At 41.4% G+C, this 144179-nt stretch overlaps 1 protein-coding gene and 1 pseudogene across 3 annotated transcripts in view; both read right to left on the bottom strand.

Annotated features, from left to right (window-relative positions):
* The window catches only part of TSPAN5 (tetraspanin 5), a 180729-nt gene extending 124813 nt beyond the window's left edge, over positions 1–55916 (bottom strand). Inside the window, exon 1 of one of the 3 annotated variants that reach the window (XM_055296948.2) lies at positions 55394–55916. In XM_055296948.2, the coding sequence (XP_055152923.1) occupies positions 55394–55474 (81 nt within the window). In that variant the 5' untranslated portion in view covers positions 55475–55916. The remainder of the gene's footprint in view (positions 1–55393) is intronic. The other 2 variants (XM_055296950.2, XM_055296949.2) reach the window with 2 other exon arrangements.
* A 9423-nt stretch (positions 55917–65339) lies between these two features.
* On the bottom strand, positions 65340–117955 carry LOC129492099 (mitochondrial import receptor subunit TOM7 homolog; annotated as a pseudogene).
* Positions 117956–144179: the final 26224 nt, after the last annotated feature.

Raw genomic sequence — 144179 nt, 5'->3', positions numbered from 1 at the left:
TGGCTACTTACTCTGAAGCCTGAAACCAGCTCCAGTCATCAGAGAACAGAAAAGCCACAAAACCCCTCTAATCACTTCCGAGTTATGCAGACTCTAAGGCAGCCCAATCCTAATGGGCACTTGAGAAACAATTACTTTCTTGAATTTCTGGAATTACTTTGGTCATTTTGAACGACTGCTCTATTGGACTGCCATTTCCTTTTCCCTGTTTGATGCTTACTGAACCTTTGGAGTGTATGAAAACAGGCTGAACTAGCATAAAAAAAAAAAAAAAGAGAGTATCAGTCATTTCAATCACGCAGCACTGCACTGAGGTCTTGGCACTCTGTGATCTCGTAGTACTGCAGCACCCGGTAAACTCATTATCATCACTCTGGGAAATGAAGCCAAAACTCAGTTCATGTAACTTTCCCCATCACCAATCACCCAGGCTTCAAATATGTTCTATTCTTTACACAAAACCCCTAAAAAAGGGGTGGTTATTTTAGTCAATTCCCGGGCTTTGTGAAGACTTCTTTCCACAAAAATGAACGCTTTGTAATGCTAAGCAGATTCTTACACTGAAAACTGTTCTAACATCTCGTCATCAAACTGACAGAGCCACTGCATCCTTGACACGGTGCTGTTCTGGAACTGAATTGGTGAGATGAATCAGCAATGAACTGTCTTATAAAACAGCTAACATGACATGATATGTATTAATGGGAACAAGGCACGCAAAGACTATGAAGTAATCTCTTTACCATTATCTAGGCAGTAGTGGGATTTATACTTGAATACTATATTTAGTCTGAGGTTTCAATTTTTAAGATGTACAAACAAACTAGAATAAGCCCAGGGGGCTTACATTTAGAGAAATATCTGTTCCTAAGTGTGGAAGAAAATTTTACAACTACAACTACCTTCATACCCCAAAAAGAGGGAGAGAGAAAAGAGAATATTTACTGAGCACATACTACAGTCTTAGTACTCCTTATGTGACTATTTAATCTCTAATACAACCCTAAAGAGCAGGTCTCATGCCATTTGTCAGATGCGAAAACCAAGGCTCAGAGATATTATGCAGCTTGCTCAGGGACACTCAGCTGAGATTCCTCAACCCTTTTCTCCCACTCAGACTTCACTCTTACAACATCCAACTGCTACCAGGCACTATGACTCGGTAGATCCCAAACTGAATTCACTCGCTCTACATTTTAAATTATATAATAAATTAAATATAAAATAAATATTTCAGTATTTCCATGAAAGAAGTCAGTTTGTGAAGGTTTAAAAAACAATAATGGTAAGTTATTGCTTATGTGTTATCTCTTTTCTCTTTTTTGTTGTTGTCGTTGTTGAAACAAAGAACGATTTTCAGAAAGTCTGGTGACCTACTGACATCATCAAAAACTGCAAGGTTTGAAAGAGTCAAACATTTTAATATAAACTTGAAGCAGTAACTGGATTATCAGCATATCAGAAAAAATGTGCCAATTATCAACCAACAACTTGGCTAAGGTTCAATTGTGGGGGCACTAATCAGTTTACTGAGCATAATATCGCATCACCCTTCCAAAGTTGGTGCCAGAACTGTTTGGTGGACAAAGTAACCAACACACAACTGGTCAGATGAGAAGAGCAGAAACATACCTCTGCACTGTCCTACCTCCTAATTCAGCAGTCACTACTCACTGTGACCTCCTGCATAAATCACTTGAGTCTCTGACCCAAAGAATGTCCAAAAGATGATAAGCATACAATTTTTAAGAAAAATACTCTATAGTATACTGAAGTTCACTTATAAGACTAATTTAAAATACCCAGTTTATACAGCCTTTTAAATAGCTCAGCCGCAAACTGTCAGTCCCTCAGAATACTTCATCCCTGTGAATAATCACAGGAGGAACTAATTTTTAATGGCTTCTAAACAGTCTAAAAATGGAGATGTACATGTGGCTATTTAAAATTCACCCATTCATAGTTAATGTGTTTTTGATACTGTATCTTAGCTGCCCATCCAGCATTGCTCAAAAAAATCACGAACCATTGTGAAATAAACACCTCCCTGTAGCTCCTCTCTGTTGTGTGGACTTCACGGAGTTGTCCCCACACAACCCTGCCTCTGGAATCCAGCTTGTCCTGGTTACCTGAGATGGGGCTCATGTTGACACCACCATTTGTTTTCTCTGTCTGTGGCATCTGTATGCGCACGGCACATTTCTCCCAAAGAGACACTGAACACATGTTTCTGCACAGCAGTAACAGCTGCTCTGGGCAATCAAGACCATCTAAAATTATGCACATCACAAGAGCCTACATTTTAAATCAGACCACCCTAAACAAACTCCAATCGAGTGAAAATCTACCTAGCCATTTTCATGTGATGCAGTCACAGAGGAAAAGAAGCTTGATTTTATTTCTGCAGATTACCTTTATCTTTGAAGCCATCTCTGCTATATAAGGCAACTCATCAAGTTCAATTGTAGTCTTACCCCATTCTGAAAGGTTCGCCCTTGGATCTGTACTTTTCAAAAGAAAACAAGACAAACACAAAACACTCATACCATAAAGATTTCCAAAGCATTCTTAGGTTCGCTTCATGAGCTATTCCAGGAAGGTTAAGGAAACATCTTTCCACACTACATGCTATTTCTGGATAAAACTATAATGGATATACAGGTAGATAATTCTTAAACATAAACTATGTAAGTGTCTAAATATTTGACTTCCCCTCATCCTCCACCCTACATCAAACATCATTATTAAGAAAACATACTTTGAAGTATTTATGTATTAGGATACTTGGTTATAGTTTTCCAAAACAACAAAAAAGCTATTATTAGCAATAGCTTAAGTGAGACAGCTTATGCAATTATTGAACATATATGAAAGGCAATGAGGAATTAAATGTAGAGGTTTTTTAAATTCCTGAATTTTTGTGACTCTTTTTGAAGAAAAGGAGCAGAAAAGAAAGCTCTGCAGTTTGGTAAAGAAACGTCATTTGGTTCTATAAAGGCTTTACTGTGATTCTCACTCCAACTTTAAAAATATGTTTTCATCTTTAGGGGGCATTTATGAGTAGTCACAAAGTAAAGTATGTGCAAGAAGGTGAAAGAAAGAGTACTTTCTAAAGAGGCGAGGTGCAGATGGATGGCTGCAAAGGGCCTCCTCAGCTCAACTCCCCCATAGCGGGGTGGTGGGGTGGGGGGAGGTGGTGGAGTGGTGGGGGGAAGGAGGCGGCCGGGGGACCTGCCATCCCAGCAGACATTCTGGTCAGCATCCTCCATTTCCATAGCAAAAAACCATCACTGCGCTTGTTAAGTTGTCATTTCCTGAAGGAAAGCACCTGTCACCCCCCTTATTTTCCCTGCTCTGGGCAGTTCCACAGAGTGTAATCTTGCACTACGATTCCTGGCAGCTAAGATAACTGAGTTTTCAGAAAAACAGGGGAGAGAGTTCATCAAAGAACCACACATCCGGAGATGGGTATCCCACACAACTAGTTTTGTGGAAGTGGAAAGCAGTCACAAGAGAGGCATTTCTGTATGTTTGGTGAAAGTGTTGAGGAATGCGACATGTGATAAAGTCTTAGACATGAACCCCAGAAAGAGTGTCTTAACTAATGAAAGAATTTGCTATCTTTAAGTAGAAATTCTAACACCCACTGTGCTTCTCTTTTTACTTTGGTTTCCAGGAAGCTCATTATAAATGTAATGCTCAAATAACCTCAGTAGCCTAAGTTATTTGGCATGATTTCCCCCTTCCTCCATATAGTTTTTGTGATTTATTTGTATTTGATCAGTCCTATTGCCTACATATACATTTTGTTACAACCTTCCTTACATGCTTTTTGCCTGTATTTAGACAACACAGTTGGGAAAAAAAAGAAACAATCTGTGATGCCTTAAATGAATTTTTTTTTTCTTTTGGGACGGAGTCTCACTCTTGTCACCCAGGCTGGAGTGCAATGGCGCCATCTCAGCTCACTGCAACCTCCGCCTCCCAGGTTCAAGCGATTCTCCTGCCTCAGCCTCCTGAGTAGCTGGGATTACAAGTGCCCGCCACCATGCCCAGCTAATGTTTGTATATTTAGTAGAGAGGGAGCTTCACCATATTGCCCAGGCTGGTCTCGAACTCCTGACCTCAAGCGATCCGCCTGCCTCAGGCTCCCAAAGTGCTGGGATTACAGGCATGAGCCACTGCGCCGGGCCATGAAATTTATATATACTATACCTATTCATAAGATGGTATTTTTTCCTGAAGATTTCTCAAAAAATAAGTTTAATGTTAGAACCCTATTCGTTATAGCATAACACGCTAGACATAAGCTGCGGGAGTGTGAATGAACAAAGTATCTGTTTGAATTCACAGGATTCTAGACTACATCAGGCAGACATTCCCGTTCCCCATCACAGATAAAGATACGTATGATAGGAATTCTTCACTTCCTTTTTTTAGTCACTGGGATCCTTTAGGACTCTGATTTTTAAAAGCCATGGAACTTCTTCCCCAGAAAAGGATGTGTACCCTCCCTCACACAATGTTTGACGTATACTTTCCAGGCATTCACAGACCCCTGGCCCCATCTGGGTTCCTTCTTGCTACAGAAATGGCAATTAAAATAAGTCTCCACTGGACTCAACCACCTGGAGTCCCTTCTGAGCCCAGCACAGCAAGCTACAGGTTCCTAACCCCCTTATCTCTCCACAATCAGTCACCACAGAGAGGAACCGTCTTCTGTAACAATCCCAACCCTGGCGGGTGGCAGTGGAAGAACGAGGCCCAGGTCACCTGACCCCAGTGAGGATGCTGATGATTTTCCTCCTCTCCACTGTTCAGAGGCAGCATGCTTCTCTCCAGGAAAAAGAAAAAAAAAATCCACAACATGTTGCCACTGTTAGGGGGGAAACAGACTATGTAAACGCAGTGGTGTGTTTTTTGTTTTTTTTTTTGAGACGGAGTCTCGCTCTGTCACCCAGGCTGGAGTGCAGTGGCGCGACCTCTGCTCACTGCAAGCTCCGCCTCCCGGGTTCACGCCATTCTCCTGCCTCAGCCTCTCCGAGTAGCTGGGACTACAGGCGGCCGCCACCACGCCCGGCTAATTTTTTTGTATTTTTAGTAGAGACGGGGTTTCACCATGGTCTCGATCTCCTGACCTCGTGATCCACCCGCCTCGGCCTCCCAAAGTGCTGGGATTACAAGCGTGAGCCACCGCGCCCGGCCTGCAATGCTGTGTTTTTACCGCTAAAAACCTCACCGTGCCTTCTTCATCAGTCTCTCTTCTCAACAGTTCTCTCTGACTTGAAGTTGAGGACTTTTCCCACTAAGTCCTCAACCTTATACTCGCCCTCAGAGAGATGTTCGTTTCTTCTTTTCCCCACCACACCCTGTAAATTCTTTTCTGTCACTCCCACAGAAAAAAAAAAAAAAAAAAAAAAAAAAAAAAAAAAAAAACTATAGTTACTAACACATGGCACTTATTTCTGCTTACTGAGCAAGGTATCTCTTATCATAAAAACCAAACTTCTCACTCTCTTGCACAAGACTTACATTTAGAGGGTTTTAGGTAGCAAGTCAGGATTAGACTAAGAAATCACAGTGGTCTAGAGGGTAGTAACAGGAATGGATGCCAAAAAAATGAAAAGAAAAAAACCCAACAGCTACCACCACTAGACCAAGATTTTCAATCCCAACTGCAACATTTAAATTCAACTAAAAAATCTTAAAATGTATATACATACTGCTGTCCAAGCCCCATGCTTGACTATTTAGGTCAGATTTGCTGGGGGTGAGCTCTGGGTGTTGGGAGTTTTTAAAGCTCCGGCATTACTCTATTGTGCAGCCAGAGTGGGGCACACCCAACCCAGACCACTGGCTAGGGGAGAGGGCCAGGGTAGTGCTCGGAATGCTGGAGGTAAAACCAGAGGGCATTGCTGCTTGTCCCTTTTTGCTAGTCCTCCTGGGTAGACATGATCACCCAAGTCAGGTGTGTACAGGCAGCCCATTCTCTGAAAAACAGTGGCAACAGCCAGCAGCCCCTGTAACACAGGACACAAGAGTGGGGCAGTGAAGGAAGCTCCCCATGGGCACTGTCTTGAATACAGTCTCCAGCCTCTCGTGTCCAGGTGCAGGTCTACTCTGAGCAAGCTTTCCTTTGCAATGTATTGAAGGACAATGTCTCTGGGTGCTTAATTACTCTCATCACCACCACCTCTCAGTTCAGGGGTAATGTCCCAAACTCCTCTTCCCTGGGTGGTCAAGACATTATCTGTCCCTTACCCAGGGAGGCAAGAAGACCCCACCCCCAGAAAGGCAGGTCTGGGAGAGACCAGGGGAGATAGGGCTGAGCCTAACGGACAGTGAGTTGAAGGATTCTGAGCAGAAGGGGAGGACAAAGGTAAGTCAGAGGCTGTCTGACTGATTTCTCTGGCTTCATGAGCACAATGCCTTGCCTCTTTCAAGCAGGAGGGCTCCTCATTTAACACAAACAGGCTAATATAATTCGCAGAGGCATTAGCCCAGCTGCTGTACAGCAAAGGCCCTGGGCGCAGACAGCCCTCTCTCCCTCTGAGCTCATCTTAATCCATTCTGTGTCACTATGACAGAATACCACAGACTGGGCAATTTGTAAAGAAATAAACTCATTTCTCACAGTTCTGAAGGCTGGGAAACACAATACCAAGGAGCTGGCATTTGCGAAGGGCCTTCTTGTTGCATCATCCCATAGTGGAAGGCAAAAGATGAGGGGCAGCAAGAGATCGAACTCAGCCTTAAGCCCTTTTATAATCAGCACTAATCCCCTCATGAGGGGGAGCCCTGATGCCCTAAACACCTCCCATTAGGCTCCACCTCCCATCACAGTTACACTGGGGACTAAGTTTCCAACATATGCTCTTTGGGGGACACATTCAAACCATAGTAGAGCTCCATTCAGTTGCTACCAGTAGGAAAAATCTTTCTTTAACAACTTAACGACAGGTAAATCAACTCCAACTTCCCTCCTATTTGAGGTTCAAAATTCTCTATATAAGTAGGCCCTTCATGGTGAGCAGGGCTGGCCCTGGCCATCTTACAGGTACCTTCAATTACTAGACCACACAGCATCCAGGCAAAGAGCTGGCGCTCAGCACATATCTGTCGAGTGAATGAACTGGTTCCAAGAAGCATATTCAAGCGTATGTACAAAGAGCTGCCTATTCATTTAGGGCTACAGCAGGAATATAAAATGCTCTGTGGTGCCCCTTCATTATACATCTCTGTTAGCTAACAACTCACTTAGGGCCGCTCACCCACCCTAACGCTGTTCAGGGAGGAACGAGGACTAATGTGGTAGGCAGTGCCTCAGCATCCTCCCCCCTGCTCTTTTTAGTACTGAACTCCCCTAGCTCTAGTCAGGCATGTGATTCCCCCCGACCCCGCTCCCCAGGTATAGACTATATCTCCTGGGCTCTCTGGGAACTAGGTTTGTTCCTGTGACTATACCGTGATGTGATATGGCTCGACGTAATATGTCCAACTTTGAGGTCACCCTCTTAAAGACAGCCACTTGCACCACTGGCTAAGACATGGTGACAAACGGAGTCATCTGGACAGCCAGGCACGGAGGAAGGCAGAGGAGCTCCTCCAACCCTGACTTCTTACCTCTGGACTACGAGCTGATGACTCACTGTACTACTCAAGGATGTCCTTGTCACAGGAGAGATCAGTCCACACCCTAACATATTCCAGAAGGAGCATGAGAACCTGTTTTCCAACCCTGAAACAAGCCTCTAATTTGTCTAAGGCAAGTGAGTTAGCCTGCCCCTTGCACAGTTTCCTCCTTTATAAACTGGAGATTAAAGCACCCCGTCAATTTCATTAATACTAAGAATCAACTATTAAAAAACAAATGCATTGAAATGTGATGTGAAGCAGCCTCTGTGAATGAAACTATATCCATGCAGCACACCCTGGTGGGAAGTATTGCCCCAGAAGGAAACCTGCCATACCAGAATATTACTATTTTTGACAAGAAGCTGAAATGTGAGCTCAGCATAGCATTATTCTAAAATAATGAAAATATGCCAGATGCTTACCAACATGAATTGTACACACTGATTGCACAAATATGTCCATTAAAACTAATAACACGCCAGGGGAGAAAACAAGCTGCCTCGTCTGTGAAGTGGACCAATCATAGTTTCAATTGTGCCTCACCAGGTGAGAACAGGGCCTTCCCAGGCAAGAACGTGGAACCCAGAAGTCACTGAGGTTTGTCCCAGGCAGGGCTATCACCAGCCCTTTTGGCACCTCTGAAGGAGTCGAGAAATGGGCCTGGTGATTTGCTTGCATAAGAAACAGAAAAGAACACCCTCTTCCTCCAGACTGACCCAGCTCCATCCCCTGGCCTGGGCCATGGAGGTTGGAGAGTGGGCTGCATTTCAGTGGATTCCACCCTCATTTGCCCTTCAGCCAGGAGCCCTTGTGTAGGGAACCACCACACAACTGCATGCAGGGCCTGGTCCCAAATTTACAATGCACATGGCATTATTATCAATAATGTAGTTAGAACTAATGTTTCCTAGGAATCCTAATTCTACAGAGACACTGTCACCTGTCAGTAAATCTGCCAGAATTCCCTCGCTGGAAACTGAGGTATATTTTATTCCAAAGAATAACTAAGTGAACGCTCTTTCCCATCTCTCTTCCATCTGAAGAGAGGAGAAGCAGGAGGAAGAGGAGGGGGAGGAGGATAGGGAGGTGAAGGAAGAAGAGGAGTGGAGAACAAGAGGAGCAGGAGGAAGAAGAAAGCAAGTTCCAAGCAATACAAAAGGGTTGTAGGTGAATGAAGGCTTACAGCCCAGTCCTGCAAGCAGCAGACAGGGTGCAGGGAATGAAAAGGCTGGAAGACAACAGCCAAACATCAAGGGATTCACAAGAACAATGATGTATCCTTCAATTAAATTCTTTTGCTTAAACTAATCTTTCAGTCCTTGTCATGTTCTCAAATGAAATCCATTTACAACTCCCAACACAAAGCCATCAGACACCCTAGAATTTGTTTAGCAGACCTAAACAGTGACACTGCTGTAACTGGCAAGGACCCCTTTTCTTTTAAAGGGACATTTTGGCAAGTCATTTCATAACCAAGACACTAAGGAGCACAGAATAGAAACAGCAGGCCACCTGCCATCTCTGCCAGGAGCACCATTCTCTCCCACTCCCCGCGGGGGTCCCCCCTCTCCCCTATCTCTGGCCACAAGTCCCAATCATCTCAGCTCTTCAAACCCACCAAGCCCTTTCCACATCAGGCCTCCCCTACTCTGTCCCTTCAGCCTGAAATGCTCCTCCCTCCCCACACAGGTCTAACCTCTCCATCCCTGAGTTTTCAGCTGCGGTCTCACTTCCTCAGAACGGCCTTCCCGCCCATCAAAACTACATTCTTTCTGCCAGTCTCTTACCCCGTGTTTTATTTTTTCTCCATAGCACTTATCGCAATTTACAGTTATGGTTTTTCCCTTTTTCCCCCCTGCAGTGTTTATCATCTGGCTTCCTCACAGACGTACACACCAAGAAGTCAAAAATCATTTCTGTGGCCGAGAGCGGTGGCTCACGCTTGTAATCCCAGTACTTTGGGAGGCCGAGGCGGGCAGATCACGAGGTCAGGAGATCGAGACCACGGTGAAACCCCGTCTCTACTAAACATACAAAAAATTAGCCGGGCGTGGTGGCGGGCGCCTGTAGTCCCAGCTACTCGGAGAGGCTGAGGCAGGAGAATGGCGTGAACCCGGGAGGCGGAGCTTGCAGTGAGCCGAGATTGCGCCACTGCACTCCAGCCTGGGCGACAGAGCGAGACTCCGTCTCAAAAAAAAAAGAATCATTTCTGTCCTCTTCACCATTTTAGATGGGTGCCCAGGCCCAGAACTGGAGATTAAGTCACAACACATCTGGGTTGAGGGCAAAATCTCTTTTTTTTTTTAATTCCACGAGTGATTCAGATGCACAATGCCCTTTTGAGAGGAGTACTAACTTGACATTTTCCTAGCAAATTACTATACTGAAATACCAAGTAAATCACTCTATATGAAAGAAAAAATTTACAGTAATGCTACAATTTCTGATAAGCACAATCTCTTCGTAAAGCAGCAGGCTTACAAATGTTGCCTATGCTTTCTCTTATGGTATTTCCAGATATGTTTACTACACCATAAGTTATTGTAATAAAACCTACCCAGGATATTATGGTTTCAACAAGCACACAGAAAGGTATTTTGCAAATGAACAAGAATCCACATATATTAGGCTAGTTTAGTAGTTGCAACCATTTTACCCATAATCCTGTGCTCTCTAATTATGCAAATATGGCCTCTGCAAAACACCAAGGTCCAAAATCCCTTCCCTTATAACGCAACAGGGTCCCAGACTGCTTACTTCAACGACTGTTAATATGCCAACCTTTCCCCATAAACTTTTCTAGTCCCCATTGTAAACATCAAAATATCTGCCAAACAACCAAGAAAAAAAAAAAAAGTGACTGATGCAATCCAGTCCTAAGCTATCTCTTGGTGGTAGTTACAGCATAAATTATTACAGGTTGATTTTGAGGGTGGGGAATAGAGATGCTGGCTGATGTATTTTAAAATGCATAGTCGCTGTTACTACTAAATACCAGTTTTTCATTTCAAAGACTCCCCCCCCCAAAATGACTCACGCTGCATTTTCACATTGCTTTCCAATTTTATCCCTCCCTAAGCACAACCAATTATCACTTCCAGCCTTTATCTAGCCGGCTAAATGGCCCCTTGCATCACTTTATCCTCTCCTTATTTCTGGAACTCTTTTTCTCCCAGAGCCCTTCACACTGAAATTTTTCCAAACAACCACCAACTGCCTAAACAATGATTTCATTTTCAAGAAAGTAGTTTAGCAGTGGCTTGATATCTCAAAGCACAAATGAGTTTTACAGTCTTCAGAGTTTTCAAAAGTCATCTGGTGTTATTCACCTGTAGTTTATAAGTGTAGATGCAGAAAACTGAAATGAACTGCCTAAAACTTTGGCACCTCACGTCTAAATCAAGAATTCTGCCTGGGGCCTTACTCTTTAGTCCCATAAGTCAGACTCCCAGGCTCCCCCTCTTCAATTCCGTCATCAGCCTGTCACACCCACTGCCCCAGCTCCATCCCCTGGCCTGGGCTGTGGTGGGTGGAGAGTGGGCTCCATTTCGGAGAGAAATGGAGCCAGGCTATTTTACATATGGGGGACAAAGGTTTCCACACCTTGTGAAACCCTAGGCCCAGCCAACTGGACCCAAAGTGAACATGTGACCCAGAACAGCCAATGCAAACCCAGCTCAGCAGGGCCTTCCAAGAGGTCAAGAGGGGCTTGAGCCACTCTTGTTTTTTAAAGTTCCCCATAACATTAAAAATAAGAAAATGACAAAACATTTTAATGCCTATATTGAACAAATTAACATTTCTAACATCCAAACACTTATAACTAATTATGCTCTTCATAAGGCAGTTACAAGATTTATAAAACGTATTAATTCATAGTGCACTACAGGCAGAATGTCTATTAATGAGAAACATATTTAAATCTGGATGACGAATGCCATCTTCTTTCAATCCTGCCAGTTTGTCTCTGTGACTAAACGTACAAGTTCATGTGGAGACAACATGAAGTAATAAATCTAAGGCCCTTCATGAATGTGAGGCCCAAGCTAAATGCCATCGCAGCCAACGGCTGCCGCCATCCTCCCTGATATATACACTATGCCCTGTTGGCCAACAACATAGGGCAACATATTTAATTCAAATGTCTACTTCAACAGAGATGATGCCAACTAGCTAGGACCATCACAGTCACCGTAGCAGAAATTTCAAGGAGGAAAGAGTCACCAACCCCCCAGTGCTGCCTTGGATCTGGAACCACCTGACAGCCCATACCTGTGTGGCCCAGGCATGAGCCACAGTTCATATCTTCAGATATTCTCAAGATTCCCATCTGCCTTGCCACGTGTAACCTGCTATGAAAACCCCTGCTACAGAGTTTTTGTGCCTTGGGACCAAGTGAGCCTAATGCCACAACCTTCCTACAACTGGAGAGGCTGCCCCTGCGCAAAATTCACACAAGCCTGGAAACCTCAGGGACAATGACGATACAGTATTTTTCCCTCTCTCAGCAAAGTGTTCCCACCTTTAAGGTTGTCATCGCCCCTTCTTTCCAATCATTTTGTTCTCAATCCCTCAGCTTCTCTTCACTAAAAATGTCCCGTGTTTGACTATCGTTATTTCTAGATTCTCAAATGCAGGGATTTCCGAACAATGCTTTTAGAGAAAAGAAAAAACCTGGCATTAAACACACACGTTGATGGCCGGGCGCATGGTGGCTCATGCCTGTAATTCTAGCACTTTGGGAGGCCAAGGCGGACAGATCACTTGACGTCAGGAGTTCGAGACCAGCCTGGCCAACATGGTGAAACCCCGTCTCTACTAAAAATACCAAAATTAGCAGGGTGTGGTAATGTATGCCTGTAATCCCAGCTACTCGGGAGGCCTGAGGCAGAATTCCTTAAACCCAGGGAGCGGAGGCTGCAGTATGCTGAGATCGCGCCAGTGCACTCCAGCCTTGGCAACAGAGCAAGACTCCGTCTCAAAGTGTTTGTGTGTGTGTGTGTGTGTGTGTACACACACACATATTGATTCTTAGACTTGTCGGAATTCCAGACATATTTAGTTAATGCCTTAGAATAAACCAAAGAAGATAAGTGTGTCACACTTACAATGAGGGGCAACAGGTGGAATTAAAGAAGAAACGGCCAAATCTGGATGGCAACAAAGTTCTACGAAATGTCAGGGCACATGGCAACTACAGCAAGGGAAGAAGCAGAACAAGTGAAATCAAAAGGAAACGATGAAGATGCTAAGATTCAACTGCCAGTGCACACACCACCCCGGACAGTGTTTCCAATTTCCCAGGGCTCTGCAGAAGAATCTTATCCAAGCACTAGGTGGTTCTACAAGGCCCTTCCTTCTGCTTGTTCTTTTCCCTCACTATGGTTTCTCAGTCCCACATTAGCTCAACCCACTCGGCCCTTGCTTCCCTTGCATTCCCCAGAATCCACATCACTCCTCAGAACCATACCTCTGCCTCCCTATTGGAGATTAAAACCTCAGAAAAAAGGAATTGTGGGGGCAGAGGTAAGAGGTGACCTCTTATGAAGAAAACTTCTGGGGCCTCAGCCCAGCCTCTGAGAAACAGCCCATGTTTACACAGACCATGCTGAAAAGGAAACCCATGGCTCCTGGAGTTTGTGCTATCTTGAAATAATGCTTTGAAACATGGGTGATGGCATTTCAGCATCAAACAGGTCAAGGGGAAGTTAAAGAGAGATCTTTACCTAGTATCACTCTGACAAGAGCTGTTTAAAAACAAAACAAAACAAAACAAAACAAAAAAAAACCAGCCCGAGAGGCGCTGGATGTCAAGATGAACAAAGCACCGCCTCCACTCTCAAAGGGAGCATAGCGCACAGCCTCAGACTCACCCTGAAACATTTTTGAGCCTCAGTCTCCTCCTCTTAGTATGAAGGGCCTCTAGTGCCACTGTAATAATATGTTTCTATAATTCGACACCATGCTTTTCATACTTCACCTCTCAAACAACAGTTGCAACCAGTATTGTTCCAACAACAAATGGGACAAGATCATTTACAAGAGAGAGGGAATTAATGGTCCTTCTCTCCATAAAATAACGATACACTCCAATTTCCAAATTCTTGAATACTAGATATTGAGGAGCTCCATGTAAATTTTTTTTTTTTTTGAAACAGAGTCTTGCTCTGCAGCCTTGACCTGCTGGGCTCAAGACATCCTCCCACCTCGACCTCCCGAGCAGCTGGGACTACAAGTGTGCGCCACCATGGCCTGGCTAATTCTTTTTATTTCTTGTAGAGACTGGGTTTCACCATGTTGCCCAGTCTAGTCTTGAACTCCTGAGCTCAAACAATCCACCTGCCTTGGCCTCCCAAAATACTGGGATTAGAGCTCACATAAATCTTTAAGAAAGAATTTATGAACAAAAGAGAGGGTGTAGGTTTCACTTACGCAGAGGAAAAATTTGTGGGACTCACTATTCAAAAAAAGCAAATATCAAAATACATGTATACCTAAAAATTATTTAATCAGATTTGGACATCAGAGATCGTCTCACATCTATGGTATCATCTAGTCTGGCCTCTTCATTTTATACATAAGGAAAGCTAGGCACAGAGAGATTAATTCGCCCAAGGACACCCAGCTAGTGAGAGGCAGGACAAACAGCAGAACCTAGCCAAGAATGATTTAATTATTCCAAAAAGGTATCAGAGGATGTTAGCAAAGTCTGGGATAAGCTCCTAGTCTTTAGAGGCTAATGTCAAAGAGGACAGCCAAGCCCTCCCACAAAGCACTGCTTACTGCTCTACACAAGCCAGAACTCAGGCTGATCAGAGTAGGGGATGCATGTATCTTTGGCTCTCACATTCATGCATTTCCATCATGCCAAAGGTGGCACATGTCCTGCAAGGCACAGTAGCTGACACCCCTTCTAAAATAGGCCAACAGCTCCTAAGTGGTTATGGCCTTCTCAGATTGCAGGCCCAGTATCCCACCTCACTGTTGTTCTTGCACCACACACAATCACCTCACCAAACCACAGGAAGCCAAAGCTAGCGGTGCCAGCCCACCAGCTGAGTAGCAGCAGCTGCCCCAAAGACATCACCCTAGGACCTCACTTCCTGTTCTGGCACTCATGCCTGCATCCATGCCAATTCAAGGTCTGGCCCATCATTTTCAAAGCTAGAGCTGGACAGGCCCCAGATATCCAAGAAACCATCTGTTCTAGAATTCTCCCTCCTCCAACTTCACTTCACAACAGGCCATGGCATTTGCCACTGTCCTTGGTCTTCTGAACAGAGGGTGTGGAGCTCTTGTACACAACCTTGGAGAGGACCCAGCTCATTCTGACCCTGTCTGGAAAGGGAAGAACCACTGTTTTAAGTCAAACATCCTGAAACAAACAGGTCCATGCATTCTATCTGGCAGCTTTAACTACCACAGATGTTAGAAAAATGTAGAAAAGTGCATTCAATTTTCTAAAGTCCTAGAATTCTGGACCATTTCCCCTTTTCAATTTATATTTATTCTTTAATAAATGCTTTTCAAAAAAAAAAGTCACCAGTATAAAACAAAGGTATGAATAATCACACTATTAATGTACTAATACCTCAGACCTAAAGCACTGTGAACTTACTTTCCAATTAAGAGCAAAACCAGAATAAAATCAAGCATTCTTTGAAAGCCATTCAAGTATTACCATATACAAATTCTAAGTAAACCCCAAGCAATTAGATTTGTATAATAGCAGTCGTAATAACTAATATTGATTGAGCTTTACTATGTGGCAAACTGCACTAGGCTCTTTATATGTACAATTCACTAAATTCTTCTAACACCTCTGTTATTACCTCCTCCTTTTTTTAAGCAAAGGAGGCATGTGGAGGATAAGTAACTTGCCCAGGGTCATATCAATCAAAGGGGCAGAGTCAAGTTCAAACCTAGGTCCACAGGACTCTAAAGCCAGCGTTTTTCATATTATACCACACTGCCTTGGGGTCTTCAGTGTGTAGGAGCAAAAACTAAAACTGCATTTTAATTTAGTGAGCAGCATCACCTTCCATTTTAAGAGGTTCTGTGTAACTGACTGCCCTGAAAATTTACAGGCAAAGACAGGGAAATTGGCACTCATCTAACAAGTCTATAGCGTAGCTGTAAAGCAGCTGTTCAGAAGCTGGGGGGACAAGTGAATCGTGTGCTTGGCAAGGCTTTATGTGCCCCTGTCTCAGACTTGAAATTTTTTTTTAAACTGGGGAGCCAAGGAGAAGGGAGAGATAATCTTTTTCTGAATTCTACAGGGAGTATTAAATAAACATGATCAGCCCCATAAAGCTCTGATAAAGTCAGTCATTAAAAATAAAAAACTGTATCTCCTACTACCTCTCATTCTTCACCCAACAAGTATAAAAATCCATGAGCACACACACAAACTCTATCAGTATTAGCCTATTTAAACCTTAAATTTTTAATTCTGCTTATCTCTTTTGGGAAATTCATTTAGGAAACATTTGGCTTTGCTTATACTTCTGTTGCTGTTATTTTATTGCAGGCATCAATATGACTTTCTCTTGGGTGGCAGCTCTCAGATATCTCGTGCAGTATCAATATTCACAAGGCAGCCTCAGATTTACTGATAAACTGAGATCATGAGCATGAAACAATAAACCTACAGGCCATTGGGCATATTTGCCGTTGATCATGTTTGGATCAGCTGCACAAGCTTGTGATGTTTATGATATAAGCAAATGGCTTTCCTTGCCCTACCTTTTCTAATTCTTCCCAGTCAACTTTCATTTCAAAGTCTTACAAACCATCTATGTGCCAGCTACTGTGCTAGCTGCTGGCAATACTGTAGTGAGCAAAATAAGCTTACTGCCTATTTAAAAAGGCAGAAGTCAATCAAATAATGATGCAAAGGAGTGAGTAATTAGAAAAGAGCACCGTGAAGGAACACAGATTGACAAGTGTCCATCTGTTCAGGCTGCTATAATAAAAACACTATGAACTGTGTAACTTATAAACAATAGAAATGTATTTCTCACAGTTCTGGAGCTGGGGAGGTCCAAAATCAAGGCTCCAGCAGATTCAGGGTCTGGTGAGGCTCATCTCTGCTTTTCAGATGGCGCCCTCTCACCGCGTCCTCACATGTTGGAAGGGGCAAATAAGCTTCCCCAGCCTCAATTATAAGGGCACTAATCCAATTTCACCCTTAGGATCTAATCACCTCCTAAAAGCCTCATATTATTGCATTGAATACTAGGTTTCAACACATGAATTCTGGGAGACACAAACATTCAGACGTAGCATGGAGAATTTGGGCAGTTTTTAAACATGGCTGCAAATTCTGAAACTCCTCCCACTGAGAGGTGAGGTCTATGTCCCCTGACTCATGAATATGGGCAGCCTTATGACAGCTTAACCAATAGAACATGTTGGAAATGACGCTACGTAACTTCAAAGCTAGGTCATAAGAGGCCATGCAGCTTCTTTAGCTCACTCTTGGAACCCTGAACTACCCTGTGAGAAGTCCGACCACCCAGAGGCCACCCAGTCGTGAGGAAGTCTAAGCCACATGAAGGAACCACAGCAGGAGCCATGGTCAACAGTCCTAGCTGAGGCTGATCTTGGAGTCATCCCAGTCCAGAGACCAGGCATACACGCCTGAGGAAGCTCCCTTATGATTCTGGCCTCCAGCTCTTCACATTTTCCCATCATGGAGCAGAGATAAGCCTTCTTCACTAGGCCATCTCGATTCCTGACCTGCAGAGTCCACAAGCATAAGAGTGGTTGCTGTTTAACACCACAGTGTTTAGAAGTGCTTTGTCACACAGCAGTCGACAACGAGAACAAAGGTGCTGCATATAACAGAGGCTGCCTTGTGCCGGGAAGTCATGCGAGCGCTCTCCATGAAAGTAGCATTAGGGCTGCGATCTGAAGGGTGAAAAGACCTCCATCAATGAAAAGAGAGGGAGAAGCAGGCTGTAGGCACAGGCCCTGCAATCAGAGGGAGTGTGGCTGGCACAGAAAAAGCAGCACAGAGTGAGAGGAGAGTAAAAAGGCTGACAAGGTAGGCAGGGGTCAGACCACATTGGGTGCTTTGCTGGTCTGGTGCTTGACAGCACTTAGAAGTCCCTGGAGGGGTTGTCTATATATATTTTTTTAATTAAAAATTCACGTAACATAAAAGTCACTGTTATGAGTTGAACTGCATATCCCGAAACTTCATATATTGAAGTCATTACTAGCACCTCAAAATGTGACTTTATTTGGAAATAGAATCATTGCAGGTATACTTAATTAAGAGGTCGTTCAGGGTAGATCCTAATCCAGTATGATTGTGTCCTTATAAAAAGATGAAATTTGGACCACAGACACACACACAAGGAGACCACCGTGTGAAAATGAAGACAGAGGTCAGGTGACAGGTTGATACACCACGGAATGCCAAAGATGGCCAGCAAACCACTATAAGCTAGGGGAGAGCCACGGAGCTGATTGTCCCTACAACTGTCAGTAGGAACCAACCCTGTGACACCTTCATCTCAGAGCTGCAGCCTCCAGAGCTGTGAGGCAATATATTTCTGTAGTTTATGCCACCCAGTTTGTGGAACTTCGTTACAGCAACCCTAGGGAACCAATATGTCACTTTTTTTTTTAGACAGAGTCTCCCTGTGTCACCCACGCTGAAGTGCAGTGGCGCGATCTCTGCTTACTGCAAGCTCCACCCCCCAGGTTCATGCCATCTTCCTGCCTCAGCCTCCTGAGTAGCTGGGACTACAGGCGCCCGCCACCACGTCCGGCTAATTTTTTTGTATTTTTAGTAGAGACAGGGTTTCACCGTGTTCGCCAGGATGGTCTTGATCTCCTGACCTCGTGATCTGCCCGCCACAGCTTCCCAAAGTGCTGGGATAACAGGCGTGAGCCACCGCGCCCGGCCAGATGTCACCATTTTAAAGTGCACAGTTCAGTGGCTTTTAGTACCTTCACAATATAGTGCAGCCAGCACCACTATCTGATTGTAGAACATTTTCATATCCCAAAAGGAAACCTCATTTCCACCCCCCGCAGCCCCTGGCAACCATAAATCTGCTTTCTGTCTCTATGATTTTGCCTATTCCGTACGTTTCATATAAATAGAATCATACAATATGTGGCCTTTTGTGTATGGCTTGTCACTTAGCATAATGTTTTCCATGTTCATCCACGTTGTAGCATGTATCATTACTTCATTCCTTTCTATACCATTGTATGGGTATACCACAATTTGTTTACCCATTCATCAGGGACAATTATCTGAGCTGTTTCTACTTTGGGGCTATTATGAGTAATGCTGCTATTGAACATTATGCACACTTTCTGTTTTTGAGACACAGCCACACTGTGTTGCCCAGGCTGGAATGCAGTGGCATGATCTTGGCTCACTGCAACCTCTGCCTCCTGGGTTTAAATGATTCTTGTGCCTCAGCCTCCCAAGTAGCTGGGATTACAGGCACCCGCTACTACGCCTGGCTAATTTCCATATTTTTCGTAGAGACAAATTAGCCTGTTGCCCAGGCTGGTCTCGAACTCCTGGCCTCAAGTGATCCATCCGCCTCAGATCCCCAAAGTGCTGGGATTACAGGCATAAGCCACTGCATCCAGCCTCATGCATACATTTTATTTGAACACCTGTTTTTAATTCTTCTGGAAATGTATACCTAGGGGTAAAACTGATGAGTCATATGGTAATTCTTTAACTTTTTTGGGGGTCCACCAAAACACTTTCCACAGTGGTTGCGCCATTTTCATTCCCATCAGCAATGTCTGAGGGTTCTCTGGAGGGCTTCAAGCAAATGAGGTACAGAGTCGTGCTTAGAAAAAAAGTCATAGAAACCAGCTTTCATGAGAGAACATGAGTTCAGTTTTGAACCGATGGGTCTGACATGACTTTTAAAACATTCAATAGGACATGTCAGGTAGGACAGTCAGTCTGAAACTTAAAAATGAGGTCAGTCAGCTCTGGAGTTAAACTTTGAGACTCAGCAGGTCATGGGCATGGAAGAGATTCCATGAGAGAAAGTGCAAAGTATAGAAAAGAGGGGCTTCTGAACTTTTAGGAGCTCTGAAAATGAGTGGTGGGACAGAAGAAAACGTGTCTGCAGGAAGGAGTGTGATAAGCAGAATTTAACAAAATTATAAAATTGGTGGACTAAGAGGAAGGAGACTGAGCAAAGACAAAAGAGACTCATCATTTTGTAGTAAGAAACAGATTTGTAAACGGTCTAAATTGTGACATTTTAACAAAAACGGATAAACACCATTTTACTTCCTTCTACATTTTTCCTTTTTAAAATTCTTTTCCTTTTTTAGGGGAGGGGAGGGGAGGGTAGTGGTGGTGGAAAGGAAAGGTTTTAATTCCCTTAGTCTTATGTGTAAGAGGTTAAACTACTTGACCTGTTATCAGAACTGGTGAATAAATGCTTTTCAGACTGGACATCAAACCTATCTAACTTAAAATAGACCTCCCCCAAGGGAACTGCATGGGAAGAATCTGGTCACATACTTAACAAGTTTCTATTGTTTCATCAGAGGGTCTGAAAGCTGGAGAAGACAGTTGGACACCACTTCAAAGTATCACTAAGAAATCAACAACGATTAAAGCAGGAGAATCATAATTCCCCCACACACCCTCCCCGCTGACAAGAAGGTATTTAATTAGAGTCCAATCAAAAGATGAGAATCCTATGAATAAACCTGTAATAATATCCTCTGTCCCACTTCAAAATTATAGCTTAAATTATTTTGTTCCTCAAAAGCCATAGTTCCAGAGATTACAAAACTCCCTTTACATATCAATCACGAGTGTAGCTAATCCTTTCAAGTCGACAATGCAAATAATTAAATTTTAACTTTGTAATCATGAGAACAAAGGACTCGGGATTAAACAAACATTGCCTTTAGAAGCGTATAGGAAACAGTTTTAGCTCAGGCCCCAGGCCTTTTTGGGATACAACCCATCCCTTACTCCTTTGGTGGCTTTCAACATTAATACAAAATTGGGAAATTTAAAATTCACTGTAATTCATTACAGTGAGTTACTTTATTTGAAAACAACACATGCACATATACATATATACAATTCCATGTTCCCTCTGTATTCACGTACTTTGAAAAGTTCAATTTTATCCATTGACAGAAGAGGTGTCCTCCCAAAGTAAGTTTGGAAATTAGTTATTTAAGGTAAGCCTATGTCAGGTGGAAATATGATTGATATTCGGACCCTATAAATACCTTTTGCCTTATATGAAACTATGAAATTGGTTCTAATTATATTACCAAATTGAATCATATTGAAAAAAGTAATAAAATCATTGCATTAGTCACAATCAGCCACATTTGCTGGTATTCATGCCTGGTATTTGACATGTATGTTATTCCAAAGCCTTACAAAAACCCAAACAGAAGTTATTACCATCCCTGTTTTACAGACAAAAGTTCAGGGGCAGAAGATCCAAATCTTACCTCTAGAAACACAGAATTGAAATACAAACCTTTAAAAAAAAAAAAAACAAACCACAATGCTAGGACTGCCTCTACCACACTATGCCTTCATAGAACTGTTATGAGAGCTTTTAGAACATTATTGCCAAGTACAGACTAAGTGCAGCATAATGATGAGGAGACAAAGTCAAGAACGAAAGATAATGGTTTCCCAGAGGAAAAAAAAAAAACTTATTAACATAAGTCACATTTCATTACTAAGAGCTCCATAAGAAGTTACTTGATTTAATTTAGGTTGGGTGTTTCTGTGTTTTTTGTTTGTTTGTTTTGTAGAGGAGGTGTAAAATTTTAGATACGGGAGTGATACTTATGTTGTAAAAGCAAGAGCAAAAGTTTTACAAAACACTGCCTCCCCACAGTACATAAGAAAAAGTCTTCTCAATCAATGTCCCTGTCCCTAGTTCAGAGAATCAGTGTGACGATAATACTTGGAGAACTATAAGAGCAGTAACTTACATTAATTAGTAGTTAATGTGGTAGAACCACAAACATTAACTTATTCATTAATTCTCAACATACTTCCCTGAAGCAAGTCTGAGCTTCTCTTTGATAGGGGGAAAGAAAGTCAATGTTACATAAGTGATGGCTGCCTACTTCCAGGAAGTGATCATAAATACACAGGACTAACGCCACACTTAAGACTTTAGATTCCTCCTATACAGAGAGGCATTAATGAACGTATTTTTAGACACAACCAATCCCAAAAAAACAATCATTGAAAATTTGCAGGATTCCAGAAGGCAAAATATGATTTGAAGGCACTGAAACATAATAATGATAATAACAACAACAATAATAGAAGAGGGAGGAGAAGAAAAAGCTAATAATTGTTGAGTGCTTATAATACACCAGACAACTTTGTAAGTGCCCTATGGGCAGTAGTTATTTATGCCTAGTGTTCCATTATTGGAACGCTAAGCACGTGAGAGTTATTTATATCCTTCTGCTCAAGGTCGTTGCCAAGGTCTGACTGCAAAAATTCAAAAAATTGCAACCTCAGGCATAAATGGGTTAACTCTCAATCCTTACAATGAGCTTGTAAAGCAGGTATTATTTCCCGCCTATGAGGAAATGAAGGTGATGTGAGTTGCCCAGTCACACTGATAGTTCCGAGCAGAATTTGGAGCCACTTTGGTTCCAAAGCCCATGAAACTGACCAAGATTTTACCCAGTTAATCAAGGTAAGACTTGTTTTCATGTTCAACTCAAGATTACCCATGCAAGATTGACGTTACTTCATCAAAGAGAAAAAACAAAAGTCTGTTAATGTTTTTCCCTTTACATATTTCCAGGGCCAGACAGCCAAACCCCTTCCTTCCTGTGAACCTCTGGTGCAATGAAATGTCAAGCCAGATCTGGTCCACTCTAAAATACGACTCACTTGCTATTACTATCTTTAATGGCTTCATCCAACCTACTCCCTGAAACCAATTTCCTCTTGAATACATTTAATAGCTTCTTTATGAATGAACCCTATTAGTAGCATTTATTTATTCCTTCTGAAAACCACGTTTAAAAGCAAGAAAATAGTATGTCAGAGTAGTATGTTTATTTCATCAAATACACATCTTCTCTCGGGAAAAAAAAAAAAAATCACTTTGCCTATTAGATCTTTCTGTGCCAGATAAGTTTTAAGAGAAAATTTATATTACCACATATTTTTAAGTTGAGTACTATGTTTATAAGAAATAAAGCAATGAGTGGAAACACTTCATAACTAAGTATCTCTAAAGGATTTTCCATAAACCAATTATTCACTCATTCCTCACTTGTTACTATATTTATCAACATCAACATGTGGTTCAAGGACCATCCACATGAGAATCACCTGCGGCTGGCTGTTGACAACACAGGTGAGATCTAATGAATGCTGGTTTCCCAGTGAAGAAATCTGCATTATTCACAAACAGCCCAGGTACATCTTATGTATTCTAAAGGCTGAAGACCACTGAGTCCCCTTTATGTGCTAGTAGGACAAACAGATACACAAGGGGCTTATCATAACCTCTCGTAATTGGTCTTAAATTGGTCTCTCTGCTTCTACCCTTGACCCCATCCCTACATACCTGCTTATTCTGTAAACAACAAAAGGATTTTTAAGGCATAAGTCAGATCATGTAACTTCTCTGCTCAAAATTCCCCAAGAGTTTCTCATCTCCCTCAATGGCAACAAGCCTAGAATAATCTCCCTGCTCTGCCTTTCTGACTCATTTCCTACCACTCTCCTCTCCCCTCCTGCTTGGCTCCAGCCACCAGACCGCCTCCTCCTCACCCCTGGCCCACCTGGTGCAAGCAGAGCCTTCACCCCTACAGGCTCCCTCTGCCGGGACCGCTTTCCTGCAGCTAGCCACACAGCCTGTTTCCTTCCCTGGGGTTCCTGCTCCACAATCACTAGTGTGGGAGGCCTTCCCTGGCCACTTCATCAAGAACCCGCCCATCCCTTTTCCTGCCTGATTTGATCCTCTTTAGCGTTTACCACTATCTAATGATCTAATGTACTTGCTGTTTTACTTATTTTTCTTGTTGGTTATCTGTTACCCTCCACTAAAATGTAAGCTTCATGACAGGAGGTTTTTTTTTTTTTTGGTCTGCTTTGTTCTTAAATGTATCCCACTTGGCACATAATAGACATCAAAAAATATTTACTGGCTAAAAGGATGAATGAGTATCATCAATGCTCCAAAAAAGGGTACTTGATTAATGAAGCGTAAGAGAGAGCAACCAGCTTGGGGTAGGGGGCAGAGCGCCTAGCTCTCCTCATGGCAGGTAACACTAGTGGGGTTTTCAAGGAAGGACAGAAAACATCTTCTAAGAAAAGGAAGAACATTCTACACATCAGCTGGCCTGTAATTAAAAATGTCAGTGTCATGAAAGATGAGGGAAGAATGAAGAATGCTTCTAGAATGAAGGAGACTGGAAAGATACGACGGCTGGGTATGAGTGATCCTGAACCGGATCCTTTTGCTATAAAGGACATTACTGGGATAACTGGAGAAATCTGAAGGGATTTTATCAGTGAAGGTTTATAGGAGTTCTTATTTTAGTATTTTTGCCATTTTCCTGTAAGGGTAAAGTTGTTTCAAAAGAAAAAAAAAAACAACACAAAAGGAACCAGAATAACACAAGTAAATGCACTGCATCAAATGATCTGTGAATAAAATGCCCACTGAATAAAACAGGGAAAAACAAGAACTATTTCTTCCAAATGTTCCTATTCCCCTTACTCCCCCATTCCTCCATGAAACTGGGCCTGTATCATCTTGGCTTAGAGTCAGCCAAATATGGTCATTCTTCTTTAAGTATAAATGCAAATAAACTCCCTGGATTTCAGTGGGAACACAGCATGCAGCAGAACATTTGTCTGTATAAACTCTGTAGTAAATGACATCTCTCTTCTCCCTACAGAGTAGAAGCTTGATCTCCATGAATTGCTGTAACTCAAAACATACTTTTTACACAAAAATAATGATGGGGTTGAAAATAGAAAAAGTAAATCTTTGGACTGGACTGCTGTTGTCAGCCATAGAGAATGATTAAATATAAAACAAGGGGGAAAAAAGCAACAGCACTAGGTTATAAAACAACAGATTGACATAGATTTTTTGAAACTGGAAGTTACAGGCAACATGCCTAGAATTTAGATAACAGTATTAAGGACTGAACACTCATCCAAGCATCTACAGCTCCCCTGACAGGTCAAATTCCATTACAACAAACACCAGTGCAATAATAAGCTGAGTAATCCAAAGCATTCCTGGTTAACGACCTCCTTAACTCAAGCAGTATGCAATATCTAACACCATTCCCCATTTTAAACACAAAAGTACGAACGTAAATACAGCAAGCGATTGTTCACTGTACAAAAGGACTCATCAGAAGTCTCCATAATAAGGTATAAGGGTTTTTTTCAACATCTAGACTAGTGTTTGTGGGGCCATTTTTTAAATACAGAAAAAAAAATTAACTTACATGCAACTTTTGAAGGACATGTCTAGATACAGCAGACCCAAAATGTTAACAGCAACTGAAAGCAAGCACAAATTTAACATGACAACGGGAGCATCTATAGATGGACTCATGTACCTCCCAAGTCCCCTACTTTCCTCTGTAATGTGGGGTACACCACACTGCCTGGTATTGGTTTGTTTTAATTTGAATTTTCTTCCAAATTATTAAAGTTGACAAATTCTCATTTTTTAAATATGAAGTTCCAGCCTCTCCTGGAAAATGGTTAGATCTGGCAACACAGGTACAGATTCCTGGGTCAACCAACAGCTAATGGAAACCAGCTCCCTGACAGGCATGGGAGAAGCATTGCTGACCCCTTTACCACACTCCCCATCACTCCCTATTGCATTCCCAGCACGCTTAATGGCTTATTTTCTGCCTGGTCCTTCTAAGCATAGGAATCTGCAACACCAGCTTTTAAAACAACTAAAACAAAAATTACTACTCAACTTGCTAATATATCAAAACTGAGCTGTATCATACATTGTCCTATGATACATTGTCCATTGCAGAGAGAAGGCATGCTAAGTTAATATTATGGATAAATTACTTTAAGATTTCTCTAAATGACATTCTCACAAGCATCCCTGGCAAAAGGCAACACTTACAATCTTTAACTGAAAACACTTTGCTTTGGAAATGGGAATGCTTTGAATGTACCTTAGCTTATCAGAGCATAAAGTTACTTGTTTTTAAATGAGTTCAAAACTAGCCATCACAGTTATTTATGTATATAGTACTACAATTAAATAAAAAGAAAAAAACACTTATAAACACACACATATTATCCTGAAACAGAAACAATAAGCATAATTACAGTAGCAAAGAATAGATATTATAATTTGTCTATGAACTATTTCACAGTCTTTGAGTTATACTGTGTATTACACATAACCAGAATATCTTCAGTCTCAAAAAGACTATTTCTGAGCACACAACCAAGATTGCAGGCAAGTCACACAACCCCTCTGTGCCTCGATGTCCTCAACGGAATAATGTGAAGAATAATAGTGCAGACATCTTAAAGGGGTACTGGGAGGATTAAATGAGCTGATATATACAAACAGCACTTATAACACTGCCTACCACTATTGCCCAACCTTGTATTAATTGACACACTAGCCTAAAATGCTGATAAATTACATTCTCCTAATGCAAACATTCTCATCTCTGCTCTGGTTTACAGAATGAAGCACTGTCTCCCGGTCTTTTATCCAAAGCACACTCCATCATTATTAATTTAAGTTGCTGCTAAATCTCAAAAGTCATTAATAAAACGTGCTGATTTCTCAAATGGTTTATGGTCAGCCATTCTAAGAGGTACTTAATAGAAAAGAATTAGCTCAAAGCTGGTATCCAGATGATTTATCAAAACAACTATCAGGTTTAAAGAAAATCCCCAGGGCAGTAAAAATGCAGCATTCGAAAAACACCAATGAAGAAAACGACTGTTGCTCTTCACAAACGTACAGACTGTTAGCGAATGAATAAATGGAAGAATAAATGAATGAAGATCAAATGGGTTATTTGCTGCTGACCACAGACTTATGCTTCCCTTTCAAAAAAAGTGTTTTTAATCAGATCCTCTGCTTATATTTGTGTCATTGTTAAACTGTCTTGTCATACTTACATAACCAGGTAATAATAATCTATGAAAATACTCGACTAACCAACCCAAACGCTTTCCCTAAGTCTTGACATATGCACTGACTGCATTTGGTGTGGTCAGAGATGGGCCCTGTCCTGAATTTACACTCGAGTTGGGGAACAAAACTAACCAACAGGGATTAAGTGGTAACCTCTGAGTACCTACTAAACAGCATCAGAGTTCCCGGAGGGTTATGCCCAGGGTAGGCTGCAAGGGTGCCCAAAGTGAATGAGAACAGGACAAAAGCAAAGCAGAGGAGGCACCAAAGGAAAAGCACAGAAGCTGTTCCCGCCACGAGGCCTGATGGAGAAAACAACATGGCACACATTCTGCTCAGCAAATCCCTACCCGCCTCCAATACACACAGCAGCACCACCTCCTCCGAAACATTCCCTCACTACCTGATCCTTAGGCTTATGCACCACTTCTCGTTTGTGTTTATTTATTTATATGTTTTTCCTCCATTGGACTGAGAGTTCTCAAAGCACAAGAATCACCTTAATCCATCTTGTATTGTCATCTGAGGCATGCGTATTCCCTAAACATCCCTGGATTGAATGAAGATGCCTTAGCAAAGGGAGGGATTCTCTCAACCCAGGAGACTGCGCATATAACTAGAAAGGGAGGGGCCCGCGGAATCCAACGCCAAGCTTCCTGTGCATTGGTGCTACCCAGAAGAAAGGAGTGCCCCTGTCCTCATGAAACTTAAGTCCACTTAGATCACAAAAAGTTCTCTGAGAAAGTATGTGAAGGGCTCTATTTAGACAGTCATTTATTACTCAGAATTTGAAGCCCTCCTCCCCTTGAAGTAAGGCCTACTGGCTTAAGGGCCCTGCAGAGCTAAAGATGTGAGGATAACTTGCCACTGGTGCTTAGCACAAGTAGCGAATGAGAGTTCACTGGGAAGTACAAACGAAGGAAATCATCTTACTCATAAATCTCAACACCCTTTCTTTTGCTCACTGGCTGAGAAACTGCCATCTGGAAGGCTCAGCAGATAGATGAAAGGCATTATCACAGTTCTACTGGAATATTTCTGGTTGGCAAAGAACACAAGATGCCAGAACTTGAAAAAAAATCATGTAATTCTGATGACCTCGTTTCACCTTTCTTTTCAGCCAATCCAAATTCAGCCTGTTGAAGATATTTAACAATTAGAGAAACCTTGCAATTACTTAGCTGAATCACTTGACTGGCAAAACGTCCACAAGGCCTGTGCATCTCCTACAATCTAATGCTCTGGTAGCTCTGAGACCCACAACAAGCAGGGAGAGCACCCCTTACAGACAACATTCACACTGAGAAGTGGCAGGAAAGTGAGGAAGACAATTCCAGGTCACTGAGTCCACCACCAGACTCTCATCAAGTTCACCCCAATATCTGGGAAGCATGTAGCCTTCACTGCACATGTTCCATCCCTGACTCCGGGTGGGTGCACTCGTACCTGCGAAACAAACACAGCACACCCACACACGGGCAAACATAGCACTCAATCTTTTTTTTTTTTTTTTTGGCATTTGCTCTGTCTTCTGGCATCCCTCCAGACTGCCTGGGCCTCCACGAGTCTTAGATGCCTGACCCTGCAGGGCCAACATGAGGGGAGCCACCACTTCAAGGTCCCATCCAACTGCTGCAAGGAAGCCAGGCCTGAGAGGGGCTCTTCACTGTTGTTCTAAGACCTCAGGCTATAGGATCTGATAAAAAATCATCTTCAGACTAGTGTCATAAAAACCCCTTTTCCCCTGAAGGGACCCAGCAATTTGAAAGTGCCTTGCAAAGCATGTTCTCCTGGATTCTTCAGAGCCTTTCCTGAGGCAGACGAGCATCTGCTCCAAGTCAGACAGGAGGAAACTTTGTCTCTGGGGACTCGGCCATAATAGGCCTTAGAAACCAAGATCTTAGGCCACTTTTCAGTTTTTCACTGTTAGTGATTCAACAAGATTCCCCTGGCACTGTGCACACTACCTTCTTTGAGTCTTTAGATCAGTAGAGAAATGGATGCACAGATCATCTGTGTGCCTCTCACTGAGCCCCCGCTAAACACACGACTAAAACCAGCTCTCCCCTAGAATGCATTTTGTTTGTTTGGCCAAACACAATGCAATAGTGTCCTTGACCCCTTCCAATCGAAAGTCTGTCTGCCTCTGACTGGCAGAAGTACCCACCCTCTGCCACCCTGTGTTCATTTTCCATTTCTGTAACAGTCTTGGTGCCTCCCACTATCACATTCCAAAATCTCAGGTGCACAGAGAATGTTCTTACCTCTTAAAATGTTAAAAACAGGCACATCTGTATATGCTGCCAGAGTTTCAGGAAGATAAATTATCTTTAGCCAGAATCAAAATTCAGCAACAGCTCCCCTCTGACCCCCCGACCCTGGAGCCAGGCTCTCCCACTCTGGGAGCCTGACAATAAAATCTTTTACCTGAATGACTACACATCATTGGGCTTTAGAAGGGATCATCATATATGCTGTCATTCAAAATGAGAGTAACTTTGAAAGTGAAAGGGGACACTATTAATAAATTACATGGGGACTTCAGGGGTATACCAGCACTGTCATGGAAAACCAGGACCTATGGAGCACTTCGAAAACCCTGCCCTGAGGGTGGGTGTCACCATCAATGCTGCATTAAAAGGACAGCCACTCCCCTGTGGAAGTTGACTGCCTAGCGCAAGATATAGACAATCAAATAATCACCCAAATATGCAATAATGACCTCACCTAATTATGATGTATGCTCTGAAGGAAAAGTCCTGGGTGGTATGACAGAATATTCCAAGGGTTCACTTGACTGGGGACGGGGAGGAGGACTGGAGTGGAAGAGAAGGAAGAGGAGGAAGGAATAAGGCTGCATGTGGGCCCTAAAGGAGAAAGCACAGACTGGGAGGATTTGAGGCTGCACCAAAAGCAGCAGAAGCTGTGGAGGTCACTCATAGCATGAGGTGTCGTGATCAGACAGACATGAAGGACCACTGAGGTCCAGGGCAAAGCATGAACCGTAGGCAGGAACGCGGAAGGCAGACAGCAGGAAGCCAGGGAAGTTGGGAGGATGGAGGCTTAGACCAGGGCACTGGTTGGACCCATGAGGGCAAAGGGAGAGCTGAAAAGGTAATACCCAAAGGTGATGGGTGAGAGGGTTACCAAGATTCTGGCTTAGCCAGAAAATAAAAGGGCCGGTACATAAAACAGCAAAGCCAGTTCCTTCTATAACCCTAAAATGCCTTAGGGTGGCCTTGTAATCTCCTTAGTACAGCATGAAAAATCCCTTGCAAGGTATTGTTAAAATGAAATGCAAACACTAAAGCTACCCTACAACAGTTTTCCCTCACCCACAAATCAATGAACCTTTCAACAGTTTAAACGAGACAGACTCACCTAAACAACTCAATAATTCTCAGTGTCTGCAGCGACCTGTTCAGTTATGTCACCCAATAATAAAATTGCAGATGAAGTTATGAGTTCCTAGTGACACAGGAAGTTTGCCTTGAGTCTACAGAGATGGTATTCAAATCTCAAACCCTCTTTAGGATTCAAAATCTCTAAAATCATATCTGGCCCCTATTTATTTCATCACTTCGATGAACAATTTTATTTTTAAACAGAATTTAAAATGATCAGCACTCACCCTTTGAGAAAATCTGATAAATAAACACACAGGAATGGTTTAGGTTACAATGACTGCACTACCCTGAACCACTGCCCCCAAAGACTGGATCTTCATGAAATATATCACAGACAGGAAAAGGAACTCTGCCCATCCTCTTTTGTATGTCATGTCAAGAATTCTCATGTACTTAAAAGTGATCAATCACGGCCAGGCACGATGGCTCACGCCTGTAATCCCGGCAGTTTGGGAGGCCGAGACGGGAGAATCACCTGAGGTCGGGAGTTCAAGACCAGCCTGACCAACATGGAGAAATCTCGTCTCTACTAAAAATACAAAATTAGCCAGGCGTGGTGGCGCACGCCTGTAATACCAGCTACTCAGGAAGATGAGGCAGGAGAATCGCTTGAACCCGGGAGGCAGAGGTTGCAGTGTGTGGAGATTGCACCACTGCACTACAGCCTGGGCAACAAGAGCGAAACTCCGTCTCAAAAAAAAAAGAAAGGAAAGAAAAGAAAAAGTGATCAATCACAATAAAAATTACTAACAACTTCTATGTTTATATCATACTCTCCATTTCACAAAGCACTGACCTTTTTCAGTGGCCTTGGCAGCACAAGCAGGCAAATACACATGGGAGTATCAAGATTTATCACAAGGGCTTGACTGGCAGGGAGTGGCAGGGCTCTTCCATATGCTATCTCTACAGCAGATGGGTACAATGGGCCTTTTGCCTTACCCTACCTAAGCCACCAAAGGAAATCTGTCTGTGACCAATGTCTGGATTATAGCATATAAAGTTTCCTTTCCTGAGACTGTTACCTCCCAAATTTTCTAGAAAAATTTCCATTTCAAATACTGTCAATTGACATGCACAAAAATGTACTTTTTCCCCTTTTGGGGTAAACGTATTATTTTCAATAAAACCCATCAAATGTGGTTTACTTTGCATGCTATTATAAAATGCTTGCTATAAGTCCACACATAAGGAGAAAAAAATGCTTTGTCAGATGTTTTGTCCCAAATTAAATTTTTTATAATATATACCACCTCCTTTTCTTGAAAGACATATTCCCAACTCACTGAAAAAAGGGTTCCAGGAGGTATCCATGAAACACAAAGGAAGGATCTGAGAAACGATAGCATCCTGAGCACCCAAAATGGTGGCAGATAAATTTCTACAGAGGAAGACCAGAATAGAGTGGGGAGAATGAGGAGAAGATAATGAAAGGGATTATAAACCCAACTGGACAGAGTGGGAGAAGAGACAAAAGATGTCCATTCTTTGGGAAGTCCTTTGGGTTGGAACTGAAATGGATCACAGAAGTGGGGACCCTGTACTACTTAGGACTTCTCCACAGACAGACCTGTGAGTGATTTGACAGACCACAGCCTTTCAGGGGGAGAGGCAAGAGAGCTGGACAGAAGCGCAGGTAAGGAGGCTGCCAATTATAACAGGCACTTTCCATTCGCCCCAGTCTCCACCATCAGCTGCCCGCTCCTGCACTTGCATATCTTTCCACATCACAGAAGGGAAAAAATATTAGTTGACATTTAGCTAATTTTACAGTTAACTAAGCACTCTCTCATTTTCTTATTTAGTCATTCATGCATTCAAAACAATTTATGGAATGCCTTCCAGAAGCCAGGCCCTGGCAAAGAGCTTGGGATAAAACCCCCTTCAGGTCCTATCCCATGGGGAACTCAAAGACCAGTGAGAAATGGGTCCTCTAACTGACTCAGCACCAAAGAGGTCATGGTGACAAGCCTGGGCCTGATAGTACACTCTGTGGAGGTACTATCCCAACAATGAATCCCTACATGAGGAAGGGATTTATTGGCTGATGTCTTTTATCTTTTCACCATGGCTTAGAATAGTTCCAATGGTGGATCTAGCTAGATAGAACTCAGCCCATATGACATGACAGCTTGTAAAACTCACAGTTTAATAGCCAGCTTGTATTTGAACCATTTAAACCCACCTTTGATTTATCCTTTAGAAAACAAACAATTTGCTGTGAATCAAAGACCATCAGGTGGAAAATAAGGTGCTGAACCGGGGGAAAAAAAGAGACTACAGCAAAACAGATTGCCCAGAGCCATTCAAACTGAAAAAGCACAACGTGCCAGACTAGCACTCTTTGGCTGACAGCGTTCCACAGCCCCCTCTCTATAGATGCCATCCAACTGACCAGAAGAAAATTAGACAAATACTCCTTTTCAGTATCATTATAGATTTAGGTATTCTTTATGATTTTAAAATATTGCCAACAAAGAGCTATAAGGAATATATAAAGACTGAACTGCTAAATAGGGTCTCCCTAAATAATAGGGTAGGGATAGAAGTTTAGGAAAGAGCACCCAAAGGGTATAATTCTGGAACCAAGTTTTGCAAGAGTAACAATAACAGCAGCAGCAGCTAATCAAGCCCTGAGCTAAGTGCTTTGTACTCATTACCTCTGTATTCTTTACAATCTTATTGTAAAGGTAGACACCATACCTTTGATGGAAGGTAGACAGAAATGGCAGAAATATCATTTAAAGCAGAGGTAAGCGCAAAGTTACAGAGTCAAGAAATGTAAATAAGGGCACAATGTGGCAGTTCTCCAAGTCCCAATTCCCACGAGGTGGTGGAAAAAGGACTGACACCTGCATACATAGTGGACTGCTTTACAGCAGAGGACCCTTGAACCGAGGGAGCCTGAATATTTTATAATGGACATCAAATATGCCCTACACCTTTGCTCCACACAGGTAAGACTGTGGAACAGAATATGGATGAGAAAATATGAGAGGTGACAAGTAGGCAAGGTTCCTATAATGGTGCCTAGCTTTAATCTTTTCCAAATTAAGAATATTTAGCTATTTAAAGCAGGGGAGTATGACACAATCAGAATTGCCACTAGAGAAATCTCCTGCAGTAGTATGGGGAGAGTGGTGCTTTAGGGAAGGATGGGAGGTATTATAACAATGCAAGTGAGAAATTACTCATAGAGGTATGCAATAAAAATAATTTTACATATAAAAATTATCTCTATTAATCTGCGCACTTAAATAACACCTTGTACATAAAATTAAAAGAAAGTCAAGTAAAACTGCTGGAAAAAAATGCAGCTGGCAGCTTCTTCATCTGGATAACAAATATACTGGACTGAAGTGTCAAATGTAATTATAGCCAGACTATTAATTCACAAACAAGAGTTAACTATTTTGAACATGAATGATCAAGCTTATTCTTTAACATAAGTGAACAAATGGTTTACTTGGCTTCACAGGTACAATAACAGAGGTTCAGCAACTGCAGGTCTTTTGGTCTCCCTAGGCCCAGTGGAGACCAGCTGGAGAGTGGACCCGGGTGTGAGGTTTCTTAGCCCAGTCTACAGGATACCAAAGCACCTGATGAGCAGTCCTTGTCAGACTGAGGAACCCTCCCCCTTGCTAGGGAGCTTCCCAGTTTCCCCATGAGAAGCCCCATCACCAGCAAGTTCCTCTTCAAAGAGTGAGAGACACAGGCAGTAGTTACCACACTAACAGAAGTGTCTGAAGCCATGCAACTTAAAAGGACTGTCCACTTTCTGTGCCACTTACTTAAGCCTTTGAAGGACTGCCGTTGCTCCTGCCCTTGATGCACACAGCACTGCCACACTGCACAACTCCAGGGAGCATCACGCACATTCCAGGGAATTGTGCAATTCGCCTCCTGTGTAGCTGTACATGGCAGCCCTCAGGGATAAGAGGTCACTCTCCCACAGATACTTCCCCATTAAAATCTACTTCTTGATCCATTTTTTTTTAATCCCTGTATCCCTGGATTCCAGCAGTAATTATGGGTCTCGACTGATGACCACAGGCTGTTAATAATTTTCACATATTATTAAATATTATTTAGAATTTGGTTTTGACTAAATGTCAATAAGATTCATTTTGCAAACAACAGGAGTGGCGTTTCAACATCTTATCTCCTATATTTGAGCCCTGGGAGTCCTCTTTAAATCTAGAATCTTAATTTCAGGCCTAATTATTATATAGATATATTATTCTTTTGATGGGGGAAGGAGCAAAAACTTGTTGCAGTTTACAAGTAAATACACTTTTACAGCTCTATCACAAAGAAAAGTTACAAAAATAATTGTTCTGAACAAATGTCCCTACTTGGCTTTCATCAACTGCATAACTTAATTATAAATGCTTCTCTAAATTGCCCAAACCAACTTCAAGATGATCTAAGTGTCACTCTCCAATAGGCTGGTTAACTGCTTGAAAGCATTTTATCTATAAATATCAAAAAGTAAACTTAGAAATTATCTTTCCTTCAAGTCGAACAGAGCTGAAAGGTACAAAGAAAAAGAAAAACAAAGAAAGAAATTATCTGCCTCAGTCCAATTTCAACAGAGCCAGCCTGTTTCTGAGATTGGCTCTTCCTGCTCCTTCTTAACTCTGCTCCATGGTCTTGGCCTGGACCTTCCCACCTGTCTCCTCTTCCTTCAGGGCCAGATGTCTGACCACCCTTGTGCCTTGCCTCTGCCTGGGCTATAATTCGTGCCCAGTGGGGCTGTCTAGGCTCCTGATGCCATGAGTTCTCCTGCCCCTGCCACCATAACACTGGACCCTGTTGCTCCGCACGCTCAAAAGTCAAGCACTCCCATGTGTCACAGTTTTACATGTTGCCTCACTCAAGATACAACAATGTCAGTAAAGATGCCTTGGTCTCCCTTGGCACTCAGTTCCCTAGAGATATACTGGCCACAGGCACAGATATGAAATGCCTATGAAGCCTTTATCAGGTCTAAGAGAGCTGAGATGCTCTGAGGAGCCACCCACCATGACCCTTTGAACCATACTTTGTTGGGGAGGCCCGGGTGATTATCTCCTAAACGACACATCTGAACGCATTTAACTGGCTAGGTATCAACTTATATGTAATACACCGGCATTTGGTTTCTTTGTTTTGGTTATTTTACATTTACTAGTTTATTATTTAAAAAAATTACAATGGATAGAGACGAGGAGATTCACAGGTAAAGGTATGGGGCAAGGGACAAGGCGTTTCCATGCCCTTTCTAGAGCGCCACCCTCCAGGAACCTTCACATGTTCAGCTCCTCTGGAAGCTCCATCTGTATCTGGTATCTGGTCTTGTTTGATTTTACCCTACTCGCAAGGTAATAAGTTAGCCTGCTACTGTTTCATGGAAGCTGGCAGAAGACATGAGATTCCTGGGTCAAGGACAAAGGACTATTATTCACAGCATGATTCAGACAACACCAGCATCATGTTTACATCAGACCAATGGAGAGCGTTGAGGGGCCCAGATGGCAGCTGCACATGCAGTGAGTGTGCATCCAGCTGAGGAACCTATACTTGGGAAACCTGCTGCTTTATAGTAAGCATTAAGTGACAGTAGGTCAGTCTTTGTCCCAGAAAAAGACATTACTTCATCCCTCAAGGCTGCTCATTGCAAACACAACACTAAGAAATGGCCCAGGTAAAGAACGTTCTTGGTGTACTCAGTAAGACATGCAGGAGCACAAGAGACCCATGGAGAAGTGTCGCTCAACAATTTGTGTGTATTCCCAAAACTAGATGACTATCCTTGTGGGGTTCTTGGTCTCAGCAACTCCTCCACATGAACCCCCTGCTATACTCTCCATGTCATGGATTACAAAAGCAGCAGTACACGTCTCTCACTGGAAAAGGATTTTGAAACACCGATCTTATCTATTTTATCTATCTAATCTAATCTAATCTAATCTAATCTAATCTAATCTAATCTATCGAGACAAGGTTTTGTTCTGTCGCCCAGGCCAGAATGCAGTGGCACAATCATAACTTACTGCAGCCTTGAACTTCTGGGCTCAAGTAATCCTCCTGCCTCAGCATCCAGAGTAGCTGAGAAAACAGGCACACCCCACTGTGACTGGCTAATTTTTTTCTTTTTTGTACAGACAGGGTCTCATTTTTGTTGCCCAGCCTGGTCTTGAACTCCTGGCCTAAAGCAATCCTCCCACCTCAGCTTCTCAAAGTGCTGGGATCACAGGCATAAACCATCTCACCTGGCCTTACCCCATAATTTAACTGTTTACTCCTATATCACAGTTTAGGATCCCCCACAAGCATATCCTTCGCTCAATATGGTGACCCAAACCAGCTTTTGCTTCTTTCCTTCCTTTCTGTTTCACCTTCTTCACCATTAGAAACTTAGCTATGTTTAGAAATGCACCAGAAATCAAGAAATGAATGAACAGTAGATAGGACAGAAGCTGGTTTCAATCTGGTCAAAACATTGTTCCAGAAATCTTTACTTAGTTAAGGGAAGAAAAACCATTTATGATAGTTAAAGGAAAAGAAAGCACTTATAATAGCTCAGAAAATGAAAAAGGATCAGACAGAATTCCACTACACAAATGCTCACATACGAAAGGCACTAACTTAGGGAAGGGAGGGAGCTTTCCTTTACTATAACATCAATGATTTTTTAAGATATATTTTTACTTCTCAGACAGTGAAGAACAATTTAAAATGCCAGACTCCTTAAACTTCAGCAGCCCATAAAAATCGTTTGCAACAAAAAAAACTGTAATCATGCAAATATAAATTCAATTAGAGAATCTGTAACTGCCATAAAAATGAAGTATATATTAATAAATTAAGCAACTTCCTAAACATGCCTATTTTTACACATTACAAATTTTTGCAGAGACCCAGATGGATGCTAATTTTGTTCCTAGGCTAAGAAAGTTACTTCAGATTCAACTAACGTATTTCAATTAGTAATTATGGGACAGCTGCTATATTTCAGGTAGTTTTCTAGGCGTATTTATATACATGATTTTATGAAAACTGTAATGTTCTGTACATACTACCATTTTAAAAAAACAAAACAGGTAGGTCTGTGGCCTGAAAATGATCCCCGAGGTAAGACATAAGAAATGTTGGCATTGTCATCCAGAAAGAAAGGACTGGCCAGGCCATGCCAGGAATGGACGTGGTGGTCAGCTGTGGCTACACAGGAGAGGAAATTACGGCCCAGGAGGAAAGGAACATGGCAGCTGCCCTGATGAGAAAACCCTCAGATCCAGTTGCCAAAGGAAAGCATAGAGATACACTCTCCTCTAATGGGTGGAGGACAAAGGAAACGAAGCCTGGCATTAGTGACAAGTTCTATTATACAGGGTACACTTTCCTAACAAGGAAAGTTGAGGGTCCGGACACTGACAACACCTTTTCCCAGGTGACAGTGAACCAAAAGTCTGCAACTCCCCTGAGTGGGTCACCTACTGGTCCCTCAATTATCACATCAGCATTCACTGAGTGCTCAGGAGTTGGATGTACATCATCTCATGGAATCTTTGCAATGATCCTAGAGGTTGCCACTAATATTACCCACTTTTTGCCCAAAAGGAGTAGTTCAAAGTGATGAAGTAACCATCCATGGTCACACAGCTTGGACATATCAAGGCCCATGGTTTTTTTTTTTTTTGAGACAGAGTCTCACTCTGTCACCGAGGCTGGAGTGCAGTGGCGCGATCTCGGCTCACCGCAAGCTCCGCCTCCCGGGTTCACGCCATTCTCCTGCCTCAGCCTCTCCGAGTAGCTGGGACTACAGGTGCCCGCCACCACGCCCGGCTAATTTTTTGTATGTTTAGTAGAGACGGGGTTTCACCGTGGTCTCGATCTCCTGACCTCGTGATCCGCCCGCCTCGGCCTCCCAAAGTGCTGGGATTACAAGTGTGAGCCACCGCGCCCGGCCTCAAGGCCCATGTTTGAACCTAGGCAGTCTCACCCTTAACCACTGTCTTACATGTTGTAATATTCTCTGCCTAGCATTGGGAAGAGGAAGGGAGAAAAAGTTAAATCACAGAAATAAAAAGTAAATATCCTCTCTTTTTATATAATCTCCTACTATCTGGAGCTCATCAGTATAAAACAATAAAATAAATTCCATGGATATCTGCATTCTGTAATAAAAAACCAAACAGGGCATATGTGAATGTGTAGGTTATGTTCGTCACCACAGAAACTTCAAACACCTAATAACTTGTTTAAATGAAATATAAAAATATTAAAGATGACAAAGAATTTCAAATAATGCCTACGCCATGAAGCTTAATTTACTCAATATGCAATTTTATGTGCAAATTAATTGGGAACCTTTGTGTTTCTGCTAACTTAAAAGCCACATATGGAATCCATATGAAGCAGAAGTTTTTGAGTCTGTTCATTCCAAAGCATGAGAGTAATGCATAATAAATAACCTGAATAGTTACTTAACATAAGCAAGGTTGATGTTAATCAAAACGACTGCGCCAAAACCATTTAGCGGAACCAAATGGAGTCAAAGTGCTGAGACTTGGCAACTTGGGCAATTCAGCATGCACACATCCTACAAAGAACACAGGCCAAGTGCCGACTTCATCCTAATTCAACATATAAACGGTAAGCAGATGCCTTCTCCACCAGTCTCAGCTCAAACTCCACCCATGGGTAAAATCCACCAGGACTCCCACTGTCCCCTTTGCACACTGTTCCTACACAGTGATACCAAGAACACAGCTGAGGCACCTGAGATGCTAGGCTCCCAGAAGAGAAGCTCTGTTCTTTGTTTTACAAACTGGGGTCTTTGCTTAAAATTTTGGTTAGGAAAACAAAGGATTCCACTATGAAAAGGGTAGGCAAAGTGTTGAACAGTGAGTAGTAAAAACTAGGACCCAAATGATTTGTAAGGTCTCTTTCAACATATAAATCCTAAGATTATACAATCAGGGCTGCAAAAGACCAATTAAAGCATAGTTCTAATACTTGAGTGCTAAAAAGATTGGCCAAAGAACAATGAAATAAGCATTTGCACAGCTATTCCTGCTCCAAAGAATTCCAACCTTCTGTTCTTTCATCAGCAGGTCAACCTTTTTAGAGCAAGAAAGAGATTTAGCTTCCCTAATTGAACCATAACAACTCATGGACACAGGAAGGGGAACATCACACTCCAGGGACTGTTGTGGGGTGGGGGGAGGGGGGAGGGACAGCATTAGGAGATATACCTAATGCTAAATGACGAGTTAATGGGTGCAGCACACCAACATGGCACATGGACATATATGTAACAAACCTGCACATTGTGCACATGTACCCTAAAACCTAAAGTATAATAATAAAATTCAATTAAATTTTAAAAAAAAAGAGATTTAGCTTCCCTAAAAGTAAAAAGCTCTGTCTTCTCAAGTTTGGAATTAGAATCACAGAAAGAAGGGGGCAGGTGAGGGAAAAATTCCAGAGAAACAACACTTCAACTTTAAAACTGGATTTTAAAAGATTCTTAGCAATAATTAATCATTTGTTGGGGTCTCTAGCTAAGACTTAGCAATTTCATAGTTTAAAGAGTTTATTTTCTAGCCTCCAACTAATAACCACAAAATTTTTTTTTCTGCTTATGTGTTAGATTCTAAAACAGATCTCTAGCTTTTAACTTTAAAACAAGTTTCATTTAGTTTGCAAATTTATAGTATACTACGGTAAAGAAATTTTAGTCTCTTATGAATGAAAATATTTAGAGGCGATATGGTCATTTAGGTAGTTTCTCTTTTTTTTCTCCAAAGAGAGCACATATCTACAGTCCCACACTACATAATGACATTTTAATCGATGACAGAATAACTGTGGTCCTATCAGATTCTAATGGAACTGAAAAATTCCTATTGTCTAGTGATGTATTGATGATCTTGATCCTGTGTAGGTCTAGGCTAATGTGTGTGTTTTTGTCTTCATTTTTAACAAAAAAGTTTTAAAAATAAAAAATAATTTAAAAAAAGGCTTATAGACTAAGGATATAAAGAAAATATTTCTGTACAGCTGTACAACGTGTTAAGCTAAGTGTTATTACAAGAGTAAAAAAGCTAAAAAAAAAGTTAATAAAATAAAATGTGACAGTAAGCTGAGGTTAATTATTGAAGAAAGACATTTTTTGTAAATTTAATGTAGCCTAAGTATAGTGTTAATGAAGTCTGCATTTGTGTACAGTAATGTCCTAGGCCTTCCCTTTCACTCACCACTCACTCACTGACTCACCCAGAGCAACTTCCAGTCCTGCAAGCTCCATTCATGGTAAGTGCCCTACACTGGTGTACCATTTTTTTATCTTTTATATCTTTACTGTACCTTGTGTATGTTTAGATACACAAATACCATCGTGTTATAAATGCCTACAGTATTCATTACCATAACATGCTATACAAGTTTGTGGTCCAGGAGCAACAGGCTGTGCCATACAGCCTAGGTGTGTAGTAGGCTACACACCGTCTATGTTTGTGTTGTACACTCTACAACGTTTGCACAATGATGAAATCCCATGACTCATTTCTCAGAACATACCCTGTTGTTAAGCGATACATGACTGTACTTTTTTAAAAAGTCCAAGGATATACATCAGTATTTAATAAGCATCAAGGATATATATTGATACTATATATTTTAAAAACCAAGTATATCAATATTTAAGTGGAATACATATGTATATATTTCACAAAATATATTTCAATTTGTTTTGAGACCCCATCCCTTCACTTCTAAAATAGTGACTCTGTATCTTTAAAAATGACAAGTAAAACACCGTTTTCAAATTTTTGTGCAATTGTTTCAAATCTTCGCTGGACAGTAAAACTCTCAAAGCATATAGTGAGAATATTAGGGATTATTAGTCTTGCAGGGTCAGGAAAAAATATGAAAATGCCACATAGAGTTGTATCGTCTAGACAGCTCTTCATTCAATTTATTCTTTCAAAACCCAATAGACGAAGCCAAAAGAACTTGGTACCAAAGAAAACACTATTTTCCCTAGGATTCCAGTTATGAGATTAAAAACAGAGTAGGCTTTCTCACAGGAGTTGCCCTGTGGGCAGTTGTTGCCCATCCTTGGATAAGTAGGGCACCAATAATGAAACAGGTGCTCAGGAAGTTCACAGCCCCAGTCTTCTGCCTCCATAAGGTCATGCTGAAAAACATCTAAAACTGACAGCCTGGTTTCTTGGGGTTTAGTTTTCCTGTTACTGAATTATAACTCCTCCCTTTTTAAAAAGTATAGAGTTTTTCAAATGCCTAAAGGAGATTTATTGATTTATTTTTTTTTCTGGTTGTGTGAAATTGATGTTTATTCACAAGGTATTTGCTCTGTATGTTGAAAACACTTATTTTAAATGTTGTCCTAAGGGGGAAAGGCTGGTAAAGTCAGAAGAAATGCTTAAAAGCCACTAATATAAGAGCACATTTTTCCTTTAAAAAGTTAATCAACTAAGGTTTGCTAAATTCAAGGCCTCATAGGGGAATACAACTGAAACTCTAAAATATTTTTTTCATTTTCAAGTGTTTGTTCACTGTTCTCGGAGCACTTAATGAAGAGTTTCCACTTTTAATACAGTTGAACCGAAAGAAAATATTATTGTGGTAAATTTCCTTTAAAAAAGCAATATTGATGTTCCTGTATTTTTGGAATAAAAAAGCACCCTATTTTTAAAATGCATTACGTAAATAGACTCATTCCAAAGCTGACCATAAGCAATACCTATAGTAACTTGAAAGACGAGAGGAGGAAGCCCACTGAGATACACTTCCTAAGCATTTAAAGTTGACTCCCTGCTAGCCTGAGATACAATTTCCCAAAGCATTTTCCTTCTCATACCTAAGATGTAACTACTCACTGGGCCTAGGGTTAGCAACTTTTCAGAAATGGGGGATGCCCCTCTTCTCTCCCACACTCTCAACAGAAAACAGAACATGGAGTATGCAAACATTTAAACACATTCTCCAACCATTTTACCTCTAGGGATCCATCCATCTCACTAATAGATTTCAGTTCATAAATGCATGCCTTGCTGCAAATTACTTAAACACAAGTGTTCCCCAAAGTGAGATTCCCTAGTGACTCGGGGTACCAGAAGAGAAGTTTTAGAACGTGGCATTAAATATCCTTCAATATAAAGTCATTGCTTTTCAACTATCTTTTAATCCTCTGGTCTAGTTAAGGAGAAAGTCTCCATTTGATGCCAGAATGTCGAACACTTGCTACACTTGTTAACCTCCATTATAACAAAAGAAAAGAGGCCTCTGACTCAGGCTTACCAGCAGGCACCAATAATAGCTACCTAGAAGTTAATAAGTCATACTATTGTCATTATATGCATTTGAATAGTGGTACTTTTTACATTCCTTTTTAAAATATATGTATTTAAGATTAAAATCAGAGTCAACTTAAAAGAAAAGATTATTTCAGATGGACTATATCTTTGAGATTCAAAGTGAGAACAGTGGGCCAGAGCCATCAGCATCACCTGGGCATTTGTTAAAGGTACTGGATCTTTGTCCCCTCTCACTCCTACTGAACCAGAATCCACATTTGAACAACATATCCCATGCTACTTGTATGCATATTAAAATCTGAGAAACTATGGGGTGACACAAGAGTTTGTCCAAAACCATGCAGGTAGTTTACGAATGGCTGAACTTTGGGACTCGTTGCTTTAGATCATCAGGTGGCGACCTAAGTCCTGATCCTCGCTGAAATCAGCTAGTGGAGGTCAGGAGGACCAGGAAGTAACATGGTTAGTGTTTACGCAACAGGGAGTCACAACCCATTTGAGGACTGTGAGGTTGATTAATGAATCTAAACCAGCAGTTTTAGGGGTGTTTCTGGTAAGCTAGAGATGACTTTAAATATGCTTCTGTTCCTGTTGTGCTACATACATCATTCTTTTTTACTAATAAAAACTACAGTAAAAATTCTACTTAGACTTATCCCTTTATCCCCTGCTTCCCCTTGAAGGGCTGGGGTTTTCAGCATGACTTCTGCATGGGAATGAGTGACATGCACCCACTAATTTAGCATGCCCTGGCCTTCCTCTCAGAGCTGAGCCCAGTTATATGGAAGATGAAACTTGGAAATGTGACAGCCTATGTCTCCTGTGTCAGGAGACAGTACAGGTGGCAAAAAAAAAGCACAAGCTCTCATTGCATCCCATTATGCCCTAGAGGAGAAGCCAGTGAGTCTCTCATTCACCAAGATGATTAGTCAATGATCCAGGTAGTTCAATCCAAAATCCTAGCTCTGCATCAGCTGGAAGGACATATAAGGGGAAAACTCAAGTTATCTGGATCACTGACTCAAGTTTTCACCTTCACAACCTAAAGAATTTGTCTGAAATAGAGTAAAAAAAATGACCAAAATATGCAGGATTTATGATACCATAAAGAACTAAAGACACTTAGTTACAGCCATCTAGATAGTTCCAGAATGCCCAGATTTAACAGATGTTGATAAAGAGTTTCTATCCTCCCCATCCCACCCAGGTGTTAGGCCTAACACCACCACAGCTATCCATCAGAAACTCAACTTCCCAGTACAAAATACTAATAGGAGACACTTTGATTTTGCAAAGAAAATAGTGAATGTAATTGGGTAAAGAAAAAAGGGAAAATTAACAACAAACAATCGACGCGAATTCATGGTCTGGTATCCATGATAAGAACTGCGTGCCACTCATTACAATGAAAAGAACACTGTGAACATTTGTTAGATCTCTTTTTCCTTTTAGTTATTTTGAGCATGCACTTATGTAGGCTGAATATTACAGAGAACAAAAAATATATGTTACAATGTAAGATTATTTTAATGATTCTGAAAGAAGGGAAAACAATCAAAAGAAATTATGAGGAAAACAGTATAATAATTGCTAATACCTATTGACTATTCCAAGAAGTTCACACATATTAACTCCTCAAATCCTCATGATTCCGAGATAGACGTTATCTTAATACTACTATTAATAATATTAATACTACTAAACGTGCCATTTTGCAGATGAAGGGGAGACTTAACTGCAAGGTGGGCAATTAACATCTAAGGTCACAAGCCTGGGAACGTAGCTGGGTAAAAATCCAGACACACTCAAAGTCTAAACTCCTTAACAGCAGACTTTCTGCCCTGCCACCACAAGGGTACCAGAACGCCCAAGTTAGGATGAATCTTTCCATACTCTCTCACTCTGAACCAGACGAAGAATTCTTCTAAAAGGTCAGTGACCTATGGAGTCTCCAGTTAAAGGGCTAGGCCATATTGATACAACTATACCTTAAAAGAGAACTAACTTTTGGCATTAAATGCATCATCCATGATTGGACTACTTATTTGGCAGAATTAAATTTTAAGGCTGCTTGGGGGGAAATATCAACAGTTGGAGGAAATTTTTGTTGGAAGCACAACATTATGCTTTGAGAAATGCTTAAGACAAGTATTCCTCTTTTATTAGGACTACTTAATTGAGTACAATGCATTAAAATAGCTGGCCTGAATATTTATTAGAGCACCAGCTGTTCCCTCCAGATTTTTAGAAATTCAAGCCTTCGTGCCAAGTGTAATTTAGAAAAATTTTCCAACAAGTAAAAAGAGCCCTATGCCTTGTAATACTTATCAAAATAGTAAATAGTAGCTGGAAGTGGTATAGAACATCACTTTTCCCTTCCAATGAAGAGAGCCAAAATGTTTTGCCATTTGTAATGTTTTGCCATCCACAAAAACACCATTTTGTAATTGGGCTTAGTGATTATATTACTTAAAAATTATACCTTGTGATTCATAATTAACAATCCTCTATGTACATATGGATAATATCACAGTGCTAACCATCGGGTTTGCATACCATTCTGGTTTGGTTTTGTTTGGTTGGCTTTTCTGTTTTGTTTTGTTTTGTTTTGTTTTAAAAAAAAAAAAAAAAGGAGTGGTATTAGACCCAGTAAAACAGCTCAGAGAAATAATATACAGTTTTATTCAAAATTTTATTTTTCAAGATTTCTACTTTAGGAATCCAGCAATAATCAAAGATCTAACTTTCTTTTAAAGGGGGTGAAGGAAAAAAGAAAGTTAAGAAAATAACAGGAAAACACTAGGCATAACCCGGATATTCCACACTGAAGCTTTCTAAAGAACACTGGCAAATATCATGTCTGGGTCTTCTGCATTTGCTTTATTGTCAACTGTCTTTGTGACAGTGCTGCAAGTTTGGATATGGGAAAAGAAATGTCCCCTCCGCAGCATTACAGCAGAGGGAATTCAATGAACCTGTCATGCAGACTTTGACGCAGAAAGCAACTCCCCTCCCACAAACTGAGCATAGTCAGGGCTGGAGGCCAACGAGAAAGCCCCAGAAAATGGAGGCTGAAAGGAATAGCAACAGTGGACAGGGAGGCTGATTTTTTTTGAAGGAGAAGGTGGTCTGCCCTTGTTAAGTGTCTGTAGTTAGAGCTACTCAACTGCACTGACACACACAGAGTGGTCCAGGACAAGCAGGGCAAAGGAACCAGAAGTCTAGCTCTTCACTGTGCCTATCGAATAAATGGCTAGCTTCTAGCCCTATATGATGCTGTTAGCATACTTAGTTGCAGCACTAGAGGTTCTCTTTCAAGAGATTTTTCTCATTTTGTTTTTAGGGCTTTCAGGTTTAAAAATAAACTGGCGTTTTTGGATTAATAAAAAATTCCATGAGAGATAAAATAGGCCACCTTTTTTTTCTCATAAGCAAAGAACACTAGCTTCGTGTGCTGGTGAAATGGTCACCGCTCTACACCACCCACGCCCAGCTCTCCCACACATCCCCTCCAGGGAGCAACGGGAAGGAGAGGCCACATCTTCGCAAGAAAAACAAGCTAAAGCTTCTCAAACTCAGCTGGGCATCACAATGACCTGCAGGAAGTTTCGATTTTTTCTTAACAGAAATTCCAGGACCCCATCCTGGACGGACCTACTGAACCAGATCTCCCAGTGGGAAGAATGAAATTTCCTAACTTACTAATCAGGCTGCCACACTACATGCATAAAGGGGTGAAATATCAACTAATCCTACAGAAGTGACCCCTAGTTAGTGAGAGGGACTTCCCATGCATGAAGAGATTCCAAGAGATAAAAACCCACACAAAGAGTAATTTTTTAAAAAATGTACTTTGGCCACCAAGATTCAAAAACATCTGAAGGCTAGAATACTGGTTCTTTTCTTTCTTAAGTGGTGGGACCCCTTTTTTCAAGCAAAATCTTTCTTAGTATCCCAAAATATCAAACTAATAACCAAGCTTTTCTGGAGGAAAGAGAGGTACTGCTCAGTCCACACCCCACCAGCACAGACCCACCCACCCACATACGCCTCAAGGAAGCCTAGGATTGCTGGTAGCAGCTTTGAAATCCAATGGGCCAGAATAAGACATTTAAATGGGAGAAATAAACAGAACTAAATCTAAATTCAAATAATTAACTGGAGGGTTAGGGCTTCTGATTAGCATATAGCTTAGGGGGATGGTTTAATAGAGTTCACTTGAAAAAGTGAAGGTTTCATTTCACTAAAAAGTCAATCCAAGCCAAAGTGTTCCTTGGCTGCCAGGAAAAGCAAGTGCAGTTTAGCCTGGGTTAATAACTAGTATTTGTATTTAGAGATTTACCATTTATGAAGCACGTTGATATGCATGATCTCACATAATACTGGATAACAACTTTGCAGAAAATTATTTTCCCGATTTTTTTAGATGAGCACCTGAGGAACTAATCTGTGAAAGTAACTTACTCAAAGTCAATTCCAGACAGTAGCAGAGGCTTCTGCCACCAGGCACAGCACAGCCTAGGAACTGAAGGGAGAGTTCAAGAGCCTGCTGCTCTTTGGATGGTTAGAAAAGCCTGAGAACAACGTGTTTCATTCTGGTTGCTGCATTAATAGAGGTGTGTCCAAATGGGACCCCAGGCAGAGCACCATGACCAGGGCAAAGAACAATCTGGAAACAGTATATGTAGACCTAACACTCTAAAACTGAACCCTGACATGCTCTTCAACATCTCAAAAGTTACTCCACATCTCTGTACTCCAATTTCTTCATCTGTCACAAAGATATAATATGTTTGGAAGACTCTGAGATGCTTACAAGAAAAACATCATTAGTGTAAACACATGGAGGAACTAGGAGCTTTTAAAGGTGGAAAACAGAATGTTTAGGAATGACATAATGGCTATTTTTAAACAATGAAGGACCATGCGGAAGGAAGATAAGTCTTATTTTACATCATTCAACAGTAGCCGAGGCTCTTTGCCTTCTCCTTCCTGAAAATTCAAAGCCATTAGGTAGGTCCAATCTGGTAGGCTTCTGTTTACAAAAATGTAGGAAGAGGGATGCTGTGGAAGCCCAGAGCAGGGTATCTCAGGGAGAAAGGTATCCATATGGGGATGGGGGTGGTGGCACAGGTTGCTAGAGCACTAACAGCTGAGGAGGGCAGCCCCAGGAGGAAAGGTGGTGGCAGCTGCAGAAGACTGGTTACATATGGGGAGATTTACCAAATAAGTAAACTGTTAAGAATAATGCGAATCAAGAATCTCACTGTCAAAGAAAGCAGTTATAAAATATGGAGAGGAAAAAATAAACCCTGTGGTATCAGACAGGAATTTGAGGTATGACTATAAACTCATGGTTTTAAAAGTACATAGATACAGAAATACAGACGTACGTGTGTGTATATATATATATATACATGGAGTAGCAACACCCTAATAGCAATGAGCACACCAAGCAACCAGATCTTGGCTTCTAAATTCCATTCTCCATTCAAAAGCTCCTTGGAGAAATGACTGATACAAAAGATGACACAGGTAAATCACAAAATGAGTTCGGAACATCTTATTCTGCCAGAGAGCAAGATGGTGCTCAAAGACTGATGGGAGTTAAAAGAGCACAGGAGCCAACGTGAAAAGACTGCACTGGCCAAACCTAGGGCCATTTTAAATAAAGTAAGTGATGACCATAACATTAAAACACACTGAAAAAAGGAAGACCATAAGTTCTTACTGACATAAATAAATAACAGATTGAAAATTTGACGAGGAATAGGCCGTTTACATGGTTTCAATGTAATCTGCCATAAAACATTTATAAATTACAAATGAGAAAAGAGTAACTATATGGTAGAGAAGCCTGGCAGACAACACCTTGATCAAGTGACCATCATCAGTAATGGGACAAACAGAAATCAATGCCACCCTGATAGGGTACAATGAGAACGCAGCACCATTTCTGTACTATTCCTACCAAAGATGCACAGCCCGAATCTAAGCTTGTGGAAATGGCACAAACACAAACTGAGGGACATTCTGCAAAATAACTGGCTTATAATTGTCAAAAGTATCAAGATCATGATAGTGAAGGACTGAAAGAGACTAAAAAGATGTAACTAAATACAAAGTGTGGTTCTGACCTGAATTCTTTTGCTTTAAAACATTATTGGAGCAACCGGGAAACTTGGATGAAGTCTAAGGATTAAATGCTGTTAATGTATCATTGGTAATTTCCTGGCTTTCATGGTTGTACTGTGGTGATCTAGGAGAATAGTCCAGTTTACAGAAAGTACGTACTAAACTGTTTGTGTGATAGCCAACATGCTGGCAACTTTTTCTCAAACAGGATAAAAACTCTCTATACCACTTGCAATTTTCCTATTGGTTTGATGTTTCCAAATAAAAATCTAAAATGAACAGTAAATTAGGAGGATGGAAATTATGGGGAGACAGAGTACACGTAGTTTGAAAACAGATGAAACTCTACAATTAAAAAGGTCCAAAAACAGATCCATGCTTAGAAAGGTAGGCAGGATACAATGGAGAATGCTTCACTGACTAGGAAGTTAGGGGAGATGATTCCTACATACTTTCTGATGATTTTGTAATTCTTTCCTTCAACATACCTTTTTTTTTTTTTTTTTTGAGACAGGGTCTTGTTCTGTCACCCTGGAGTGCAGTTGCAGCCTCAACCTCCCAGACTCAAGTGATCCTCCCACCTCAGCCTCCCAAGTGGCTGGGACTACAGGCATGCATCACCACACCCAGCTAATTTTTAATTTTTAATTTTTTTGTGTGTTAGAGATAGGGTCTCACTATGTTACCCAGGCTGGTCTCAAACTCTTGGGCACAAGCCATCCTCCAGCCTCAGCCCCCTAAAGTGTTGGGATTACAGATGTAAGCCACCATGCCTGGCCCAAACGTTTATCAAAACATCTACTGTGTTTCAGACAATGTGCAAGACACTGGGCTTATGAAAGTGAGACAGCCCCCAGACTTGAAGCCCTTATAATCCAGTGGAGTATGATTTATTCGGAAGTTAGAAATTTTAAGACAGTCATCAGTATTACACACAGAAAGAAACATGTGATTCAAGAATTCTGTCTACAATACTCCAATTTTCATTTATGAATTTTCAATAGGCTACAATTATTCCACCATATTCTTGAAGAACATTTTCATCCTAACTTTTTTGTGCTTGTGGGTGGTGTTAATCATGGCATATGCAAAAACTTTATCACTTTTCGATTATGAACAGATGTAAATAACTTACTTGATGTTTTATTTTAGAATAACAAGCATCTTCTAAAATAAGTCTCCACCCAAAAAGCTGGGGCTATCATTACGGAAGAGACTTAACACTCTAAAACCGAACCTTGACATGCTCTTCAACACCTCAAAAGTTACTCCACATCTCTGTACTCCAATTTCTTCATCTGTCACAAAGATATAATATTCTTGGAAGACTCTTAGGGGTGCTTACAAGGAAAACATCATTAGTGAAAAGCTCTGTTAAAAATGCAGATTGCTTTCACCTTTTGCCAGGGACTACCTATTACTGTGGACATTAAAACAAAGTGACCCATCTAAATGAGTGCAACATTTTGGCAATTTTATGGTGGGTGAAACATTATTTGGTTTTCCAACTTCTCCCCACTTGGCTTCATTTCAATCTGTGGAGTATATCAAGTGAGAATGCTTCTGCGCCTTCATGCTGCCCCACAGAGGGAGTGGCCAGACTAACCAAGCCTATATTCAATTACTTTCCCCACTTTATACCTTTCTTACACTTTTCCCGTATGACACTTTCATAACCATATTTAGCTTTCTTCCTACCATCTCCCTGTAATTCAAAACGCAATTTAGATTCCCATATGGTTGCCATCGAAGCTAACAGATGTCTAGCAAATTAAAACAAAAATTATGACTTATAAACTGCTGATGTATCATCATTCCAGAACATCTTGCAATTTATAGTGAATCATAAGATAAGGCTTCCTACTTGATGCCCCCCCTCCCCTGCCGCCCCAAGGTTTCCTGAGTCTCCCTCCTCTCTGAATTAAGCCCTGTGGAAGCAAATTAGAGGCAAGATCCTGCCGTCAACCCTGGATAAACCAGCACTTAAAGACACAAGGTAATATCTGAAAGCATATCAAAAGAGAAAGTTGGCCTCAAGTATCTGAGGCTTTTCTAATCCTTTGTAGCAAAGAAAATAGAAAAATGACTTGGTTCTCCCAAATCATTCCACGGCTTCCACTGAGTTCTTTCCTAACAAGTCACTATAAAATCTATTGAATCCATTTGCCTCATCTTCTTGGCAGATCTTAAGGGTATTATCATTACCTAGTAGTAATGATGCCAAAGTACTAGACTACCGCGTTCTAGAAGTTCTATAGCCCTGTATGGAACCAGTATAAAATCTGGAGACAACAACAGTAATGATATTCACCATTTGTTAAATATTGAGATACTATGCCGAGTAAAACATTATCTCACTGAATCTTCAAAACTACAACACCATTAATGTTATCTTTCCTTTATAAACAAGAAATTAAGGCTCAGTGCCTTAATACAGTAGACTATATTTTTCAAAGATGGCCACAACCTACATGACCTTCTGCAATGTGACCTTGACACTTCCCATTAAAAGGTGGCTTCTAATTCTTCACCCTTTGAAATTCAGCAATCTGCATGAGTGCTCTAACCAATGGAATAGATAAAAGTGGCACTGCCAGTTCTAAGTGGAACCTTAACTGGCTGGAAGCTTCTTTAAGACTTAGAGACAGGAAGAAGCCACCTGTAGGTGCTCCAGCAACTCTGGCTAAGCTCCCAGCAAGCATCAGCTTCCAGTTATATGAGTATACCATCTCAGGCATCCTGCCCCAAAGGGCCTTCCGATAAGTTCAACTCCAGCTACATCTCACCGCAACTGTATGAGACCCCAAGTGAGAACTGTCCAGATGAGCTGGGCCAAATCACAGAACTGTGAACTATAATAATAAACAACTGTGTTTTAAACAACTAAGCTTGAAGGTTATATAGCAATAAATAACCAGAATATTGAGATCAATTTACTTGCCTAGGAACAGTTAAGTATCCAGAATCCAAAACATTTAAAAGCCAGAATCCAAAAGGGCAAAACATCTATTAATGATGAGTGATGGGATGTGGGGTTCAGTACCCAAAAGAAATGACTTTAAAACAAAATCCTCTTTCTCCTCCCTCCCCCAAACCCAAAGCAGTCTCAGGGTTTTCTGAGAAATGTCCCAGTACAGTGACACCCTCAATAAAATCAATTCCCTTCTGTCTTGAATTGTTCCAACATATAACAGAGGAAACAAGTTTTTCCCCCACCAGCCTGTGATAACTAATGAGAATGGAATCTGTACAAGATGTTGACTTTGTTACTCAGAAAGTCATTACAACTGTTATATAAAAGGATTCAGATTTTATACATGAAGCTGTAATTCTAACAATAAAAATATATTTAATGACTCACAGGACTACATTTGAGATTCACAGTGGGGAGAGAGAAGCACGGACACTACACCAGGAACTGAACAAGACAAGAAGAAATTAGTGAAAGGTTTTTTGTTTTGTTTTGTTTTGTTTTTTTGAGATGGAGTCTTGCTCTGTTGCCAGGCTGGAGTACAGTGGTGCGATCTCGGCTCACTGCAATCTCCACCTCCCGGGTTCAAGTGATTCCCCTGCCTCAGCCTCCTGAGTAGCTGGGACTACAGGCACCCGCCAACACACCTGGCTAGTTTTTTGTATTTCAGTAGGGACAGAGTTTCACCATGTTGGCCAGGATGGTCTTGATCTCCTGAACTTGTGATCCGTCCACCTCAGCCTCCCAAAGTGCTGGGATCACAGACGTGAGCCACCGTGCCCGGCCTTGTTTTTTGTTTGTTTTGTTTGTTTGTTTGTTTTTTATGAAAGGATCTTCGAGGAAGAAATGAAAGTAATAAAACTAGTCTTCAGACAAGTCTCTCTAACAGAAAATGTCTATAATTTATCAAGTGTCCTGGTATATACTACTTCTGTTATATATTAGTGGCCAAACTCTTCTATTTTTCTTCTCCAGCATATTGGAACTCAAGAAACTCATTCTGTGTAAGAACTAGAAACAACGTTATAACTCATCTACCTCCTTCAATTTAACAGCTGAGAAACTGAGGCCCAGGCAGTTAACTGATGAAGAGCCAAACTGCTGATCAGGAAAAGAACCAAGCTCTCAGTGCTGGTGCCACCATATGTTCAATTTTATTTTACCAGAACTATACCTTTGAATGCCACCAGTGTATGTCAAATGTAGTCTAGCAGTTCAGTGTGAAAATGAAAATTAGGAAACCATGCTGTTGGCAATCTCTTCTTCATAATTGTATGGGAGTAGCACCGAGTCTGCTGTTTTTGGCAATCACAGACAGGTTGGTGACTCTGTAGAGAGCAGAGGTGTGTAACTTTTCAGAAGCAAGCTGCCAAGCTACTGACCCCAGCTTTCCAGTCACTAACATCTTAGTCTGAATTACTTTAACCAAAACCATATGGTTGCCTTTCTGTTGATCATCACTAGAGACCATGGTACAATAAAGCAGGAAATTTAAATATGGGGTAATTTTGGAGCAGAAAGCAGGATAGGAAAGGTATGAGGGAGTATCTGAGAGGAAGGCTTTGGGCACAGAGAGAGGAAGGGAAGGCAAGAGGCAGGGTAAGTGAAGGGCCCTCATAATGAAGGCACTCACTTAACAATTCTGCCTGGGGCAGCTAGTTTAGTCCCATAGCCGAGGTCTCCTTTCAGGCTTCCCATACTCACCCACCCACCTATGAAGACCTTCACAATCAGAAAACATGCGGCTCTATTCTGGACCTCTCCAAGCAAGCACTCTGCAATTCTTTGAAGCTCTCTACAATTCTAGGGGTTTTGCTGCAACCTAATCCACAGAAAGGGCTAAATTTGTCTCTGTGCACTCTACAAAATTACAGCAAACTGTCAGGGAAACAGACCCAAATCCTTTTATTTCCTTACCATCCCCTGCTAGGAAACGGCAGAGAAAGTCCCTGGGTGCTTTTTGTTGCTGGGTAGCTAAAATGTGCAACTTTTAGAAATGTTCAAGTAGAAACAAGAGGCCTGAACTCACTACCCCAAAAAGAACCAGTCCCAGTTCGGTAGTCCGTGCCTCTCCAAGTCACAAAGTTTCAAGTTCCAATCAAATCAGAATATCTTACTCAAAACCGTGGCTACCCACCACTTTTAAACATTTCACAAATGGAGAAGGGGCAAAGAAAGAAAATAATTTCTTCTTCCTGTATTTGTAGCAGTGTTTAATTATAGGGAGGTGGGTAACTGCTCCCGGGAATCATGCAGAACACTGGCAAAAAACTGCCTGTGGAATGATCAGATATGACATCCATTCATGTGTCCCCTCATTATCTTTATTAGTCCTGAAGACAGACGACATGCTGACACGGAAAGTGGTCTCCAATCCCTTCCATTTCCCCTCACAAAACATACATGACCAATGCAAGGTACCATTACAGAAAACAGAAAATAAAATAACCTGGTAAGAGTGCGGTACAAAAAAAGAATATGAAGAGCCGTATTGACAACTATTCTCACAGATGTATATATGTACAGCAAACAGCCCAAATTAAAGGACTGCTGTGGATAATTATTGATCCTGCAGTTGGATCATTGTTTACCTCACACTGAACAGCAACTTAGAGAACCCCCTACCCAGACAGCCACCATCTTTACTTTCCATGGAAATGCGGGTGCCCATTGAGGAAGAGGATGAGATGGGATGAGAAGGGGGAGAAAAATAACATGGTCTTTGAACCAACGTTTTCCCCTTGTCCTGGAGAACTCTTTGTCTGGCTGCTGAACATGTTTGCCAGATCAAGGAAAAGAATCAAAACAAACAAACAAACAAAAAGAGTAGGAGTCCCAGCCTAATTACAATAGGCTCCCAACACATTGCAGTCCCAAGCAGAGCATCATTTGAATCTTGTGTTCAAGCATTTGCTCTCTCGGTTCCCCAATAAAACATGCCTCGCACACCTTCTCCTTTGCATTTCTCCAAAGGTTTCCCCAAAACGGCCCGCTCTGTGTCGCTCCTTTAAAAACGAGGACGTGAGGCACGAACACATTGAAATATATGTTGACGGTGACTTATTATCCTGACGATGATAAATACATACAAATAAATCCCTCTACCCCGCACGCCCACTGGCCAGTCCATTACGCACAAGGAGCGCTTTCCAGCTGAAGAGGAGAGCGTGCAAGAAACGTTATTTACGTGCACATTACAGAACCATATACCACGGCATCTGCATCCTACACAAAGCCCGAGATGGTGCAAGAAGATACACGCTGAGCATGGCACAGACCAGCCGCGGCAACACGGAGCTAAGCCCTCGTCCAATCAGATCGTTGTTAGAAGGTGGACCTCAGGGTCGGCCGTGCCCGATTAGCCTTCCCTATTATGACACTACGCTCTGCCCAACATCCATATCCCACCGAGAGCAAATCCAATTCGTGTGGTTGCTCATTTCTCAAACTGCCGAACCCTTTCCTTTATCTGCATACCTGCTATTCGTTCCTTAAAAAGCCACCAGAAGGCCTCGGTTCCCCCTTTCCGCCTCGATTTCTCTTTTTACCTCTTCCCATTCCTCGAAAGGATTAAATGTTTATCTCTCCAACGCGCAAGCTGGAAAGGCGGAAGGCGAATGCCTCTACGCTGCTCCGGCAAGCGCCTGCGGGGCTGCGAAAAGTAAAGGCAACGAGCAACGTGGGGGAAATCGTCGCGAATCGATCGGCCACAATAGTTGGAATCCTAGGAGCGCTCCAACTTACCCAAAATATGACATTGAAGCCAAATATGAAGTATTTGATGCAACAACTGACTTCAGGACCCTTGTAGTGCTTCCCGGACATCCTCTGGGTTCATGAAGACACTTGCCCCGGCAGCCCGAGTTTGGAGCTCGGAAGCACCGTTGCTCGGAGCAGCCCGGCGGGGAGCAGGAGCTCAGGGACACCGTACGGGGCCGCGGCGCTGGCGGCCCAGGCTCAGCCGCGCGGGGACCGACCGGCGGAGAGCGGCTCCCGCACCTCCAGCCCCTCGCGCGCCGAGGCCGCCGGAGCCGGGGTGGCCGCGAGAAAGCAGGGAAGCCGCGCGCTGCAAGCCCAAGCCTCGCCGAAGCTAGCCCCGAACACAAAGCGAGCGCCCGCGTCCGTGCGCCAGGCGGTCGGTCCGTCGGTTCGTCCCCGGGCTTCGGGCAAGGCGGCCGCGGCAGATGCTGGTGGAGACGCCGCTCGCTTGCTCGCCCGCCCGCTCGCGCGCGCCCTCCCACCCCTCGCTCCGCCCGCCGCTCGCTCCGCCCGCCCGGCCCGCTGCTCCTCCGTCCGCGCCGCCCGCAGCTCCGCCCGCCGCCCAAGCCTTGGCTAGGCGCGCGCGCGCACGGGGTCGGGCGCTCCCGGGCGGCGGTGGCACCACGTAGCCGCCTCCTTCCACCGCTCGCTTTATCCCCGCCCCTTCTCGGGCCAACCCCGAGCGCCGTCGACCCCGAACGTCGCTGCGGGGTAGGTAGGGGGTGGAAGGGTAGAGGACCGCAGGCGAGAGGGAGAAGGAAGGGCGCCCAGGGAGCAGCCTGGCAGAGTGACCGGGATTGATGAGCGGGGCAGCTCTGGAGGGACGCGGGCGAGAGGGTCGCTCCTCGGGGAGAGGGCTGGGTGAGTAAGGACCTGCGAGCCACCCACCACACTCCTTCCAGGGTAGCCACACTGGCGCCCCCTCCTCCACAACAGGCTTATGTGGCTAGAGAAGATGCGATGCCACTGGACTAGGAAGGAAAGTCGTCGTGGACTTCGCTGAATGGAAAAGGGGGTAGTTGGGGAAGGTGGAGAAAAGAGCCACGGGAAGTGGGAGGAAAGGATGAAGGGATGGGACGTTGCAAAGGAAGGCTTCCTGAATCCCTGTGTGACTCTAACCCAACCTCCCCACCTACCGGAGAAATGGGTTTTATCCTAGAAATGGGGACGAGGAAAAAGAGATGGCTCAAAGGAGTCCTGGCCCGGGATGCGATTCTTGCCCTAGGGTCTATTGCAACCACACAAACCCAGACAGCGCACGCTCCCCACTACCCCGACAGAATAGTGCCTAACAAACCTGCTTGCCTCCTAACTCTAGGAAGGAATCCACAACGGATTCCAGGAAGGTCTTCTGGGGAATCTGAATTGGGTTTTTGGATCACGAACCATTAAGCTTTTGAACTCTGGAGAAGAAAAGAACAGGTGGCTGGAAATTGCTTTAGAACCCTACCTGAGCAGGTGTGCTCATTAGTTGCTTATCCGCCCTCCTCCTGGAGCACTTTTCATAGGTGTTGGCAAAGCAGGTACCAGTATTTCATGGAAGGAGAAGAAAGAACCGCCCAGGACTGTGTGTAAATGTCTATGGAAATATTTTTAAGGATTCAAAAGGCTAGAAGGAGGTGAAATCAAAAAATTTTTCCAGCACCAGCCAGTGCAGCCCGATCCTGGACACAGAAATCTAAAAGATGATACTTAAATACTTGAGTTTGAGAGCCTCTAGTTATAAGGTTTCCTACGTAACAACCTCTCACTTTTCTCAAAAACTGGCTAGTTGACAACCGGCAGTCAAGAAGCTACTTTTTCCTGCAATAAACCAACTTAGAGATAGTCCTGGGCCTCAGCAGGATTGAGGCTATATTGAGGTCACAAGTATGAACGAGGTACCCACAGAGATGGGAGGGCCAGGAGATCCTACTCATTCAGTACCTCAGAAGCTATGACATGGGATAACAGTGGCTTCAGCCCTTTGGATGAAATAATCCTCACTCCCTCAAAAGTGCTCTCCACCCACTCAAAACACAGGCCATACTACCACCAATCTGGTAGACTTCAAAAGTAAGGTCTTTCAGCAGCAGATTTCCTTGTTAACAAGAAGGCACTGACAAGCTTTACCTAAGCCTATTGGAGCTATGTTGTAATTCTATATATAAATAGAACGGTCGCTGCAGGAATACTGGATGAGTCAGAAGAAAGGTCTGTCCTAAGCTGATGTGACACATTTCAAAAGGACCAGAAATTAGATGCAATTGATGACTGAGTTGATCTCTAAGTGGATTTATCTTTGAAATAAAAATCAGTGGATATCGCATATACCCCACCCCACACCCTCCCCCATTGTCAACATCCCCAACCAAAGTAGCACATTTGCTACAAATAGTGAACCTACATTGACAGATCATTATCACCCAAAGTCCATAGTTTACATTAGGGTTCACTCTTGGGGCTGTATATTCTATAGGGTTGGACAAATATAGAATAACATGTACCCACCCTTATAGTATCATAGTATCATACAGAGTATTTTCACTGCCCTAAAAGTCCTCTGTACACCACCTATTTTCATGCCTTCCTCCCCCCAATCTCTGGCAACCACTGAAGTTTTACTGTATCCCTGTCTCCTTAGTTTTGCCTTTTCTGGAATGCCATACATAAGGAATCATACAGTATGCAGTCTTTCTTTCAATTTTGCTGTGAAACTAAAACTGCTAAGAAAATAAAGTCTTAAAAAGAAAAACCTTTCAGCCCCTTGTGCTTAAACAATTTTCAAATTATTTATTTGGACTTATAGTTGTACAATAACTGTCACAAAATAAGTATCATTTTATCTCTTCTTTGTTAATAGTATATCTTTTGTATCATGTGTTATTGCATTGATCACAGCTTTCAGAACTATATTAAACAATATTCTGAAGATCTGAAAGGGAAAGGTAAGATAACTAATCGGTAATTTGGTGGGGGGGGAGGGGTGGAAAAACTAATTGAATTATCTCATTTCATATATCCAAAATAAGTTCTATGAGGATTAAGGAGTTAAATATATTTTAAAGCAGACCAGAAGAAAAAGTATTTGTCAAACCTCTGAATAGAAGTATTTCTCAACTTAGAGGCAATAGAAGGAAATAATCAATGGATATGATTGGGTAATATCTTAAACACTTCTACATGTCCAACTTTTTTTAGTGTAAGCTAAACCAGAAAAAAAATTGGCAGCAAACATGAAAAATAAAAACCTGAATATCTATAAGTAGGGCCCGTAGAGCTATAGGAAAATATAGAATCGCAGTGATTGAGTATAAACAGAAAATAAATCATATAAGAAAATATATGGGGAAATTAATCTAGTAATCAATGAAGTATACATTAAAACTAATAAAGATACAAAAATAATGAGCACTGGTTAGCACATACATTGTTGGTGTCCTTATGAAACAATATGTCCATTTGGAAAGCATTTTGGCTGTATATAGCAGGTCAGAGTGCTCCTACATTTTGACTCAGCAGTCCCTCTTCTGGGAATCTACCCAAAGAAATACCCCAGCAGATGGAAAAAGTTATATCCTGCAAGATGTATATCATAGCATTATTTATATTGAAGACTTGGCCAGAAATTAAAGATCAAAGAGTAGGGGTGATATCCAATTCCTTGTAGTTACTTGGACCACAATGTTCCTTCACATTCTGTGCCTCTGCACATGTCACTTAGAGTTTCTGCCTGGGGCATTCTCCTTGTCTCTTGTCTGTGAGCTGATTTCTCTTATTCTTCACTGCTTTTGTTCAATGTCTCAGAGGCTCCTTCTTCATTCCCTCAACACCCGCTGTGTTCTTCCATCCCAGCACTTAAAGGCTGCCTGTAAGAACTTGTTTACCTACCTGTCTCCTCAATCTGCTGTGACTCCTTCTAGGGTGTGACCTAACTCTTGGTAATCTTAGAATCACCAGAGCTCTGCAGATATGGCAGGTGCTTGATAAATATTTATTAAAGGAATGAATGAGTCATTTGCTCACACTTTTTACAGCTCTTGAAGATACTGCTTATAGAGTATGTGGCAATATATGGATACATTATAATGTTAAATTTTAAAGGCACTATATATGGAATTATCTCCAAGTAATATTGTTAAATTTTAAAAACAAGGAACAAAACAGTGTACACAGTGGGCTATCATTTTGTGAAAAGATAAGATCTGTTGGCAAAAGAATATCCATACACATATTTCCTTGTTAATGGGTAGGCTATCTATGGAAGAAAACAAAATAAACTGGTAACAGTGAGTTAGGATGGAATGGGGGGGCAAGCTGGGGGACTAAAGATATTGATGGGAAGGAGACCTGTTTTATTTTTAAATAACCCCTTTAGTTTGTTTTTGAAATTTGTACCATGTATATGATACACGTGTTTTGAAAAATAAAGCAATCTACAAAATGGTGTGCAATTGTATGAAAAAAAGGAGTTAATTTTTGCCAAATAATAACAGTTATAAGACTGTGGGTGATTTTGTTTTCATGTTTCTGGTTCACAATTTTTAAGTGTGGTTATATTGCTTTTACAATTAAGAAGATAAAATTATACATAAAGATGTAAGAAAGTAACTAATCATATTTTTTTCATGCAACTCCTTCACAACTCAATAAATGCTGATCTATTTTAAGGAGAAAAGGAGAGAAATTTTCTGCCTGAATACTGCTGAGGCCACCTCCCTTATAACTCTGAGGTTGAAAAATGGTTAATAAGTTTAACTACGGACAAGTTAATCAGCCCTTCAAGTGGCAGTGAAAACAGGTAAAGCGTGTTCTTCTAATAGTTGCCTGGCTGAGGAGCAAGATATGACAACAGCGTTTTAACCTAAGACACCAAACTTAACGAGCTGGTCTGTCTCCACCTGGGCTTTATTGCTCCTGCCCACCTGCCTGCCTCCCGCCTCTTGGGCTTCGTCATTGTCTGCCTCTCTGCTCCTATTTTTCTTTTGCTTCCCTGTAGCCGCCCTGCTGGTTGCCTCCCCACCCCTCCTGCCGCCTTCCTCTCGGAACCCTAGCAGCTGTGTTCAGTGTCCCCCTCTTAAAGCAGCCACATGCTCTGGGAAGACTGGCTCTCTGCATCACGCCTGGCAGTCCCACTCCTCTTGCTAATGTGTGGTTCAGGAACGGGCAGGTGGCCCAATTCTGGTCAACAAGCCATGAGAAGAATCTGCTAGAGGTATCCTTGCATCTAAGAAATGGTCTCTTTCGCCCTTGGACTTGGTTGGGTTTGGATATGATGCCTGGATCCTCTACAGCCTGATGACAAATAACACATTAAGGATGGCAGAGTGGAAGGATAAAAAGAACCAGGGCCTTCCAGCCTTTGTTGTATGGCTGACTTAACCAACCTTGAAGGTCGCCTTACCTCACGACTTCCTGTCAGATGAGACAAATTTCTTGGTTAAGATACTTTGACAGGGGTTTTCCGTTTCATACAACTGAAAGTATCCTGACTTAAACACCTTTTGAGGCTGTCCCCCAAGCCTTTATTGATTTTCTCCTCTTGAATCACTACCAGCATTTCTGCATTTCTCTTAGTACCACGTTTTTTCTATTCCCCACACCCCCCACCCCCTTTCTTCCCCAGCTGTTTCTGTCTCAAACAATACAGGGAAACATTTTAGGGTGTCTGACAGATCACACCCACCCCTTTCTCAGACCTTCTCAACCACAAGGTGCTCTCCCACCTCCAGCCAGGTTTGTACTTCACAGTTGATGGGGTCCCAGTAAATTCAGGCTTGGCCAACCTGAGAGTCTGTCTCAGTAACAAAGGGAACCCTGCACCCAGCTGAAGTGCAGGCAATGTTTACCCGAGAGCTGGGGGTGGGTCTGCATTTCCAGGAGGAAGCCAAGACTCTCCCTCATCCTCTGCAGAAAGAGGAAGGAAGCCTAAACAGAGAAAAACAGCAGCAGAGTCTGACAGCCTGGGTGCTGTGTATGGTTGTGCATTTTGTGCTCTGAAAGGCTCCCATCCCTGCTAAAGGCCTGCTTCTAAAGGATTTAAAGAGGACTCTGTCTTTGAGGTCTATGAGATTTTTAGATGGAATCATTCATCACATCCCATTTGGGGTTTAGATACTTTGAAGTGAGTATCTAAAATTTTCAAATCAAAGAACCTTGATTAAAACAAAAGGTCTTCTCACCTCAAATCCTTTATGAAATGAGGTCAACTTAAAATACTTTTTAGTTAGCTATGATATAAACTTAAACTATATTTTTGTTATAGTTAATGAATTAATACTGTACCTTCTGTTCCTTAGTCAAAAAGTGAGCAGTTAAATGGTCTATTTCTCTGACAAAACAATTAACTGATTCCTCAGGATTTACAACCCACTGTGACCCTCTTGCCCTGTGCCCACACATACCTACTAAAGACCAGTTTTCAGATCCCCAGGAATAACATAAAATAGTGCATATCTCTCTTGTAAATATGATTGAACAAGCATATGTAGAGCACAGTTGTTTCACTTTTAAAAATCAATTATAATCATTTGTACAATAAAATGAATTCTGTCTTTCATACAATATGACAGAGCAGTAATTGATTTTTTTTTTAATCCGGCCATTCCACCTCCTTCTAGTAATAGCACTTCAACTTCCTGCTGCTTTGGAGATAGCTAGACCTGTGTGGATCAAGGCACTAGACCCTGATGTTACCTTACCAGGGGCCAAGGATATGACACAAGTTCAGTCAATTAGAAGCTTACTTCCTGATACTGAGCAGAGCAAAGAAAGAGACCAAAAGCCACCTGGAGTTCATTTCTTGCAGCCCCTGGACAAGCCTGAAGCTGCCCTTGAGACCTTTGGGAGCCTCCTGATTCTTCTGCCCTCCCTCTGGTCCCATAAGCTAGCTGTCAGATTCTAACTGATGGCCGAGTTCCCATAAGCTAGCTGCCAGGTTCTAATTGAGGTCCAACGGGAATCAGTGGATGAGTGGTGGGTAGCTGGAAAAAACACTAAAGGAATCATAGACAGTTTTGACATGGCTTTACCCTCTCTTTGGGTGTGAGCATGCCATATGTACAGCATTAGCAGGGTAATTATACCTTTTAAAGACGGTAGTGGCTCCAAGCCCAGCACAAGTTCACATGGGTGATCACCTAATGTGCCTCACATGGCTTGGTTACATAATGTGCAGAGCTATGCACCTGCGCTCCAAACGCCTTGAGTTATGCTGCGCCAGAAGGCTGCCTCAGCCTACTCCTGACTAAAGCACAGCCATTTCCCTTACACTCCACCCCCTAGGCCTAGGGCATCCTCTAGGCAGGGACATGTGCCCATAGGGCAGAGCCCTGAATCCATAACCCACAACAACAATACAGAGAGCAACACCTCACCACTAGGATCCCAGCTATGCCACTTATGACTATTAGGGCCCAGTGTAGGCCAGAGCCTAGGGATGCCCACCATCTCCGCAGGGGATCATCAGTAAGGCTCTCAACTGCCTTAATCTGCCATGAGACCTCTTGCAGGGCTGCTGTTATGTTCTACCAATTGTCAGGGATAAAAGTACAACATTGTGTTCCTAAAAGGGCACAGGTGCCTCCTTGGGCAGCAGTTTCTATGTCTAAGGCCATTTGATTTTGCAATACCACCTTTCTGATCTGATCAACCTTATTGGTTAACAGGAGGAGGGCCACTCAAGTATAATTCAGAGCCCAAGTGGTGTGCTGTGCAAGAGTGGTAACTTGTGCTTCTACAGTTATGACACCCGCTCCAGGGATAGTCACTGCCAAGAGGCAGAACCACCAGGGGACTCGTCGCACTTGCACAAATCGAGAGCATAGCACCTCCCAGTTATGTGGGCTATCTGGGCAACTTGGGGAAAACAGTGGCAGGTAAGGCCACCCCCAGGTACAGTGTCCAGTCCAGTTCACTGGTAGGTAAAGCCACCCTGTGTCCCCACAGACCCATAAACTCCCAGGGACACAAAATCCACTGGGGCCCAACCTTGGTGGGGCCGCTTGTTCCATCATACCTTCGGTGTGGTGACATGTATTATGTTTGCACAGGCCATGATGGGTACCCATCCCACAGGGGTGTTGCCCCAATGTGGCTCTATGTACCACAGCACCTGGGCTTGGGGTACTGCATGTTCCCCCACTAGCCAGGCCCACCCATCATAAATGCTACAGGCGTGCTGTGGGTCCTACAGCATCCTTTTTCAAAGCTTGCCGTGTTGCCTCACAGGCATCAGCCATGGGACCCCAGGTCTCCAGCCATGTCCAGTTCTCTGCAGATGCTCAATGTATGTGCCAAGGCAAGCCATCTGCAGCTGCTGATGGAAGGGCAGTGCAGATCCAACAGATGGAAACATTGGTCACCTCAGCGTAGGTATGGGCCCAGTCCAAATGCGGTTAGAGCATGTTAACCTACAGTTGAAATGACAGAGCAGGTACAGGTACTAACAGAGGTAAATCATATCCGTCAGGCAAAATACAGGCTAACCTTTCATCCCTGGATAACAATGCAGCCACCAAGGGCTTTTGCCCTGGGTGATGGTACCACACCTTCTCAACTCCCCATGGTTCCTTTGAGTCCTGTATCTGTGCCAAAGTCACAGGGCAGCTCATAATAGGCCAAACAGACAGTACATATGTCCCCCAGAGGAGGGTTCCTTCCCTGGCTGTTCCCCTATGAACAGTCAACTGTAGGGAACATGTATTGAACACCCAAGGAGTGACATGCAAGTCATACTTAGGCCCTACCCCCGGGGAGCTCCAATGACCAACCACCAGCAGTGGGGGGCTTGGAGGGTCCATGGCCACAGCCAGGGTTTCTTTTCCCCTGCCTTCAGGGGTGTTGGGGCAGACAACAACAGGGTACCTTTCATCCCCATACCTGGTCGGAGGAGGTCATCCTTGGTATGTATCTGCAACTGAATGGGGGTGGTGGCTTAGTGTAACAAAGCCTCCACCAGGGCTGGGCCACCTTTCTATGGCCATTCATTCAAGGTTTGGAGCACCAGGTCCAGCCTGGAACTCCAGCCCCACAAAGACGGTAGTATGACACGCAAGTGTAACCCAGTCTTCAACAGCCTGTTATATTGCTCAATCATACCTGCAGCTTGTGGTTTGTATGGCACATGGAATCCCCACTTTATGTCCATTTGTTGTGTCCATTGTTGTACCTGTTGTCCAGTGAAATGTGTTCCCCTATCACTCTCAATGGACAGAGGGCGACCATACAGGGCACGAAAGTGTTGCAATGCCCCGATGGTGTGCTGTTGGTCGGCCACCCTGCAAGGGTAGGCGAACAACAAGCCTGTGTCCTTGTCCGTAGCTGTTAATGAATACATATACTCTCGTGACTTCAGCAGCAGCCTGATGTAGTCTACCAGCCACCTGGTCAAGGGCACTGCAGCCTCTACTTTCTGGGCTCAAGCAATTCTCCTGTCTCAGCCACCCAAGTCCTGGGATTACAGGCCTGTGCCACCATACCTGGCTAATTTTGTATTTTTAGTAGATATGGGGTTTCACCATGTTGACCAGGCTGGTCTCAAACTCCTGACCTCAGGTCATCCACCTGCCTTGGCCTCCCAAAGTGCTGGGATTACAGGCGTGAGCCACCGCGCCTGGCCTGTTTCATTCTTGTAAGGCAAAAGTACTTGAATGTTCCCTTACATTCCTACCTCCAAACAATTTCAGAATTCCCCAGTCCACAAACTCCACCCTTCCATCTGTCACCAAAATCTAAGTATTTTGCAGAGTTAAGCATAATTCAACTCCTTATGAAATCTGCCCCATTTAACACTGGGCATGCTAATCATATCCAATAATTTCTCCTGTCACCATTTGGTTTCTTTTACCTTCTAAAAGCTTTGCTTCTGTGATACATGCCTTTCTGATGGAACTATAATTACTGGAACATTGAATTTAATGTCCAGAAACAGGAATAGATATTAGCAGATTAATCAGATATTCATTTAGGTTTTATTATAAAGAATCAAATGATTCAACAACAAAAACTTACACATCTTACACAAAAATACTCATCTCCTGTTAATGCACCTGTTTCCATGGTTCCTGCCCTAAGATTGTACCTGGAAAAAAGTAGACAAACAGAAGTAAGAACATGGGTTAGAATGGATTCAGTGCTACAGTTCCAACAAAGTGTGATATGTGTATGATAAATATTCAAAATGGGATTGTGAAAAAACACCTCTTCCAATTAATTCTTTTTTATTTTTTTCATTTTTCTTTTCTGTATTAGTAGCATTTACTAAGTGCAGTTAGTAGGAATAAAAATTAGTTAAATTAACCAAGTCTTAATGCCTTATAGCTGAATCATTTATTTGAATGACATCAAGACTGAGAGAATAAGTTTTAAAATTTAAACACAACGGTGCATCCACTGTGGAAAACAGTTTGGTGGTTCCTTACAGTATTAACCATAGAATTACTATATGATCCAGCAATTCTACTCCTAGGCCTATACCCCAAAGAATTGAAAGCAGGGACCCAAACAGATACTTGTATACCAATGCTCATAGCAACACAATAGCCAAAAGGTGGAAAGAATCCAAGTGGCCATCAAAATATTTCACATTTTTTTGAATGGATAAACAAAATGTGATATACAGATACAATGAAATGTTATTCAGCCTTAAAAAGGAACAAGATTCTGATAGTTGCTACAACATGGATGAACCTCAAAAACACTATGCCAAGTGAAATAAACCAGACACAAAGGGACAAATATTGTATGATTCCACTTACATGAGGTACCTAGAGCAGTCAGATTCATGACTGCTGCTTCATGAATCTCACTGCTCTAGGTAGCTCATATAAGTTGAATCATGAACCCTCAAATCTAAAATAAAATTAAAAGAAAATCTAATATAATTGTAAAAATAAATTAAGACATTATTATATATAAAAGGATCTACTTAGGCCGGGCACGGTGGCTCACGCTTGTAATCCCAGCACTTTGGGAGGCTGAGGCAGGCGGATCACGAGGTCAGGAGATCGAGACCACGGTGAAACCCCGTTTCTACCAAAAATACAAAAAATTAGCCGGGCGTGGTGGCGGGCGCCTGTAGTCCCAGCTACTCTGAGAGGCTGAGGCAGGAGAATGGCGTGAACCCGGGAGGCGGAGCTTGCAGTGAGCCGAGATCGCACCACTGCACTCCAGCCTGGGCAACAGAGCAAGACTCCGTCTCAAAAAAAAAAAAAAAAAAGGATCTACTTTGCTGAGGAATTTATCCAAGCATCCCTTTAAACAGGGAGCTGCTTCGCTCGTAAACTTAATTGTTCACCAATGGATCGTTAACACTCCAACAAAAGCTGTTGAGAGCAGAAACACTACTTGGATTTAACCTATAAATTAACTTTGAAAAAGTTATGTAATAATTTTACTAATATCTTATCAAGAGAATCGGGAGGTTATGGGATTGGCTTGAAACCAGTTTCTGGGCTAATTGGAAGGAGGTACAAAGAAGCTTTAGAGAAGCAGCTCAGGAAGCTGGAAGACTCTGTCCAGCACACAGTCTTGGGCAAGAAATCAGCCCACCCTCACTTCTGTCCTCTTACGGGAGGCACTGGCCCCTCTCAAGCCTCACATGAGAATTCAACACAGCTGAGGTGAGTTGGGCTGTGGCAGTGAGAGAGCACAGCTGCCTTCCAAGCTGATGACCCGAGTTTTCATTTTAATAGTTCAGCTACCTTTTCTAGTAAACAGTAAACCCTTTGAGGTCAAGGATCAAGTTTTCTTTGTAGCATGCTGCCTTGCAAGTATTTCACACATGCTGGGTGAATAATATTATTTTATAAAAAGTGAATAAATTAATGAATGACTAATAAAAAATGGCAACAGAAGGTCCAACAACATGGTTATAAATCAGCTCTGAATTTTTAATATTTAGATCTTTGAGTCATAAAAGTTCAAATGACCCACACGATTTTATAGAAACACTCCTCAAAGCATAAAGTGAGAAAAAATTGTGTTTAAGTTTATTCTATCTTCTGCTACAAAAGGGACATATTTTCCATTGCTTTTGTAACTCTGCCTTGTACCCAAATGCACCACATTCATAATAAGTACTGTTGACAGAATGAATGACAAGGCAAAAAATAGCTCGCAGTACTTTTCATTTTTTACAAGTGTGGAAAGCATATTAAACCATTTGCTGATTAAAAATATGCGTGTTTTGACTTGCATATGAATCAAATTAACATACATAAATCCAACATCTTCACATCACTAGATTCACAGCCATAACCAATATAATTTTCCATGTTTCTTCAAATTCATCAATTCCAGAGTGACATAATTAAGTTATTAGGCATAAAATACACGGTAATGATTTATAACTGAAAACTAACTTTTGTTTTAATTCAATGATCATTTATCATTAAAAGGAAAAACGGTACAAGATTACTGAAAAGCTAAGACTTTTTTTTTCTTTTTTTTTTTAAACAAAATAGAGATGGGGTTTCACTATGTTCGCCAGGCTGGTCTCATTGAACTCCTGACCTCAAGTGATCCTCCCGCCAAGGCCTCCCAAAGTGCTGGAATTACAGGCGTGAGCCACTGCGCCTGGCCAGAAGTCTAAGATTTTATGTTGAATTTGGCTCTATAAATACTTATTACCACTAAGGGAAACTCAAGTTTGAGGTATAGAACAAGGACTCTTATCCCTCAGTATGATTAATTCCTATAAATGAAAGTACTATGTTGAATCCTAGCACGTTGCTGAGTTATATAGCCCCAGAAATGTGCAAGCTTCCTAGTTGCAGTTTCCATAACTTCACCTCCTACCTGCCTCTTTACTCTAGCTGGTCCATCCCCACCTTCTTTTCTCCAAGACTCTGGTTTAGGGCAGGGAAGACTCTCTGGGAACCAGACAAACACTCTGTACACTGTTACACTAACGGACCAGGCAACAGTCCTGGGAGGAAGAACACATCCAAGCTGCAAACCTGGGTCAGACTACACCAGGTCTGGGCCAAGCCAATTAAGAGGGCCCAAGGGCTGTTATTAAAAGACACCCTGTCCCTTCCTCTTAGCTCTGCAGTTGCTTAGGATTCACCACCACCTGGAGCACCTCTCTAGGATCAAGAAAGTAGCCTGAGTAGAATCTCTAGCACCCAGCCTCCCCTTACAGCCTGCTATTGGTATACATCTGACACTATAAATCTGGCACCATATAAATGCCCAGCACTTTGGTCACTGAGTCCTTCCAGGGCTGCTGGCACTGAGCCTATGAGAGCAATAGGCATCTTTCTAGCAGAATGTTTTCTAACCTTGTCTTGTGATATAAATTATCCAGGACTGTTGATATAAACATAGATCCCAGGGCCTTTCTCTAAACATTCATATTTATAGTGGGTCTCTTTGGGATCCCGGAATCTGAATGTTTAACAAGTGCCCAGGTAATACTCTTCAGCTGGGAATATTGGAAAATACTGTGTTCGAGCACACTTCAAAGTGCTCACCCTAGTCTCTTGGTGAGGGGAGCTGCTGTTTGCGGATTTAAACCTCGTCATCTATGGAGATGATTAAAGTGAGAATGCTGGGTAGTCTATGTAAATCATAGGCATGCTACCATTACCATGATTACATACCTTTAGCCACAGCCACCAGGACACTGAGCACAGTCTGGGTGAGCCTCTTCTCAATACACAGGGCTAAGTGACTGAGAGCCTAGAAGATGGAGTAGGACAAGGAGTAGCCAAAGGCAGTGGAGAGAGGGAGGAGGAGCAAAGCCTGAAATCTGGAAATCAATGCATATGTATTTCAATCCACAATTGCTTTGGCTGCTGATACAAATCAAAGGAAGAAGGAGGGAGATGCAGGGAAAAAATGTAAACAGCTACGTAAGTGCAGTATTCTGTTAAACATGAATTTTCAGATATTAAAGAATGAATATCTTAGCAAAGTTATTCATTTATTTATTGAACTTCCAATTTGAGTTTTTAGTACTGCTATGTAAATGAATCTGAGTTGGATTCCTCAACTCAACTAGGTGCTAAGATAAGCATCTGTATGAAGGGGTACTCATGAGTTTTAGTGATTGCCATGCTGGGAAAAGATTTCTATCCTGCCAATTTTGCTGCTGACTTACACCATGAATTACAGAGGGATGTAGTTAGAGCATAGTCCCCTCACAGACACAAATATCAGCACCTTCCCTGAAATATGGATGAAGAAAATTTGCAATGATGCCAGAAATGAAAGAAATGAGTATTGTTGCAGGGTGCTGGAAGATAATTTGGAGATAACAACTACTCTCTTCTTGAGACTTGAACAAGAAGTTGTGAGCTAAATAGTAGCCTGCAGAATCACCTGGCATTAATCCAAGGAAAACCTTGCTCTATGTCTCCTTAAAAAAAGATGAACAGTCTCTGTGATTGAAATATGTGCCTGCATAGTAACAAGGCAATGGACTAGCTTTTTATGATCTCATCTAGACCTGTGATTATACAGAGAAATATTAACAATGAATGCAACCTCAGCAAAGACACATTGTACAAGAAAATGGCATGTATGAGAAAAGAGGTTAAATCTTCTAAATGCAATTATTTAGTAAGAATCCTTCAAGTGTCTGAATAACTTTTTTCTTAAATACAGGAATTTAAAGTTAAGTATCCTCATGTCAGAAATTTATCTTACTCTCTTTAGAAGTTGGGTTTCCTTCTATTGTGACAAACATTCCCAAAGAGTTAGATGCAGCCAGGACAAAGCTTTGGGACAAATAGGGAGTATACTAGATGCCAAAAGTATATTAGGGCCAAATATGCCTCATAGTATCCTCCCTTGACAGTCACATAAAATATGCAAAAAAGATACTTAACAATTCTCATTTTCAGTTTTAATGCCTTAGGTCTCATTACTTTTTCCTCAGATCAGTATAAGGAAAAAAGTTTTTCCGTGCTCATCCTGATGATAAAACTTCAGTCACTGAAACTTTCCCTTTAAAACTAACGAGGCTTTTTATCTCCCTGCGTTGGCCAGATAATGATTTTACAGGCCACTCACAATTACCAGAGAGAGCTGAAACTGGAGCAGCAGAAATAAATGAGATCCCTGTAGATAAACCACATAATTCAGGGCAGTCAGGAGTTGCAGCCTCTTCCCTCACTTAACCTTGTACCAAGGCTGCTGTGGGTAATTTGATTCCCTGTGTACCTTTCCCTGTCGGAATGCAGAGTGAATTTTAGGGAGATGTCAGACTGGCAGAAGGGGAGACAACACCCTGTGAAGGAAGGAAAACTGCGTAAGGATTTAGGAGATTTAACCGAATTATGCCACCTAAGATTCGATAATTTCACTAAAGGAGTCTCTAAAGTCCCTGCTTGGGGCAAGTGGGGAAGCAAGTGGGCTCTGGGCTGTGGTTCTCTGAGAATGGTTCTGCTTTGGTCTGTTTACACGTCGGGATTTCATATAAGATTTCATTTTCTGAAAGGCATCCGATGCTAAAGAAAGTTAAAACATCTGTTTCCTTCTAGCTCTACCACCCTCTGATTTTTTAACAGTCTATGATAAGAGGAGATGAATGCCTGCTAAAGCGACCAGAAGGCTCTCAGTAAAAAGTATTAACTAGATATCAATAGAATCTGCAAAACGAAGAGGTGCTTGAAAGATGTGAAAGAGGAAACTTAAGGAGAAACGCAGACGGCACATCTCTCTTCCTGGCTAGGTAAGAGGCTGTCTCACTCTTGCTTTCTCACAGCAAAATTTCTACCCTTTCTCCAGTGGTGCTCAACTCTGGCTGCCCAGCAGATCCCCTGTGGTGGTATTAAATGATAGAAGGGTCTGATTTCCCACTCTGGGGATTCTGATTCAACAGATATGGTTTTTAAGATCCAGAGGTGGTTTTGACGTGTAACTAGGATTGAGAATTTCTGCCTGGCGTCAGCTCTTCGACCTTTAATAAAACTGCCCTCTTAAAAGACATTGATGGTCAGACGCGGTGGCTCACGCCTGTAATCCCAGCACTTTGGGAGGCCGAGGCAGGCGGATCACAAAGTCAGGAGATCGAGACCATCCTGGCTAAGACGGTGAAACCCCCGTCTCTATTAAAAAATATATAAAAAATTAGCCGGGCGTGGTGGCGGGCGCCTGTAGTCCCAGCTACTCCGGAGGCTGAGGCAGGAGAATGGCATGAACCTGGGAGGCAGAGCTTGCAGTGAGCTGAGATCGCACCACTGCACTCCAGCCTGGGCGAGACTCCATTTCAAAAAAAAAAAAAAAAAAGACATTGATGACACCCCACAATGTCAGTTATCATTTTTAGGTAGATGACTCCAAATCTAATCCTCTATAAACAACCACCTTCTATCTGGGTGTCTCATCAACTTTTTTTCCAACAACCAGTCTTGCCTTCCAAGGTCCTCTTATCTGTAGTGGCACAACACTTCTTCCAGTGACTCAGGCTCCCAATGACTTGAAGGCATCCGTGACTGCCATTCCCTGTGCCCCAGAATCCCATCTGCACAAACATAGTAAACCTACCCTTGTATCTGATCCTAAACCAGGTCCTTGCTTTCCATTCCTCCTGCCACTCTTCAAACCAGGCTCCCTTTATTACTTGATAAATTGTTTACAGTCATGTGATCGGAGCGTCATTCTTCCATCTTTACCTACTATGATCCACCCCAATCTGACTTGTAGCTCCTTATTCAAAACTGCAATGGCTCCCCGCTGACTATATTTAAAAACAAACCCCTTCATCTATCTCTTAGATTTCATAATAGGAACCCAATCTAAGTTTCCAGGCTTATCTTTGATTACATAGCAGCATGAACACAATCCACCATCTAAAGAGCATTACCCTTTCTTCTGTAAACACGTCCTAGGCTTTTCAGATCCTATGCCTTTGCCCTTACTCCTCCCTCCACCTAAAATACCCTCCTCTCCATTCTAAGCCACCTCCTTCCCAATGGCTCTCCAGCTCTTTCCAAATGAATCTGAATGGCAGTAACATTGTGCTTGACTCTTCCGCAGCAGTCATAACATCCTGTCTTGCAGCATGCTTATCTTCTCTCTCCTCATTTGCTGAGGTCTTGTTTCTTCAGAGCACTGCCCTGTGAGCCTTGTCGCTGTATAGAAAGAGTGGGCTTTGGAGCCAGTGATTCCTGTGTTTAAATTCCAGCTCTACCAACAAACAGCCATTTGAATTGTTAAATTATTTGAACTGTTCAAATTATTTAGCCCTTTCCTGCCTTAGTTTCTCCATCAGTAAAATGGGAATATTAATATCCAATTCCTAGAATTAAGATGAAGTCTGAGATAATGCATGTAAAGTGCCTGACACACACACAAAAGGCTTTCAACAAATGGTAGTTCCCATTAACAAATGTCAAACAGAGGCTTGACAGGCTTTTATCTATATTGGAAGGTGACACCCCACTAATCCAGCTTGATGGAACCATTTTCTGTAGATATTCACCACCTGGTCCTTCTTACCTGTTAAGAAGATTACAGGGCTATTTTTATTTTTGAGACAATACTCTGAAGCAGAGAAGTAATAGCTTCCTCCCTATTATCTGTCTGTTTGCCAGTAATAATAAGGATTGGTGGTAATAGTGAAATGACAGGTAGACAAGAACAGGAAGAAAAAACAGCAAGAAAACTCTAAATTAAAATATTCAGCACTTACTGAGGGACATAAAATGCCCACAACTGGCTGGGTGTGGTGGCTCACACCTGTAATCCCAGCACTTTGGGAGGCCAAAGCGGACAGATCGCTTAAGCCCAGGAGTTCGAGACCACCCTGGGCAACATGGTGAAACCTCATCTCTACAAAAAATACAAAAATTAGCTGGGGGTGGTGGCATGTACCTGTAGTCCCGGCTACTCGAGAGGCTAAGATGGGAAGATCATCTGAGCCTGGGGAGGTCAAGGGAGTGAGCCAAGATTGCACCCTTGCGCTACAGCCTGGCTGACAGAGTGAGACCCCGTCTCAAAAAAAAAAAAAAAAAAAAAAAAGCTGAAAACCTTCCAAAATAAATATTATCAAGTTGCAAATGTAGTAAATAAAAGAATAATTCACCACAGTCAGCTAGTTTATTTCAGAGAGGTAGAAGTGATCAAATAATAGGAAAGCCATTAACATAAAATACATCCAATCATTATGTCAAATACAAAAGAATAGACTTGCTTCTATACATGCTTAAAACATGTTTGGTAAGAATAAACAGCAACCCCTGATAATATTATTTTAAGAGAAATAGAAAAAATATTTACTCAATATAAGAAAAAGCATTCGATTAAAACCAATAGCCCTCATTATATTTAATAGCAAAACATTAGTGATATTTCCATTAAAATATGCACAAAAAAGGAATATTGTTTAATATAGTTCTGAAAGCTGTGATCAATGCAATAACACATGATACAAAAGATATATACTATTAACAAAGAAGAGATAAAATGATACTTATTTTGTGACAGTTATTGTACAACTATAAGTCCAAATAAATAATTTGAAAATTGTTTAAGCACAAGGGGCTGAAAGTAAGATAGGCAGAAATCAAAAGCATTCCAATATAATTGTAATAATCAGCTAGATACTTTTAAATGTATGTATATGTATGTATATATATAGTTTACCTTTTCTAAAAAAGATTTGAGATGGTTTTAGAAAAAAAAAGCCCCTATAGTAGTAAGAAGAAAAAATATATAAAACATCTAGAAGTAGCTTTAATGCATAATGTCTTTCAAATAGTCAAAGAAAAGAACAAAATTGTATTAAGATATATTCATTAAAGTTTGAGAAAATGGAAAAATACACTATGTTCCTGGGCAGAAAGATGCTGATACAAACATTTAAATATTTTCCAAATAATGTAGGTTTAACCAAGACATTCAAAAAGTATTTATTGAGCACCCACTGTATACCAAGCAAAATGCTAGGTACTAGGGATACAGTCATGAACAACACAAAGGCTCTGCCCTCCTGGTGTTTCGATTCTTGCAGAGTTGGCACAACAAACAAATAGAGCCTTAATATAATATAGTGTCAGGTAACGATATGTGCATTGAATAAAAATAAAATAGGGTTAAAGGATAGAGAATGAAAGAAGGGGGATGCGGTCAGGGAAGGTCTTTGAGGGAGTAACACTGGAACAGATACTTGAATAAAGTGTCGGAGAGAGCCATGTGGCTATCTGGCAGAGCAGTATTTCTTGCGGAGGGAACAGCAAATGCAAAGGCCCCAACATGCTACCAGCTTGATCTAGTCCAGAAACTGCAAGAAATGTAGTGTTGCACTGGGCGCGGTGGCTAATGCCTGTAATCCCAGCACTTTGAGAGGCCGAGGCGGGAGGATCACCTGAGGTCAGGAGTTCAAGACCAGCCTGACCAACATGAAAAAACCCCGTCTCTACTAAAAATACAAAAAAATTAGCCGGGTATGCTCCAGCCTGGGTGACAGAGCGAGATGCCGTCTCAAAAAAACAAAACAAAAACAAACAAACAAACAAAAAAATTAGCCGGATATGGTGGTGCATGTCTGTAATCCCTGCTACTCGGGAGGCTGAGGTAGGAGAATCGCTTGAACCCGGGAGGCAGAGGTTGCCGTGAGCCGAGATCACACCACTGCACTCCAGTCTGGGCAACAAGAGCAAAACTCTATCTCAAAAAAAAAAAAAGAAAGAAAGAAAAGAAAAGAAATGCAGTGTTGCTAAAGCAGAGTGCGTAAAGTGGAGACCTGTGGGAGATGAAGATGGAGGTAACGTGAGGGCAGGTTGTGCAGGCCCTGTAGAACAGGACTTTGGGGTGTAAGTCTTGTGGTAGCTATTTTGACCAGGTGAGGATGTGATCTAATAAGATTTTTTTAAAGAGCTGTCTGGTCTTGATGCTGAGAATAGACAGGGTACAGGTGAGGGGAAAATAGAACAATAAGAACAGTTAGGAGGTTATTTCAGTAATTCAGTCTGGAAAAGATGGGCTTGTACTTGTGTAGTAGGAGTGGAAAGAACCAGAAGTAGATTTCAGATAGATTTTGGAGATAGACATAAAAGATTTGCTGATGGGTTGGGTATGAAGGGTGGGACCAAGGGAGGAATCCAGGTTGGTCCCTTGATTTTTGTCCTGAAGTTACTGGTTAGATCACGGTGCTAATTACTTCACTGGGGAAGACTGGGAAAGGAGCAGGAGCTGGAGATTGAAACCAGGAGTCTTAAGACATGTTAAGTTTGAAATGTCTGTTAGACTCCAAGTGGTGATGTTAAGTAGGCAGTTGCTAAAAGAGCATGAAACTCATAGAAACAAGTTGGGCCATCAACAGATAGATGGAATGTACAGCCAGAGGATTGGATGAGGTCATCCACGGAGAGAATGCAGAGAGAATCCTGGGGCTCACCAACATGAAGAATTTGGGACAAGAAAGAAGATCCAGCAGAGAAGGCTGAAAGAAGGCAGCTAATAAAATAGGAGAGAACCTGGAGAGCACAGAGTCTTAGAGGCCAAGAAAGTGGTTTAATATAATCCCTATCAAAGCATTCGTGGTTTATTTTTGTTAACTGACAAAAGGATTCTAAAACATACCTGAAAAGTATAATTCACACCTAGGATAATGGATCATTCTGCCACATTGTTTCTTTTTCACAACTGATATGAACATGATATTTTCATGACTTTGTAAAATAAAAATGGAATCTTTCTAATTTTTTTTAAAAAACTGCTAGCTTATGTAAGCCTTCTGTCTCTCACTGTATAACCCCTCCAGTTTTATACGGGGCACACATGTTTCTGTCACTTTCCTGGAAACCTTGTAGCAAATTAATAAAGTGTAGCACATGCTCGAAGAAAAATTTGTCTAGGACATTTTGTTTTTGAGATTCATAAATTGACTCTATTTTACATAAGAATCTATTATGCCATAGGAAGCTTATTAAACCCTTGAGCAGGGACAAATTATTCAATAAATGGTGATGAAATGAATGCCTAGAAATATGAAAACTTTGATTTCTCACTTCATTCCACACACCAAAGTGAATTCTAGATTGGTTAAAAATTTAAATATTTAAAAATTTAACAGTAGAAACATTTGAAGAAAACATGGATATTTATTTATAAAACTTCTACAAAGAGGAAGTTTTCCTATACCAGAAATAACAGAAAAAACTATAAAGACCAGCAGATTTATAAAAATGAGAAATTCTATACACAAAACAACTATTAGGCAAATATTAAAATGGAAAAATGCTTTCCATAAAATGTCAAAGTTAATACAGTTTCTACATAAAGACCTCAGGCAAACAGATATGAAAACTGGTAGGGTCCCTGTTGATAGCTGGCCAATATAATATTTATGAAAGAGATCATTACCCAAAAGAGAAAATTCATCTAGTCAACTCATATATGCAAACATGTTGATCCTTGATAGTAACCAAAGAAACCACACAAAAAAATTGTGCTCATTTTTCACTAATACTATTACTAAAGGTTAGTTTTTTTGCTGTTTTGGTTTTGTTTTTGACACAGGGTCTCACTCTGTTGCTTAGGCTAGAGTGCAGTGGCACAATCATAGCTTACTGCATTCTTGAATTCCTTGGTTCAAGAGATCTTCCCACTTCAGCCTCCTGAGTAGCCGGGACTACGGGCACATGCCACCACTCCCTGATAATTTAAAACAATGTTTTTTTCTGTAGAAATGGGGTCTGCTATGTTGCCCAGGCTGGTCTTGAACTCCTGACCTCGAAGAGTCCTCCCACCTCGGCATCCCAAAATGCTGGATTACCAGGGTGAGCCACTGCACCCAGCCCTAAAGATTTGTTTTTAAAAATAATAATATATATCCTTGGGAAAGGTTCAGTTAAGGGGACTCTCTTTTGTACTGATGATATAAATTTAGACAAGCGATTTGAATTTGTATCAAGATCCCTCAAAACGAAAAGTCTGTATTCAGCGGGTGACTTGGCATCTCCACCTGTAGACTATCTTAAGGAAATATAAAGCTTTTCATAAAAATGAATAAAAATATATATCCCATTATTTATAATTACCTACAAATGGAAATGAAAGTTTTGCAGATACAGTGGACTTGAAATGGTTAAATTAGAAAACAGCCTTTCCTGTTGGAGCCAGAAAATAATTTCTAATAACGTTACAAAGGAAGCTTCACTGCATGCATTCTTTTGCCCAGTGGGGATCTCTTTGTAGCCCTGACCCCAATCAGCAAGTTACTTCGCCCACCAAAAGAAGAAGAATTTAGCTTCCATCCACACAATGTGGGCACAACCTACAGGCCACTGACCAGGGAACATGGAGAACCAGATTAAAGGGCTGGAAAACTACAGGGTCATGCAAATAGAAAGGGAAGCTTCCTCGGATAACAAACAAGCAGCAATAGGCATTCTTGCAGAGTTTATTGAAGGAAAACAATCTCCTTTGCAATAAAATTGATATAGGCTATTATTTTGAGCAAACTCAAAGACAGAATTTCTGCAGAGAAATCAGGGTGAAAAATGAAAGAAAATGACATTCCTGAAAATATCGCCTTAGGACAAGGCTCTTGAGGAAGATCATCAGCAGAACTTAGGTAAAGTCCAAAGCAGGGGAATCGGGCTCAGACTTCACACTCCAAGCATGCATTCATTTATTCACTCATTCATTCTTTCAGTAATTTATGTGTTGACGTAGCAAATATTTATTGAGCAGCAAATATATGCTAGACACTAAGCAAATATTGGAGGTTAAATTACCTTAGTGAAAAAGACAAGAAAAGTATGCTTTCATGGATTGTATAATAGCAGCAAAGCTAGGCCTTAAAACAATAAAAAAAATTATTTAAGTTCGAATTGATAAGTACTAACAACAAAAGTTTTGAAATCTGTGAGAGTGAGTGACAGCAGAACCTAACCTAACTCAGGGGATCAGATAATTCATTTGGGGGTTTCTAAGAGATTTGAAATTTTTAATGAACTTTTAAAGGTGAAAGATATTTACCTAAGGTAATTATTTTTACCAATTCCTTACTGGGGACAGAAATGGAAACTTAACTATTTGTGGTTTACTGAATGTACAACATACATATATTTTCTATAGAGTTAAATATTAACTGTAGGTTTTATACCACTGTATGAATTCCAGCAAACACATTCTATTATTTCTATAAAGACATAAATTATTCTTTTGAATAGATATTTAGGCTGAGAGGAACCTTCCCATCTATTTAGTAAAGAGTATGGTATTTAACATCATTTTCTTCTGTCTAGTTATTCTAACCAATGCCAAACCATAACCATTTAGTATAGGCATTTCAAGATAACACATCAATTCAAAACAAGTATGCATTGAGTGTGTGTTGTGTGCTAAGCTGTGTTTTTGCAGCTAACAGTGGTGAGGAAAACAGACAAGGTCCCTGAATTTCTGGAATTTACGTCTTAAAATGAACTTAAATTGTTTCTAATGTTCTAATTGACATTTCCAATAGCAATGGGAATGACCACTTTACTGCATATTGTATTCTCATCAATAGTGAGTACTATCATTACTTGCTTTTATAGAAGGAAAGCACAAAAAAAATGAAGGCATTGTTATGGGTTGAATTGTGTCCCCCCAAAAAAGATATGTTGAAGTCTTAAGCCCTACTACCTCAGAAATGTGACCTTATTTGGAAACAGGGCTTATGCAGATGTAGACAAGTTAAGATGAAATCATTAAAGTGGTCCCGAATCCAACTGACTGTTCTCCCTGTGAATGCCATGTGAAGAGGAGGCAGAGATCGGGGTCATGCAACTATAAGCTAAGCAACACCGATTGCCAGCAACCACCAGAAGCTAGGAGAGAGGCACTGAACAGATTCTCCCTCACGTCCTCAGAAGGAACCAGCCTTGCCAACTTCTTGATCTCCGACTTCTGCCCTCCAGACTGAGACAATACATTTCTTGGGTAAGCCACCCAGTTTGTGGTACTTTGTTATGTTAGCCCTATTAAACCAATACAGGTATGTTTCTTAAGTTGGGTTCTACTGGAAGCAGAGATTTACAAATGACTTGGGTGGTAATTGATGTTTGACATGTGCTCAGGATATAAATCTCACTCTCGAAAGTATCATGATGTTTTGTTTGTTTTCTCTTATTTTCCCTGTGGTTTTAGACATAAAAGATAATGAAGCAGGCGGTGGCATGTCTGTAATCCCAGTACTTTGATAAGCCAAGGTGAGAGGATTGCTTGAGGTCAGGAGTTTGAGACCAGCCTGGGCAACATAGTGAGACCCCTTCTGTACAAAAAATTAAAAAAAAATAGCCCACCATGGTGGCATGTGCCTGTAGCCCTACCTACACTGGAGGCTGAGGCAGAGGGATCTCGTAAGTCCAAGAATCCAAGGCCATAGCGAGCTAGGATCTTGCAATTGCATTCCAGCCTGGATGGCAGACAGAGACCCCGTGTCTAATTTAAAACAAAGAAAGATAACTGAGCAAACCAGAGACTGCCAATGGGCAATGAAGGCCTTTACTATGAATTGACAAATTTGGGTAATCAGTGATCAGAACTGGATGCAGGAGGAGTGGATCTAGCTTTTGGGAGGCTTGAAGTTTATTTAATCTTCTCTTTAAGAAAAAGAGTATAAAATTATAAATATAAAATTAGATACAAAAGTAAATATTTATTTAGAATAAAAAGAAATAAAAAATAAATTACAAACATTAGAAAGATGATAAATACTATGAATATCCATACATCTAGAACTCTTTTTGTTTTTTAATTCTCTGACAGCTTTTTATACTTTTCTGCATATTTTGGCTGCATATTCTTTGATCACCTCTTTAACATCAATTTTGTAACATGGCTTTCTAAAGATAGAAAACAGCCTTCCTCTAGCATGGTTGGTCTAAATTTGTGTTTTATTATTGATAGATGGGATGCATAAAACATGCAACCTCACACATAGATGTGTTCACTGCTACAGGATTATGCATCAGAAACCCAAGAATTCTGATAAAATCTACTTGAGATGATTTTCATGAAAATGTATTTTGGGTTTATAATTAGGTATAATGTACATTCCTGAACAGGAGAGAATTTCTGTCTTGATGGGGCATTGATGAGAAGTGAATTCTTTGTTTACAAGTTTACATGTCTGATGTCTGAAGGAATTTTCCACAGAATTGCTTCTGGCTCTGCACATGGCAGACCTTGCTTATCTCTCTCCCCACATACTCCTACTACAGGGCAGGTTCTTATCCTGATATGGCCTCTGGCCCTAGTCCTTTCAACATCATGCCTGGTATGTTGGCTCAAGGGCAGGAGGAGAATCCAGAAGACATTTCTATGCCAGATCAGCCAGTAATAGCTTAACTATGTAAGGAAGTGACTTGACCCTCATAAATATATCCTACTAAAACCACAACTTATTTAATATATTCCCCAATTCAACTTCCCCTTAGCCAGCTCCCCAAAACACTTATGTCCCCAGTAATACCACCTGACTGCAATGTAATAGATGGGAAGTCAAAGTGGAAAGAGACAAGGGTCATAACCAATTGCAATAAAAATATTTTACTTTTGAGCCAGGTGCAGTGGCTCAAGCCTCTAATCCAAGTGACTTGGGAGGCAGAGCCAGGGGGTTAATGCTGCAGTGAGCTATGACCATGGCACTGCACTCCAGCATGGGCCACAGCGCAAAACTCTATTCCTAAAAAATAAAAAAAAAAGAAAAGAAGAAAAAGAAAAAAATTTACTTTTGCAAATTTTACAAAAATCTACAAGTATGTGAATGTATGTGTCAGGATCTTTCCTAGGACCTTGTAAGGAGCCCAGGCATGAGAGGACCCACCATGAGAGAGGCCTGAGCTTAACCTTCATTCACACGTCAGAGTAACCTGCCTTTCACAATGCTAAATGAATGATCTGAAGCTTTGTCACAGTTTGTTTTTTTTTTTTTTGAGAAGGAGTTTTGCTCTTGTTGCCCAGGCTGGAGTGCAATGGCGCAGTCTCAGCTCACTGCACTCCCACCTCCTGGGTTCAAGCGATTCTCCTGCCTCAGCCTCCCGAGTAGCTGGGATTATATGTGCCCAACACCACGCCTGGCTAATTTTTTGTATTTTTAGTAAAGACGGGGTTTCACCATGTTGGCCAGGTTGGTCTCGAAATCTTGACCTCAGGTGATCCACCTGCCTCGGCCTCCCAAAGTGTTGGGATTATAGGTGTGAGCCACTGTGCCCAGCCAGGTAAGTTCTTTATATATTTAATTTTTTATCATTTAGGCTTTGGCAACAGGGAATGAAATTTAGACCATCCCTCTGGGGTAAGGGGAGGCCGTGATGAGTGGGAAAGAGAGTGAGTAAATCAGAGAGGAATGGTTATAAGAGTTGGAAAGTGGTAATATGGATGGAAATAATAAGCTGTGAGTGTAAAATACAAGCATTTTTTTCTGACTCTTCCACTTCTGACATAAAAGAATAGAAGATAATCTTCAAAGAGGAGATGTTAGCCTGGCTTATGTAACAGAGAGAGTCAGAAGACTTGGTTTTGTTAAATCCAGAAAGGTCTGTGATTGAGGACCTACTCACTGAAAGTTAATCTGAGTTATTACTTTATACCCTATTCATATGTGGGCCTAAGACCAAGTGCTTTTAATTAATTTGTTTATGAATGGAATGTGCACAAGGGTTGTTTTGAGCCATAGTGATAAATATATTTGAATATGCCCAAGTTTTGTTATTTGTCATGGTGATAATAATGATAATATTAGTTTGTGGGCCTAGCGAATACTGTTTGGTTTTACATTGTTTGGTCCAACTGAAGCCATCAGTGTTAAGGTAAAAATTGCCCTTGGCTATAGGGTAGATTTCTTTATAGTAAAAGGGGTGCTCTTTTGATTAATAATTAAATGTAGGTCTTCAGATAGAGGAAAGGCAAAGAAATGATCTCAAAGACATTAACATACAATTCATATCCTTTAGTGAGTATAAAAACAAAATCACAATCTAACAGATCAGTAAAAGTAACAAGGAATTTAACAGGCTTTGACTTTGGTAAAAAATTACTTAGGTGTCCACGGCCGGGCGCGGTGGCTCACGCCTGTAATCCCAGCTCTCAGGGAGGCAAGAGGCGGGAGGATAGCTTGAGCCTAGGAGTTCGAGACCTGCCTGGGCAATATAGCGAGACCCCGTTCTCCCGAAAAAGAAAAAAAAAAAAAATTACTTAGGTGTCCTCCCTAACCATGACGTACCCATTGCCTGGTTTAACATGGAGCAGTGGGGAGAAAGGACATGCTGATGAAAAGCCTCAGGCTCTTCAACTGCCTTGACTTGGTCTCTCCTGTATTAGTTTTCTGTTGCTGTTTTAAGAAATTACCATAAACTTGGTGGCTTTAAACAACACAAATATATTATTTTATAGCTCTTATACCAGAAGTCGAACATCGATCTGGCTGGGCTAAAATCGAGCTGTCAGCAGGGCTGCACTCCTTTCTGGAGGCTCTAGGCAGGGAATTCCTTTCCTTGCCTTTCCTGGCTTCTGAAGGATGCCCACACTCACGGCCCTTACTCTCCATCTTCACGTCAGCAATGTAGGATCACTCTGACCCTTCTTCCATTGTCACAACTTTTTCCAACCACAGCTGGGAAAAGTTCTTCACTTTTCAGGACTCATGTGATTAGATTGGGCCTGCCAAGCTAATCCAAAATAATCTCTCCATCTCAAGGTCCTTAATCACTTCTGCAAAGTCCCTTTTGCCACGTGAGGTAGCATATTCATGGGTTCTAGAGATTGAAATGTGGAATCTTTGAAGGGCCATTATACTGTCTACCACATTTCCCTAGCCTAAAACAGAATTGGGGGAGGCACAGTGGTCAGCAGCCTTCCTGGCTCCTTCCTACTCTACTGCAAGGGACATTTTATGGAATATTGCCAATGTGTAGCCTTCCGGAGAGGTTTTCCAACATGGTAATGTGAGAATGAGGGGGGTGAGAATGGCTCCTCTCCTTAAAATTAATAATAATAATAAAGATGATTGGTAAACACTCTCCTCTTAAGAACTTCGAGTGTTGTATTTTGCATGAGTTGAGTGACTATCTAGCCTGAACACACAACCAAGAGACAAAATACTACTATTTTTGTTATTATTTGTCTTGGCCTGATTTAAACGCTGATTCCACAATAAAATCAAAGGGCATCAAAGTCCATTTCCAGATCCCTGAGAGGCCCATTTCCTTTCATTGCTCCTTTGCCATTTTGTGCTTTCCTGATTTTGCGCAAATATTTGCAATTTGGGTGGGGGCCACGCTTTACCAGTCAACCCAGAATTCTTTTCACCTGCATGCTATTATTCAACTTGTTGTATAACAAAGCTTCTTTGAACTTTACATATCAAAGAAAAAAATCACTCTTTCTTAGACTAACATCTAAAGCAGCTCAGCGTGCGCAAAGAGAGAGATGCCACTGCTGCAATTGACTTCAAGACCTAACAGATCTTCTGGCAGACTGTCCCCTATTGACTGGAGATCTTTGATTTTTAAAATTATTGTTTTTATGTAGATGTTACTCTCTGCTAAGTAATCCTATCCTTTTTATGCTTTTCCATTAAAACTATTTACAATCAAGACATTAACCGCTATCCTGTTCTTTGTTTTGCTAATTATGATACACAGATGCTGTTGCACAATCAAGGCAGTTGTTTGTATACTACAATAATGATGAATAGATGAATGAATGAACAAAAGGTACAATGTTGTGTGGCAGATAAGCCCAAGTCTATCAAGTCTTGGCTCCATCTATTATATCTCTACAGCTTTGGGCCACTTAGCTTCTCTGGACCTCAGCTTCCTCATCTAGAAAATGAGGCTAATAATGCCTACCTCGTAAGTTTATCATAAATATTTGGGATAATATATGTAAAAAGCCTGAGGCACAGAAATAGGCAGTAAATCTCTCTCTCTCTCTCAATAGGAATCAGTAACCAGTGTTTTGCTCTTTGGGGATTACACAGCTAACCCTCAATAATCCACATGTGAGTTATTCTCTTTGCAAATTAGCTCCAGCACATTTTTGAAGTAAGTAGATTTTCCCATGAACTCCTCGTTTACTCTTGGCTGACTTCCCACCACCAATCTTATGTGTGTTTATTTAATGCAAACAATTTAATATTAAGCTATGTGTTACTTTTGTAGAAAGGTAAATTTGCGTCCACAGACAAGATACATTTAAAAAACCGAACGTGTACGACATTTGAAATTCTCTAACTTGCAATGACTTGCCAAGTTGCTGAATAAGCCAGATGGAAAATTTTAAATTTTATTGTATTAAAAGGGAGAACAGGATTGTGTGGCCAAACAATTGTGTGGTTTTGTAAATTTTAATTTTTCTTTTTACTTGCAACTCTCAGACCATGTCTGTGTATAAACACCAATATTAATTTTCACCCAACAGCTCTTCTGGCATCTAAAATGTTTGCTGTCACTGGTTCAGTTGAGATAATCATATCCGTAATGTCTAACCTCAGCCCCATTCCTGGGCCCCTGGAGAGAAGAGTTAATGGAATCAAGGCTGGCTCATGAGTTATCAGCTACTCCACAAAGCTGAGTCTCATAGATTAATGCAGAACTGGCAAGCTTAAAGTCACGGGGAAAAGGCTGAAATGATACATGGGGATGGTTAAAAACAGTGGTAAACATTTGAAAATGAAAGTCTTAGGTATGGTATAGAGGGTAAAGCATCACAATTCCAAACAAAATTAAAGATATTGCACCTCTAATACATTACCAGAGGCTAGTAAATAAAGATTTAAAAAGAAGGAAAAAATATAACACCTAAGTGTTCCTGATGTTTATTGAGGATGAAGAAAAAAATGAATAGAAAGAAAAGAAGGCAAGACCAAAGAACCTCCCCTGGAAGAGCAGGGCTCTGCTTTGGCATCAGGAGCCAAACCCCACACTCTCCTGTGCTAGCAGGCTCTACTACCTAGCTAGGAAGGACAGGGTGCTTGTTCTGTGCTTGCTTCAACAGCTTCATTGAGATAAAGTTCACATGCCTGAAGAGTCACCTATTTAAAGTATGCAATTTAGTGGTTTTTAGCATATTCCCAGATATGTGCAATCATCAACACAATTTTAGAACGTTTCCTTCAGCTCAGAAAGCAACCTTGTACCCTTGAGCTCTGACTCTCATCCATTCTCCTGTTCACCTCCCAGCCCATGCAACCACTAATCTACTTTCTGTATCTATAGATTTTCCTATTCTGGACATTTCCTATAAATGAAAATGTGACTTTTGTGACTTATTGCACTTAGCATCGTGTTTTCAAGGTCCATCCATGCTGCAGTGTCTATCGGTACTTCATTTCTTTTTATAGCTGAATAATATTCTATTGTGTGTCTATGCCACATTTTGCTTATCCATTCAGCAGCCGAAGGACATTTGGGTCGTTTTCACTTGGGAGTATTGTGGATATTTTGAATAAACATTCATGTCGAGGTTTTTGTATAGACATATGTTTTCATTTCTCTTGTGTATGTACCTAGCAGTGGAATTGTTGGGTCATGTGGCAACTCTGCCTGTTTGAGAAACTGCCAGGCTGTTTTCCAAAGTGCCTGCACAATTTTACATTCCAGCAGCAGCGCATAAGGTTTCTCTACAACCTCATCTATCGTGTGTGCTCATCTTTTGGCTTTACATAGCTTCTTCTATGTGACAAGAGAAATGAGATAAAAATACTAGGCAAAAGAACCCACTTATTAATATTCTAAGAAATGCTTATTTTCTACTTTATAGTCCTAGTACAAATGTAAGCTGACTTTTTTTTCAGGATGTATTATAATAATTTGAGTGGTGAAGAGAAAATCCAATGCTGAATGTGAAACATGTAAAAAATATTTGCTGTGTTACCACTTAAACAGTAAATAGCCCAAAATCTCCCCCAATACCCCACCACCTCACCACCTTGAACTGGGCAATTCTTATTCATCTTTGAGTTCTCTGGATGCCTTCCCCAAGTCACTGGCTTGAGATAGGTCACCTTGGGGTGAAGCTCCCATGGCACCGCTACTTTCTCTGACAAAACGTGCCTCAGAGTTTTGTTTTGTTTGTTATCATATTCCATATCCGCCTTGTCCTCTAGTCTGTAAGGCACTGGGTCAGAGTGACCTTGGCTGTCTTTCTTACAGTATCTCCATCATCTAGTCATGTGTGTACTCCATAAGTATTTGCTGAATGAAGACGCAAAAAAGGTTTTCCACTAAGAAGTTTTCCTGCTTACTAAACTTTTCAGTGAATGTGTATAAATTAGGCTTCACTAAAGTGTTTGCTTTGTTTATGAAAAACCCAAGCTGCATCTTAGCTCTTTGACACACTCCGAGAACAGGCTTATTTTACCAGCAAATTCCTCCCTGAGTAAGCTAATGCTAAGGTATGTTCAATACTTTTCTGAAAACTATCCTAATCTCCCCTAAGAGAGGCCAGAGTGTAGCTGAAACAGCTCTTCTGACATTTAGGAAGCTCTGATTCTATCAGTCATTTTCTGTTCTTTATCATGTTTTTTTCAAAGGAAAAAGCTGTTTTCCTGTGTGTGAGAACATTCTCTCTTATCTAATAATGCTCAATTGTCTTTCTGTTCCATTAGTGTGCAGGAAACCACCTGTCCAATTGAGATCAGAGCTACAGATGTCAAAGTGTCTTATTTTATATAGATGTGCAGCTGTCAGATCAGAGATCAAAGGCTTCTCTTTAATGAAAACAAGCCATCTTTACCAACATGACTGTAGAATTTATACGAATACAGTTATCTGGATTGAATGATTGGCATTCATCTTTTTCAAGCTCCCATCATTTTAACAATGACTTGGCTCTCTTGACTTCCTCAAGTAAAAGAACGAGGGAAACATCCTAATCTCTGCTCCCTCTCCTCTAATTCTGCTCCTATTTCTCTGGTCCCTGTACCAGAGGATTCATAATGGTCTCCCATGGATCATGCTTGAGAGAGTTTTATTTGACCAAATGCATATAAAAAAAATTGTTGGGATTAAGGGCCAGTATTTTCAAATTGGAAGATTCCACATAAAAATCAGATCTCCAATTTTTCTTGAAAAATCAGGCAGTCCCAAAACTGAGTTGTATTCTCAAAGGCGAATATTGTAGTGTAGTCACGAAGGTGGTTTCCAATGATGCTTACCTCCTGGTTTGCATGACTTTGTCAAATCTCCTCCCCTTGAGTGTGTGGTGAACTTGGCTCACTTCTAATTAATAGAATCCAGCAACAATGATAGGATGTCACTTCTGAGATTAGGTTACAAAAAGACTGCCTTCCATCTTTCTTCTTCGCTTGCTCTGGAGGGGCACTGACTGCCCTGTTATGAGCTACCCTAAGGAGAGACCCATATGAAAAGGAACCAATGCCATCAGCCACCAGCCACCAGGGACCTGAGGCCTGCCAACAACCACATGAGTGAGTTCAGAAGTGGATCCTCTCTCAGTTGAACCTTAAGCCAAGACCACAGACACAGCTGACACCTTTATTATTGTCTTGTGAGAGACCATGGATTAGAGGACCCAGTTAAACCATGCCTGGATTCCTGGCCCACAAAAACTGTGAGAAAAATATGTTTGTGTTTTAAGTCAATACGTGTTGGGGTAATTTGTTACCCAGCAATAGATAACCATTGCGGTAACCATTAGTGATCAGCTGGAGCTGAGCACAGCTGTGCCCTTTGGAAGGCATGCATTCTCTCTGCTTGCACTTGTCCAGCCCACCCATGGTCGCTAAGACCCTGCTCTATGCTGTATATTAATCCACTATTCATTCATTCACCCCATCAGGACCTCCCTTGATCTACCAGTTACTAAGTGCTACAGGAGATACCTCTGGTTTTAATTCCCTCTTCTTCGCTCTGCATGTCCTAATCATGGTTCGATCCCTCCTGTTGTCTTGCTTGGACTTTGGTAGCTGTCTCCTAATTCCTCTCAGTTTATTGTCCCACTCGCCTCCAACTCATCCCTCCATGCTGCTGCCAGACAGCTATTTCTAAATGCTCTTCAGGATGAAATCTAAACTTTTGACTTGGTTTCCAAGGCCCTGCAGGATGACCAAGGCCCCGTCATGCTCCAGCCACATCTCTCCCACACCTCCCTTTGCCGCTGCTGGGAACTATGCACTCTAGTTACCCAAAACTCCTCACTCCTCCTCAAATGCGCCTAGCTGCACCATATTTCTGGGCCTTTGCCCACCCTGATCTGTTGGCCTACAATGAAATGCCCTTCTCTGCCTCCCTGCCTCTTGACCACACCTCACCTTTCTAGCATCACCTCCTCTGTGAAGCCATTGCTAAATCATGCCCCCAAGTAATCAACTGCTGCTTGCTGGAGCCCCTACAGCCATCTGTTCATGCTGGTCTCTTGGTGTCTGGATCACCCAATCACACTTGCTGCCTCATCTGTCATTATCTCACCTGGAGGGAATGGTGGCAAGATCACCACCTCTGTACCTGCATTGTCCAGCATAGTGCCCAGCACAGGGAGGGGACTCAACTCACAACAACAGTGTTTCTGCAAAACAACAACAACAAAAATGTCTCCATTGTTTCCCCTTAATGCCACCACTTGACAGTTCCCCTACCTGGAACAGAAGCCACCCAACTTTCCTTCTATTTATTCTTCAGGTCACAGCTTAAGAGACATTCTCTCAGAGATCCCTAAGCCCTTAGATCACACTGATGTCGCCTTTAGTAAGACTCAACACTGCTGTAATCACTAACATGGCATCCCAGTGATTTGATTGTATATTTGTTCATTTAATGCCTGCAACAATCCTATCAGGGTTCTCCCAGTTGACAGACGAAGAAACTGAGGCATTTGAACCCAGGGAGTCTGACTCAGGCTCTATGTGCCTGAATAGGCACTCTTATAGTACCTGTTTATCAGCCACCCTCCCACCTCCTACACAAACAAACCATTTGACAGTAGGCTCCAACAGGGTCAAGCCTAACTTGTCCCTAATGTTCCCCAACCCAGTGGCTGCTACAAAGTAGGTATATGAATGGATTGACTCTGAATTCCTGCGAACAGATGGACAAATGAATTTTGAAATTCAATAATCTATACCTGGTCGCCTGGGTCAAGAGATGCAACTCTAGATAGCTCACCTCATAGAGCCAAGTGGAGTTTGCCACATTTCATGACAAGGCCAGGTGTCTAAAGTTTGATAATGAAGAGATTCCAGAGCTGGTTGCAGCCTTCTCGGGAAACAGGAGATATCCGAGCCCCATATTTGGTCGTGAGTGCCGTGGTAACTGCTCTGACTCTGCCCATTGAGTGGGCTCCAGGAATTCTCGAGTGGACCCTCAAGAATGTATCGACTTCTCATAGAGAAGGAGCTGATGTCCGTTAAGCCCTCCTACAGTGCTCCAGGAACTCCCTGACAGAAGCGCCGACCCTCACAATTCTCCAGGGACACCTCTCTGTGAGGATTTAAGCTCTGACTGGGTACTCCATGAGGGCAGGGCTCTGTATTCCCAGCACCTAGAGCAGCTCATGGTGGCTCAGGGTGGGTGTTGAATAAGTATTTGTTGAGTGAACTTTAGAGATGAGGACACCGGCTTGGGAAGTTTAAGCATCCTACCCACCACTACACAGCTGGTAAGTTGTGCAGTCAGGATCTCCATGCAAGGCTCTCTGTAGCTAAATTCATGCTTTTCCCAGTGTTTCATACTTATTCCACATAATTACCCATTCCCAAGAAAATTCTCAGTATTGTTAGGGTCTTGAGGGTTCAGGGGTGAGGGCCATGTTACCCAAGGCCCAAAATGCGGCTCTTAAAATTTGCGCTTATGTGAATTGAGCTGGCTGTGGATATCAGAGAACTTCAGAAACTCTTCAGCCTTAAAGCAGATTGTAGCGATGGGAATGTGGAAACCATATTCTAAGGGGCTAGTGAATCCTCTTCCCCCACAGTCCTCAAGCCAATCTTTCCCCTTCATTATCACTGTTTGCAAAAAAAAAAAAAAAAAAAAAATCAGAAAGGCTCTTTTTGCACTCTCTTTCCTGAACGTTCATGTCAGCAGGCTCTCTTCCTGAACATTCGTGAGCCACTGATGTTTCCTGTTAAATGCATTGCTTTCAGGGCTGACTCTCAGGCTGGATTAAAAGGTATGCAGTCCTGTACAAGCATTAACTCGTGGCTGTGCACTGCATTTTTAAAGGCCCAGAGAGCTGCTGAAGTATGAAATGAAATATCTTTACAAATGACTGGCCTCATTTAGTCTATAAAAATGCTGGGCTCGTTATTTATGTGGATTACCTATCGCCTCATTATAAATCTTGGAGAGAAATTTCTATCTTCACCCTTTGATGTTACATATTTTTGAGATTCTATTGCTGTTATCTGCAAAGAAAAATTTACCTTCCAGATGAAGTATTATGGTTACCCTGGAATAAATAAATGATTCTAACTAGTTGTAGAATAAGTGTTATTGGATATGAATTCATCAACCTCCTTGCCTACTACGCCCTTTCTTATTTGGTGTGTGTGTATGTAAGAACCAGAATATAATGATGGGTTTGCTAGGCAACTCATGTGTAGGGAAGCTCTGTTAACATCTGATTTGGAGAGCTGTGGCTCTCAATTTGCAAATTTGAAAATTGGTAGCAGTTGAGTTCAGAAAATGTGTCTATGTGAGAAACTGATGTAACTAGCCTTATACGTTACTGAGTGAGGCAATTGGTCACTAGATGGCATAATTTGAGGCCAAGTATTAATATTGTTAGAGTTAGATTTGCTACTCCAGCTCACAGTGTTATTAATCTGGGGGTTAAGTGGTAGGGAAAAATCAAATATAGACTAGACCATACTGAAGAGGTAGTATCCTGAGATGAAAACTGTATGAGATTTAGAATCTGAGATCTGCCACTATTTGCTGTGTGTCCTGCACCAAGTCACTTGCCCTCTCTGAGCCCCACATTTCCCATTTCTAAAAAATATTTAGGCTAGGTACAGCGTCTCATGCCTGTAATCCCAGCACTTTGGGAGGCCAAGGCGGGTGGATCACCTGAGGTCAGGAGTTCAAGACCAGCCTGGCTAACATGGCAAAATCCAGTCTCTACTAAAACCAACAATAACAAAAAATTAGCCAGGCACCTGTAGTCCCAGCTACTCGGGAAGCTGAGGCATGAGTATCACTTGAACCTGCAAGGCAGAGGTTGCAGTGAGCTGAGATGGTGCTACTGCACTCCCGCCTGGGCAACAGAGCGAGACTCTGTTTCAAAACAATAAAATAAAATAAATTTAATAATATTCACTTCACAGGATTGTGGGAAGGGTCAAATTCAAGACTGTTGGTGAAAGCACTGATGCCTCCCCACCTAGCTCCCTTAAACTGGGGCTGTGATCTCACTTTAGCCTGCTGAGGCAAGCTGCATCCCACTCAGCTTTCCTCCACCTTTCTCTCAGCCTAGGGTATTTTACAGTTTGTAGTTCCCTCTTATTCTCAATGTTCTTGAGTTATCTTGTGTTTGCTAGTCAGATTATGGGTAGAAAATTAATAAATATGGCTGAAAAATGTAAATGTTGGGAGGAGGAGTCAAACGTTCGGGCTGGTTTTGCCAATCATTCACCTAGGCACGTTAGTTTCTTAATGTGGCCTCTGACTAGCTGCGCAGGATAGGAGTCTTGACACTGGTTCTCCTCAATACCCTGTGACGAGTCATCAGAGAAGATGCACGCCTGAGGCCTCCAGCCTAGAGCATGAGGAATCACAAAGATGAGGGCGGGACGCCATCTGCATCCAGGTGAAGGGCTCCGCCCCTGGAGCAAGACTGCCCATGTAAGAATCCTGCCCTGCACTTGCCAGCCATGGGACTGTCGGTGCCAAATATTCTTATGCTGCAGCCGCCTCGTTGTGAAATGGGGACATGAATAATACTTCCTTGTTGTTAAGCATTTGTGTTAATATTCATATCAGCGTTAGAATTATTTCAGCTTTTTTAGGTTTTGGAAATGAACTTGTTCAGATCAGTTTCTGTTGGTTACAAAGAACAGACATCACCCAAACAAGGTCAAGTAAAAGGGGATTATGAAGAGGTATGACAGATTCTCAGGTTAATGAAGTGTGAGAAGTATAGCCAAGCCTCATGGGAACTGGATGGGCATCTGTCTTTCTCTCTCTCTATGCATGCAAGCATGCAAGGGCAGCGCACACACACACATGCAGAGTGAGAGAGAATTCTTCATCGTTTCTCTCTCTGCATTTGCCCCATTCTCCATGGCAGATCAGCATCCTCTATTTCTCATGGTTTCTGCTCCTCCATACAACTTCAACTTGCATGTGGTATGAGCCAGCCAGGGGCCTTGAATATGTAATTTTCATGGTCATGTAATCACAGGCATTGCATTTCTTCTGTCAAATTCTAGAGAGAAGCTGACGGAATTCTGGCCACATTATGGATTGATTTTTTGGGGGACTCAGATGTGGTGCTCCCTGGTTCAGTCTGCTGTGATTGGTGCTTGTAGGTCATGTGATACTGGAATCACTCTGTCCAAGGGAGGCATGTAGGGCCCAGTAAGCTAAAAACAGGACTTCCACCATAAAAAAAACTTTAGAAGACAAATTTTACCTTAACTATGGAAACTGTTAAATTTTAAATTTCAGTTGTGGAGCCAAGATGGCCGAATAGGAACAGCTCCGATCTACAGCTCCCAGCCTGAGCGACACAGAAGACGAGTGATTTCTGCATTTCTGTTTGAGGTACCGGTTTCATCTCACTAGGGAGTGCCAAACAGTGGGTGCAGGATAGTTGGTGCAGCGCACTGTGCGCGAGCCAAAGCAGGGTGAGGCATTGCCTCACTTGGGAAGCGCAAGGGGTCAGGGAGTTCCCTTTCCTAGTCAAAGAAAGGGGTAACAGGCGGCACCTGGAAAATCGGGTCAGTCCCACCCTAATACTGCACTTTTCCAACGGGCCTGGAAAACGGCACACTAGGAGATTGTGTCCCGCACCTGGCTCAGAGGGTCCTATGCCCACGGAGTCTCGCTGATTGCTAGCACAGCAGTCTGAGATCAAACTGCAAGGTGGCAGCGAGGCTGGGGGAGGGGCGCCTGCCATTGCCCAGGCTTGCTTAGGTAAACAAAGCAGCCAGGAAGCTCGAACTGGGTGGAGCCCACCACAGCTCAAGGAGGCCTGCCTGCCTCGGTAGGCTCCACCTCTGGGGGCAGGGCACAGACACAAAAAAATTCAGCAGGAACCTCTGCAGACTTAAATGTCCCTGTCTGACTGACAGCTTTGAAGAGAGTAGTGGTTCTCCCAGCACGCAGCTGGAGATCTGAGAATGAATAGACTGCCTCCTAAGGTGGGTCCCTGACCCCCAAGCAGCCTAACTGGGAGGCAACCCCCAGTAGGGACAGACTGACACCTCACTTGGCTGAGTACTCCTCTGAGACAAAACTTCCAGAGGAACTATCAGACAGCTGAATTTGTGGTCTCACGAAAATCCGCTGTTCTGCAGCCACCGCTGCTGACACCCAGCTAAACAGGGTCTGGAGTGGACCTCTAGCAAACTCCCAACAGACCTGCAGATGAGGGTGTGTCTGGTAGAAGGAAAACAAACAAAAAGAAAGGACATCCACACCAAAAACCCATCTGTACATCACCATCATCAAAGACCAAAAGTAGATAAAACCACAAAGATGGGGAAAAAACAGAGCAGAAAAACTGGAAACTCTAAAAATCAGAGCACCTCTCCTCCTCTAAAGGAATGCAGTTCCTCACCAGCAACGGAACAAAGCTGGACGGAGAATGACTTTGACGAGTTGAGAGAAGAAGGCTTCAGACGATCAAACTACTCCGAGCTACAGGAGGAAATTCAAAACAATAGCAAAGAAGTTAAAAACTTTGAAAAAATATTAGATGAATGGATAACTACAATAACCAATGGAGAGAAGGGCTTAAAGCAGCTGATGGAGCTGAAAGCCAAGTATCGAGAACTACGCGAAGATTGCAGAAGCCTCAGTAGCAGATGCGATCAACTGGAAGAAAGGGTATCGCTGATGGAAGATGAAATGAATGAAATGAAGCGAGAAGGGAAGTTTAGAGAAAAAAGAATAAAAAGAAACGAACAAAGCCTCCAAGAAATTTGGGACTATGTGAAAAGACCAAACCTATGTCTGATTGGTGTACCTGAAAATGACGGGGAGAATGGAACCAAGTTGGAAAACACTCTGCAAGATATTATCCAGGAGAACTTCCCCAATCAAACAAGGCAGGCCAACATTCAGATTCAGGAAATACAGAGAACGCCACAAAGATACTCCTCGAGAAGAGCAACTCCAAGAAACATAATTGTCAGATTCACCAAAGTTGAAATGAAGGAAAAAATGTTAAGGGCAGCCAGAGAGAAAGGTCGGGTTACCCACAAAGGGAAGGCCATCAGACTAACAGCTGATCTCTCTGCAGAAACTCTACAAGCCAGAAGAGAGTGGGGGCCGATATTCAACATTCTTAAAGAAAAGAATTTTCAAACCAGAATTTCATATCCAGCCAAACTAAGCTTCATAAGTGAAGGAGAAATAAAGTACTTTACAGACAAGCAAATGCTGAGTGATTTTGTCACCACCAGGCCTGCCCTAAAAGAGCTCCTGAAGGAAGCCCTAAACATGGAAAGGAACAACCGGTACCAGCCCCTGCAAAAATATGCCAAATTGTAAAGACCATCGAGGCTAGGAAGAAACTGCATCAACTAACGAGTAAAATAACCAACTAACATCAAAATGACAGGATCAGATTCACACATAACAATATCAACTTTAATGTAAATGGGCTAAATGCTCCAATTAAAAGACACAGACTGGCAAACTGGATAAGGAGTCAGGACCCATCAGTGTGCTGTATTCAGGAAACCCATCTCACGTGCAGAGACATATAGACTCAAAATAAAGGGATGGAGGAAGATCTATCAAGCAAATGGAAAACAAAAAAAGGCAGGGGTTGCAATCCTAGTCTCTGATAAAATAGACTTTAAACTAACAAAGATCAAAAGAGACAAAGAAGGCCATTACATAATGGTAAAGGGATCAATTCAACAAGAAGAGCTAACTATCCCAAATATATATATACACCCAACACAGGAGCACCCAGATTCAGAAAGCAAGTCCTGAGTGACCTACAAAGGGACTTAAACTCCCATACAATAATAATGGGAGATTTTAACACCCCACTGTCAATATTAGACAGATCAATGAGACAGAAAGTTAACAAGGATATCCAGGAATTGAACTCAGCTCTACACAAAGAGGACCTAATAGACATCTACAGAACTCTCCACCCCAAATTAACAGAATATACATTCTTTTCAGCACCACACCACACCTACTCCAAAACTGACCACATAATTGGAAGTAAAGCTCTCCTCAGCAAATGTAAAAGAACAGAAATTATAACAAACTGTCTCTCAGACCACAGTGCAATCAAACTAGAACTCAGGATTAAGAAACTCACTCAAAACCACTCAACTACAGGGAAACTGAACAACCTGCTCCTGAATGACTATTGGGTACATAATGAAATGAAGGCAGAAATAAAGATGTTCTTTGAAACCAATGAGAACAAAGACACAACATACCAGCATCTCTGGGACACATTCAAAGCAGTGTGTAGAGGGAAATTTATAGCACTAAATGCCCACAAGAGAAAGCAGGAAAGATCCAAAATTGACACCCTAACATCACAATTAAAAGAACTAGAAAAGCAAGAGCAAACACATTCAAAAGCTAGCAGAAGGCTAGAAATAACTAAAATCAGAGCAGAACTGAAGGAAATAGAGACACAAAAAACCCTTCAAAAAATTAATGAATCCAGGAGCTGGTTTTTTGAAAAGATCAACAAAATTGATAGACTGCTAGCAAGACTAATAAAGAAGAAAAGAGAGAAGAATCAAATAGATGCAATAAAAAATGAAAGAGGGGATATCACCACTGATCCCACAGAAATACAATCTACCATCAGAGAATACTACAAACATCTCTATGCAAATAAACTAGAAAATCTAGAAGAAATGGATAAATTCCTCGACAAATACACCCTCCCAAGACTAAACCAGGAAGAAGTTGAATCTCTGAACAGACCAATAACAGGCTCTGAAATTGTGGCAATAATCAATAGCTTACCAACCAAAAAGAGTCCAGGACCTGATGGATTCACAGCCGAATTCTACCAGAGGTACAAGGAGGAACTGGTACCATTCCTTCTGAAACTATTCCAATCAATAGAAAAAGAGGGAATCCTCCCTAACACATTTTATGAAGCCAGCATCGTCCTGATACCAAAGCCTGGCAGAGAAATAACCAAAAAACAGAATTTCAGACCAATATCCTTGATGAACATTGATGCAAAAATCCTCAATAAAATACTGGCAAACCGACTCCAGCAGCACATCAAAAAGCTTATCCACCATGATCAAGTGGGCTTCATCCCTGGGATGCAAGGCTGGTTCAACATATGCAGATCAATAAATGTAATCCAGCATATAAACAGAACCAAAGACAAAAACCACATGATTATCTCAATAGATGCACAGAAGGCCTTTGACAAAATTCAACAACCCGTCCTGCTAAAACCTCTCAATAAATTAGGTATTGATGGGACGTATCTCAAAATAATAAGAGCTATCTATGACAAACCCACAGCCAATATCATACTGAATGGGCAAAAACTGGAAGCATTCCCTTTGAAAATTGGCACAAGACAGGGATGCCCTCTCTCACCACTCCTATTCAACATAGTGCTGGAAGTTCTGGCCAGAGCAATCAGGCAGGAGAAGGAAATAAAGGGTATTCAATTAGGACAAGAGGAAGTCAAATTGTCCCTGTTTGCAGATGACATGACTATATATCTAGAAAACCGCATTGTCTCAGCCCCAAATCTCCTTAAGCTGATTAGCAACTTCAGCAAAGTCTCAGGATACAAAATCAATGTACAAAAATCACAAGCATTCTTGTACACCAATCACAGACAAACAGAGAGCCAAATCATGAGTGAACTCCCATTCACAATTGCTTCAAAGAGAATAAAATACCTAGGAATCCAACTTACAAGGGATGTGAAGGACCTCTTCAAGGAGAACTACAAACCACTGCTCAATGAAATAAAAGAGGATACAAACAAATAGAAGAACATTCCATGCTCATGGGTTGGAAGAATCAATATCGTGAAAATGGCCATACTGCCCAAGGTAATTTATAGATTCAATGCCATCCCCATCAAGCTACCAATGACTTTCTTCGCAGAATTGGAAAAAACTACTTTAAAGTTCATATGGAACCAAAAAAGAGCTATCATTGCCAAATCAATCCTAAGCCAAAAGAACAAAGCTGGAGGCATCATGCTACCTGACTTCAAACTATACTACAAGGCTACAGTAACCAAAACAGAATGGTACTGGTACCACAACAGAGATACAGATCAATGGAACAGAACAGAGCCCTCAGAAATGATGCCGCATATCTACAACTATCTGATCTTTGACAAACCTGACAAAAACAAGAAATGGGGAAAGGATTCGCTATTTAATAAATGGTGCTGGGAAAATTGGCTAGCCATATGGAGAAAGCTGCAACTGGATCCCTTCCTTACACCTTATACAAAAATTAATTCAAGATGGATTAAAGACTTACATGTTGGACCTAAAACCATTAAAATCCTACAAGAAAACCTAGGCAATACCATTCAGGACATAGGCGTGGGCGAGGACTTCATGTCTAAAACACCAAAAGCAATGGCAACAAAAGCCAAAATCGACAAATGGGATCTAATTAAACTAAAGAGCTTCTGCACAGCAAAAGAAACTACCATCAGAGTGAACAGGCAATCTACAGAATGGGAGAAAATTTTTGCAACCTACTCATCTGACAAAGTTCTAATATCCAGAGTCTACAATGAACTCAAACAAATTTACAAGAAAAAAACAAACAACCCCATCAAAAACTGGGAGAAGGACATGAAGAGACATTTCTCAAAAGAAGACATTTATGCAGCCGAAAAACACATGAAAAAATACTCATCATCACTGGCCATCAGAGAAATGCAAATCAAAACCACAGTGAGATACCATCTCACACCAGTTAGAATGGCCATCATTAAAAAGTCAGGAAACAACAGGTGCTGGAGAGGATGTGGAGAAATAGGAACACTTTTACACTGTTGGTGGGACTGTAAACTAGTTCAACCATTGTGGAAGTCAGTGTGGCGATTCCTCAGGGATCTCGAACTAGAAATACCATTTGACCCAGCCATCCCATTACTGGGTATATACCCAAAGGACTATAAATCATGCTGCTATAAAGACACATGAACACGTATGTTTATTGCGGCACTATTCACAATAGCAAAGACTCGGAACCAACCCAAATGTCCAACAACGATAGACTGGATTAAGAAAATGTTGCACATATACAGCATGGAATTCTATGCAGCCATAAAAAATGATGAGTTCATGTCCTTTGTAGGGACATGGATGAAACTGGAAACCATCATTCTCAGTAAACTATAGCAAGGACAAAAAACCAAACACCGCATGTTCTCACTCATAGGTGGGAATTGAACAATGAGAACTCATGGACACAGGAAGGGGAATATCACACTCCGGGGACTGTTGTGGGGTGGGGGGAGGGGGGAGGGACAGCATTAGGAGATATACCTAATGCTAAATGATGAGTTAATGGGTGCAGCAAACCAACATGGCACATGGATACGTGTGTAACAAATCTGCACATTGTGCACATGTACCCTAAAACCTAAAGTATAATAAAAAAAAAAAACACATACTCAAGCCAAAAAAAAAAATTTTTTTTAATTTCATGGAAAAATCTTTTCATATTACTGATTTTTTCATGTTTCATAAAACCACTTCTTTCTGATAAAAGTAATACATACATATTTTATACCTTTGGAAAATATACACAAAGAATATTAAAAGTAAGAATCAACCTTATTTTTCCCATTTAGAGATTAACTGGGTTAACATTTTTATATTTATTTTTTCTCTAGTATTTTTTCATTTTTGAGGTTATATTATAACTATTATTTTGTAACATAGTTTTTCTCGGTTTGAATTCTCCAGGAACAATTTCTGAAATAAGGATTCCAGGCTGGGCGCAATCACATCTATAATCCCAGCACTTTGGGAGGCTGAGGCGGGCAGATTGCTTGAGTCCAGGAGTTTGAGACCAGCCTGGGCAACATGGTGAAACGCCGTCTCTATTAAAAATACAAAAAAATTAACCGGGCATGGTCATATGTGCTTGTAGTCCCAGCTACTTGGGAGGCTGAGGTGAGAGAATCACCTGAACCTGGGAGGTTGAGGCTGCAGTGAGCTGAGATCATGCCACTGCATTACAGCCTGGGCAACTGGAGTGAGACCCTGTCTAAAAAAAAAAAAAAAAAAAAAATTCAAGAGCACATAATTTATCTTTAAAACCATCCCAGGAAACACCAGCAGGGAAGTGGAAAAGAGATATAAGGAAGGGAAATGTTACAGTCATTATAGCTGTGTAATAAATTACTCCTGAGTGATACAAAACGTCCACAGTGTTATTTTGCATAAGATTTTGTGCATCAGGAACTCAAGAAGGGCTCAGCTATAGAAGTCCACCAGGGCTGCAGGCATCTGAAAGCTCTATTGGACTGGATGTTCAAGATGGCCATTCCCATGGCTGGCAGGGGATCCAGATATTTGCATGGGGCACCCCAGCATAGCAACTTGTTTAGTCAGACTTCTTACTCCGTGCCTAGTTTCCCCAAGAGTGAGTGCCCAAGAGAAGTAGATGGAAGCCAATGGCCTTTTATGGTCTATCCTTGAAAATCATACAGTGTCACTTCTGTCATCCTCTTTTATGAAAGCAGTTGCAAGCCCATGAGGGAAGAGACATAGACCCTACCACTTTATAGGAGGAGCGCTGTAGAACTCGAAGCCTTTAAAAAAGAAATCACCACAGAAAGGAAGCCAATAAATTGTACGTAGTTAATCCAGTTGGCACTGTGTTGCAGCAGGAGCTGAGTTCTGCTGGAGAAATCTAGAAAAATTTGAATATAAAAAATATCTCAAATTGTCCCAATGGAAGGCTGTGAAAACTAAGGTGTTTAACCATCAATTTCCCATTAATAATTGGTCAGGCTGGGGAGTGGGAAGAGGGAGCATTAATTGCCCTGGGAATGGAGAAGTTCCCTGGCATTGATTTCTAGCATACTGCTGGCCAGTGGAAAGCCTCAGGCAGAGAGTTTCAGGTCTTCACAGCAAGCAGCCTTTCAGCAACAGAGCTCTGCACAGAGATGAATGCCATGGGGTTCTGAGGAAGGTACCAATAGTAACTGGCACAAATATCTTAAGCATTTTTCTTTGTCATTAAATTCTCTCTGTGACAACTTTTAATGGTTAGATATTTTATTTTGTTTAATTAACATCTCTGTGCATCAAGCTGAGAGCTAGGGGAAGAAAAAAATCACACCGCGATGTCAATGTCACTGCGTGTTCTCTAACTTTGGGCCACCAATTTTTCATCTTTCTAATTTTCTTTAGTCAGCTCCCTCTCTTGACACCAAACTTTCACCTCTTTCCCCAAATCTCTTTTCAACTTGCATCTCATTTACTCTTAGCCGATGAGCTAATCTGCTTCAGTGAGAAAACGGAGGTCAGCAGACAATGAGCCTTAACTTCATGTTCTCCTGCTATAAACCAAAAATAAAATTCTAAGCCCCCAAATGACTGAATGGACTCCCCTCTTGGCCAAAGGGCTCCTAAAGAAAACTGAAAAACTAGTTCAGGCCATGACAGGAAGGGGAGGAGTTGGACATGCCTCATTATACACTTCTCTCTTTGGAGTTTAGGCAACTGACCAGAATTAACATTAAAACAGAGACCTTAAGACTGGAAAAGACTCTTTGCAGCAAAAAGATACAAAATTCCAAACTGACTCTTGTAGAGCATCACATAGCAGATTGTTGGAGGCTGAAAGAGTGAGGGTCGTGATCAACTCAGTATACCACTGGAGGCTATATGAGGAAACAGCAAACTGTTCTCGTAAATGCAGAATGTTGGCAAACAGACAAACTGTCTGCCACCCAGAAGGAATGCTGAGGGCAGTCACAACACAGGCACAAGTGTTTCTTGTGATTAGGCACATCTGAAGCCTGTTAGCAATAATGTGATCAATCAAGCAGCTGACCAATAGTTACCTCCTCCTCCCTGCTCTTTCTACCCAATAAATACGAAGGGCTGTAGAAGATCATGGCTGCTGCCTTTACTCACTAGAAGCAAGGAGCCCTCTTCTTCTCCTGGCCCCTTTCTTTAAAACAGTTTCTTTTGTTTTAAGTTTTAATTTCTGCGTTCATTCTTCCCCCTTATTCACTCTCGTAATGTCGGTCTCAAGTAGTAACAGTAGTAACTGTCATAGTGACAGTCTCAAGTAGTAATTGTGGCAGTCTGTCACAGCAGATAGCAGGCCCTGAAAAAAAATCAAAGTATTTTGCCCCTCAATATATTTCTTTGACATACTTTGAAATGGCCCTGCAAAGCTGTCTCTTGTGGGGAAAATTCTTGCATTCTCTAGAGACTCTCCATCCCTTTTTAAGATCTGAGAAGAGACCTTCACCATCTATTCTCTCTGAAGCCTGTTACCTGGAGGTGACATAAACATGACACGAACCTTGGCTTCCACAACCCCCTTTATCTTTTTTTCTACGGGTTGTAGTTCTTTTTATTGTTCTTAAGAATGATACAAAGATAAGCCAGGTTTGCTGTTGTCTAGGTGGATACTCTCAGCTTCTCTTTTTCTACTTTTAATACCTGGGTAATAAGATCAAAGAGGACCTGTTCCAAAGAGTTCAAGGGAATGTTTTCTGATAATTATTTATTTATTTAAAGTTCTGGGGTAAATGTGCAGGACGTGCAGGTTTGTTACATAGGTAAATGTGGGCCATGGTGGTTTGCTGCACCTATCAATCCATCATCTAAGTAATAAGCCCAGCATGTGTGAGCTACTTTTCCTGATGCTCTCCCCCACCCCACGGGCCCCAGTGTGTGTTATTCCCATTTCTGTGTCCATGTGTTATTGTTCAGCTCTCACTATGAGTGAGAACATGTGGTGTTTGTTTTTCTGTTCCTGAATTAGTTTACTGAGGATAATGGCTTCCAGCTCCATCTATGTTCGTGCAAAGGACATGAACTCACCTCTTTTTATGGCTGTGTAGTATTCCATGGTGTATATGTACCACATTTTCCTTATCCAGTCTATCATTGATGGGCATTTGGGTTGATTCCATGTCTTTGCTATTGTGAATAGTGTTGCAATAAATATATGAGTGCATGTATCTTTATAATAGAATGATTTATATTCCTTTGGGTATATACCCAGTAATGGGATTGCTGGGTCAAATGGTGTTTCTGGTCTTGGTCTTTGAGGAATCACCACACTGTCTTCCACAATGGTTGAACTGATTTACATTTCCACCAACAGTGTAAAAGCATTCCTATTTCTCTGCAGCCTTGCTAGCATCTGTTGTTTCTTGACTTTTTAGTAATTGCCATTTTGACTGGCATGAGATGGTATCTCATCATGGTTTTGATTTGCATTTCTCTAATGATCAGTGATACAAATCCCTTTATCTTAACTCAAGCTGACTTCAATTCTTCAGGCAGAGCTTAATTCTTTGGACCAATTACCAATCAGGAAACCTTTGAATCCACCTGTGACCTGGAAGCCCCCACTTCTAGATGTCCCACCTTTCCAAGTCAAACCAATGTATACCTTAAATATATTGATTTATGTCTTTGCCTGTAACTTTCTGTCTCACAAAAATGTATATAACCAAGTGGTAGCCCAACCACCTTGGGCACATGTTCTCAGGACCTCCGGAGGCTGTGTCATGGGCTATGGTTCTTCACTTTGGCAAAATAAACCTCTAAACTGATTGAGATCTATCTCAGATACTTGGTTTACACTACCTATCCATTTTCTCTATCTAATCCCTTTCAGATCCATTTTCTCCCGATCTTAGAAGATAAGGAGTTCCTCCTCCAGGTCAAGACCAGCCCCCAACATCCCCATCTGTACTTGGATCCCAACCTCATGCACTCCTGAGTTGTCTCTGCCTCCCCCTGGATCTTATCTCATTAGCCTGCCTCACTTTCTGCTTTATCTTCAGCATCTCATTCTTTGCTTCTCCCTGTCTCCCTATAAACACGCCCAAGGCTTTCTTCAAGCTAAAACAACATACCCTTCTCCATCTAACAACTATATAATCTCTCTCCTCATTTCCCATTCACTTCACAATCCACTGCACTGGAGTGTATTGCATTCTGTTCCCACTTTTCGTCGGAACTGCTCTCACCATGATCATCCATCAACCACCAATTGCCAACTCTGTAGGATAAGTTCTACTTCCAAGCTCTTAGACCCCTGCTGTACTTGAGTCCATGGATCATCCTCCTCCTTAAGGTTCTCTGTTCTCTAGGCCTCCAGGACTCTGCACTCTCCTGATTGGCCATAACTTATGAATATTCCTTCTCTGTCTTTGATTGGTCACCATTCCTGTGTCTAGTCCAAAATGCTGCTGTTATCTCTCTATTGCTTGCATTTTGTCTACACTTTCTCCCTAGGTAATCTTATTTTTTTCATGCTCCCAAATACAGATTTTTTATCAAAAACTCTTGGAGCCAGATGGCTTCAGAGTTTAGGATTTTTAGATTTTGGAAAGGTAATATAACATATAGTAAAAATTACCTACTGGTCCCAGTAGAGTTTGGGACAGCACCCATAGTTAAACAAATGGATATTTCTGTAGCAAAACAGAGAAATAGTCACACTAAGTAGGATTTTTCAAAGCGGCTGCAAATAGTCCTCTCATATGTTCAGGTCATATTTTGGAGTCAAAGGGGCTCAAATCTGATCAGGCTTTGCCACCAAATAAGTTTTTAAAAAACTTTTGCTTTTTAGATTTTCTTTTGAATTTGGAAACTACAGGTAAAGGATTATAGACAAATACTACTGGTGTGCTGATAACTCCCAAATCTTGTATTTCCAGATCATGGTTCTCCCTGGAGCTTTAGGTTTAGGTATCTAAAAGCCAGCTGGATACCTCAACCTGAAAGTCTTATGGATATATCCATCTCAATTCACCCAAAACTTGAATGTCTTCCCATCTAAGGTCTGATCCTCTAAGAAACACTCTGAAGCACATATCTGTGTACAAGACATTTATCAATGGGACACTATTTATCAGCTCCTCCCTTGGAGCTCTGGGGCTGGAATGGCCCATCAGAGTTTTCCTGAATTAAGGAAAGCAGCCTGGCTTTCGTGCCCCTACATCAATCAGCCATCGAATGTGGGCTCCCTCTGTCAAGGGAGTATAACCTTGAGCAAAGCAGCTCCCCGGGCTACAGAGGGCTCAGCTGTGAGCCATCAGCAACCATCCTTCCTGGAGGCAGGGGAAATGATGGCTTCTGTCTTGAAGCAGAGCAGCACAGCATCCACTTCAAGCTCTCCTTCTAGTTTGTGTGTGTGCCATCCAGCCAGTCCCCCAAGTCAAAAGCTTCTAGTCATCCCTGACTCCTCTCTGTTTCTTAGCACTTCTACATCTGATAACTCATCATGTCCTGCCAATTTACTCTTCTAAAAATACTTAAAAATCTGCCTCATCTCCTCCATCCTTATGTCCAATGTCCTAATTCAGATTCACACTGTCTCTTTCTTGATTCATTTACTGCAGTTGCCTCCTACCTGTTCTTTCTTTCACTTTTTCCCCAGTTACACCGATTTCCCGTGTATGTAACAGAACGAACTATGTAAAACTCAAATCTGGACACGGTGTTCTGCTGCTAGAAATGTTCTAATAGTTAACCATTGCCTACAGGGTAAACTCCAAGTTCCTCAGCCTATTAAAAAAGGCCTCTCTGAGACCTGTCTAGCCCTCCTCAGCCACTTAGCTGGCTCACAACACTTAACATACTAGCCTCGTCCTCTATCTGCCTCTTGTTCCCCTCACACTCTGCTGCTGCTTGCCTCCATGCCGGAGCTCATGTGGTCCTCTCTGTGTAGATGCCCTTCACTTCACACACAATTTATCCTATAAAACTTGGCTCAGTTGTCACTTGCTTTAGGGACCTTCCCTAACTCCCTATCCCCAGTCTTGGTTGGGTGCCCCTTCTCTTTGCACTTATGATACCCTATCCATACATCTCCCATTGCACTTAGCACACTGTGTTATAATTAGATGTGTTTGTGTTGTTGCTTCTTGAAAGCCAGGACAGTGTTCTCATGTTTTCAGAAGTAGGGACATAATAGGCCCTTAGTAAAAGCTTGCTGAATGAATGAATGAATATGAGTTTCTTAACTCCAAAATCCATACATTTTCCTTTAAACTATGTTGTCTATGCCGCAATGCCAATGCCTTCAGCATCCCTTGCTGCTCTGGTAATCATAATGGCTGAGGGTTTTTAGACTTTAGTGTGCACTAGGCACCGTATTAATGAATTCGTATACATTTTCTCATTTTATGCTTAACCAGTTTGGTAAGGAAAGCACCATTATCTCATTTTCCTGTGGAAGAAACTGAAAATCTGAGGGCTTGGGTGACTTGCTCAAAGTCACATAGCTAGTAGGCAGTAGAGCTGGGATTTGAATCCAAGTATGCTTGACCTCAGAGCATGAGTTCTTAACCACTGTGCAACAAGGCTTCTAGGAACCTCTGAAGCCTTGTTGAACTTCTGATCTGCAGACTTGAAGCTGCAAAGGAGCTCTTAAGAAGACGCTTATTAAACTGAGGCTTAAAAGGTCTGTATTTAGTCCAGAGTTCAGAACATGCCATTCTCCCAAATAAAACTCTTCACTGACTTCCTGCAGAACATTGAATAAACCCCAGATGTGAAAAATGGCTCATAAGGCCCTGAACACCAAGGCCCCTGCCTTTCTCTCCATCCTTATACCCTCCTGCTACACTCTTTCCAGTCCCACTGTTGTTCTCCCTGCAGTTGGAACACCCCAGCTCTTTCTAGCCCCAAGGCCTTGCATGTTCTTTGCCCCACGGGACTGCCCATTTCTACAATCTTTTCCTTCCATTTATCTAAATGTGGATTCATAAAGGTTTTCAAAGTAGTTCCCATTATCATCAGCCTCATCTCATTTCCTTCATAGCATTTATCATGATTTGTAAATATTTTATTTCTCTTTTGTTGTTTTTGTCTGTTCCACTAAAGCAGGGTCTGTTTCTTGTATTCCCAGAGCCTCATTCCATGAATGGAGGAATAGGTGTTAAATGAAACAACTTTGTTGAAAGTTGTTTACCTATAGGATGGCTACCATTTAAAAAACAGAAAATAACAAGCATTGGGAAGGATGTAGAGACATTGGAACCCTGCTGGTGGGAAAGTAAAATGGTGCAGCTGCTGTGGAAAACAATATGGTGGTTCCTCAAAAAATTAAAAATAGAATTACCATATGATCTAGAAATTCCACTTCTTGGTATATATCTAAAAGAATCGAAACTAGGGTCTTGAAAATCTATTTGTACCCCCATATTTATAGTGGCATTATTCAAAATAGACAAAAAGTGGAAGCAACCCAGTATCCATCAACAGATGATTGGGTAAGCAAAATGCAATATATACATACAATGCAATATTATTTTGCCTTAAAAATAAGGAAATTCTGACACATCGTCAAGGATGAACCTAGAGGACATTATACTAAGTGAAATAAGCCAATTACATAAAAGCAATAATATGTCATTCCACTTACATGAGGTACCTACAGTAGGAAAATTTATAAAGACAGAAAGTAGAACAGTGGTTCCCAGGAGCTGAGGGAAGGGAGAATGAGGAGTTATTGTTAACTGGTACAGAGTTTTAGTTTTGTGAAATGAAAAAAGTTATATAGATGGTGGTGATGGTATGAAATACTTAATACCACTGAACTATAAACTTGAAAATGGTTAAAATGGTAAATTTTATGTTATGTGTATTTTACCACATTTTTGAAAGAAGTGTATTAGTCCATTCTCACACTGCTATAAAGAACTGCCTGAGACTGGATAATTTACAAAGGAAAGAGGTTTAATTGTCTCATAGTTCAGCATGGTTGGGGAGGCCTCAGGAAACTTACAATCATGGAAGAAGGGGAAGCAAACACACCCTTTCTCACATGGCAGCAGGATAGAGAAGAATGAGTGCATAGTGAAGGGGGAATCCTCTTATAAAACCTATCTCATATCTCATGAGAACTTACTATCACAAGAATAGCATGGGGGAAATCACCTCCATTGATATGGTTTGGCTCTGTGTCCCCACCCAAATCTCATCTTGAATTTTACTTGCATAACTCCCATGTGTTGTGGGAGGGACCTGGTGGGAGATAACTTAATCCTGGGGAAGTTTCCCCCACACTGTTCTCAGGTAGTGAATAAGTCTCATGAGATCTGATGGTTTCTTCAGGGGTTTCCTCTTTTGCGTCTTCCTCACTCTGTGTTTGCCTGCTGCCAACCATGTAAAATGAGACTTGCTCCTCCCTGCCTTCTGCCATGATTGTGAGGCTTTCCCAGCCATGTGGAACTGTAAGTCTAATTAATCCTTTGTTTTGTAAATTGCCCAGTCTCAGGTATGTCTTTATCAACAGCATGAAAATCAACTAATACAGTAAATTGGTACCAGTAGAGTGGGGCATTGCTGAAAAGATACCCAAAAATGTGGAAGCAATTTTGGAACTGGGTAACAGGCAGAGGTCAGAACAGTTTGGAGGGCTTGGAAGAAGACAGGAAAATGTGGGAAAGTTTGGAACTTCCCAGACACTTATTTAATGGCTTTGACAAAAAACACTGATGATATGGACAATGAAATCCAGGCTGAGGTGGTCTGAAATGGAGATGAGGAACTTGTTGGGAACTGGAGCAAAGGTAACTCTTGTTACTTACATTTTAGCAAAAAGACTGGCAGCATTTTGCCCCTGCCCTAGAGATTTGTGAAACTTTAAACTTGAGAGAGATGATTTAGGGTATTTGGCAGAAGACATTTCTAAGTAGCAAAGCATTCAAGAGGTGACTTGGGTACTGTTAAAGGCATTCAGTTTTAAAAGGGAAGCAGAGATAAAAGTTTGGAAAATTTGCAGCATGACAATGTGACAGAAAAGAAAATCCCATTTTCTGAGGAAAAATTCAAGCTGCCTGCAGATATTTGCATAAGTAACGAGGAGCCAAATGTTAATCACCGAGACAATGGGGAAAATGTCTCCAGGGCATGTCAGAGACTTTTGTGGCAGTCTCTCCCATCACAGACCCAGAGGTATAGAAGGAAAAAATGGTTTTGTGGGCAGGGCCCAGGATTCCTGGGCTGTATGCAGTCTAGACACTTGGTTCCCTGTGTCCTAGCCACTCTAGTCATGGCTGAAAGGGGCCAACGTAGAGCTTGGACCATGGCTTCAGAGGGTGCAAGCCACAAGCATTGTCAGCTTCCACATGGTGTTGAGCCTATGGGTGCACAAAAGTCAAGAATTAAGGTTTGGGAACCTCCACCTAGATTTCAGAGGATGTATGGAAATGCCTGAATGTCCAGGCAGAAGTTTACCACAGGGATGGGGCTCTCATGGAGAACCTCTGCTAGGGCAGTGCAGAAGGGAAATGTGGGGTTGGAGCTCCAACACAGAGTCCCTACAGGGGCACCACCTAGTGGAGCTGTGAGAAGAGGACCACCGTCCTCCAGACCCCAGAATTGTAGATCCACCTACAGCTGCACCGTGTCCCTGGGAAAGCTGCAGACACTCAATTCCAGCCCATGAAAGCAGCTTGGGTAGGGAGGCTGTACCCTGCAAAGCCACAAGGACGGAGCTGCCCAAGACCATGGGAACCCACCTCTTGCATCAACGTGACCTGGATGTAAGACCTGGAGTCAAAGGAGATCATTTTGGAGCTTTAAAATTTGATTGTCTTATTGAATTTTGGACTTGAATGGGCCCTGTAACCCCTTTGTTTTGGCCAATATCTCCCATTTGGAACTGTTGTATTTGCCCAATGTGTGTATCTCCATTGTATCTAGGAAATAACTACCTTACTTTCGATTTTACAGACTCATAGGCAGAAGAGACTTGCCTTGTCTCTGATAAGATGTTGGACTGTGGCCTTTTGAGTTAATGCTGAAATAAGTTAAGACTTTTGGGGACTATTGGGAGGGCATGATTGGTTTTGAAATGTAAGAACATGAGATTTGAGAGGGGTAAGGTGTGGAATGATATGGTTTGGCTCTGTGTCCCCACCCAAATCTCATCTTGAATTGTACTTCCATAATTTCAATGTGTTGTGTGAGGGACCCGGTTGGAGATAATTTAATCATGGCAGAAGTTTCACCCACACTGTTCTTGTGGTAGTGAATAAGTCACATGAGAGCTGATGGCTTTATAAGGGGTTTCTGCTTTTGCATCTTCCTCATTCTGTCTTTGCCTGCTGCCCATCCATGTAAGGTGCGACTTGCTCCTCCTTGCCTTCCACCATGATTGTGAGGCTTCTCCAGCCATGTGGAACTGTAAGTCCAATTAAACCTCTTTCTTTTGTAAATTGCCCAGTCTCAGGTATGTCTTTATCAGCTGTGTGAAAATGGACTAATACACTCATGATTCAATTACGTACCAGGTCCTTCTCATGACACCTGGGGATTATGGGAACTATAATTCAAGATGAGATTTGGGTGTGGACACAGCCAAACCATATCAGGAAGAAAGTTATCTAACTACTTAGTAGCCCTGTTCATCTCCTGCCTCGCAGTCCAGTGTCCTCTCATTTACACATGCTGGCTCCTCTCAGAGTATCATTTATTGGCTAAGCATTATAATAATGTGATCTCCCAGCAGAGAATACCTTTCTAGGACATATCAAAAGGATAAACTTTAGAGTTTACTTAGACTCATATCTTCTGTGTCAGTCAGGGTGAAGATAAGGTTAAGATAGGCAGGAAGCCACTACTACTGTTTGAGGGGAAGGGGAGGAAGCAGTCATTGGAACTTGAAGAGCTGCGGTTGCACAAGATGCAGCGATCTTTGGTAGAGAAATGTTGCCATGCATTTACTGCTAACAAGGAGGTATCTGGTCAAATAAGTGTACCTTCTTCTGGTCTTCTGCTGCTGATGCCTCCCATTGACTGAACCCAACTGGAAGTCAGAGGGCAAGAAAACCTGTTGATGCAGTCCATAGGACCCCAGAACATTGAGTAGAAGGGAAAGGGTAGAGAATAGGTTTGAAGCTGGCATTATACCAAACTTCATTTTAAAAATGAAAGGACTCAGAACCTGTATTAGTCGTAATTCTCTAAAGAAATAGAACCAATAGAATATAGATAGACAGATAGAGAGATAAACAGATAGACAGACAGAGATATAGATATATCAGAAGGGATTTATTTTGAGAATTGGCTCACTTGATTATGGAGGCTGAGAAGTCCCACAATATCCTGTCTGCAAGCTGAAGAACAAGGGAAGATGCTAGCATGGCTCAGTCCAGATCCAAGGGCCCGAGGACCAGGGGAGCCAATGGCATAACTCTCAGTCCTAAGCTGACAGCTTGAAAATTGGGGAGTATCTGGTGCAAGTCCTGGAGTCCAAAGGCCCGGGAGTTCTGATGTCCAAGGGCAGGAGAAGATGGGTGTCCCAGTTCCAGAAGAGAGAGTGAGCAAATTTGCCTTTCTCCTGCCTTTTTGTTCTGTCAGGCCCTCAGTCAACTGGATGGTATGGGCCTGCACTGGGTGAGGGGGGATCTTCCTAGTCCAGTTATTCAAATGCCAGTCTCTTCTGGAACACCCTCACAGACATATCTAGAAACAATGCTTCACCAACAGTTATCTGCATGTCCCTGAATCCAGTCAAATTGACACCTGAAATTAACCATCCCACACCCAAAGAATTAAATGACTTGTTTCATGTCATTGATAGATATAAGATTCTCACTGCATTTATGACCTAATAATTGGGTTCTATCCATGTAGTGATAAAGAATGTGAATACAAGTCTAAACTTGGAAAATCTGCCACAAACAGAACACCTAAAAAAAGTTTTGTTTTTGAAAGAGAGTGATATGCACATCTTCCACAGAATTAGCATTCATTAGGAGTTTTTATGCTTTGAACTTTGCAAGTCTGATTCATCACATGTTACAAAGAAAATAATCTTAAGATCATGAGTTTTCTTCCTGCTTCTGCCTTAATGATTATCACAGTTGATGGGACATTTAGGAGAAGCTGAAGCAGAGTATTACATTATAGATATTTAGTTAAATAAAACAAGATAGCTTAGTCAAAGAACCTTGTTGAAGAGAGTCACAGAATTGCATCCTCAAACACGGAATTTTCATAATTAAAGGACTTTGAGACAACTTTTCAGGCTCATAGAAGTTCACAAGATGGTTCTTAAAAACATCGATGTGACAAGACTTTGAGCACAAAATACTGAAACTTTAGGGGAATAAAGCAAAAATTGTACTTTTTTTTTTCTTTCAAGGAAGAGATACAGTATAGTAATTAAGTAAGTAAGTCCACATTCAAGAATCAAAATTCCTGAATCCAAACCCTGGCTTCATCACTTACTAGCTGCATAACTTTGGGCAAATGACTTTGTCTTTCTTTCTAAGCCATAGTTTTCCTATTTCTGAAATGTGAATAATTGCACCTGTATCATTGAGTTATTGTGTCTATTTCTCCCTTCAATTCTGTCAGTTTTTGCTTCCTATATTTGATGGTCTGTTATTAAGTATGTAAATGTCTATAATTATCTTCCTGCTGTATCAAGCCATTTATTAATGTATAATGTCCTTCTTTGTTCCTATAACCTTCTTTGATATAAAGTCTATTTTTTCTGATATTAGTAAAGCCACCTTTTGGTTACTATTTGCATGGAATATCTTTTTCCGTCCTTTTATGTTTAACCTATTTCTATCTTTGGATTTAAAGTGAATCTCTTATAAACAGCGCATATTTGAATCATGCATTTTTATCCATTCTGCCAATCTTTGTCCTTCGACTGCATCATTTAATCCATCTATATTTAAGTAATTACTGGTAAAGAAGGACTTATATCATTTTGATATTTGTTTTTTATATGCCTTATAGCTTTTCTGTCCTTCATTTCCTGCAGTACTGTCATCTTTTGTGTTTGATTTTTTAATAGTAAAATGTAGACATTTATTTCTTATTTACTTTTGCACATATTCTATTCTATACCTATGTTTTATGGTTACCATAGGAATCACATTTAATAGCCTAAAGTTCTAGGATTCTGATTTGAATTTATACCAGCTTAACTTCAACAATATACAAAACTCTGCTCTTTTATAGCTTTGTCCGCACTGTTTCTTACTGATGTCACAAAATTATATGTTTATACATTGTATGCCTTCCAAATAAATAATTCTTTTAAGTGCATTAGTCTCTTAAATTATGTAGCAAACAAAATGTGGAGTTGCAACCAAAGTTACAATAATACTAGCTTTTAGACTAATACTTTTTTTTTCTAGATGGAATTTTGCTCTTGTTGCCCAGGCTGGAGTGCAATGGCATGATCACAGCTTACTGCAAACTCCGCCTCCAGGGTTCAAGTGATTCTCCTGCCTCAGCCTCCCAAGTAGCTGGGATTACAGGCATGTGCCATCACACCCAGCTAATTTTGTATTTTTAGTAGAGATGGGGTTTCTCCATGTTGGTCAGGCTGGTCTTAAACTCCGGACCTCAGATGATCCACCTGCCTTGGCCTTCCAAAATGCTAGGATTACAGTCATGAGCCACCGTCCCTGGCCAGGGCTAATACTTTTAAATATATATACATTAGACTCTTAAATTGTATAGAAAACAAAAAGTGGAGTTATAAATCCTTGTCACAATAATAGTAGCTTTTAAAATCACTCATTTATTCACCTTTATTGAGATCTTCCTTTCTTCATATGGCTTCAAGTTATTGTTTAGTGTTCTTTCATTTCACCCTGCAGGAGTCTCTTGAACATTTCTTTTAGGTGTGGTCCAGTGGTAATAAACTTCTTCAGCTTAGTTTTGCTCAAAATAGAATTCTTGGTTAACTAGTTTTCTTTTCTTTTAGTAGTTTTGATATATCAGCCCACTGCCTTCTAGCATCCAAAGTCTCTGAAGTCTGCAGATAATTTTATTGAGGATCTCCTGTATGTGACGAATCACTTCTTTCTTGCTGCCTTCAAGATTTTCTGTGTTTGTCTTTCAAAAGTTGGATTATAGTGTGTCTCAGCGTGGGTCTCTTTGAGTTTATCTTACTTAGAGTTTATCTCCTTGGATATTTATATTTATGTCTTTAATCAAATTTGGAAATTTTCAGCCATTATTTTATCAAATATTCTCTTTGCCCCTTTCTCTCTTCCTTCTCCTTCTGGGACTTCTAAAATGCATATGGTTGTCTGCTTGATAGTATACCACAGGCCCTATAGGCTCTATTCACTTTTTTCAAAATCTTGTTTCTTTCTATCCCTCAGACTTCATAATTTTAATTGTTCTATCTTCAAGTTTTCTGATTCTTTCCTCTGCCTACTCAAATCTGCTTTCAAATCATACTAGTAAATTTTTCACTTCACTTATTGTACTTTTCAGCTCCAGAATTTCTTTTTGGTTTCCTTTTAGATTTCTTCTCTTTATTGATACTTTTATTTTGTTCATACTTTTTTTTTTACTTTCTCTAAATCTTCTTTTAGTACTTTTAGCATCTTTAAGGCAATGTTTTAAAGTTTTGTCTAAGTCTTTATCAAGGATAACTTTTGTTAGTTTATTTCTTTTGAATGAGCCAAAACTTTCTTGTTTCTCTGTATGCCTTGTAGTTTTTTGTTGAAAAGTGGGCATTCAAATCTATTAATATAGTAGCTCTGGAAATATGGTTCTTCCTTTTTTCCAGGGTTCACTCTCTTGTGTTATTGTTTTTGTTGATTGTTTTTGTTTGCTTTTATTGTTGTAGACTGTTGTCCCTGTGCCAAGGATCAACCTGAGATATAAACTTAGGATCTTCTCAAATCTTTTCTAAGTCTGAACCTTTCCCTGGACAAGTGCAATCACTCTCTAATTTATCTCATGTATACAGTGCTTTTGAATGTCCTAGTCTTTAATGTCTATCTCCCAAAAGGAGAAAAATAGAAAAATAAAAGGGGTGGGTAAAATGATGGCAGCCCTTTAAATCCTCTGGAGTCACTTCAGCTTGAGCTGGAGGGGCTTGCAACAATGGTGGGAGGTACAATAACAATGGCCACTTACCTCTTTGTGGGACCCTCTGTAATCAGAAGTAGCAATCAGCAGTCATTACACAGATGCCTGATATTTGGAGAACAGTGTTCTTTCTGCCCATCCTGGCTCCTGTAAAGTGTGTGCAAACTACTTCAAGAACACATGCACAGCTGCCTGCCATGGGGCTAGGGATAGAGGATGGGTAGCTGCTATTGTGCTAAGAACTTAAATTTACCAAAATTAACTGCAATTTACCACACATGTCTTCACCTGTAATATGTAAGCCTTCAATATACTCTAGAGACCTAAAATAGTTACTAGACAAATTCCCCCAGTGTAATTGTTGTGTAGATAGGGAGATAGATTTCTGGTCTTTCCTACTTTGCCATCTTCCCAGCCCTGAATCTCTTTTGAATGCCATGGTCTATGGACACCTCACCCATATCCACTAGCTACGGCCCTAAAGGATGTGAAAAAAATTTCAAGAATGTTCCTCACCCTGAAGGAACTTCCAGCTTCTGGATGCATGTTGACTTGCTTACATATTATTATGTTTGGCAGATTCCTCTCTGGTCAAATATATCAAAGCTAACAAAATAATTAAAAAACAAACTATAAACAGTCACTCTGTTATTCCTCTCAAAGAAGAAAATGTACTATTAACATAATTTATGGCAGCAACAGAAAAGCCAGGATGAGGGAAACCAAGCATATGTGTGTTAGTTCTGGAATTAGAAATTAAATTGTCCTAGCCCAACACGCCCATCATTAGCCACATTTGGAAAAAAAACTCTCATTTTCGTGGTAGTAAAACTGGCTGTAAAGTAATTCAGTTTGTTATTTGTAAAGCCATGTAATGGCCTTCCTATATCCCTTCTATTTCCAAAGGAAAGAGAACTCTATTTGGGAAAATAGAAGAAACCCTCCCACTGTTCATGGTTTCTTTTACTGTTATTTGAGAAATAAAGGCAAATCTTGCTTGTACCATCAAGGTTACAGTTTTCTAATTCCTTTGGCTGAGATTTGAATGGATTCATTAAGTTCTGTTTCCTTCTTTACCCCCCCCCTTTTCTATGCCACAAATATTGCTTGTTCCAAGGGTTAGAGAAATTTTGTTATCTTTTCTGGTAGGTTTCTTGTGGTTCTTGTATGAGCAGCATTCTGCAAGTGGGCGTAACTTATTTATGTAGTATGTGCCTTATGTGAAGGAACTTAATATTCCTTTGAAGGAATATTAGAAACAGTTAGAAACAGAAACTTAAAAAATCTGAATTCTAATATGTTCAAGGATAGGTGATCTAAGCAGGAATCTATAGAGTGACAAGACTATGTGTTTGCTTAGCTGGTTTTAAAATAATCTAACAAATTGGGGGATTTGATTCATTTAAAAGAATACTACATGAAATGAGCATTTAATATTAGACTCTATATTGCCTTAAGTTACACCCTATGTGCCATGCAGCTACTAGTAAAATAAAAGGCAAGTAGCTTAGATTAAGTTAATCATTATTCTGTGAAAAAAGATAAGAAGTAAAACCTAAAACTTCAGAAAGTTAATATGGTCATTTTAGTAATTGATTGCAAAGGGGAAGATTATAGAGAAGTGCTATCACAATAAAGAGAGATTACTTGAAGCTTATGTTTTACAGTGAGAGGAGACGGGAACAAATATTGATTAAGTGCTTGCTAGGTGACTGAACATTGCTAAGTGTTTTATGTATGTTGTTTTATAAAATATTGTCAAAATGCAGCTGGGCATGGTGGCGCATGCCTATAATCCCAACACTTTGGGAGGCCGAGGCAGGTGGACTACTTGAGGTCAGGAGTTCGAGACCAGCCTGGCCAACATGATGAAACCTAGTCTCTACTAAAGCTACAAAAATTAGCTGAGTGTGGTGGCACATGCTTGTTGTCCCAGCTACTCAGGAGGCTGAGATAGGGGAATCACTTGAACCCAGGAGGCAGAGGTTGCAGTGAGCCAAGATCGCACCACTGCACTCAGCCTGGGGGACAGAGCAAGACACCATCTCCAAAAAAAAAAAAAGTGCTATGAAGCCTTCCATTATCATGACCTGTTTATAAGAAAGGAAGTAGAAAGGTTAAATAATTGGCTGAAAGCCAAGTGGCTAGGACATGATGGAGCTTGGATCCTTAACAGTCAGATTCCTACATTTATGTTTTTGCCACTGAGCCATCTGATATGTATTGTTTTTTCTTATATTAAAACTTGCTTTGCATTGGATAATGGATAACTCAGTGTCAAAATGGATTGGCTTTATTACCTTGATGGAGCACAGAACTCATTTTAGGATGAAAATGAGTGGCAGAAGAGAAAGCTTGCACTGTTTATTCTTCACTGAAGAGCCCTAGCCTTGTGCTTTCTACGTAGTGGTTGCTTCATGAATAAATAAAACCTAAGCAGATCCTCTATTTAAATTATTATTTCCTGAGGTGAGTGAAAATAGATTAAAATAAATACTAAAATATTTGTAGTTGTCATTATTTATGAAGTTCATTGGTTAACTAGGTTATGGAAATCTTTCAAAACTCACATTGACTCCCCTTTTAGAACACAGACGTATTAAAGGGGTGGCTCTGGGATCTGCTTCATGCCAAAAAGGACCTGTGGAAACTGTGTGACCTTGAGAAAATCGCTTAACCTCTCCAAACCTTATTCCTTCTTTAGCCAAATAGGGATAATTCCTTATTAGCCAAAGGTGAAGAGTCTAGGTAGATATGTTTTTTTTCATTGTTAAAAACATTCATTTTGATACATAAAGTCAGTAGAGCTTCCACTCTGCCACATATGCCTCTATGAAGAGTCCTGTGCCATTCAACCAGGAAACATATTTATTTATTTATTTGAGATAGGGTCTTGCTCTGTCACTCAGGCTAGGTGCCTGAGTGCACTGGTGCCATCATAGCTCACTGCAGCCTCAACCTCCCAGGCTCAAGCAATCCTCCCACCTCAGCCTCTTGAGTAACTGGAACTATAGGCATAGCTAACTTTTGTATATTTTGTAGAGTTGGGGTTTTGCCTTGCTGCCCAGGCTGATCTCTAATCCTGAGCTCAAGTGACCCACCTGCCTTGACCTCCCAAAGTGCTGGGATTACAGGTGTGAGCCACTGTGCCTGGCCAATTAGGGAACATTTGAATGATTCCCCATTTCCTATCCCCATCAGAGTGCACACCTCCATGTTGTTCCTGTCCATTGATGGCTTTCAAATCCAGATGATCAAATAGTCCTTTATCTCCAAAGCAGGCTCAAAAAGATTGGTTCAGACATCCCAGGCTCTATACCCTTCTTTAGTTCCAGGTAAGTCATGAGATGAATAAAGCCCCAGCAGATGGAAAATTGACTGCCCTTGAAAAGCTACTGCAGCCTCTGCTTGGCCTCTTTGCCCAGCATCACCATGGAGACAGCCAGGGTGGCATGGTGAGGTAATAGTTGCTTTCTGATGCTCCTTCTGATAGGATTTGTGACATGAAAATTCTGACTCCTGGACCCATGATATGGTCCCACCTTACTCTCCAGGCTTCTCTCTTATACTCTGCCTTTCTGCTGCTTTCTTATACTCTCCTTTCTGCTGTAGTCCCCAGCACTCTTCCTTCAAGTTTTCTTCCACTAGAATCCCTTCCACCCACCATCCACTCTGCAACACTCTCTCTCACAGCTCTCATGTTTCTTCAGGGCCTAGGCTGTGCCTTGCACCCTCTGCATTTCTCTACATCAACCAGGCAGCCCAGTATATTAAATGAGCTCAATAAACATTTTTTTTTTGTAATAAACCAAAAATGGGCTATATTAGTCTGTTCTCACACTGCTATAAAGAACTACCGGAGACTGGGTAATTTATGGAGAAAAGAGGTTTAATTGACTCACAGTTCTGCAGGCTTTACAGGAAGCGTAGCTTGGAGGCCTCATGAAACTTACAATCATGGTGGAAGGTGAGGGGAAGCAAGCATGTCTTAGGTGGAGCAGGAGGAAGAGAGTGAAGGGGGAAGTGCCACACACTTTTAAATTATCAGATCTCATGAGAACTCACTCACTATCTACTATCATGAGAACAAGAGAGAAATCTACTCCTATGATCCAATCACCTCCCACCAGGTCCCTCCCCCAACAACAGGAATGACAATTAAACATGAGATTTGGGAGTTGGGTGGGGACACAGAGCCAAACCATATCATGGACAAAAAGAGAAACCTACTGAATGAAGATGGTAATATCACCAACTGGTGCCAAAATATCAGTGCTGTTTCTCTACCTGATTTTCCCCTTCCACACTGGATCCACACACACATCTCTCCTAAACCAAAAGTTTAGGAGAAGTCAGGGCACAGGCGCATTCTCTCCTGACTCCTCTTTGCCCCATAACCCCTTTGAAATAGTCTTGAGAAAAAAGATTAGTATAGGATGGAAATGACACACAAGAATAGTTATTGATGTGAAATAAAATTTAGCTTAAGAAAAACTATGATAAAATAAATCTGTTTTTGAGTAGTTATTAAACCAAAGAAGTGTCTTGTAGCCCTGACTGTGCAGAACTCTGTGTCCAAGGAAATTCTTAAGAAGAATGAGTTTGTAGAAATACCTGTGGAAGCAGAACTGCCCCAAGAGTTCAGGTGTGAACCACGAAACCTGATGGTCTGGAATGTGTGTCTAATCTAATCCCAAGTGTGCATTTACTAAGTAGTCACTGTGTGGGGGACACGATGCTAGGCTCATAATAACAATAGTCACTGTCTATTAAACCTGACATGGTGCCAGGTAAATAATAAATGTCATCTTATTTAATCCTTCCAGTAACCCCAGGAAGGTAAGTATCACTATCCTCATTTTACAAATAAGTAAGTTGAGTCTCATAGAAGGTAATTCAGTTGCATAAGATCCCACATGTTTTAGTGGCAGAACCAGGCTCTGAATCTAGGTTTTCCAAATTTTAAAACCATCTCTTATCTACCTTATTTCACAGGGAAAACTTGGCAATATAACTGAAGAAATTATTCTCATAAAACAATCAAAGCACAAGATAATATACAAAAAGTGCTAATCTTAAGCATTGATAAATGATGTTGATTTCTAATAGCTCTCTAAAGCAGTAACTACAACCAACTCACCCATATCTGAAAATTAACAATGAATAAATATTTATTAAGTGGCTACTTTTGGCCAAATCCTATGCAAGTTGCCTTTAGATACATCAAGCAAAATTTCCTTACAGTGATCTGTGAAATATGTATTATTATTATCCACAACTTACAGGAAAGAAAACTGACACTCAGCTCAATAATTTGTGGGGGGCCATGTTTTACAACATGTGGTTGGAAATGTGGCTAGACTTTTGGGATAGGATCTCTTTCTAGCAGGTTGCTAAGATAATAAGATGTTAGTTGGAGTCTTGATGTTCATTGCTGTCCCATTTAGTGACAATATGTTTGAATACGGGCAATGTGGAGACAAGCACTGTGGAGAGGTGAGGAGAGACAGGCTCCTGACAATGTTGTTTGAGTAGCAAGGTTACTCTGTGTTGAGAAGAGAGTACTCTGAGGAGCAGTGTGGAGAATGGAAGGAAGCCAATTTGGAGACTATAGCAATAATATCCAAGTGGAAGATTATGGTGACTAGGGTCAGGGTGGTAGCAATGGACACAGTGGGTAGTGGTCTGATTCCGGATATATTTAGAAGTAGAATCATCAGGATTTGATGACAAATTAGATGTGGAATATGAAAAAAAAAATGGGAGAGTCAATGATAACTTCAAAGATTTTTGACTTAATTGTGCAGGTATCTCTTTCTTCTCCACAAACTCATTTGTTGAAGGGTAGTATCTTCCTTACCAGTTATTGATTTAGGAACAGGCATGTGTCATGATTATAGCCAACGGGATATGACAAGGCATCTGCTGGGAGCTTCTCCATAAAAGAACCACTGGTAGAAGAGAGTCACTCTTTTTTTTTCTCCCTTTAGATGTAGTTGTGCCTGAATGTGATACCCAGAGCATCTGCAATTATCTTGTTACCAGCCTAAGAATGAACCAACAGGGAGGTTGGCAGAGCCGAGAGATGGAAGGAACCAGGGTCCTAGGTGACATCACTGAGCCACTGAAGCAACCAAGCCTATGAACTCTCTCATTGTGGGATAGTGTATTTCTGTATTATTTAGGATAGTTGGTGATGGGATGTCTGTTTCCTGCACCTTGAACCATCCTACTCCAGGATGCTCTTTTGTTAAGTTTTATCACTTGTCCTTTTTACAGTGAAGTACACCAGAGGATTTAGGAATGTTTCCAAAGTGTCCAAAACAGCAGCTCCCCTACTATTACATACTTAGTCGAAGGAAAAAGATTTGGTAGGGAAAAAAGGCTGGATAAGAAAACAATTCCATGGTGACAGTAGGCAATAAATTATACGTACATTGATTTATGACATGAAAGGAAACAAATCAGTTGTGGAACTGTGAGTGCAAAGCTATGGTGCCCTAGGGAAGTGTTTTTCCAACTGCAGTTTGTGACCTACTAGTAGGTCATAGAAACAATCTAGTGAGTCCAGACTAGCATTTTTTAAAAAAGAATAGAACAAATAAGATAGAATAAATAGAATAGAAAATATCAGAGTACAAAGCACAGCATGTAGGAAGGATTATCTTGTGGAACTTTTGTATCAGTTATATATGTATGTATGTGTCTACTGAGTCATTGTGCAAAATGTATGCCTTCTTCTGGGTCAATCATGGTCAAAAGGGTTTGAGAAATACTGTCTAAGAATAAATTGAAGCACTGACCATCTCCCTTTACACATAATGACACTCTAAATCACCAACACTGTCTGGTTGATTTCCTTTAATTATATAAATAAATCTAACATCTTTTCTAGTAAACATTATTCTCACTGTGTGATGTAATAAAATATTCCTCCTCGAATAAAAACGATGCCCCAGACGCATGAATCTACAGGGGCTCGGGACACCAAGCTGAGCCCCTGTGGGGTCCTTGGGTCCTGGAGCCCCTGTTGTTTGGTGTAGTTTACTCTCGGGTTCTCTCCCAGGGTCTCTTTGGAAGGCTGTATTTGGTTTCTGCCTGCATCTTGCTTTTTATGCTAACTTTGGGGGAGCAGAAAAAGGAGATTTATTTCCATGGCCTTGCTGGTGTAAGTAACCTGTTACTGGTGTGGATTCTTATTAAAGCTGATTTTTTTTTAAATTCCAAAGAGATTAGAAATTGCTCCCAAATTCCAATTTTCAGTATAATTAGTTGTTCACAAGGAGGCCAATCATGAGCTCTACTTGTTCTGAGGGCTTCTATGAATCATACATGTTTACAATATGAAAGCTTAAGGTAAGGTATCTGTGCTCCATGCCACATTCCCTCATCTCACTTTTAATCGCAGAGCAAGGGTAGTGGACAGTTCTGTGCAGTCTTAGGCCTCCCTTCAGGTACCTGCCTGTGATATCTTTCCATTTTCAGCCTCAGGGCCTGTCCCAATGCCTGCCAAAAGCATCTGCCTATGCACAAGGAAGACCAGAAATGTCAGAGACTTAACATCTCTTGGAGCAATCCTCAAGTAAGGAAGGAAGCGAACTGATGGACACATGCTCTCGCCTCCTGTCCTTCAGGGGACAGTCCTGGGAGGAACACCATATGTTTCTCAGAGCTCTGGGTGAAATTGAATCCCCACTGTCCATGGCTAGACCTTGGTAATGTATTGTATTTGCTTTTCCTCCTTCCCTTTCTCACTCTTCCTTTTCCCTTTTTTTTTTTTTTTTTTTTGAGACTGAGTCTCGCTGTGTCACCCAGGCTGGAGTGCAGTGGTGCGATCTCGGCTCACTGCAACCTCTGCCTCCTAGGTTCAAGTGATTCTCCTGCCTCAGCCTCCCTAGTAGCTGGGATTACAGGCACCCACCATCATGCCCGGCTAGTTTTTGTATTTTTAGTAGAGACCATGTTTTACTACGTTGGCCAAGCTGGTCTCGAGCTCCTGACCCCAAGTGATCTACCGGCCTTGGCCTCTGAAAGTGCTGGGATTATAAGCATGAGCCACCGCACCCAGACCCTTTCCCTCCTTCTTAATCTTTGAGGTAACCTCTCAAACAGAATATCTGCACCCAAGTCCTTGTATGCAATTTGGCTTTTAGGAAAACTATTAAATAAAAGAGAATCTAACTTAACAGAATCTAAGTGACTTAGGAAAAAAAAATAACAAATTATTTCATGAATCCGAATAAAGTCTTTTCAATATGATATATACAAATGTTTTTAAAAGAATAGGAAGGAGTTTGGTAGAAGAACTACTTGGGGAAGTATAGCTAGTCCTTGGAGGAACAAAAGAAATTGAGGTCAAAACTTACAAATTAATAGTGAAATTTAACAATCTTATAGAATAGAGGGTTGTTGTCTCTGAACCCATTTCTCATCCGCCTGGCAGCTGGAAAAGTCAAAAGTAGATGAGGAGCAACTGAACATGGAAAGGAAACCAGGGATACCCTAAGAGCCAACCTTCTTTCAGAGAGGTGCCAACAACTGCTAGCAACACTATTGCACTACAGCATATTTCCAGGTAAAATGGGAACAGAGAATGTGAAAATCTATTCTGGGGAACAGCGCTTCACAAATAAAAACTTAAAAGGAAATAGAAAAGAAAATCAATTAGAAAATACAGTTATTGGCCAGGTGTGGTGGCTCATGCCTGCAATCCCAGCACTTTGGGAGGCCGAAGTGGGAGGATCACTTGAGGCCAGGAGTTCAAGAGCAGCCCAGGCAACATAGTGAGACCCATGTCTACAAAAAATTTAAAAATTAGCTGCATGTGGTGGCATGCACCTGTAGTCCTAGCTACCCAACAGACTGGGGCAGGAGGATCACTTGAGCCCAGGAGTTTGAGGCTGCAGTGATCTATGATTATATCTCTACATTTCAGCCTGGATGACAGAGCAAGACTGTTTCTGTCTCTAAAAAAATTAAATAAAAAAATACAGCGATTTTAGAAATATGTCATTATTATTTTTAAAATACAGAAAAATGCTAAATTTGAGAAACTTGGAAGGCAATTGAATTAATAAAAACTCTAGTGAACAAAATGATTTCAGTGTCAAAATGCAGTATCATTTTCAAATACCCATAGAAATACAATCTGATTTAGTAAACCAATCCTTAAAAGAATTCCTTAGGCAAACTGGTCTAGTAAACAGTTAAAAACAGCTTATAATGTGTGATACTGGCTATTTTTCACTTATAAATTCCTGAAATAGTATACTGTTTTAAGCATTTTAAATATCTTCCTGTGCTTCTCTTTATTGTATTTATGGAGAAGATTATTTTTAAAGTGGTAAATCCTTATTCAACCTTGTTTTAGGATATCACAAATGATGCATTAGTAACGTCTAGATTAATGACATTCTCCTACCCTGACATGTACTGACAGAGCATGACACACAGAGCTGAGAACCTATAATTTTTTCTATATTTAACTTTGGTCAGCCACTTATTAATGTTGAGTCAAGTTTTGGTTTCTGAATTTCTAGAGAGTGGCAGAGAAGTTGGAAAAGATCCAGAGAGAAATGACAGAAACCATTCAGAGGATGAAGGATAAGACCTAGGAGGAAAGGTGAAAGAAGCTGAACTACCTTCACCTTGAAAATTACAGGCCAAGGACTGATTTAATAACTTTCTTCAAGAACAGGATGGTTTATTTTGAGGCGGATGCTAGCTGGCTTTTCTCTGTCTCTATAGAGATGAAAACCAGACAAAATTGGATTAGAATGCAATCAGAGAATTCTCTTTGACCTAAGGCAGAACTCAGCTGCAAAGGTGATTAAACTCTCATTACCATCACTGGAGAGCTTTGAAAATGTGCTCAGCAACCATTAGTTATGGGTAGTTTAGGCAAGTCACTGGAGGAGGAAATCCCTTTCAACTCTATGTCTCCATGTATTTGATCTCTCAAAAGCCAAATTAATAGGTTTAGTCAGTGTATAGGAGAGAACAGATTTCCCAAAGAGGAGTACAAGGTGACCAGAATGTATCATTTTTCATTCTGAAGCTAGAAAGTTTCAACACAAAATGAATATTAGCCATATGCCAAAGTCATACAACTCTAAGAGACGGTTTGCAAAAGCTATTAATAAAGCTAGTATTTCTCAGATTTCATAAATGGACTAATAGAAACCATGTTGCAATAAATCTAAGAGAAACTGAGATTTAATAAGATTCATTACACATCTATTGAACACCTGCTATGTTTCAAAGAGTATTCCAGGCACTGGGGATTCCAAGCCTAATATGACATGTCATTGCCCTTGGGAGCTGACAATCTAGGGAGGAAAGAGACACATTACTGGCGAATCTTATGATAGAGAGAAACACAACGTGTTATGGGAGTACCTGAGTGGGACCCCTAGTCCTAAAGGGGCATTCAGGGAAGGCTCCCCAAAAACAGATGCTGCAGATGAGCTTCGGAGATAGATTAGGTGTGAAATTGGCACAGGAGGGATTTATTGTAGAGAAGGTGTATACTGAATAAATAACAGTACAAAGAATAAATATGTTTTCAATGCTGACTAAGTACTGGTCACTGTATGAAGTGCTTAGTCAGTATAAATTTATTTTATCATCAGGCCATCTCTAGTTTATTCATTCATCAAATATTTGATTACCTGATATGTTCTAGGAACCGTGCATACAACAGTGAGTCAAACACAGATTCTGCTCACTGAGAGCTTAGTGCAGTGAGGGATGCTATTCAAAAATAAAGCAATCACATATGAATATTATAAAATTATAAATAAGCTGCTGAAAATATGTGACATTTATATAAAACAAAAGTATTTCCAAACTGTATGTTTCTAAATGTACATGCATATGTCAATGTACTTTTAAAATATTAACAACTCAACTTTTAAAATCATTAGTATACAAAACAGGTAACCTGGTTAAACCTTAGAGATGGGGGCAAAAATGTCCATTGAGCCCAGGCCTTGTGTAACTCCTTAGCTAAATCCAATATAGTCTGGTACTAAAATGTCTTAATGTCTTAGCATCTCCATCTTTTTTCACTGCCTTATCAAAGACTTCCAGAATTGCCACCACTTGACAGAGTTGCTTGTTGTTGTTGTTTTTAAAGAGGCTCTTTTACTTACCTTTTTTTTTTTAAAGAGTCTTATCCTTTTTTTTTTTTTTTTTTAAAGAGTCTCTTTTACTTACTCTTACCAGGACCCCTGTTTCATTAATCTAGTTTGTTATGGCCCAGAAAACAAGATAATAGATGGGAGAGAAACGTGCCACATCTGATTGTAACAAACACATTTTTACATACTGACAGGGAAATGTTTAAACAGTCACATCAAAATATTCTTCTTCAATGGTATTACAGGTAATCAGTACAAAAATTTAATTTTATTTTTACACCTAGATCTGAGCACTCCTCATTTGTCAGGTCTGGTTAGAAACAGACATTATGAAAGAATCGATTCTATTCTTAAATGGTTTCTCGCTTATTTGTATATCATTACCCTATCAAGACAAATTCCAGCCATATGTGCAGCAGTGGAAGACGAAAGAGGGCTTTGCAAAACAAAACCCCCAAACACACACCTTCACATGGTTTTATTAAAACACACACACACACTTGCACACACATACACGTGTTTATATATTATGATTAAAACGTGTTCACATTTATGTAATTAAAATAATTTTTGTTGGATGGCCGAATAGGAAGAGCTCCAGTCTACAGCTCCAAGTGTAAGCGACGCAGAAGACGGGTGATTTCTGCATTTCCAACTGAGGTACTGGGTTCATCTCACTGGGGAGTGTCAGAAAGTGTGTGCAGGACAGTGGGTGCAATGCACCAAGTGTGAGCCGAAGCAGGGCGAGGCATCGCCTCACCTGGGAAGTGCAAGGGGTCAGGAAATTCCCTTTCCTAGTCAAAGAAAGGGGTGACAGACGGCACCTGGAAAATTGGGTCACTCCCACCCTAATACTGCGCTTTTCCAACGGTCTTAGCAAACAGCACACCAGGAGATTGTATCCCACGCCTGGCTCGGAGGGTCCTACGTCCACGGAACCTCTCATTGCTAGCACAGCAGTCTGAGATCAAACTGCAAGGCAGCAGCGAGGCTGAGGGAGGGGCACCCGCCATTGCTGGGGCTTGAGTAGGTAAACAAAGCCGTGGGGAAGCTCCAACTGGGTGGAGCCCACCACAGCTCAAGGAGCCCTGCCTGCCTCTCTAGACTCCACCTCTGGGGGCAGGGCACAGAAAAACAAAAGGCAGCAGAATCCTCTGCAGACTTAAATGTCCCTGTCTGACAGCTTTGGAGAGAGTAGTGCTTCTCCCAGCATGCAGCTGGAGATCTGAGAACGGACAGACTGCCTCCTCAAGTGGGTCCCTGACCTCTGAGCAGCCTAACTGGGAGGCACACCCCAGTAGGAGCAGACCGACACCTCACACAGCCAGGTACTCCTCTGAGACAAAACTTCCAGAGGAACGATCAGGCAGCAACATTCACTGCTCACCAATATCCACTGTTCTGCAGCCTCCGCTGCTGATACCCAGCTAAACAGGGTCTGGAGTGGACCTCCAGCAAACTCCAACAGACCTGCAGCTGAGGGTCCTGACGGTTAGAAGGAAAACTAACAAACAGAAAGGACATCCAAACCAAAACCCCATCTGTACGTCACCATCATCAAAGACCAAAGGTAGATAAAACCACAAAGATGTAGAAAAAACAGACCAGAAAAACTGGAAATGCTAAAAATCAGAGCGCCTCTCCTCCTCCAAAGGAACGCAGCTCCTCACCAGCAATGGAACAAAGCTGGACAGAGAATGACTTTGATGAGTTGAGAGAAGAAGGCTTCAGACGATCAAACTACTCCAAGCTAAAGGAGGAAGTTCGAGCCCACAGCAAAGAAGTTAAAAACCTTGAAAAAAAATTAGACGAATGGCTAACTAGAATAACCAATGCAGAGAAGTCCTTAAAGGACCTGATGGAGCTGAAAACCAAGGCACGAGAACTACGTGATGAATGCACAAGCTTCAGTAGCCGATTCGATCAACTGGAAGAAAGGGTATCAGTGATGGAAGATCAAATGAATGAAATGAAGCAAGAAGAGAAGTTTAGAGAAAAAAAGAATAAAAAGAAATGAATAAAGCCTCCAAGAAACATGGGACTATGTGAAAAGACCAAATCTATGTCTGATTGGTTTACCTGAAAGTAATGGAGAGAATGGAAGCAAGGTGGAAAACACTCTGCAGGATATTACCCAGGAGAACTTCCCCAATCTAGCAAGGCAGGCCAACATTCAAATTCAGGAAATACAGAGAACACCACAAAGATACTCCTCGAGAAGAGCAACTCCAAGACACATAATTGTCAGATTCACTAAAGTTGAAATGAAGGAAAAAATGTTAAGGGCAGCCAGAGAGAAAGGTCGGGTTGCCCACAAAGGGAAGCCAATCAGACTAACAGCTGATCTCTCGGCAGAAACTCTACAAGCCAGAAGAGAGTGGAGGCCGATATTCAACATTCTTAAAGAATTTTCAACCGAGAATTTCATATCCAGCCCACCTAAGCTTCATAAGTGAAGGAGAAATAAAATACTTTACAGACAACAAATGCTGAGAGATTTTGTCACCACCAGGCCTGCACTAAAACAGCTCCTGAAAGAAGCACTAAACATGGAAAGGAACAACTGGTACCAGCCACTGCAAAAACATGCCAAATTGTAAACACCATCGATGTAGGAAGAAACTGCATCAACTAACGAGCAAAATAACCAGCTAATATCATAATGACAGGATCCAATTCACACATAACAATATGAACCTTAAATGTAAATGGGCTAAATGCTCCAATTAAAAGACACAGACTGGCAAATTGGATAAAGAGTCAAGACCCATCAGTGTGCTGTATTCACGAGACCCATCTCACGTGCGGAGACACACATAGGCTCAAAATAAAGGGATGGAGGAAGATCTACCAAGCAAATGGAAAACAAAAAAAGGCAGGGGTTGCAATCCTAGTCTCTGATAAAACAGACTTTAAACCAACAAAGATCAAAAGACACAAAGAAGGCCATTATATAATGGTAAAGGGATCAATTCAACAAGAAGAGCTAACTATCCTAAATATATATGCACCCAATACAGGAGCACCCAGATTCATAAAGTAAGTCCTTAGAGACCTAGAAAGAGACTTAAACTCCCACACAATAATAATGGGAGACTTTAACACCCCACTGTCAACATTAGACAGATCAACGAGACAGAAAGTTAACAAGGATATCTAGGAATTGAACTCAGCTCTGCACCAAGCGGACCTAATAGACATCTACAGAATTCTCCACCCCAAATCAACAGAATATACACTCTTCTCAGCACCACACCACACTTATTTCAAAATTGACCACGTAGTTGGAAGTAAAGCACTCCTCAGCAAATGTAAAAGAACAGTAATTATAACAAACTGTCTCTCAGACCACAGTGCAATTAAACTAAAACTCAGGATTAAGAAACTCACTCATAACTGCTCAGCTACATGGAAACTGAACAACCTGCTCCTGAATGACTACTGGGTACATAACGAAATGAAGGCAGAAATAAAGATGTTCTTTGAAACCAACAAGAACAAAGACACAACATACCAGAATCTCTGGGACACATTCAAAGCAGTGTGTAGAGGGAAATTTATAGCACTAAATGCCCACAAGAGAAAGCAGGAAAGATCTAAACTTGACACCCTAACATCACAATTAAAAGAACTAGAGAAGCAAGAGCAAAGACATTCAAAAGCTAGCAGAAGGCAAGAAATCACTAAGATCAGAGCAGAACTAAAGGAGATAGAGACACAAAAAACCCTTCAAAAAAATCAATGACTCCAGGACCTGGTTTTTTAAGAACATCAACAAAATTGGTAGACTGCTAGCAAGACTAATAAAGAAGAAAAGACAGAAGAATCAAATAGATGCAATAAAAAATTATAAAAGGGATATCACCACTGATCCCACAGAGATACAAACTATCATCAGAGAATACTATAAACACCTCTACACAAATAAACTAGAAAATCTAGAAGAAATGGATAAACTCCTGGACACATACACCCTCCCAAGACTAAACCAGGAAGAAGTTGAATCCCCGAATAGACCAATAACAGGCTCTGAAATTGAGGCAATAATTAAGAGCCTACCAACCAAGAAAAGTCCAGCAGTACCAGACGGATTCACAGCGGAATTCTACCAGAGGTACAAGGAGGAGCTGGTACCATTCCTTCTGAAACTATTCCAATCAATAGAAAAAGAGGGAATCCCCCCTAACTCATTTTATGAGGCCAGCATCAACCTCATACCAAAGCCTGGCAGAGACACAACAAAAAGGGAATTTTAGACCAATATCCCTGATGAACATTGGCGCAAAAATCCCCAATAAAATACTGGCAAACCGAATCCAGCAGCACATCACAAAGCTTATCCACCATGATCAAGTGGGCTTCATCCCTGGGATGCAAGGCTGGTTCAACACATGCAAATTAATAAACGTAATCCATCATATAAACAGAACCAAAGACAAAAACCACAGGATTATCCCAATAGATGCAGAAAAGGCCTTCGATAAAATTCAACGGCTCTTCATGCTAAAAACTCTCAATAAATTAGGTATTGATGGGATGTATCTCAAAATAATAAGAGCTATTTATGACAGACCCACAGCCAATATACTGAATGGGCAAAAACTGGAAGCATTCCCTTTGAAAACTGGCACAAGACAGGGATGCCCTCTCTCACCGCTCCTATTCAACATAGTGTTGGAAGTTCTGGCCAGGACAATCAGGCAGGAGAAGGAAATAAAGGGTATTCAATTAGGAAAAGAGGAAGTCAACTTGTCCCTGTTTGCAGATGACATGATTGTATATTTAGAAAACCCCATTGTCTCAGCCCAAAATCTCCTTAAGCTGACAAGCAACTTTGGCAGAGTCTCAGGATACAAAATCAATGTGCAAAAATCACAAGCATTCCTATACACCAATAACAGACAAATAGAGGGCTAATTCATGAGTGAACTCCCATTCACAACTGCTTCAAAGAGAATAAAATACCTAGGAATCCAACTTACAAGGGATGTGTAGGACCTCTTCAAGGAGAATTACAAACCACTGCTCAATGAAATAAAAGAGGACACAAACAAATGGAAGAACATTCCATGCTCATGGATAGGAAGAACCAATATCGTGAAAATGGCCATACTCCCCAAGGTAATTTATAGATTCAATGCCATCCCCATCAAGCTACCAATGACTTTCTTCACAGAATTGGAAAAAACTACTTTAAAGTTCATACGGAACCAAACAAGAGCCTGCAGGCATGAGCCACCGCGCCTGGCTGATAACAGCTAATGTTTCTAATGCCTGTGTGTGGCATGCACTTTCCATGGATTCTCTCATTTAGTATCCAGGAAATTTCCATCTAAATCAGATTGAAATCCTTAAAGTTTTGGCAATGACCTATCATGACATACAAGTACGACTAAAGATCAGAACTTTCTTCCCAAACCCTAAAGGACAACACAAACTTCCCTTTTCCTCAAGTAGAAGGCAGAAAACCACAGCAACATCAAATTTCACATGAACAAATTGAAAATTGTGTAGCTATGACAGAGGCCCCAGTGTTATAATCCTATTAGAGTTGGCTTCTCTTATCAATTTATTATTCATTTATTCATCCATGCATTCACTCATTCGACAAACATTTATTGAATACTTGCCCTGTGATGTACCATGCCAAGTTCAAGGGCTATAAAGATAAAGAAGACACATCTTCTGCCCTTGAGGAACTCACAGCCAGTGAGAGAGAAAAATATGAGAGTAAGTAATTCCACTGAAGGCATAAGTGTGATATTAGAGGATCAGCACAGAACGCTGCGGGAGCCCAGAGCAGGAAATGGCTAACTAACCCCTGCCTGCGAGACATGGAGTACTTCCCAGAGGATACCACCCGAGATAAGGGCTTCACCAGGCAGGGTGCAGGAAATGAGCCTCTGAGCAGAGGAAGGGGTTTGCACAGGCATGGAGGCATGACTCATGCTCATTTGGGCAACTGTGTGTAGCTTGGTATAACCAGAGCTAGGAAGCCAGCGGATGGGGTGGGAGGAAGGAAAACAGAAGCCAGAAGGATTTTTAAACAAATTCATGATTAGATCAGATCTTATAAAAATTCCTTGGGAGGCTGAATGGAAACTAATTTAATGAGGCAAGGCCAGCCAGAAAAAGGCAAAAAATACCTGGCATTTTGAAGCTGCTACTTGGATGCAGGTATTTTGACTCAGGGATATTTTGAGGTGCCCTGAAAGTAATTTAATTTTCAACTCCTAAAAATTACCAAGTCATGTGCAAAACACTCATCTCACCTCATCACAGAACCCCACCTCATGCCAACTCCTGCATCTAGGATGAAGCTCAGGGAAGGGGTTGAGGTTGGAGCTGGGGTTAGGGGTAGAGGGAGTATTTGACAACATCTTACAGATAAGCCACATACAGCCAGGAGGCGGTTTACTGCAGGTTCCTAGCTCAGAAAGAGCCATTAATATGCAACAAGCATCCTGCTCTTTCTCTGTGAATTTCCTTGTATTTTGCAAGAGCTGCACCTCAAAATTTCTGGTTAGTCCCTTGCCATTATGATTGTAGCAATAATTCAGTTTTGGTTAATAAATGTTATTAAGTGCTTTAACTGATGTTCCTATTTTCCTTAGAAAAATCTCAAAAACTTCTGCTTTTATGGACTTCCATAAAATGTTCAATTTATTTTTGGGATTCAGGTTATGCATTGGGAGGGAAACTGGAAAGAGGGTATATCAGTTAGGATGATTTTAGTTGTAAGTAAAAACAAAGTTATTAGCCTGAAGGAGTTCAAGAAATCCCACCCCAGAATATGCCTGCTGCTTTGGTATGCTGATTACTTCAAACTGGGGGGCACTTGGGGAGCAGAAGATGCAGGCAGAGGCTTTCTCTGAGCTCCCCTTATCTACCTAAAGACAGCTTGTCCAGAAGGAGCTCAGCTGTCATGAATCCCCTTCTTGGGACTCTCATCAGTCAGAGAATGAGGAATCTCTTAACCAAGATTAACTTGGAACACAGGGTCTCACTCTGCCACGCAGGCTGCTACTCAGGCTGCTACCCAGGCTGGAGTGCAGTGGCACAATTGTAGCTCACTGTAACCTCAAACTCCTGGGCTCAAGCAAGCCTCCTGCCTCAGCCTCTGGAGTAGCTGGAATTACAAGCTCGTGCAACCATGCCCAACTATTGTTTTATTTTTTGTAGAGATGGGGTCTTGCCATGTTACCTAGGCTGGTCTTAAGCTCCTGGCCTCAAATGACTCTCCCACATTGGCCTCCCAAAGTGCTGAGAGTGTGCAGACGTGAGCCGCTATGCATAGCCCAAAAGTCATCTTTTGAAAGAACTCATGAAAAATAATATTAAACACAGATGTGACTGAAGTATGAAGTGACGATTTTAATAATTGGGAAATCGGGAAATACGTAATAAATGTCACGGATATTTTTGATAATATAGAAAAAATGAATTTATATTTGTCCAGGCTGTTTTGACTCAGAGGCTTGGGAACTGATTAGGAAATAATCCCAGGAGTCCGAGGGTGAAATAACTGGTTAGGGCCTAGACTAAAGTTGTGGTTGGGGGATTTGGAAAGGAGGGAACTGAACTGAGAGATTTATTTAACAAATGGGACCCAGGACTTGGTGATTGGACCTGAAAGTGCAAAGGAGAGATTAACTTTCAGGTTTCTGGATCAGGCAGCTCACTAGGGAGGAAGACCCATCATAGAAATAAGAACTAGAGGAAGAAAAGGAAAATTGGAAGATATGGAAAGAAAAGTTGTCCCAAACTCTTTCTGGGTCTGATTTAATTTACAACCTCATTCTGGGAAGAAATATATGCATTCTCTGATAAAAATGGATAAGCAATTATCTGATAAACTTTAATAGAATTAAGACTCGTTCTAGGAAGCAGTCATGATGACTTCATCATCTCTAGGTAGGGATGATCACTAACATCCCTACCTAGTCGACTGTCAGTGAAGAGTCTTGTGGCCATTAACCAAACCTTCTCTTTCCCTTCCTTGTTTAACAATGAGGATTTAACTTTCTCTTTACCTACAAGAAGCACTACCAAGAGTTAGTTTTTGAAATAACTCCTACAGGTCTTTTCTTTTGCAGCAAGATTATGACAAAACTTCAACAGATGCTTATAACTGGAGGATTGTAGAGGAGGATCCTGTCTTCTTCATTTATAGGTATTTTAAGTCCTAGTTCTATGGAAATAATAATCCAAAAATAATTGTTAAAGTAACACATGTTCAGAAAGTTTGGAAAAATTCATAAAAGTAGAAAGCATAGGAAATTATTTGTACATCATCCTTATGCATTCATTTTTTCACTATTTATATTTCCTTCTACAAATTTTCTGTCCAAAGCCTTTAACTGTTTTTCTGTTGATGATTGTCTTTATAATGAAATCATCGGAACCTTTTATAAATTAAAAACATGACCCCAAATCAATTGACCTTTTAAGGTGGGGAGCTCATTTTGTGGTGAAGACCCCCGCTTAAAGTTGGGTTCCTGAGTAACTCCTCTCATTGTGTTGTTTATTAACAAAAGCACACCAACATGGCACATGTATACATATGTAACAAACCTGCATGTTGTGCACATGTACCCTAAAACTTAAAGTATATAAAAAAAAAGGTCTGTTTTATCAGAGACAAAAAAAAAAAAAGCTAATTGTTCTTCAGCACTTACTACTCGCCAGACGCTAGTCAGCTTGGCTTCCTGAGAAGAACCATGTCTACCCTTAGCTGCAATCCTGATGGTGAGCGCAGTGTCTAGCACACAAGAGGGAATAAGAACTTGATGAATATGACAATAGTAACATTCTTGAATAACTATTTGCCAGGAGTTACTAAACATGTTATATACATTATCTCATTTAAATCCTCATAATAACTCTATGAGATAAGTACAATTATTGTCACTGTTTTACAGATGAGGAAACTGAGCACGTAAAGAAGTTAAATGTCTCATCTGAGATCCCACAGTTAGAGAGAGCTGAGGTTAAAACCCGGTTCCATTTACTTTGAGGCTCAAGCTTTTGATTGTGACGCTATCTGGAGGATTATTTCTAGTAGAGGGATTTTAGACATAAGATATGAACACTTAATTCTTTAAACAATCCAGTCTTTATGTGATCTCATGTCACAAAATTTATCCCTCAAGGTTTTTTGGAACATTTTTTAATGGAAATGAGAGGGTTATCATTATATAACTAGAAAAATCTCAGATCACAAATTTCATGTTTCTCAAAGCTTTTGAATTATAATACCGGGCAGAGCTTTCGGGAAAGTTATCCAGTGGAGGGTGAGAAGACCCCACAGGTAATAAAGTGAGCTAATGATCCAGACTAGCGTCATAAAACTGCCCAGAAGTACACAAAGACAGAGTCAATTTCATGGAATTTGTTCTTACTTTGTTTAAATTTCACAGTAGCTCAGATTAAAACCTTAGTTTCATGTTATATCCAGTTTCTGTTCACAAGTTAATTGAGATCATTTTCCACTGCTGATGTGTAAAATCTGCTCCCTACCGGTAGAATCAGAGATTCCTAATTGATTTGGCCAATTTAGATTAAGTTTGATTCACATCTGCAAGTAGAGAGCCACCTTCATGGTCATGGAGGAAGAAGGCATCCTGTGCAGCCTTCCCGCCATCTTCTCAGCTCAGCCCAGGCAGACTTGCTGCTGGGGTTACGCAGAGAGAGGCCTTTACCAGTGTGCTAACTACTACTTTTCTCTGGGATGTTTGTGAAAATGGCTCAGTTTACAGGCATTGCAGCCCAGGGGTGGGCAAATGACAGGCCAGACTGGACCTACAAGTGTAGTCAACAGTAGAAGCGTGCTTGGATGACAGGCATTTTACCTAATCTTTCTTTTAATCCATTTCTTCTATTGATTGTTTAGCAATTTTTTTACATGATTTTGTGGAAATGGCATAGGATTGTGAATCAGAAGATAAGTGTCCCTATTCTGTGTGATTTAGGACAAAGCACTTCCATTTCGGAGCCTCAGTTTCCTCAACTGTAAATTAGGGATAATATCTTCCTCCTGGGATAATTGCAAGGAATAAATGAGCTAATGTATTTGAAAATGCATTATAAAACTCAGTGCACTTTATAAATATTTTGTTATACATAATTTTATTCCAGTTTTACAGCTGAGAAGCCTGAAATTCATAGAGATTAAGGCCATATTTCTAATAAGAAAGTGAGGATCTGAACCAGTGATAGCTCCAGAGTCTTCTTTTCACATGTTGCCTCCTTAAACAAACTCAAGTTGTTATTGTGAATATATTTTTTTCATAACTTATGCTAGCAATTTTTAACCCTGATTTCAGGAGCCCTGCGTAACACTCCAGAGGACTTTGTGCCAGCCATCCCTAGTGCCTAGCAAAGAGAAGAGTACCCAGGTCCATATCTCCCAGTTACACACAGATTTCTCATAGACCTGAAAATGGGGCACAACATAAAAGTGTAAATTCCTATCACTGCAGGACCAGCTGCTATTATTTAGTGTGCTATTTTAACACTAAACAATTCAGAGTGAAGAAAACATCCTGTGTTTATTCTTCATCCATTGTACTCCTTTGCTGTATATATCAAGGTCATATAACAACATATCATTGCAAGTGGCTTTAGGGAATCCTTTTTACCCAGACCATAGAATACAAAGGCGCAAATTAGTGACCCTAACAAATAAGACAATGCTTGTTGACCGTTTGATGAAGTTACTAATTAAAAAATATCTTCTAGGAAAACCTTAAAAAACAAAAAAAACACTTCCAATGGGGAGGAAAAGAATGGGATGTTTTCCTGCTTCTTACCTGAGAAATCTCCTCTAAAAGTTGATGTATATCTTGACTTTGAGTAATCACAGTTTCTTTACAAGTAATAAGCACTTCTTTGTTGATTTGCAGTTTCTCATTCAGTATTTTTTCTTGCAGCTAGTTATATAAATTCTATTAATTAACTGACTCTAATAATTCTTCATTTGCTACAGTATGAAAGGTTCTGCCTGCAATACCTATAAACAACAGGGCAGGCAAGCAGGCACAGATTTTAAACATACAGCTTCCAAAATGTGAAGGCCTAAAGTAGGGCAATCTGTCATCTCTGTGCAGGTGTCTGAAGGTGCCTCCTGTGCTTGATTGGCTATGTTGTCAAGACTTTAACTCTCCATCAGGACCAGCACTTGGTGCATGGAACCAAGGAGAGTCACCCACATCTCCTGGAAAGGGATGAGGAGATAACAGAGAGCTCAAAGAGGAAGGGAGAACAGGGCCTTGTGATAAGCTCAAGAACTTACCTTTGATTTCAAAGCTGTTTAAATTTATAGTCTAAAATAACTATGAGATCTCTAGTATACTTCTGACTAGTTGGCTAGTGTACTGAATTGGGGTTACTTTGTTCCTTTTTATCATTACTAAAAATTATCTTTTCTTTCTACTGTGTAATATATGCTCAGTGCAGACAAAATTCCAGAAAGGAACAGCAAAAGATAATCAAAAGAACTCAATTTCACTATCAGGAAAAACTTTGTTGTATATGCTGCAGCATACACAGAAGAATGTATTTCATAAAGTCACACCTCACGTAAAATGTGTAGCCTTAACAATAAGTTGAACATTTTTCATGCCAATAAGTATTCGTCTGCAGTGTGATTTTTAGCAACTAGTGTTTTAGTCTATAGATATCAAATTATTAGTATAACCAGTCTTCTCTTTAGGCATTTATTTCCACTTTTTTACTATTTTAAATCATGATGTAGTAGTGATCTTTACATAAATCTTATTTTATTGTTTTCTTATTGTTTCTATAATGTAAATCCATAAAAGTGAAATTCCCGGGTCAAAGTATATTTTAAGCTTGTTGGTTTACACCACCTAACTTCCATCCAGAAAGGTGCCCATTTTGCTTCTGCCTGTCGGATAGATGAATGCTGTCCACCTCAGAAACTGATAACACAAACCGTGGCACATTGGCATAGTGTGTATTTTAAGCTGAAGGAAATCATGAAAACCACAGAAGCAGAAAAGTCTCGCTGACTTTCTTTCACCTGAAGACCCTCAAGTAATAGGTGTCCTCTCTATACTCAGAGGGAAGAAATGTTACACAAGAAGCCAAGAAGAATCTGAATAGACTTTGCTAAGCTCCCCCCACCAGCTTATTACCATTAGATTATAGCCCCTTTCGCCCAATGATACTTTTATACACTGTCCATTCTTCACTGAGCCTAAGCATAAACATATACAGACTAAGTTTCCCTGGGTCTTTGGGTCTTCATTACAGAAAGATCCTGTGTCATATAAAACTTTGATTAAATATATTGTAATCTTCTCTTATTAATCTTTTTTAATATTGTAGATTTATTTTTGGTTTTTTGGATACATTATATTTGTACATATGTATGGGATATGTGTGACACTTTGTTATGTGCAAAGAATGTGTAATGATGAAGTCAGGGTATTTAAGGGTATCCATCACCTCAGCATTTATCATTGCTATGTGTTGGGCACATTTCAAATCCTCTCTATTTTGAAAAATAGTTGTTCAACTACTGTTAGCTCCAGTTACCCTACTTAGCTATCAAACATTAGAACTTATTCCTTCTACCTAGCTGTATATTTGTGATCTGTCTTTTGTTATAAGAATGTCACCCATGAACCTTGAAATAGGTGAGGAAAAGATACTACCTTTTCTCTCCTATAATGCCAGTTTTCCCATATTCTTGCCACTGACATATTATTCTTTTTACTGTTAGTCATTGTGTTGGGTTTGAAAATGGTAGCTCACTGAAATACTTTTAAAAATTTCTTCTAGAGGGACACCAGCAAGATAGTGGAATAAGACTTTCTAGCATTCATCCCTCACAAGAAACATCAATTTGGACAACTGTTCCCACACAGAAATACCATCACATGAGTTAAAGAATGCAGGTGAGAGGTTATAGCACCTGGGTATAGCACAAAAATAAGAAAAGATGCCTTGAAGAAGGTAGAAAGAACAGTTTCACATTTCCTGTGTTGCCCCTCCCTCAAGCCTGGGCAGCACAACACTGAGAGAGAGAGACCCTCCATGAGGGCAAGGAAGTGAGCTCTGGACTGTGTCCCGGATCCCAGCACCAGACACACCTCAGGGAAGCCTGGTGCCAGACTGGGTCCCACAGCCCCAGCTGCTAGGCCAGCCCCTGCAGCTCAAGGCCCACTACCACAGACCCAGGGCCAGGATCACCCCTGCAGACCCTGACACTGGTCAGCCCCTGTGGACCCAGGCTTGAGACCAGTCCCCACCACCCCAGGCTCCAGCAGACCCAGTGTACCGCCACAACATAAAGGCCATGTATGACAAGCCTACAGCTAACATCACAGTCAATGATAAAAATCTGAAAGCTTTTCCTCTGAAATCAGGAACAAGACAGGGAGGCCCACTCTCTCCGCTTCTATTCAATATAGTACTGGAATTCCTAGCCAGAGAAATTGGGCAAGAAAAAGAAATAAAAGGCATCCACATTGGAAAGGAAAAAGTAAAATTGTCTCTGGTTGCAGATGACATGGTCTTTTGTATAGAAAACCTGGCCAGGCATGGTGGTTCATGCCTGTGATCCCAGCACTTTGGGAGGCCGAGGAACAAGGATCAATTTAGCCCAAGAGTTCAAGACCAGTCTGGGCAACACAGCGAGATCCGTCTTAATTAAAAAATAAATAAATAAAATTAGCCAGGCTTGGAGGCACATGCCTGTAGTCCCTGCTACTCAGGAGGCTGAAGTGGGAGGATTGCTTAAGCCCAGGAGATAGAGGCTACAGTGAGCCATGATCACTCCACAGCACTCCAGCTCAGGTGAGTGACAGAATGAGACAGACAGACAGACAGAAAGAGGAAATAAAAGAAAAGAAGGAAAGAAAGAGAAAGGAAAGAAAAGAAAGAGAGAGAAAGAGCAAGAAAGAGGGAAAGAAAGAAAAAGAAAACCCTAAAGACTTCACACACACACACACATACACACACACACACACACACACACACACACGAACTGTCAAAACTAATAAAGTCAGTAAAGTTGCAGGATACAAAAATCAACATATAAAAATCAGTGACATTTCTGTATAGTAACAACAAACTGTAAGAAAACAATCCCATTTACAATAGCCTCGAAAATACTTAGGAAAATGTGTTATCAAGAAAGTAAAAGAGTTGTACACTGAAAACTATAAAATAGTGATTAAAGAAATTCAAGATGCAAATAAGTGAAATTATATCCTGTGTTTACAGATTGGAAGAATATTGTTAAACTGACCATACCACCCAAAGCAATCTACAGATTCATTGTAATCCCTATCAAAATTCCAAAGACTTTTTTTTAAATTAAATTTTTATTTTTAAGTTCTGGGGTACATGTGCAGGATGTGCAGGTTTGTTACATAAGTAAACGTGTGCCATGGTGGTTTGCTGCACCTATCAACCCATCACCTAGGTATTAAGCCAAGCATGCATTAGCTATTTTTCCTAATGCTCTCACTCCCCAACCCCACCCCCTGACAGGCTCCAGTGTGTTTTATTCTCCTACATGTGTCCACATGTTCTTATTGTTCAGCTCCCACTTATAAGTGAGAACATGCGGTGTTTGGTTTTCTGTCCTGTGTTAGTTTGCTGAAGAGAATGGCTTCCAGCTCCAACCATGTTCCTGCAAAGGACATGATCTCATTCCTTTTTATGGCTGCATAGTATTCAGTGGTGAATATGTACCACATTTTCTTTAGCCAGTCTATCACTGATGGGCATTTGGGTTGATTCCATGTTTCCAAAGACATTTTTCACAGAAATAGAAGAAACAATCCTAAAATTCTTAGGGAACCACAAAAAAAATCCCAAGTAGCCAAAGCACTCTGGAGCAAAAAGAATAAAGCTGAAAACATCTCACTCCCTGACTTCAAAATATACTACAAAGAGATAGTAATCAAAACAGCATGCTACTGGTATAGAAACAGACCCATAGATCAATGGAATAGAATGGAGAGCCCGGAAATAAATCCATGCATTTACAGTCAATTGACCTTTGGCAAAGATAGTAAGAACACACAATAGGGAAAGGACTGTCTCTTCAGTAAGTGGTGTTGTGAAAACTAGGTATCCACATGCAGTAGAATAAAACTGAACCCTTATCTCACACCATATACAAAAATCAACTGAAAGCAGATTAAAGACTTAAATGTAAGACCTGAAACTGTAAGACTACTAGAAACCAATATGGAAACAAAGCTTCTTGACATTGGTCTGGGCAAAGATCTTTTGGATATGGCTCCAAAAGCACAGAAAACACAAGCAAAAATGGGCAAATGAGATTGCATCAAATGAAAAAAAAAAAAAACTTCTGCACAGCTAAGGAAATGATCAACAGAGTAAAAAAAAAATCCTACAGAATTGAAGAAAATATTTGCAAACAATACGTCTGGTAAGGGGTTAATATAAAAAATATATTAGGAACTCAAACAATTCAAGAGCAAGAAAACAACTCAGTTAAAAAAATGGTCAAAGGACCTGAATAAATACTATGTTTTGAATGTGTTCCCCAAAATTCACATGTTGAAAACTTAATCCCCAGTGCAATAATGTTGAGAGAGAGATGGGGCCCAATAAAGGTGACTGGGTATAATGGCAGAGCCTCATGAATGAATTAATGTAGTCATGGGAGTAAGTCAATTATCAAGAGAGCAGGTTGTTATAAAAGTGAGCCTGGCCCTTCTTGCTTTCTCAGTCTTGTGTGCTCGCTTCTATCTTCTGCCGTTTCACCATGGATATTGAAGCACAAAGCCCTCATCAAATGCCAGCACCATGCTCTTAGATTTGTCAGCCTGCAGAACCATGAGCCAAGCAAATTTCTATTGTTTATAATTTACCCAGTCTGTGGTATTCTGTTGTAGCAACAGAGAATAGACTAAGACAATAGACATTTCTTGAAAGAAGACATACAAATGGCCAGCAGGTATTTTTAAAAATGCTCAACATGGCCAGGCGCGGTGGCTCAAGCCTGTAATCCCAGCACTTTGGGAGGCCGAGGCGGGCAGATCACGAGGTCAGGAGATCGAGACAATCTTGGCTAACACGGTGAAACCCCGTCTCTACTAAAAATACAAAAAATTAGCCGGGCGTGTTGGCGAGCACCTGTAGTCCCAGCTACTCGGGAGGCTGAGGCAGGAGAATGGCGTGAACCTGGGAGGCGGAGCTTGCAGTGAGCCGAGAGCGCGCCACTGCACTCCAGCCTGGGCAACAGAGCAAGACTCTGTCTCAAAAAAAAAAAAAAAATGCTCAACATTATGAATGACAAGAGAAATGCAATAGAAAAGTACAATAAGATATTGCCTCATATCTGTTAGAATGGCTGTTAACAACAAGTATTGAAAAGGATGTGGAGAAAAGGAAACTCTTGTATACTGCTGGTAGAAATGCAAATTAGTACAGCCATTATAGAAAAACAGTATAAAGTGTTCTTTAAAAATTAAAAATAGATAAAGAAAATGTGGCACATATATACCATGGAATACTATGCAGCCATAAAAAAGGATGAGTTCATGTCCTTTGCAGGGACATGGATGAAGCTGGAAACCATCATTCTCAGCAAACTAACACAGGAACAGAAAACCATACTCCACACGTTCTCACTCATAAGTAGGAGCTGAACAATGAGAACACACGGACACAAGGAGGGGAACATCACACACCGGGGCCTGTTGGGGGGTGGGGGCCTAGGGGAGGGATAGCATTAGGAGAAATACCTAATGTAGATGATGGGTTAATGGGTACAGCAAACCACCATGGCAAGTGTATACCTATGTAACAAACCTGCACGTTCTGCACATGGATTCCAGAACTTAAAGTATAATAAAAAAAAAAAATTAAAAATAGAACTACCATGTGATCCAGCAATTTCGCTCCTGGGTATACACCCAAATGAAATGAAATCAGTATATCAAAGAGATCTCTGCACTCCCATGTTTATTGCAGCACTATTCACAATAGCCAAGAGGTGGAAACAACCTAAGTGTCCGTCAACAGATGACTGAAGAAAATATGGTATATATACAATGGAATATGATTCACCCTTAAAAAAGAAGGAAGTCTGATTGTGATAAATAGGTGACAAGGGAAATAAACCAGAAAGACCAATATTGCATAATCTCACTCTTATGTGGAATCTAAAAAAAGCGAACTTTTTTTTTTTTTTTTTACTTTTTTTTATTAATTTTTTTGCATACAAAAACAATAAACATTTTCTAAAAATACATACAAACAAAAAGATGCGTATCAAACATATTAGGAAGGTTGCACATGGGAAGTCGGGGAATAGAAATGGGGGTGGGAGTTAAAATAAATGAGAGAGGGACTTTATATGGATCAGTGATAATAACTCAATCCTCTATTTGACAAAGAAGAGGGAGAAGGAAGAGGAAGAAAAAGAAAGTGGGATAAAGGATCAGAAAGGGAGGAAAATAGAAAAAATTAGAGTATGACTCCAGGGTAGACCTGTTTTGTTGTCACTGAGTTGGTTGGTTGGTTTGTCTGTTGTATTCTTCATGTTTCGCCAAGTTGGCCAGACTGGTCTCGAACTCCTAGCCCGAAGTGATCAACCCGCCTCACCCCCCAGAGTGCCGGGACCACAGGCGTGAGCCACCACGTCCAGCCCCCACATTGCTTCTGGCCTCCGTGGTAGACCTCCCAGACGGAGCGGCCAGGCAGAGGAGCTCCTCACTTCTACCCAGACACGGGGCGGCCGGGCAGAGGAGCTCCTCACTTCCCAGACAGGGCGGCCAGGCAGAGACGCTCCTCACTTCTTCCCAGACGATAGGTGGCCGGGCAGAGGCGCTCCTCACTTCCCAGACGATGGGTGGCCGGGCAGAGGCGCTCCTCACTTCCCAGACGATGGGTGGCCGGGCAGAGGCGCTCCTCACCTCCCAGACGATGGGTGGCCGGGCAGAGGCACTCCTCACTTCCCAGATGGGGCGGCCGGGCAGAGGCGCTCCTCACCTCCCAGACGATGGGTGGCCGGGCGGAGGCGCTCCTCACCTCCCAGACGATGGGTGGCCGGGCAGAGGCACTCCTCACTTCCCAGATGGGGCGGCCGGGCAGAGGCGCTCCTCACCTCCCAGACGATGGGTGGCCGGGCAGAGGCGCTCTTCACCTCCCAGACGATGGGTGGCCGGGCAGAGGCACTCCTCACCTCCCAGACGATGGGTGGCCGGGTAGAGGCGCTCCTCACCTCCCAGACGATGGGTGGCCGGGCAGAGGCGCTCCTCACCTCCCAGACGAGGCGGCCGGGCAGAGGCGCTCCTCACTTCCTCCCGGACGGGGTGGCCGGGCAGAGGCGCTCCTCACCTCCCAGACGATGGGAGGCTGGGCAGAGGCGCTCCTCACTTCTTCCCAGACGGGGCGCCCGGGCAGAGGCGCTCCTCATTTCTTCCCGGACGGGGCGGCCGGGCAGAGGCGCTCCTCACTTCCCAGACGGGGCGGCCGGGCAGAGGCACTCCTCACTTCTTCCCGG

The sequence above is a fragment of the Symphalangus syndactylus genome, chromosome 10, assembly GCF_028878055.3.
Source record: "Symphalangus syndactylus isolate Jambi chromosome 10, NHGRI_mSymSyn1-v2.1_pri, whole genome shotgun sequence".
Lineage (NCBI taxonomy): Eukaryota > Metazoa > Chordata > Mammalia > Primates > Hylobatidae > Symphalangus > Symphalangus syndactylus.
This window is presented reverse-complemented; position numbering and strand designations above follow the sequence as displayed.